Below are 122124 nucleotides of genomic sequence, written 5' to 3' on the forward strand. Positions count from 1 at the left end.
TGAAGACAATAAAGAATCAAAGGTAAATCAAGTAAATTATATTTAATATATCACAAATGATCTGAAATGTTTGCAGTGGAAACATTAAAGCCTTGGTAGGTAAGCTACAATAAATCATTGTACATAGTAGAAAGCACACCACAACCACAAGAACAATTTTACCTGCATATAGGTCATTTACTGTTGGCTGTTAATTGATTATAGTAGAGCTGCAACGCTTAATCGACTGCATGGTCAAATAATTATAAATTAATTTGCAACTGGACATTTACTGTTTTAAAGATGATCACATATCTGGCTAAAGTTGTTTTCTTCTTGTCATATAGGATATTTAAGGGAATCTCTTTGGATTTTGCACTGTCACTTTGGGTCTTGAGGAATTTATATAGGCATTTTTCACAGTATGTTTGTACATTTTTTAGACTAAGTCGAAAGGTTAATCAAGAAAATTATCAACAGATTATTAATTAAGAGTAGATATTTTCGATAGCAAAATGTTTTTGTTGCAGCCCTATTTAACATGTTTATGTCTATATTATACACAAAGGTAGTTTTTTAAATATTTTTTTTAAAACAAGAAAAGGCCCAGTTTGCAAGTTTTGTGCTACATGTGTTCAAATGTTCACTTATGAATGTGCATATGATAATTACCTTTGAGAAGCCATGTAGATGTAAGTTTATTTATATTTCCTTTGTTTACCGTATTTCGTGTTAAATTAGTTATTGAGAACTATTCATGAAATTCTAAAGTAAACCCTTTGAAACCAGGAGAGTGGAGGCTGTGGCCAAAGCTTTGTCAAAGATTATAGATGTTAGCAAACTGGATACACACATACATCTGGTTCCATGTGTTCAAAACTTGCACCTGGACTTCAAGTCAGATTCACCATACAAAGCATATTTTTGTAAACCTTATTCAGAGAAAAATAAGAAGACACAAACACACCTTTCCCTTCCCTTCTCTTTATTCCTATATCAGCATATCGTTTGTTGCACAGTGAGCACTGACTGTTATACAGGTCCAACATGATTCTGACCACCGACACTTTCACCTTTTTAAACTGCTTTACACCCAGAGAAGCAAAGTTCCATTAAGATACCAAACACGATGCTTTCATTCACGTACATGGAAGAAGTGGGACAATTCACAAAGAGCATGATTCCAGTATGTTGAAGAATCTCCACATCAGAAACTCCACATGATTTTGGTTTCCATAAATACAAGTTCCAGGCAGTTTTTTTTTTAGTTACTACTAATCACCAAGATGCATCCATGATTGACTGATTGATTCAGCTGCTATTATACTTACACTGTGCGTCAGTGTTTGTGAACAAGAGAGAAACAGAGGTGTGTTAACGTTTATATATTATAGACATGAATGAAATTTCCACCACTTTTGCTGCAAGTGGTGTTGATTTATCTTTTAGGCTTTACAATTCTCTTAACACTGCAATAAGGGACCAAGCAAATTTACATGAGGAATTGTTTTGTCTACTTTTTTATCTTTTCTTTTTTTCCAATGTCTTTATTGTTGCAGACTGGTGCATTTTTAGTCATATATTGTGTGTTTAGTCCATATACATTGGGGAGCTTGGAGATGTTGGCATCTGATCCATGAGCCTGCAAACGTAACCGGCAACATCGACCGAGCGCTCCTCGTACATCTGAATAAACGGGTCTCTCTGAAAAGAAAAAATGTCAATTTATTTATTATATTAAAACAAACTTCTGCACAAATTTCAAAAATCATTATTATTCTGTTACTGTAACATAGAATTCTTAATATGTTGAACCGTTCATTGTGTATTTTCTAAGTGAGACAGAGAGGGTTGAAGATGTCATGATGACTCGACATGAACTCACCAGTAGCTCTTTGTACTTTGGCCTTTTCGACTCATCCTTCGTAAGGCTTGAGGAAAAGATAAAAAATGAGGACATTAGAACAGTTTTAAAACATTGGAGAATGCAGTTGAGTCATGTGTCGACCAGGGAAGGAACTTGTACAGAACAAAATATTTCAAGCAGAATCAATTTCCTGATACAGTATTAGAACATCACAGAATCTCTCAAACAGGTGCCTCTCCATTGGCACTATGGCGTAATGCAGCAGGATAAATTCCCGGCAGTCTTTGCTCACCATAAGTTCACAAAGGCGATGAACGTGGGCGAGAAGCGCCTTTCCTCCGAGTTGCTGAGCTGTGGAGGGTCTCCTCTCACCACCTGGGTCAACTGGTCAAACACACTGTTCCACTTTGGGTAAGGAAACCGTCCTGTGGCCAGCTCGTACTGAAAAACATAAATTGTATACACAGAATATCAGTTCTGTGGAATTCTTACTCAACCTTGATAATGTTAAATATTCAATATTTACAAATTACATTTAAAATCCAAAGATGACTTGAAAATCAGGCAAAACAAATTATACAGAGTGCAATGTTATTTTAATCTATACCTTAAAGATCTATGGACATCAGAGCAATTGACTCACCAGTGTGATTCCCAAACTCCAAACATCTGAGCGCACGTCATAGCCTTGCCTGGAGGCGCTCGGGTCTATTCTCTCTGGCTGAAAAAAACAGAAAATCAGGTTCAAAATGTGGGTCCAGAAACAGGAGTAAACAGCCAAACCTGCTTTCAAACAGAGGTACTACTTTTTTGCTTTGTGGTGACGGGGATACAGTTTGTGACGGAGGAAAAATTAAGTAATACGATCAAAGGTAAGTGATACCTGCATGTATGTAAAGTCCTTTATAAGTAAAATGCATTGCCTTATGAATCCACATTTAAATTCAATAGATCCAGATTTCTGGGGGGATTTGCACCAAACTGCACACACTTATAAATATCAGACACTTCAAAATGCAAGCATTCTTTCATCAAGATCCATGCATTATTTTCTGACAAATAAATGAAAATGTTCAATCTCATGCTGTTAAAGAAATACACAAAAACATCTTTACGCCGGCCACTGATCCAGATCTGCAACGAAATTAGTTCTTTCCTGACTCGTATCACATTCTTCCACCACGTTTTGTTGTACCCTTCTAACATTTTTTGTATAATTCTGTTAACTAACAGATTCATGAAAATGGGTGAAACATAACTTCCTTAGCAAAGGCAACTATTAGATCATTTTGACCATTTGGGAGGGTTGCTGTAAGATTTGCAAACCACCAGATGTCACTGTGTCTGTTCAGTTTAAAGCCCCTGAGCTTCAAATCTTGTTCAGAACACCCATCACAAAGGAACTCAGACGCCTTTGAAGGGAATGTAACTGTAACAAAAAAAGAAGTGTTGTTGTTAACGCCTATCTTACACTCTGAGATCATCAGAGGAAAACAGGTGTTCATGAATGCGACAAACTCTCCCACCCCTCCGGAGAATACCGAAGCAGCTCATCACCTCTGGGCATGTTTACACCTGCACGATGAGAAGCAATCAGCTGCGGAGCTCACACATCACTCTGCACACTTCCTTATTCCTGCCTCTCAGGACTCCATGCGTTTTACAAGTCTGCCAATTCTGTTCATGTACAACCTCCTCGTCAGTTGGTCTGAATTCACAGAGCAGACTTGGTAATGAAGTGTCTCCAGGAGGCTGCAGAAATCTGCTGCCTCTCCTGCTGCTGTGCTCTGCAGAGGAGCGAGCACCTCTCTGGCCCATTCACAGGCCTGAATTAGATGCTGACGTCACTAAGCAGCACAATGGGACAGTCTGTGCTGCAGCAGTGATGAGAGTTTTTGGGACGAGCAGATGACGAGACTGCAGAGAGTCCGATCGCATCTGCCAAGACTGGAAGTGTTGGAAGACACTCAGCTTATAAACTGTCTCCAGTATAAACAGCATTAGTAGGGAAGAGATCAGACAACAATTTTAACGTTTGTAGCGTCAACCTTCGGATCTTTTTAACCACTTTACAAAATATGTAACTAAAAATCATCTCAGAGCCCTGGAAACTGTATATCAGCATCTAACCTCATTTTTTCCGTTTTCATAGAGAAAATAATGAATCAAAAACAAAAAGAGACCTATTTCCACCGAACTTGGAGGAGGGATGGGGCAAGAGCTAGAGAAGTATGCATTAAATATTTGTGAGGATCCAGTTAAAAGGGGCTGAATCAAAGGGCTGACACACTTTCCTGTATGCTGCATGATTTTCATCTGGAAATACAGTTTGGATCTTGATGTAAAAACAAGAAAATTCAGACGCATTTATGTTGTTGCTATCCATGAGATTGGTGCAGTACTCGATACTGATCCAGATCTGGTGGAAGAAAATGTTGAATCCACGACTAGTTGAACTTTGTGGAGGTAAGAGTTCCACTCAGTGTCATCACAGTTTCAGTAGCAACATGACAGAGGTCTGAGTCTAATAACCAAATCTGTCAAATCTCTTTAATAGTTTTATTTATTCAAACCACAAATTTCTGTATTTGGAGGTTTACACGGGTTGAATTTGTATAAAAAACTGTAAGTTAGACAACAATCTACTACATTATCCTAAATATATCCTATATAAAACTGTTTCTATATCTGTAGTTTTTGTATGGAAGAGTATTGCATTCACTTGAGAAAAAAATTATCTGCTCGGTTTTAGAGAATTAATGAGATTCATATTCCAAAATAAGGTCATAATCAGCATAGAGAGCGTTGAAGCAAACATATCTCATCTGTGTAGTTTGTGGTTGAGACACTGGGAGATACTTAAGTCTTTAAGTCAAATTTAATTTGAAATCTAATGACACAGTTGGAAGCTCTGAATAACAGCAGCGACCATATACTGTGGACGAGAACAAAAACAACTATATACTACAGTAACAAATTCTATAAAGTATCACATCCTAACAATATCTTCATTGTAATTGTAGAATCTTGGTTTCTGTATATATAAATAAAAAAAATTGCAATAACATCGTCAGCGTTACTGCAGTGCTTTGGAAATTTAACTTAGTGCAACTACATGAAAAAAAAACGTAAATGCTCGACAACCAGCCACAGACGTGTGAGACTATCTACGTCTAGAAAATAACTAGAATGGCACTCAGTAGATAGTAGACCTTCACCAACTGTCTCCATAAGTGCAATCAAGGTGCAACAAATTTCACACACTCATAAAAATCTGTCCGATATCAAAATATGTCCCATCTCACAATGTTAAAGAAATAGATTGAAAAGTCCTGGATCTGCCTCTTTGTCTGCACCAAACTTTAATGGGTTCTCTCTTGGCCCATGGAAATAAGTTTCCAGTAGCGTGGTGATCAAACACCTGGCGAGCGTGCCGGCTGGAAACAAGAAACTGGAGCTGAGATTCCTGCAGCCTGAGTTCACGGCCACGAGAAGCTGCCGGGTGACTTCTTTTAAATGAGAGTCATGAATGAAGTGCCCTGCCTCGGCCTTTCAGACAGCGGGAGCATGCATGCTGGTGGTGGTGGTGGTGTGCTGCCGGGTCCTGATAGTGACAGTCTAACCAAATTTAGCATGGAAACTGCTGTGGAGTCACTGGGGGAGGCAGCGAGGGAGGGAGGGAGGGATTAGGTACCCCCACAGCTGACGTAACCCAGAGGCAGAAAATATCCTCAAGTAATGTCGTCACAATGAGATCAACTCTGTGCTTTGCCAAAGATCTGGTGCTCTTCAGTTATGTTGCGGTCGCAGTTATGTTGTAGAAAAACCAAACACACGCACACACACACAAAGTGTCTGTTCACTAAAAACGTGGGTGTGGTCTAATGTAACTGATTGGTAACTGGTCAATTTTAATAAGCTAATAGAGTGTCACTCAATAGAGCTCATACCTTCGCCAAGGCACAACAGTCCCCTCACGAAACCACATTTAAATCCATTAGATCCGTATCTTTATCTGGATCTGCACCAAACTGCACACACTCATCAATATCTGTCCCCTATACGTGCCTGTTATTCATTAGGGTCCATTAATTATGCACTGGGAATTTTGTGAAAATGTCAAAAAAAGTCCTATCCCACAATGTTAAAGAAAATCCTGATCAACCCCAAGATTTTACAACCTTTGCTGAGTCTATGTCCCCTCTTTAGACCAGGTATCGAGGAAATCTGTTCTGTGGTTTTACATGATCCCGCTGACAACCAAACCCACCGACCAACAGACAGGGGTGAAAAGATGGAGGTAAAACTGCTTCACATGCAGCTTCTGAAATGTGAGTTTTCTGCTTTTCACTATTCAGTATATCACTAGTAGAAACCTGCCTGTTTAGAATGAGACGTTTTTCCTGGCCTGTGGTAATGCTGGTTGCAGCTTTCTTTATGAAAGGCAAAAAAAATGGTTAAGCTGTTAGTTCTAAGGTCGGTGAAGCTCGACTCAATACGCAGAACCCCGAGCTGGAGATTCACTTGTTGTTGCCGTTGTTGTGAACAACAATGTCACGTGGGACGTAACAATGCTGTAACGTCCCAGCGTTGCTGCTACAAAGCACCGGACGCCTTTTTATTTAAAGTGTATCCATATTGAACGTATCCCGTGTCCAAATCGCATCAAATCCAACACTGGACTTTCTGGGGGTTTTAACAATACACATGGGAAGTCTGAAGCCGACATAAATCAAGAGTTGTCACCATCATGTTCATATGTCCTGGGGAGCATGAGTCAGCATGTGGTGTGACTGGCGCAGGATTTTCTTGCTTTGGGCTTGGACATGAAAAGTCTGTGTTGTATTCCGGGGCCTTTGAGAAAGAAACTGTGAATCATTAAGTACAAATGAAATGACTTGTTGAGTCAGTCATCGTGGTTTTGGAGCTTGACACACTTGAGGGACTAAAACTCAACTCATCTTTAGCTGCTTTCTGAACCCAAGTCTGAACATTTTATTGAAATTTTACACAGGGGCTGTTTGTGAGAACACAAATGTCAGTGTCAGTTGCCCGGAATGCCATCCCCCTAGTAAAATGTCTGAGGGGGTCCATGTGAGAATACAGCAGGAAAATGTCACAGCAGGCTAGTGGGCGTATTGATGACCATCTAACACACGACAGACAGGAAATTGGAAGAATACAAACAGCTCAGGATGAAAAAGAGGAGCCATACGGATAAAGATGTAAATTTGGAAAGAAATCGAGATTCAATCGCTTTTGGCGATAAGGGCTGTTGCAAATGTGCTGTAAGTAAAACGTATGATTACTGCGGAGGAATAAATACATCATGTCTTGCCTCCTGCATATCCTACCCAGGCTCCCCTCCTGAATGTTCTATTGTTATAATCAACACACGTCTGACCGGCACAATCTCCTAATGTGTTTGCATATGAATTCACGTCTTAATGACCAACAGCTTTGGTCTCTACTGCTCTTGATGTTTTAAATGGGTCTCTTGTCAATGCCACAACTTTAAAGAAGTGAAGTAGAAAATTTCCCCTTTAATCAATAGTGAAAATAATTATGAGTCTTTCACCTCTGCTTGGGGACAATTTGTTAGAAGTATTGTTTATTTTGTTCCTACACAAAACATGTCAGTCAATGTAAAATAGTTTAATGTGGAATAAGAGTATTGCTGCTCCAAACCACATACAAACCACCATCTGCAGCCTGATGAAGATGTGTCTGATCAAGTGATGAGATTTCGGGCTCTGAGATTTCAAGTCTGCTGCACACTAATCACAAACAAAAAGCACTTCCTGTTTTACATTACTTTCTGCTGAACCTTTTAAGGTCCTACATGACTCGATACCAGGTCTTAGTCACAACCAGGCCATTCAGTTTTGTTTCAATATACTCAGCAACACCCACAGCAGCCGTCCTGATTCATCATGAATCATTTCTTCAGCACAGCACAAAGATTGAACTGATTTCTTGTGTCAGCAGACGAGTCAGAAACCTGCGCTGAATAACAAGAAACAAAAGGTAGAGATGTAATCTAAGACTCTGTGAAGCGCAGTGGGGACATTTAGAGTCTTCTATTTTGATACCGTGCAGGTTTGTGCTTGGTTGATAAAACCAAACAAAAACTAGAATTACCGCCCTGTGGTTTTCTGCCACCTCTAACCAGTGCAGTTTTTAAAGACTCATTACATCAATGTGATTTTTGACACTGATATCTAATCAGTTCATCTTTGACTCCAAGTGACAACTGGTCAAACTTTGAAGAAATGAAAAGTGGACTTGAAATGTCATGTTCAAGAGGGCAAAAACATGTTTAATAATAATGAGGCCTTTGTGAGTCAAATCAGCTCATCCGTGAGTCCAACTGAGCATTTGTGCCTAATTTGAGAAAATTGATTGAGCATAAAAAAAATCTTTGGGGTGCGACTGAGCTCCACCACTTAGTTTGAAAACAGCGCAAACTAATCGCACCACACTCGGTGCTACTTACTGCCATGTATGGTCTGCACCCCGCGTCTCTGGTTTTGGCGATGGAGTCCACCAGCTGACCACTGATGCCAAAGTCACACAGCTTTATGTTGCCGCCCCTGTCCAGGAGGATGTTTGACGGCTTAATGTCTGGAAGAGAAGAAGAAATGCTTGATTAACAAGAAAAAAAAGAAGCTATCAGTTAAAAATATTCAAGATTGGAAAAGTCCCTGTTATCTTACCTCTGTGTATTATTTTCAAGTTTTCTTTTAAGTGGTTAAGCGCTTTCACAGTCTGCAAAAATACAGAGACATCTCTTTAGTATGGACAGCTGATAATCAGGCTTCTTCATGTATAATAAGAAATATGTTCAATGAGGATTAACTTACAGCTAATGTTATTTTTCCTAATATTTCTTCTGGAATCACGTCGTCTAATGAGCAATATACAAACTTGTAAAATTTGTCTAACGAGGTAGCCATAAGTTCCATACAAATCCAACAGTCACCCTGAAACAGAAGAAATGCAGTCATCAGGTTTATGAACCCGTGAAATAGTAAAACTCTTTGAATATAGCAACCAAATAAAAACTGCTTCATGTTGAAATGTGGTTTGACCTCACCTCTCTGAACAGAGCACCGTAAAACTGCACGATGTAAGGACAATCGCTACTTCTCACCACCACGTCCAAGTCCATCAGCAGCTGCTTCTGCTCCTTCTCATCAACCGTTGAACGAATTCGCTGTGATTGAACCGACAACACAAAGTTATCATCGCACTGTCAAAGGGTCAAAAGGTGCAGGTACTGGAGCCCGACAGATTAACAGAAAATATCACCTGCTATGACTCTTTTCACAGACACATCAGTGTCTGTGTTTATATTTGTCGATTTGAAAACTTTCAGTTTAGAGAATACACAGTGCAGGAAAGGTTTTACTCTTTACTCTCAATTGCTGTAGTGTACGAAGTAGTTATAGGGCCATATTGAAGGAAAACTATTCGGAGATTCTCAGACTAAAGTCGTAATTTAATGCACATAAAAAAGTAATTAACCAGCAAGGAGAACCTGTGCCTGCAGATACCTCCGTATCTTGGCCTCTGTTACCATGTTTTGCTCTCGTCTGAACAATCAGAGGAAAATGATCACCTTGACGGCCATAATCTGGTTACTCGGCTTGTGCACCATCTTGTTGACAGAGCCGTACGCCCCTCGGCCAATCTCGCCCAAATCTTTCAGGTCCTCCGCAGTGAAGTCCCAGTGCTGCTCCGCCGAAATCTTCAATTTTCCTGATGACTCGATGCTGTGTGTTCTCAGCCTCTCTCTAAGAATACCATGGCAGATAATAGAAAAGGAGAAAAATGTATGTTATACAGCTGGATTTATTTTTTGGGGGAATGCATATAATCTCTGAGGTTCACTCACATGTGCGGGTTTTGGAAAGGCGGCCCAGCTGTGTTCAGCGTGAACCTGGTCGTGGGTTTGATCGGCGGGTTGGCAAAGTTCAACTTCAGGGCTTTGCGTTTACCTGACCAGTGGAATGAAACAGTCACGGGGTCAGATTTTAAACCCAAGCAACAAAATGCTGAGAATTGAGCAAAGATCACAAGCAAACTCATCCCACATGAAAGGTCAGAGCAAACGGTGAGTGAGAGCACAAACCATAAAATGACGTAAAAGGATGAACTAGGAGATGAGTACATTTATCAAAATGTCTCCAAATCCATGGACATCATGCTCTTCATAAAAACGATGGGAAAGGAACTGACAACTTCTGCATCATTTTACAGAATGTAGTAAAACTCACTTATACTCACCAGAGTCCTGAATACCTTATGTTTGTTAACCAACAATCAGTATATGCCAATAAATACTGTCTTTGTACCCTAATAAATGTAACTGCTCTGGGCCCTAAAGCTTTATTATTGTGGTGATATGTCCCATCATCTCCATTAACGTACACTGTTCTGCTGCTCCAAATACTCAAGAGCACCATATGTGGATTAATCCACTGCTGAAAATAGTCCCTAACAAATTTCTCTCAGTTTGAGCAATGCTAACTAAAAACTACAGTGCCCAGCTTTTTAGAAGGCCACCAAGCTTTTATTTAAAGACACTACATGTTTGTGAGCTGTTATGAAAGATTTGCACCTCTAATGACAAACAATAGGTTTTCATTTGAAAACTGGCCTTTCTTTTGATAGAATAGATGCTCCTGTCTCTGTTGGGCCACCCTCCTAATAAAGGCCAGTCTTCTCTGATTGGCCAGCCGGCCTACTCTGTTGTGATTGGTCAACTGCTCCCATCATGTGGAGAAAACGTCGATCCCTGCTCTCGCTTTACCTGGCTTTGTAAGGGGTGTGCCAAACTAGCCACTGGGAATTCATTATGCATGCGTCACGTTACAGATGATGCAGAAGTATGGTAGGGACTATTAACAAGGTCCCTACCACTGGACCTAGTAGTAGGGACCTAACACTCTGGGATAAGAGTGTAAATTGTCTGGTAAAATCTCTGAGAAACGTATCTCACTGCACACATCGTGACATCGCCCAGCACGAACCTGCACTGGTGTCAACTGTTCAGCTGCAGACAAATACATTCAACTCCAAAGCGCTGACTGTATAAACACCCACAACATTTTCTTAACACTTCCTTGCAGTACTACCTACATGTGAATCCTTCATTTGATGCAGAAACAGAAATGCAGCATGCTGCTAAAATCCCAGACACCTACATTCACAAACACAAACCACCACATGTCAACAGAAAACAGGGGGGGGGGATAATACACTGATATGGATTATGTATACATATATAACTCAGGGAAGACATGCTTCTCAAGGCCAACTGCTTTGATTTCACCTTGAATTGTAGGACAGCGTTTTCCCCGCTTGCTCCACCCAAAATACCACAAGAATGCGTGTTTGAATTCCAGTCGGCTTCAGTGGAAAACATCAGTTGAAATGACAACTTTTGAGCGTGTGTACCTTGTCTCGACAAGCAAGTGCTATGCTCAAAGTGCACCCATGCCAAAAAGAAAAAGACACACCAGTTGAAAAAAATGTATAAAACTGTTATGTGACCACACTACAGGCACTACTTCTGCTTGTTAGTGACACACTGAAAACCAGTGAGTTAGAGCTTCCATTTCAGTCTCTTCTTGTCTTTAGCAAAGAGTGATTTTTGATCACACCGATGAGTTAACATCAGTTTGGAGGATCTTGAGCCAAAGTATCAATGGAAGCTCTGATTTTTAGGCTTGTGCCGATGAGAACAAATACGCCTTACCTTAAGTTGCTAGAAAGACATAAAATTGCCTTTTATGCAGCAGAGTTTCTTACGTGTATATTTAAGTCAAACTTATATATATTATATATTAAACTGAGAGACAAGCTGCTGCTTTATTAGTCGTCATTATCTGGGTAAGTATATCAAATATTGACTAATTAGCAACCGGCACAAGCCTTCTCGAACCAAAGGTAAGTCTTGACGTGGGCCCTGTTCAGGCCTGGTGGTAACATCCACCCTGAGAGTTTCAATCACAAGTGGTCAGCTCTAAACTGGCATTAAAATGTGTCCTGAATGCCTCATTTCTGGATAGAGGGAGGAAGTGGAAATGCCGTCCATCTTTATTTACAGTTTGTAGTGTTTTCCTAGTCTGAGTATAGAAATGTGTCTGTTTTCAACAGCTCTTCTATGACAGCGTGTGAGCATTTGTATGGTGGGAGATAGCATATAACAGCACTGTATGAATGGCTGGTTGTGGCTTGTAGTGTATGGCATTTTGAATGGTTGATAAGACTGGAAAAGCGCTATATGAAGACCATTTACTGTCCGACTGATCGGATCTCAAGGTGCATTGAGGACGCATTCGGCTTCATTTACACCTGAACTTGTGAACGGAACCCTCAGGACGGATGTTAATTCCAGGTCAGAGCGGGGTCTTGGATTAGTTGAGAACAGCAGGACAGACTCCCCCATACCAGACTGTCAGTTGGAAACAAAGGGATGAGAACTGTTGATGCTGAAGCAAAAGAGGTTTGGCTTACTTGGGGGAGCTCCAGACAGGTTTATCTGAAAGCCTAGAGGTGAGAAGACAGCTTTTATTTTCTCACATTTCACCTTCAGCTTGTCTCTTCCTCCTCAAAAAACTGTTTTATAAGTAGACTTCCAAGATTCAATGTGGCGTCCCTTGTTTAAAAAAAAAAAAAAGATTCAAAAAATATCCAGTGGTAAGACAGGAATCCTGCAGCATCAGGTACGAGGGATAATCGCAGAAATTGGCCTTGCTTTGCTGAGTTGTGAAACATACTGGAGCATCATGTTGCAGGTTTAATGCATCATCTGGAGGGTAATGCATTAGCATGCAATGAAACAGCTACAAGCACTTCAGGATGGGGAGTTATGTCATGTGTAAGTCAGTGTGACAGAAAAGGAGATACAATGACTTGATGATTTTTTAAGAAAGATCTAGAAGACAGTTTGAATTATCATCGTGAAACGGTTTTGAAATGGAAGCAAATTACAGTTTAATTAACAGTTGGGTTTTTGAAATCATGGGACAGCTCACCGTTATTCAGCACCATGTCAGCAGTAAGGAATCATGAGTTAGCAGCATTAAGGTAAAAGATTACATATGATCAGGAGAAGATGAATGAAACAGGATTATAGAACAGGGGGAAATGACAGAAGCCTGGTAAGTTACGATTAAAGAAATCAATTAAATAGTATTTAAGAATCAATTTTTATTACCGTATATGGGGTCAATGAAAAATCAAGAAAATTGTACAATCGGATAAGAGAAATTTTAGTTGGTCTAGTATTTAAATCACTGACTGTCCAAATATGATGATTGCTTCATTCTTCACCTGATAAATACGCTTGAATTGGACTTCAAATGAAAGTGCTACTCCTACTCTACCAAGTCAAATGAAGTGTGTAGCTACCTGTTTCACTCTGACATCTCCAGCAGGTGTTGGACTCTGAAAGGTAAAATGAGACAAGTGTTTGTACAAAAATATCAGCATCGCAATGAGCATTTGGTTTAGTGGCAAAGTGAATGAAGGTTCCTGTTGACAAGGAGCTCGGCCTCAGGTTTCACTCCATATACGTCATACTGCAACACTACAGTACGTACACACACTACTTTAAAATAAGGGTTCAAGAATGTCTGGAGACCGACCAAACTTAAAAATTAAAACAATTGATTGTAGTTTAGTACATTTACAACCACACAACTGATTGTGGTGCAAAACACAAGGACAAATCAATACACACGTTTTCTGTGAATTGTTGTTGATTTTTCCCAATTGCCTTAGTAGTTTGCACCTCAGGGCCACCGTGTATAATGTGTCATGAGCTCTAATGATTTTTCAATTGTGAAGGTGTTTTGATGACTTACATATTCTAACCTGAACATCGTCTTCGAACACATGAGATTCGCTGATTAATGTCGAGGACGAATAGATGCAGAAGGCGAATTGAGCTCAAATTTGGAAATAAGAGACGTCATCGATGTCAAGGTAGCTGCAGCTCAAATAAATACTGACACACTGATTAAATATGCGCCGATTAGAATGTAATTGATCATATTTAAGATTTAAAAAATGTCGTGTGTATAAATGACTTGTGTAACATTTTTAACTGAAGATGAGACTTAAAATGACCGGTTTTTAGAACGGAGTTTGGGGAGATTCTACCACAGACACGACAGAACAGAATGTAAACGGGCTACAAATATCAAAATGGCAACGAGGACATTGGATTAATTTGACATGTAGAGGGAAAAAATTATTTTTACATTTGGAAATTAACAGTCAGTATTTCGCCATTAGGGGAGAGACACTGGTCTGTTCCCCGGGGAGTGTTTCCAGTTCTGGGAGTAGCTGGAGCCTCCCACGGCTAACCGTGCTAACGGTAACCTTCACTGCAGCGGAGCGTGAGCTCCCTCCCTCCCGGCTCCAGGCTCCGGCTTCCCGCAGCGACCCCTCCACTCACCCTGCATGCTGCTCATCGTAGTGATGTGCTGGCTCTGCTGGTGCTGGTGCTGGGCCCCGGATCCTCCGTTGTTGCTGCCGTTGTGGCCGCTCGGTGTCGTTGAGTTGTTGGGACCGGGAGTCGCCATTGTTGTGTGTTTGAATTCCATCAGCAGCGCCGGGGCTGCAATGCAGAGAGGCGGAGAGCAAGTTCACCCTCCCAGCCGCAGCACGTACTGCCCCGCTAACGAGCTGTTCACACCGCGGGACGAGCGGCCAGCGACCGTACGAGGTTTCACACCGCGTTCACTTGCGGAGGGATTTATAAAAGCTAAGCTAACAGCTACTTGCGTGGTAACGTCAACAAAACAAACATCCAGATAGGCTAAGCTAACTAGAGGCTAGTCAAGAGGCTTCATGAGCTGCAATCAGCTGACCCACTGACATGTCAACACCCACAGCTGCACGAAGCACACCGGATACTGTCAGAATAAAACAGGAACATGCTCAACTCGGTTAATTACTAAATCAATTAACCTCAACAAATCAAAATATTTATTAAAAAAATGGAATTAAACTAAAAACTAAATTTGAAACGACATGATCAAAATTGCATGATATTAAACACTAGGTTAAATTGATTAAGTCATTTTTAAGCAAAAATGTAAAGAAAAAGAAGTATACAAATTCAGCATCTTTGTAATTTTGACAGCTACTGAGAAAACAAAAGTAGTGTGAATATTTAACTTGAGCCTCAGGGAAAAAATGTCCTCACATTTGTACATAAAGAAAACAGCTGTCAGACCAACTGACCATTAAGATAATTGTTGGCTGCAGCCTGAGTGTAGTATGATGGAGTAAGAATAATGCTCAATAAGCAGACAATAAGACATTTGATAAAACACAACTTTATAAATCAAACAATCTCATAAACCTAAACAACATTGAACCCAAAGTTTTTTTGCACCTTTTGATAGGCCAGTTTTGTCTTTTAACAGCTTAGTCACAAGACAAGAATCACACCAGCAGGCAACTTGGATCCTTAAGGTATATTAACCTAAATGGAGGCTGTGGGAAAAACTTGAGTTGAGGGACTCTATAAACCCTGCGACTGACCCCAAATAAAATCAATATAATAAAGTGTCCTTAGCTCCAGAAAGATTTGCTGTTTCTCAGTATATCTTATAGTATTTTGAAATAAAGGTTTCTGAATATGTGTACCTTTAATAAACAGTAACAAATATTTAATAAAGCACAGAACTACACCAGGGTCCTCCAGAAAACATTTAACATTTACATACAATATTTGTAATGCTCATATATTGATGCACATTCCAAAACAAATTGGGAATTAATCAAATCAATGCAAACTACTTATGCCACTTCCACCAATGGTCCAAAGGCTCAGGAAGTGTGTAGGTTTTGTCTCACACATCCTGCTCATCTTATAGAAAAATCGAATAAAACAAAGATACAGTAGAGAGGCATTATACCAAGTATGATTAACAAAAACAAACAAAACACATCCACTGGGTGTTTTGTTTTGTAAAGAGGAGTCGGAAGTAGTATTTTGTCATCATTGCTGCACTGCCGTCAATGCGGTCTCAGGGAATGTGTGCTTGTTTTGTTGTACGGGGCACCCAGGACGTTAACACCCACTCTTGCATTGTATTCACCTGTATTTCGTTTTCTTATGACATTAAAATATATTTATGACGAAGAATGCCTAAAAAGCGTTATAACCACATGACTGTATTGTGGAGTGCAGTGATGTAATGTATGCAACAAAAATGTAATATAAAAAAATAATCCACCTCAGTGTGTGGGATTGAAGCATATGCAGTGTGCGTGCGTGTGTGTGCATCCTGGCTTTAGTGTACTTCATCAGACACACCGTCTCTCTCTCTTTCTGCAGACTGTAGAGGCTGCAGTGCGTCTGCTTTGCCTCATCTGTACGTCCCGCATGCCCGGGCGGGGCCATGCAATCTCGGAGGAAACCATGGGAGAAGTTTGTAAAGCTGAGTACACGGGGACATGGCGTTCTCTAATTTGGAGAATTTGCAATGTCTCCATGTCTGTATTCTTCGCTCTTGCCACATATGTTCAGGTAAGGGTGTTTATTTGTCTCCCACCGCCTGTCTCCTCTTCACTCACCACGCGTCTTTATAACTCGTTATCGATAACCAAACATTGACCCGTGTTGTCCCCAGATCAATGATCCAGACGCTGGTTTGTGGATGGTAAGATCACACCCACCCCTCATGTTGTGATCTGTTCCATGTGAGGGTTCATTGACAGAGTTTGTGTTGCAGGTGGGATATGGAGTTCCTGCAGCTCTCTGTGCATTGATTGGCTTCAAACCCCATTTGACAGGTACAGAGACAAGTTCACATCTGTACTCGTGTTTATTTACTGTCCCCAAAAAGATGCATCATCTGCTGAGAAGGAAAATGAAACGCTACTTTACTGATCCGCTCGCTTTCTGACAGTTTCTCTGTTTTCCACGTTTCACAAACAGTTGAACTCTGATTGGGTGCAGCTTTTCAGGACTTAGAGCACCATCTAGTGGCTGTGTAATGTCTGTACATACCTGCAGAGAAAAATCCATTGCACATGTGTTTTTAAATGTTTGTTTTCTTCGCAGAGACTTTGCCATGGAGGCGGGTTGCAGATCTCCATGTGATGATATCCAGTGCTGTTATTGCCACGTTAGGATGGAATCTTTATAAAGGGAGGATCACACACATCTTCCATCAGGAAGAGGGGAGGTATGACTTTGTTCCACTGATGCTCAGATAATATACACACATATACCTTATATCAATGCAAACGTCTTATACAGGCCAGAATTCACCTTCATCATATATGTTATACTGTTACCTTAATGTACTGTTTATACATATGGATAATTTAAAGTAGAATACAAATCAATTGCTCATACTTTATTTTTGTCGTTCTACTTTTCTGTCATTATTTAGTTTTTATGTGGAGACATCTCAGTGTAACACTTAAAACTGTAAAATGTTATAAATTAAATGTTACAAACCCTGCACAGTTACTTTTAATGAATTGCCTGAATGGCAGTACAGATATCAGTTTGAAAGCAGAACTGATACAAGTTGCATGCTATATAATTCTTTTTTAAATCTCCTCTAGAGAAATTTCTGGTCTGTCATTGACGGTTGTTTGGCTTCTCCTGTGCCGTCATTCTGGAAGGTAACGTTATTGGAACAGAGGATTTTTTTTTTCAAATCTTTCGATGAATTCTATTGTGTCTGAGAGATTGATGCCTTTGCACTGTTCTCTTTCAGAGCTCCAGTCGGGATCCTCCGAGTCTCCACTGCTGTTGCCATCACAGTCTTCCCCTTCGTGGCCTGGACTTACTACTACGTCAATAAAGAGCTGAGATCCAACTGGCCGTCACATTGTAAAACTGCCATTTAAACATCAACTTCCTGCCAATGTCTTTGTTGATTAAATGTTAATTTCTTGACTGAAAATGTATAATTATGGTGCTGAAAAAATAATGTTAAAGTTTTTCTAGTATCATTACTTACATTCATTACATAATGGTCTTATTTTTCAAACAAAATATTTTTTCATCAAATGTTTACCTATAAGCTGTATTGCATCAATATTCCAAACTCTGTGTTACAGATCAAGTAAATGTTACATTTTGGTCTCATTATGATGAGACTAAATGGATGTGATTGATTTTCACATTTACTCTGATCTGTCTCTTTCAAATGAAGTGCACTGTGTAAATAATGGACAATGAAATAATAAAGAAGTGAATCAAGTTGACCTTGAACATAAATATTTGAAAGATTTTTTTCTTTCTATCTATCTATCTATCTATCTATCTATCTATCTATCTATCTATCTATCTATCTATCTATCTATCTATCTATCTATCTATCTATCTATCTATCTATCTATCTATCTATCTATCTATCTATCTGTTATGAGTTGACATTCGAGCCTTTAGGGGGCAGCAGAGCACAGAGCGGCTGACAGGATGATAGAAGAAGAATCGTTAATACACACTGGTCAGAGATCAGCCCTCTACGTTTTTCATGGATAATATTCACCCATCAGGAGTGTGAATAACTGACTTGAGAACAGCGGTTGAATGGACCGTGTTTCCCCTTCACTCCTCACGTTGTGTAAACTACTCGCCGCTTCCTTGTGTCAGTGAAGGTTCAAACATGGCGCAGTGTGTGTTATACCACAGGTTGTTTCACAGTAACGCTAAACTCCTGCAGACATGTTCCTTCAGATTCACTCACAGCGTTTCACGGAGAGAGAGCGGACTCGAACCCTCGCTGTCACCGCGGAGAGAGCAGCCCTGCCCGGTAGGTCATAGCTAGCTCCCGGTACCACCTGCTACACCAAACTCCATTCACAAATCTGCTAATTTAACGGTCTGGTGAGGCTGCAGCTACGCTTCTGTGCTCACCCGACACTTTAACCTTTCATAATAGAAGTATAGTTTTATTGTTTTTAGCAAACTGACTGTTTAAATGTTAGGAAATATGACAAAACAGTTGTCCTCATACCACAGCTGAACACCCTCTGAGAGTAGTATGGCTATAACAACAAACCAGACTCCATATTGAAAATGGTCAATTTATCACAGAGCTGGTCGATATTGGCAAAAACTATATCAAGATAAAACGGTTCATGTCAGTGAATGTCGACAAGTATCTCGATAAATGGCACATTGTTAATTATTTTAAATTCAAAGCTCCTGAGAGGTGGTTTTGCTTTTAAACTCTTCTTCATGAGCAGAGAAAAACAAACACTAGAAACTCAGCCCATTTTATAACATCTGAGGTAGATCCATTTAGTTTTATACCTCCAGACTGTGCTCGCACAATGCAACAGTATTGCACCTCTGTTGTATTGCTTTTTCTGATCATTATATTGTTATAATCATTGACATAGTTTTACAGTTAGTTTCCTTTTACGAGTACGGGCAGCCACTAGTTTAAATTCTAAATAATTCAGTGGAGGTCTCCAGTTACCCGTCAGTCTTTCCATTTAACGACACCACCTTAAATTGGTGAATGTTTGGCCTTATGTTAAGCTGTTGTGGAGATATAAAAGCTTTGATATTGTGATTTATGGCCTGACCTCTAACCACAGCTCTTTATTTTCTTGTATTTCCTCATCAGCAGGTGAACGTGAGTCACTGGCTCACCTGCAGAACTACACAGCAGCTGAATGCACTGTGCACAAGAGCATTCTCCTCCCTGCCTCCTCCACCCCCATCAGAGGCTAAGCCAAAGTCGTCTGGAGTAAGTGACTCAAGTTTAGTTAAAGCTTATAAATTCAAACAGATTTGACAGCTCTTTATTTATTCTAGTGTAATTAACCATCAAGTAGTGAGTTTATTTAGAAGGGTCGGATTGTGAATTAGTTTGGAAACATCGTTCTGAAATTTAAACGCTGCAATCATACTGGTGTCTTTATGTGTTAGGGTTTGAATCATTTATTCATCAGCACATAGTCATAGTTGATCAAGCTCAAGCTTTCTCTCTCACCACAGTCATAATATTTAAACCTAAGTCCCTCATGTTAAATAAGCCAATCATGATTCTCATAAAACTGGCATTACAGTTTGTTTAGATTGAATCTGCAAGCTCATTATTTAAACATTTCAGGCTGTCTGGGAGAAAAATTAAATTTTGATTTAAAACTTGAAATTAAATACAAATAGACTAAAGTAGTGTGTTTTTTCTTTTTGTCTTGTCTTTGTAAAGCCTGTGACATGGAAATCTTTAGCAATAACATTTGCTATCGGAGGCGCCCTGCTGGGAGGGATGAAATATTTCAAAAAGGAAAAGGAAGAATGTGAGTATCTTAAACTTCCTTCAGACATGCACTTAAGTCTGGACATTTTCCTGAAATTTTCCGGACCAGTTGTAAATTAGAGCACAAACGTCCAAGTCAGCTATGCCGGATGTTTTTTGAAACTTTTCCTGCCAGCCTCCTGGTAAATTGTGTTGTTATTGTTAGAGTGAGCCCATGTGAGAACACAGCAGGCAAATGTCCAGAAGATTCAGCTGATGACTGTGTTGATGACGTTTTTAACTTTTTATTTAATTGTGTAACTCTGCAGTGATTGAAAAAGAGAGGCACAGGTCGATAGGAAAAGCGGCACTGGGCGGTCCCTTCTCGCTCACTGACCACAACAATAAGCCCACCAAGAGTGAGGACTTCCTTGGCCAGTGGGTCCTCCTCTACTTTGGGTTTACTCACTGCCCGGACATCTGCCCGGATGAATTGGAGAAAATGATTGAAGTTGTGGATGATATAGGTAATGGAAGCAGATTCCATCACAGACTGTTTAGACACAGCAGGAAGTTAATTTACCAAACATCCTGTTTGTGCTTGGTTTCCCACAGATAAGATAAAGTCTCTTCCAAACCTGATACCTCTCCTCGTCACCATTGATCCCGAGAGAGACACAGTAGAGGCCATGGCTACATATGTGAAAGGTAAAAAAACGAAAACATGAAACCCTGCACCTTATTCATATAAACAGTGTATCCTTTCCAGTTTAATATTAGCACTGGGAGCAGGCAGACATTTTCTAATCACTGACACATAGATTTTATCTTTATAATAGTCTATTCTTAATAATACTAATTTTGACCAGTGGTTCTTGAAGTCGAGTATGAACTGATAACATTTCAGTGGTCAAAGGCAAAGATCACTGTGATGTCATATGAAAAATAAAGCTTGATAAAAAGAGTTGGACTTTAGGAAAATATCACAGTTTCCTGGGAAAAACTGTTTTATATTTCTAGGTAATAATTATTAACTCACTGCAAAAACATCAACTGTATTAAACATTTTAGGTAAACATCACTATTCAGTTATTTAGGAGTTTTCTGGATATTAAAATGTAATTTTGATCTTGTACTCAATAATAAACTGATTAAATTTCAGTGGTCAAAGGTAAAGATCACTGTGATGTCATATGAAAAATAAAGCTTGATTAAAAATGGTTGGACTTCAGGAAAATATCACAGTTTCCTGGGAAGAACTGTTTTATATTTCTAGGTAATCATTATTAACTCACTGCAAAAACATTAACTGTATTAAAAATCTTAGGTAAACATCACTATTCAGTTATTTAGGAGTTTTCTGGATATTAAAATGTAATTTTTGATCTTGTTCTCAATAATAAATATTTTTTACCTGTTAATCGTACATTTCAGAGTTTTCTCCGAAGCTGATTGGCCTGACGGGGACAACAGCTGAGGTTGAGCAGGTTTCCAGAGCTTACAGAGTGTATTACAGTCAGGGACCAAAGGACGAGGACAACGACTACATAGTGAGTTCAAAACGGTCTCTGCTGTTACTCTCACCACATGTCTTAATAATGGAAGGATAACATAGGACAATACATTCAGGATTTTGTCCATTAAGATAAGTATCTGTCTGAATTCCACCTCTTGTTGTCCTTAGGTCGATCACACCATCATCATGTACCTCATTGGGCCAGACGGAGAGTTTGCCGAGTATTTTGGACAGAACAAGAGAAGCGTGGAGATCACCAGCTCGATAGCGGCGCACATGAGAAAGTACAAGAAGGAGAAGTGACCTGCAGCCTGTTAAAGCCCATCACAGACTGACACACTGTCCTCTGGTGGTGCTGTGTAATCTGGTCAACTTAATTCATTATTTATTTTGGATACGCTATTATATTAAGTTAATGTGTCTGGAGAAACATTCCTTGCAATGGATGAAGACAGACCTGAGGCCTGCTGTTGTCCTAATCTTCTCCATTATTGTCAATAATGCACTTCACACTCCGGCTGATTCAAAAGACTGCACTTCCTGGTTGAAAAAAATTATATATGAACGCTTGAGCTCCAGCTCCTCAATATCTCTGATTTCTGATGCCAACAAGAAGGAAATACCTGGAGACAAATGTAACAAATGTAAGAAATGAAACAGTTGTTTTTGTGAAAAGTCAAAATACAACACAATTTTTTGAATTTGTTTGATTTGTTCTTTACAGGAATTACGTGTTTGAATGTGAACTAAATACTAAAATTTGTTTCACTAAGTCCAGATGATCAAGATTAAATTAAATCCTGCATCAGTTTTTAGACCCTGTTCATACCTGGCATCAACATGTGGATCAGGTGATCCGATCATAAGTGGACATTTCAAAGAACAGGCTTTTCTAGTTTATTGTTGATATATTGATCTGTGTATGTGTTGAACCCGGGAAGGACAAGAATAAGGACAGAAATAGATAACTAGACTGAGGATATTTAGCAATAGTGTCAAGCAGAGAGCACTGATACGTTTATTTGTACACTTCTCATAGGGCACTTCACACCCACCTTGTTTGGCCCAGACCTTCAGACTTTTCAGTTTAGTCCCAACCAAAATGACAGGTGTGAAATGTGCCTCAGAACATGGTCCAGACCAACGGACCCAAATTTAGTCTGACCCGAAGAGGTGTTCTGGTTCCAGATCAAACTGGACTGGGGTTCTGGTTAATTTGCAGTGTAAAAACATTTTTGGGGATAGTTATGATAGTTAAACCCTGGAAGAAGAATAAGAAGCAGAAGTGTGGAGCACTGGACCTGAAGTTGGTGATTTCGGTTGTAAAACCATAATTGCATTGGCAACAAAATTAACTGGTTCATTCATTTTCTCCATTCAAATAGAAAGACCACTACCTCCTGAACTAACAACACACTTACATCAAATGCCCCCCCAACTTCTACAAACCAATCAATGTCATGTATAATTAGACGCTGCCCACGTAGGTGATAAGGACAATGGGAAACCAAAAGTAACTAGATCGAAGTTAAACAATGTCACAGAGACGTGAAGCTTGGTTTAGATTTTCAGTGAGAAAATGTCAATTGTTAAAAAAAATTGCAGACATTTGAGGAATCTATATCATAATTGATCTCAAAGTTTTCAGATGCTACGTTCTTATCCCATAAATATGACAAGTTTGTATAGACTGAGGTCACCATGATGAATAATTACTTTCAGATAAAATTTCACTGCAGATTGATTATGTCATTAAAAGCCTCACATTTACTGAAAGATCCTAATGATTTCCAGTGATAGTCTCATTCGACCGCCCTCCCCTTCCACATATATTTCCATAAATTTCACGGACAGGGAGGAGGTCCGAAGTTCACATTCAGAATAAAAACATTTATTCAGACCTGAACTCAACCACCAGCCAGTGCTGCTTTATTTATATCGGCTGTGGCCGCACACCTGTCGTGTTCCTCCTTTAGAAATGGGATTAGAAAAGCAAACACAGCAGTTGTTTGGCTCTCCGCAGCCAGACACCACACTCATTCCTGGAGGAGACAGGCCTTCCATTTCACATGCAGTGCTCAGAATGGAACAAATAGATTTCTGGATTGATAAATTATTTTAAAATCCTTTTCAGTGCCACCCCTGAGCCTTAATTTCCCAGAATATCACTTAAACCGACAAAGGATCTTTGAATTCCTGGCTTTTATTAGCGATTGTTACTATGGTTGATAAAAATACTCAACTAAAATATTAAAAAGATTCTAAATTCAGATACTTCTTGACTTAGTAATCATATAAAGGCCAAATACCATCCATTTCACCACCTACATAGTTCCCAAATTAAATTTGATTTGGTCGGGCATTAATAATGATAATACATTTTATTTAAATTGCACCTTTCAAAACAGTTACAAGGTGCTTTACGAGTTAATTAGAAATTGAACGAAAACAATACAAAATAGTTAACAGTTATATTGAAAGCAATTTGAAGAGTGGCAGATGGCCGATTTAATTTTGAATTGATAAAGTAGCTTTTTTTTAGTCCATCAATCTGCTCTTAATAACTCCTAATGACACTGAATTTACAAAAGTATTCACACTCCTAATGTAGCAACACAAGTCAAACTGCTTGGCACACCTTCAGAGTTTCCATGGAGTCTTAAATAGTTTAAATTCTAATCATCTGAATTTCAGGCCTTAAAGTCTTAGATATGTTAAAATATCCAAATCTCGGTCTTAAAGATGTTTAGTTAGGAATTAATTGTATTAATGTTCAGTTACCACTACTTTTGAAATGTTGTGGCAGCATGTATAGCTTTAATGACAGATACTGAGTCACTGTTATAAAATTACAAACAAGACTAACGTGGAACTGACAACTGATCGTTTACAAATGCTCAGAATTGATCTCCTTACACTCATCTCTAGGAAAGACTATACCTACTGTCTCTGTCTATAGTTTCAGAGATAACATTGTGTTTCCAGGGTTATTCTCTACTTCACCTACCTTTAATTATGGGGAAGTGTAAGAAATTCTGATGATCTGATATTCCTTCATATCTGCTGTTCTTGAAATAGGTTTTCAATTCCATTCATTATGGTCTTGATAAGTCTAATCTAGCAGAAACCCTGACCAGGATGAGGGCAGTTTGTCTGCTTCCTCCCATTTAAACTCTGTTGAAATTGATGGGAAGCAATTCAGCTGCCATCATCATCTCTCTCCACAAATGTATTAGTTATATTAACTTGTATACTTTTGCTCACAGTTGTTTCTGAAAGATAAACTGTAGCTTCAGTCTTGGGGCGTGTGCATTTGTATTTCACTGCATTCATCCCTCCCTCGGTTCTGACACCAGTTAGAATGGTATCACCCCGGTGAAGAGCAGAACCTGGTGTTGACCCGACAGTGTTTGGATTTCCGCCCTGAGGGTTTTTCCTTTTCTCTCTCATCAGATCAGAGTATAGTTTTCTTTGTCCTTTCTGAGTCCTTCAAGTCAGTTTGGGAGCCTCCGAGCGAGACACCATGTGTCTTATCACTCGAAGCAGCCTCCATCTTCCATCACTCTACCACTTGATTGATGGAGAGCGGCTTAGATGGTGTCCCCAAGTTTATTCTGAAGAACTTTGATATTTACTTGTAAACCTAAACTGCACCAACAAAGACAGCAAAGAACCAAACTGCATTTGAATTGACAGGGATTGATCTGTTGAGGCGTCTCGACTCTCTGGAGACCTCCTGCAGTCGGCTCACTCCTGGGCAGATCAGATCGATATAAATGCGGTTTGCTTTCTTAGCTGCGGAGTTGTTTGGCCGTTGAAACGACAGATCAGTTTGGGAGCCGTGTCTGGGCGCTGACTGTCCAGAAAAGCTGCCGATGAGAGAAAATAACACAAGTGTAGCACATAATTCTTTGTTTTGAGATTAATCATCTTTGGGAGTCGAAGAAAACACATCACCAGTTGTTCTCGGACTTTTTGTACATTTTTATCGTGTGTGGTTTGAAGTAGCGTTGCTGTGAACCAGGTCCTTGTCTCTCCCGTTGACCCTCTAATCCTGTACAGATGCACCCGTCGTCAGATCTATTTTCCACCAGGATGATGCGTTGGTCTCTCCCCGGCACACCCAGCTGATGGGGATTTTCTCCTTTCTTGTCCTGTGACCCCCTCCATTCACATCCTCTGGCCTCCGCATGCACATTTGCTGCTGTGTCGCGACGTGACAGAGGGGTCGGCAAACTTTTAGTCCCCCGCGCTGGTCAGCCTGCCCGGACCATGCTTGTCTACCCAGAGCCAATTATAATCGCAGCTGTTGCCAGACCTTCAAGTGACTTTAAGAGGCTATTAAATCAGCAATTAGACTGTCTGTGATACACTGCCAGACGAAACGTTAATTTCATACAGCTCTGTTTGCCCATAGAACACCATATTGTTTCCGCCGAGGGGAATGAATGGCAGAAGTGAAGATCCGAGCTTCATCTAGAAATTAGTGTGTTGAGAATAAGGTAATCTTTACTGTACTATAGTAAATGATGCTTACATTTGTTCAGTTGGTTGAGGCTGCTTTCAAAAGTGCAACAACAAACCCTGAGGCTGTACAGCAAGACAGTAGAACAAAGGGTAAATCTAAAACTAAAATATTTATTCTTGGAATTGAGTTTGAGTTTTATTTTAATACCCTATTGCACCGGAGTAATCTGAATTTAATTAATATCGTTATGCACAGTATGTTGGGATGTTTAGGGGGCTGAGATTGTGTGCAATTGGTAAAACAAAAACAACAAAAAGGGATCTAGTGAATTTAAACGTGGTTTCATAAGGGGATTGTTGGGTCTTAGTAGAGACTTGAGTATTGTATTACCTCATTGGACATTTGGCATTTATTTTGTTCTATTTTTTTGTTGTAGCAAGTGTCAAAATCAGTTGACATGTTTTGACTTTCTCTTGATGGGATTCTGTGATGTTATGTCTTTATCTAACTGGGACCACAATTATTGACACAATTATTCTTTAAATTTGCCACATCTAATCAAAACATCTAAAATCAAAATGATCAAAAGATCAAATGACAGAAAAAAAGATGACACAAAATGCAGATAAGCCCAAAGAGCCAGGTACATTCAAAAGCATGTCACATTTGAAAAACAAACAGTAAACATCACAAAGAAAGATTTACGAGCAAATACAAAAGGCATCAAACAGATAAATCTGCAACAAAGGCTTCATATGAAAGATATGTTAAAATCAAAGGTCTGTTTCATGGACACTAACAATGATTTTGAATATAAATCAAAAACATAATGTGTTTGATGACGAATGCCACATGAAACTTCTTGAATAAAAGTGGGCTAACAAAGGCCGGCCTCCATCTAGAATGTGCTAAATGTTGCCCGTCACCTCCGGCTGCTCCCAACACAAACCCAAACAGTTGTGTGTGTGATCAGCTTGGCTCTCCAGACAGCCAATGCCAGAATTTCAACGATGGCCTAACTGTCGTAATCTTCCCTGATCCCAGAAAATTAGGCCCGCCGTGTCGGGACCGTAAACCCCCTAAGCTGCCGTCCTTAGCATTCATTGCTTTTTAATGGGCAGTCTGAAGGATTACAATTGAAACCGTTTAAAAGTGACACAATACATCTATACATAGAAGGTTTGAAATACAAAATGGACATACTGGACTTTTCCAAGGTGGCGTGGAAGCCCTCTCCAAATATATATATAGGAGCAGCGACGGGAAAGGGCCGACCAACGCTTATAAAAAGCTGTCAACGTCTCGTAAGGGTGAGGGATGTCTGTTGTGTTCTGTCGGAACAATTAGAGTGGGTGGAGTGGGGAGGCTAATTCAAAGGCTCTGAAACACTCGTTGAACCTTGTGGGATACAAGCATCGAAGAGTTTCTTCTTTGGTCTGCAGCACTCAGGTAAGTTTAGTGCGACCAATTCTTTTGGGTCTTGACCAATTATCTGTTTATTAACTTCACTACATTCCTTCGCCGCAGCCGGACAAAATGAGTGATGCTGAGATGCAAATATTTGGGGTGGCGGCACCATACCTCCGAAAACCAGAACGGGAGAGGAACGCAGCTCAAAACATGCCGTTTGACGCCAAGACAGCCGTCTTTGTGCCTGACCCGAAAAAGGAGTACGTGAAGGGAAAAATCAGAAGTCAAGACGGTTCTGACGTCACAGTGGAGACTCAAGATGGAAAGGTGAGTGATTTTAGAAGAATTACAACATGTTTCCGTCTATTTCTGCTCATCACTGCACCTTGGAATCCATAATGCAGATGGTCACAGTGCACCTGGACGACATTCGGCCCATGAACCCTCCAAAATTTGACAAGATCGAGGACTTGGCCCTGCTGACTCATCTCCACGAACCGGCCGTTCTGTTCAACCTCAAGGAGCGCTACGCTGCCTGGATGATCTATGTAAAAACATACGTGACAGAAATCTTCACATCTTTAAAACCTATAGTTTTAAAGCACATTGTTCAGTGTTTTTTCCTTGTCCTGCTTCTTCACAGACTTATTCTGGACTCTTCTGTGTGACGGTGAACCCTTACAAGTGGCTTCCAGTCTACAACCCCGAGGTGGTGGCCGGCTACCGTGGGAAGAAACGCCAGGAGGCCCCGCCACACATTTTCTCCATCTCTGACAACGCTTACCAGTACATGCTCACAGGTCAGTCTCATCATTATATGACATAATGTATCTGACTGACTTCAGCCGGTTCTGTTTTCTGAACATATTTTAATTATTTAAGGTTTATTGACATAATTGTTATAAAGGAGTCATTTTGTACTATTGATGAACTTTGTTTGAATCCAACCCAAAAGGCTCTGAAATCGTCACAGTTCTGTTACCTTCTTAGAATCAATAAATCTGTTTTACATGAACACACTATATCCTGCTAACTTTGGGATGTCTGCTAATGAGCTTGAGCATGTATGTATTTATTCTTTATTACTAAACTTAGACTAAACTGGTTGAATAACAAAAAGTGACTCAGAGTAATTTCATCTGAAGGAAAATGGAGGCCCAACTATGACAGACTGCTAGAAATCTATATATTAATATATATAAATAATACATTATATATACAAAACATATATACAAATATAATACATTCTATCATGTTCTATTACATATTTATATATTTTATATTATTTTATATTTTTATGGTTTATAGAGTAAAATAAATGACTAAATAACTTATTGTCTTTATTTTTTGACATCAGCCTAAATAATTAAAGGTTTAATTGAAATGTTACATCCTTAAATAGGGTTGAATCAATGTCAACCAAATGTCTTTCCTCTCCTCAGATCGAGACAACCAGTCCATCCTGATCACGTGAGTCCGACTTGATGTGATTTCTCACATGTATATTTCATGACTTGGATTTCCATCATTCATTTTGAGTCCTGTTCTTTGTTCAGCGGAGAATCTGGTGCCGGGAAGACGGTCAACACAAAACGCGTCATCCAGTATTTTGCAACAATTGCATCATATGGAGAATCAAGCAAGAAAGAGCAAGCTGCCGGCAAAATGAAGGTTCTGAAGTTTTAATCTTATGATTTAATAACAGACAATCAGAAACAAAGGGAAGTAGTGTATTATTTTGCAAGTTAACTTTTTAAGTTATTCTTGTATTTCTTTCTCAGGGGAATCTGGAGGATCAAATCATCCAGGCGAACCCTCTGCTGGAAGCTTTCGGGAATGCCAAGACTGTGAGAAATGACAACTCCTCACGATTTGTGAGTTTTCATTTGTTTTGTTATATAACTATTAATTTTTTAATATAGATAACAATGTTCTTGGCTGTTGTAGCCATACGATTAACCATAATTCATATGTCAGAATTTAATAATAATACATTTTTTCAGGGAAAATTCATTCGCATCCACTTTGGAACAAAGGGGAAACTGGCATCAGCTGACATTGAAACTTGTAAGTTTGCCTCTATCAGTGTGATTTTCAAACACATTCCCGACACTGTACACAGCAGTGCTGTTATTCTACATTCTGCAATATATTTTATCACTTTATGTTTGTATTTATCTTCAGACCTTTTGGAAAAATCCAGGGTGACGTTTCAGCTTCTGGCAGAGAGAAGTTATCACATCTTCTATCAGATCATGTCAAACAAGAAGCCTGAATTAATTGGTGAATATACTCAGAACTTGTTGAGAATTTTGGAAATGATCCATAACTAATACAGTTACTGCAGCTGCTGACTTTGACAGAAATGTCGATGCTGTCTGTGTTTGATTTCAGACATGCTGCTTATAACCACCAATCCATACGACTTTCCATTCATCAGCCAGGGTGAAATCACTGTGCTGAGCATCAATGACCCTGAGGAGCTGATGGCCACAGATGTGAGTCAATGTGAATCACACTGTGGACAGAAATATTGAATCAGGAATGGGAATTAAGTATTATGTATTAGGTTGAAAGCAGGAAATTATTATGATTCTGGTGTGATTTATATCATCTAATGAAAATTTATGTAGAATTATATATAATGAAAAGGTGATGCAGCACAAAGAAATATTTTGTCTGATTTGTTTGGAATCATTTGACACATTGAATTTTTCAAACTGATTTTATTCTCGGTGGGCAAACAATAACAAAAAACAACAATCTGGGAAAAATATTTAAACGACTTAAATGAATTTAAATGTTAGTTTAAAACATAAGAAAGGACGAAGATGAAGGAAATGCACAAAATTATGTAAGACTCTTCCACAGGCCATCAGACCAAAACATTGTCCGATCAAAAGAGGTGGTCTCAGCCCAGATTAAACTGGTTTGGTTTGTTTACTGTGTAGAAACACCTTCTATTCTTTTAGATAATTCAGATTTTCAGAACCAATTACAGGTAGTTGAGACATCATTAAACAATAGAAGAAGAAGAAGACGTGGAAGCAGCTTGCAGGATTGCTCTCAGTCTTCACCTCCGATGATTGAATGTTTAAAACACTGGTTTTCATTTTGATGGTAGCAGCATCATAATAATGTTACAGTGGCACCACATAGGTGATGACAACAGGACATATGTATGTCAAACATGTCACTTTAGTCTGCTCCCTGGATTACAATGTAAAACTAACCAGATCAAATATACACAATGTAACTAAGACACAAAGCTTGGTTCAGACTTTCAGCTGTGAAAAAGCATTAACTTGCATTGTGAGCACTAACCTCCAGCCTCACGTTACTAATGACAATAGTTCAAAATCTGCATCTATTCCATAGAGAGCCATTGACATCTTGGGCTTTAACATGGAGGAAAAGTTAGGCATCTATAAACTGACCGGCGCCGTGATGCACAACGGGAACATGAAGTTCAAGCAGAAGCAGCGAGAGGAGCAAGCTGAGCCCGATGGCACTGAGGGTGACAACACTGAGCTCTTACAGCAACCTGACATTTAACATAGCTGCATTCTCTATTTCATTGTTTTTTATTCTAAAGCCCTGCAGTGACCTCTGCCTGTATGATATGTGTCCCATAGTGGCAGATAAGGTTGCCTACCTTATGGGTCTGAACTCTGCTGATTTGCTGAAAGCGCTGTGTTACCCTCGAGTCAAGGTCGGGAATGAGTATGTGACCAAGGGGCAGACTCCGCAGCAGGTATTATCTTAGTATTTCTTTGGTTCTACATCTGAAAATGTGTAAACTGTGTTTCATTGTCTCATGTCTGATTTAAAAAAGTCAATTCAGAGATTATATTTTGGATTACAGGTGAACAATGCCATGGGAGCGCTGTCTAAGGCAGTGTATGAGAAACTCTTTCTGTGGATGGTCACAAGGATCAACCAGCAGCTGGACACCAAACTACCAAGACAGCATTTCATCGGCGTCCTGGACATCGCAGGGTTCGAGATATTCGAGGTACACTGGATTCACACCTCCATCGATCTTTCTGAAATCACCTGTTCATTTATTCAGTGCTGTCCTGTTGTTTAATTCAGATGAACAGTCTGGAGCAGCTGTGCATCAACTTCACCAACGAGAAGCTGCAACAGTTTTTCAACCACCACATGTTTGTGCTGGAACAAGAGGAATACAAAAAGGAAGGGATCGCGTGGGAGTTCATCGACTTTGGAATGGACCTGGCAGCCTGCATCGAGCTCATTGAGAAGGTGCATATCCCTAAATATGAATACAACTAGAATGGCGCTCAGTAGAGCATCCGGCAAGTCCAAAAGGTCCCTGAAAGTCAGTCGAGCTGCACAGAATGTCACACAATTAAAATATATCAGTCAGTTTTGATAAACGAATTATTCTCTTAGGAATTAAGGATAGTTTTCTGGTAATTAGTCCAGCAATTATTCCGTAATCTTACTTACAATCAAATCAACCAACAAACGCCTTCTTGGCAGATGATCATTTATATTAAAGGTCCAGTGTGTCAGAATACATCCTAATATAAAATAATTCTAGTGATTTTTATGCTAGTGTGTTATATCTAAATTTAACTAATTGTTGTTTTCTTTAAAATAGAATTGGTTATTTATATTGAAATACTTTATATTTGCTTCTGGAGCAGGTTTTTTACAGTCGTCCAAACTAGACAAACTAAACAGCTTTTAAGTTTTTAAGACAACTGAAGGCTCCAACAGGTTCTCTTTCATGTTTGGAAGGGGAGGGTGAGGTAAGGGGTATTTAGTTGCAACATGCAACTTCACCACTAGACGTCACTAAATTCTACACACTGAACCTTTAATTAGGCGCATTTGTACCAATACTAAAAAGCCCTCTGCCCTGCAGCCGATGGGGATTTTCTCTATTCTTGAAGAGGAATGCATGTTTCCAAAAGCAACAGATAGCTCCTTCCAGAACAAGCTGTACGACCAACACCTGGGGAAGAACAGCATCCTTCAGAAGCCCAGGCCCACCAAAGGAAAGGCTGAGGCCCATTTCTCACTGATGCACTACGCCGGCACTGTAGACTACAACATCAGCGGCTGGCTGGAGAAAAACAAAGACCCGCTCAATGACACAGTGGTGCAGCTTTACCAGAAGGCTTCCCTCAAACTGCTCTCACAGCTTTTTGCCACATATTCATCCGCTGACGGTCAGTTCATATTTAATGACAGACATCAGGTTTAATATTGATATTTAAACTTTATTATATAAGTAAAAGTATTTCTGTTATGTCTCTGTAGGTGCTGCCGATGGAACTAAGAAAAGTTTCAAGAGAAAGGGCTCTTCTTTCCAGACAGTGTCTAATGTGTTCAGGGTAATACTCAATAATCACTATAGAAGGAATTACACTGATAATATGCATGTTGGGTGGTGGTGGTTCTAATGTATCGAAGACATAGACTAAGCCAAAGATTTTGTAAAGTCAGAATTACCCCCAAAATGTATTCATTTATTTATGTTATATGTGTAATTTATTTTTGTTAATGTTTTTTTTAGTTTTATAAACAATCAGTCCTGAGTTTGTTTCCTACTTTTCCAGAAACAATCGTAATCACGTAAGAAAATTGTAATTTATATATTTTTCTGGCATAGATCTTTTCCAATTTATCCAAATCATGACAAAGATATGTTTGTATTCACCATGTGCAACTTTGAACTATTAAACGTCAACTACAGACAAGAGATTAGATCAATCTTCAGCAAAAAGTTTGTCAAGAAAGTGACTGAGCACGTTCCCCAAAAGTGTCCTGTGACAATAACACGACCTGTCAATCTCCTGCAGGAAAATCTAAACAAACTGATGGCTAACCTCAGGTCGACTCATCCACACTTTGTAAGATGCATCATCCCAAATGAGACCAAGATACCAGGTAAAAGACAAAATGAGAAAGAAAATCTTCATAAAACTCCTCAGTGTGAAGTTACCCTGAGAGGAAATGCTTTCTTCATGCAGGATCGATGGATCACCACTTGGTCCTGCACCAGCTGCGGTGTAACGGCGTGCTGGAAGGTATCCGCATCTGCAGGAAGGGATTCCCCAGCAGGATCCTCTATGGAGATTTCAGGCAGAGGTAACACAACTCACTGTGTGTGTGCAGAGAACAAACGGCAGATGGCTCTCAGGTGTGGAGCTGAACTTGTCGATCTGACTGTGTGACAGATACAGGATCCTGAACGCCAGCGCCATCCCTGAGGGTCAGTTCATGGACAGCAAGAAGGCGTCAGAGAAACTGCTCTCTTCCATTGACGTGGACCACGCCCAGTACAGATTTGGATACACAAAGGTTTTTTTTTTTTTTTTTATCTTTGGCAATGCTTTATTTTACAGTTTCCAGGACAGACTAACAAATGTTTTTTAATTTGGATCTTTCGTGACTTTGAGCTCCAATTCGTTATAGATTCGCTTAGGAGTCTGTAAATATTCATCCAATTCATGTTTATTTAGCAAGATGGATCCAATGTTTTCAGCTGCACGGGGAAATCCTTCGTTTTTATGTTTTAACCTGATGAAGATACATGTATAAAACACCCTTCACTCTATAAAACTTCAGCAGTTACACTTGCAAACATATTTCTCCTTAATCTTCACAATCTTGTATTTTTGTGAACAATTTTTCATCTACCTTCTTCATCAGTTTTCTCCATAGACTGGAAATTAAAAATGGATGACATGTCAGCAACTCAAAATTGAAGCCAAAGCACCTGTACTACCCCCTGGTGGCTGGCTGCAGTTTGTAAACTGCGCCTCCTCCAAGTTAGCAGATGGTACATGGCCCAAACTAAAAAAATCGGATTAAATTTGATTTCTGTTATTTCATGCCATAAAATGTCATGATTGACAGCTGAGGCTGAGCCTTGATTGATCGTCTCAATCTGCTTTGATGTCATCAGAGCAAGATGGCAGCGTTCGTATCCAGGGTATTTTGGCTTCATTTCTGTACAGTTGGAGTAAGTGGAGCTGTGTCGTACATCCTTATTTACAGTCTATAGTTTTTTTTCCTAAGAATTCTTATATAACTACAATGGGCCTTAAATCCCTCCAACAGCTGATTAACTGAATTTTATCAGTTTGACCTTTTGTGATGCCTTTTAGTTTCCCTAAAGTACTTTCAACCCAAATAATGGCAGAATTTTCCTTCTGAGCACAGTCTCCAGTGTCTTTCTGCCCAAGGTAAGTTCAGATGCACTGAGATGTAATCTATCTTCACAGGTGTTTTTCAAAGCCGGCCTCCTGGGTCTTCTAGAGGAGATGAGGGACGAACGCTTGGCCGTTCTGATGACTCGGATCCAGGCCGTGTCCAGAGGTTACGTCACCAGGCTGCGGCTCAAGGAGATGATGAAGAAAAGGTCTTCGACAGTTTTTTTTCTTTTTAACTAAAAAGAAATTAAATTAACTGGGTTCTAAGAAAAATTGTAGGCAAATAAATTTAGGAAGGTTACAGGAGAAATGTCAGAGGATTTGGAGAATGTGGAAAATGTATAGTTGGTTGATAGTAGAAGAAAATATGCTTCTTTTTTTATGTACCCGTCACATTATATTTTAAAATGTGGCCGATATTAGACTCCAAAGTCTTTCTCTGCAGTAAATATCTTGAAATCCTTTCAGATTTGTATCCACAGAAACGTCTTTTCTTTTCTTTCCTGATCTTACCTCTCTGAATGTAAGAAATTATATGGTGACATTGTCGGCAGTGAAAATATCCTGCCATGGCTGAAATCAACCTTAGAAAGATCATAAAGTTATTCTCCTTTTTTATTTCTACAGAGAGTCCATTTTCATCATCCAGTACAACATCCGCTCATTCATGAATGTGAAGAACTGGCCTTGGATGAGACTCTTCTTCAAGATAAAGCCGCTGCTTCGATGTGCAGAAGCGGAGAAGGAGATGCAGATCATGAAAGAGGAGTTTACACGACTCAAAGAGGAGCTCGTAAAGTCCGAGGCCAGGAGGAAGGACCTGGAGGAGAAGATGGTCATGCTCGTCCAGGAGAAAAATGACCTGTACTTTCAAATCCAGGCCGTATGTAAACTACTGAGGAAACCCTAACGTCCTGTTTGTGTCGATTTATTGATTAAGAGATCAGCAGGAAATAGCTCCTTTTAAGAATTCAGAAGCTTGAATGTCATTGATAAGGTTAGAGATTGACAGATTCAACCAAAATATAAATGATGATTTTAATAGTACAACATGCTAGGAAACAAATTTATGAATTAAGCTTATTTGTATAATAATTTGTGTTTCTGCATTACTGTATCAAAGACGGTATATAAATATGGACGACATGACAGCTAAAAGTGAAGCTAAAGCATCTCCATCGCCCCCTGGTGGTTTACTGCAGTACATTTCAATTTATGAGTTAAAATAAGTAGATATTCAATGATATAAAACAAGACGGAAATGTCATGATGACAGCAGAGACTGCCTCATGATTGGTAAAGTGTATGTATTGTTCAAACCCTGGCTCTATGTATTTGACAATATATATTGAAATTAATTCATCCAAAAAAAGAATACATTTAAAATGAACAAGGAAACAATTTGACATAAATCCCAGATTTATACAATATATACAAAATAATAAAACAAATAATGAAGAAAAGAGTGTAGTGACAGCAAATCGAGAAAACAAACATTTGTTTTACATGTCAGTTGTAAAAATACATAAGAATGGATCTAATAAAATGAAATAATATTCAAATGACAAGATGAGAAAGCTTGAAGAAAATCAAAGATCACAACAATAGTTCAACAATAGTTGAAGAATTGTCACTGTCCTGCATTGTAATAATGAGCTATTGTGTCCCTGCACTGTAGGAGAGGGACAACCTGTGTGATGCTGAGGAGCGGTGTGAAGGCTTGATAAAGAGCAAGATCCACCTGGAGGCCAAAGCGAAGGAGTTCTCCGAGAGGATGGAGGAGGAGGAGGAGATCAACGCCGAAATCACATCAAAGAAGAGGAAGCTGGAGGACGAGTGCTTGGAGCTCAAAAGAGACATAGACGACTTGGAACTCACCATTGCCAAAGTGGAGAAGGAAAAGTACGCCACCGAAAACAAGGTGCGCAGTGTCAAGTCTTTTTAACTCAATGTGTTGATGTCGAGTGAGTTAACACACTACCTCAAATAAAACAATTCTTTCCGCAGGTGAAAAATTTGGTGGAGGAGTTGATCACGCTGGAGGAAAATCTCTTGAAATCATCAAAAGAGATGAAAGCTCTGCAGGAGGTGCATCAGCAGACGCTGGACGACCTCCAGGCTGAGGAGGACAAAGCAAACACTGTGGTGAAGACAAAGATCAAGCTGGAGCAGCAGGTTGATGATGTGAGTGATGAATGGACAAAGTCATCCTTCAGTGACTGACCCTCAGTTTGCAACATGTCCCTGGTTTGATTTCCTGGTTGACGTGAGCGTCTCTTGCAGCTGGAGGGCTCTCTGGAGCAGGAGAAGAAGCTGCGTGCAGACTTGGAGAGATGCAGAAGAAAACTGGAGGGGGATCTGAAGCTGTCCCAGGAAACCATCATGGACCTGGAGAACGACCGACAGGAGATGGAAGAGAGGCTGAAAAAGTATTTTTGATTTTGTGAATTCAGGGCCATGAAACACAGAGAAGAAAATTTGACTTGATTTGATAAATAATAATAACGAAGGAGGTTGTTTTTTTTCACTTTGCTTATGTATTGGACGTCTCAGTGAAAAAAGCATTAAAAGAAGCTTTTTGAATAAATCCCTCCCCTAAACATCAATTTTCCGACCAGACTTTAGCAATCTTTACTATGTTTAAATACAGTCTATGTGGATCTATTCCCTACACATCAGTATTTAGCGAGTTTCAAGGACTGTGTTCTTTCCCATTAAGTTTGAGCGTGTAACATGTAGGATGAAAGCATTCTTTCTTAACAAAGTTACAGCTTCAAAAATAGAATCAATTCATAAATCATTCAACATTAAATTAAACGTTGAAAGATTTATGAAAGAACTGAACAGTAGTGACAGATTTAATGAATCTCGTGTCAGCAGATTAAGTTACAGTCCGAATTCAAGAGCTTGGACTGCGAGAGCACAATAGCCTTGACCACCAATCACCAGAAAGGTTTGGGGCCTTTAAGTTTACTGAAGTTTCCCTGATGTGCAAAACACAACAGCTAAAACACAATGGCTGTAACTTATCATGGTAAGCCTACTATCGACCAGAATGTTGCTGGTATTTTTAATAATGAGAGATTTTAATTGATGGAAATGCTGACAAAAGGTGGTTTGTGATTAGTTCCTGATATTTGCAGTTCATGGCCACTGTAGTAAAGCTTTAACGGTCAACAATTACATTTTGAAATAAGCAGGAGAATAATACAGGCCAGAATATGTGTTATATGATCACATATAGAAAAAAACTAATTTAATTTTCAAGGCTGAGCACCTTGTTGTTGTCTGACCACTTTAACTGGAGGCGTTACAGGTTAGCTAAAGAAAACTACCTCATTCACACTGAGCAAATCCAATATGTAAAGAATGGTCAGTTATCTTGTTGTAACAAGTGTAAAGAACAATTGTGGACACTGAAATTGAAATGAACAAACTCATAATAATTCAAAAAATGTCAAGATCAAACTTCTTTTCAGGTAAAATAAATAAATCTGCTTTTGTCTCCTGCGGCTGAAATCCCTATGCTACTGTGAATTTAATGATAAATCTGCCTCCATTATCACTGTTGACCGCATATGTGTGAAAACAATGCCTGACAAGCGGAGCTAAAGGGGGCTGAGGAGTGTGTTCTGTACTGATACAGGAAATTAAACTTAAATTTTTAATTAATTAAATTTTCAGAAAAGACTTTGAAAACTGCAGCTTGCAGTGCAAAATTGAAGATGAGCAAGCCCTCAGCATCCAGCTACAAAAGAAGATCAAAGAGCTTCAGGTATGATTTGTAACAAGGCTGCCATATTTTAACACAGTTTCTGTAACATCTGAAAATTTAAATCCCTCCTCTTTTGAACATGACATAATTTCCCTGCAGGCTCACACTGAGGAACTGGAAGAGGGAATTGAGGCCGAGCGCTCGACTCGGGCCAAAGTGGAGAAGCAGAGGTCAGAACTGTCCCGAGAGCTGGAGGAGATCATTGAGCGACTGGAGGAGGCCGGAGGAGCCACCGCCAGCCAGGCCGAGCTGAACAAGAAGCGCGACGCCGAGTTTCACAGACTGCGTCGTGACCTGGAAGAGTCCACCCTGCAGCACGAGTCCATCGCTGCAACTTTGCGCAAGAAGCAGGCGGACAGCGGGGCCGAGCTCAGCGACCAGATAGACAACCTGCAGAGAGTCAAGCAGAAACTGGAGAAGGAGAAAAGTGAGCTGAAGATGGAGATCGATGACATGGCGAGCAACGTGGAGACTGTTCTGAAAAACAAGGTAAAAGAGTTCCTGCAGGGAGGCACTGTGCACATGTGTCTATGTTTTCATTTAGCTCCTGGCAACCTGTGCTCCATATTTCAGGCTAACCTGGAGAAACTGTGCAGGAGCTTTGAAGACCAAATGAACGAACACAAGACCAGAGCAGATGAAGCCCAGAGATCTCTGAGCGACTTCACCACACTCAGTGCACGTCTACAAACGGAAAACGGTAGAAATCTGATCATAGAAACACAAGGAAAAGATACAGAAGAAGATTGAAGATCAAAAACTGTTGTTTTCTTGATTCTTGATCAGGTGATTTGACACGTCTGCTGGAAGAGAAAGAGACGACTCTGACGCAGCTGAGCAGAGTGAAAACTGTGGGCAGTCAACAAATCGAAGAGTTAAAGAGACTTTTGGACGAAGAAATTAAGGTGTGAAACGAACAATAAAGCAGGTTATTTCAATCATAACAAAGATTTAAATTCTACATTGGGCTTAATTAGTTATTTGTGTTGAACCTATCTTTTGGTCTATATCAGTAAGTAGTGACAAATGTCCACCAGGATTTTAAAGGCCAAGGTGCAGACATCTGAGAAAGTCAAGATTACTTGAACAGTTCTAACAACCACGACGGGGGAACCCACACACACATCATGAATGACTGCACAGGCCAACCACGATTCCTGCTTTGATCTGCTTTTTATAAAACCACTTAAGAGACTGATAACTCGATGGGCCTCGCAGAATTTCAACAGTTGCTGATTCAGTCACTGGTATCGTTAACTCTTTGGGCTATGACCACAGAAAAGAATCAACGTTTATTTTCTATTTTTTCCAGAAAACATCCAAAACATCCAGAAAAATTTGATTTCTTTGAATATTTTAAATTTTGCAGTTGTTTCATTCATGTTTACTAACAAGCAGTTGTCTCATCCTTGTCTGGCGCAATCGAACACTTCTTCGAATTTATAAAGAAAACAGCATAATCGATTGCATAGTTATGCGGCTTGTAAACAGTAGACAAACCCTAAATTTGCAACGTCTTAACTAAGGCTGTTTACATTACGTATATTTTAGGGCTGTTTTAATCGGATTAATCGCATGATTTCCCTGATTAATCACGATTAATCGCATTTGTATACGCAAAATCCAATAATGAATTAAAAAGTAGTGTATAGCGCAATTTTATTTTCAATGTTCTGCCATATGAACAAAAGTGCCATAACATTAGTTGTGCAAACACTTTTAACATCAGCATTTAATACAGTAGCAGTTAAATAAAATATTCAGTGTAAATCTCAACTTAACAATGTTATCAAAGCAAATACAAAATTAAAGGTCAATGCCACTGCCAGGGCATTAATGTTATCCTCTTCATTATGAAAAATGTATACTCCTCCCTGCGTCTAACGTAGTCTGCCGAAGCCTCGCTCCGCTCGCTGTTTCGTTGAATGATTTGCTGATATCAACTGTGTGTTTTGCATTTAGGTGATATTTTAGACTGAAAGTACTCCGGTGATAAGAAATTTCACCTTGACAGTGGCTACAAATTACTTTGGTTCTGTCGACTCCGCCGTCTGGAAGAACTTTAAAATGAAAATGGCCATGTAAAAGCTCCGTACCCTTATCCATGGTTGTTTATCCGCCAATTATTTTCTTTTTCCGGTTCCGCAGCAGTCAGCAACAGACTTTCACAAAATAAAAGCCTGACTTTCACAATAAAACAATGAATAATCAAACCTGAGTTAATGCGAGATAAAATAATTAATCGAGTTAACTCATCACTGGAGTTAACTCGATTAAAACGAGTTAACTTGCCCAGCCCTAGTATATTTATATTTTTTTGCTTTCATCAGGCAAAAAATGCCTTGGCTCACGGTCTGCATTCCTGCCGTCACGACTGCGAGCTGATGAGAGAGCAGTACGAGGAAGAACAGGAGGCGAAAGCTGAGCTGCAGCGCTACCTGTCCAAGGCCAACAGCGACGTGGCCCAGTGGAGAACCAAATACGAGACAGACGCCATCCAACGCACGGAAGAGCTGGAGGAGGCCAAGTAGGAGCTGTGTGACATATTTTAAACTCTGTGCTAATTGGTTTCTAATGCGTCAACGTAATTTGTCTTCGGTTGAAAGGAAGAAGTTGGCCCAGCGGCTGCAGGAGTCTGAGGAGATGACAGAGGTAGCAAATGTCAAATGCACATCACTGGACAAAACGAAGCAGCGTCTCCAGGCCGAGGTCGAGGATCTCATGGTCGAGATCGAAAGGTCGAATGCAGCCAACGTCGCTTTGGACAAGAAACAGAGGAGCTTTGACAAGGTGTGTCTTGGTTTTACCATTAACCCCAGAAATATGTCCTTATTTGCATTGTGTTTAAGCTAAACTGATTTCACGTTCTTTTCCTTTATCATTAGGTTCTGGCTGAATGGAAACAGAAATACGAGGAGAATCAGTCAGATCTGGAAGTTTCCCAGAGAGAGTCAAGACTTCTGAGCACAGAACTCTTCAAGCTGAAAAACTCATATGACGAAGCCCTGGATCACCTGGAAACCATTAAAAGAGAGAATAAAAACCTTCAACGTAAGAAAACTAATCATTTGTTTGGTTTTTGAGAAGCTGGTGACTGTTCTAATGTGTCGTTCTTTACATTTTTAGAGGAGATATCAGATATCACAGAGCAAGTTGGACAATCTGCAAAAGCTATCCATGAGCTGGAGAAAGTTGCAAAACAAGCTGAACAGGAGAAGAGAGACACCCAAGCAGCTCTGGAGGAAGTTGAGGTTTGTACAATGTCCACATACAGTAAGGCAATAAACCTCCGATATCAAAACAATAACCGCAGACTAAAGTGTTTATGTCTCTCCGTGTAGTCTTCCCTGGAGCACGAAGAGGCAAAAATCCTTCATCTCCAACTGGAGCTGAACCAGATCAAGTCAGAAGTGACCAGAAAGGTGGCGGAGAAGGAGGAAGAAATTGACCAGCTCAAGAGGAATCACCAGAGGACCATGGACACTCTGCAGAGCACGCTGGACGCCGAGACGCGCAGCAGGAACGATGCCATCCGCGTGAAGAAGAAAATAGAGGCCGATCTGAATGAGATGGAGATCCAACTGGCTCACGCCAACCGACAGGCAGCCGAGGCCACCAAACAACTGAGGAACCTGCAGACTCAGCTGAAGGTGTGTGAATGTGTTGGGGGGGGACGAGGGGGGGACGGGGACGATATACTATGCCGATGTTTGACTTTTGAATCCTCACACTCTTCCGGTATGTCATTTCAGGACACCCAGGTCCACCTGGACGAAGCCCTCCACTGTCAGGAGGACCTAAAGGAGCAACTTGCGATTGGAGAGCGACGCAACAATCTGGTGATGGCAGAGAACGAGGAGATCCGGGCGGCGCTGGAGCAATCTGAGAGATGTCGCAAGCTGGCGGAGCAGGAACTGATCGACACCAGTGAGAGGATTCAGCTGCTGAACTCACAGGTTAGGAGACATAGACTGTATATATTGTTATTCAAGAGAGGACAGCAGATAAAAGGGCTCCTGCGTACTGGAGAATCCATCACAGACCGTCAAAAATTGTCAGAAATAAGTCCGAAAGTACTTATTTCTGTAATAAAATTGAATTAAAATGAACCAGCAACGACAAAGTACATTTTGCTGGTAGTTTACTTTTAGCAAATACTATCCTATGGTGGTATTACCATGGCAACAAAATGTACCAAATGAAATGGTTCTATTATTTGCAATATTCAAATAGACGCAAAAAACATTTTCTAGATACTTTTTTATTTAGCAAAGACAATATTTGAAGTATCAACCAAACAATATGAGACGCACATCCATATACAAACCATTGAATTTTGTGTTTATTAATGACATAGATGATCTGTTGGATGAACTGTTTTTTGAAGTCATTTAAAAAACATATCTCATACACATCATGGATCAGACAGTGGCTGTTTTGAGCGGTTTTTGACCATGTAAATAGTCAGTGTTTGTTTTCGTTTCCTTTTACCTGCAGCTGTTGTTCAGTGTCATCAAGTCAACACCTGTCCATCAAAACAATAGACATGATCTCATCCTGTCATCACGACTTTCTCTTACAATCCAGGGTGTAGATTATTCTAAAAACTGCAGTTGAGAATGCACTTGTGAATTTGGCTCGTAGAAAATCAGGTTTCAATAACACCATTAACAGAAGAGTTTCTATAGATTTTTTAAACTAGGATAAGACGTTTACAGTTGTAAAACCCGAAATTGTATTTTACATCATTAGTGAGAAACTAATATGCATGTAAATCTAATTGTGATCTTTCAGTATAATAAAACATGGATTATGAAATTTGTGCTTTACCTCAATATTTGACCTTTTGTACTTATCTACTTCAAATTTAAATGAACATGTCATATATTGAATTGATCAGAACACCAGCCTCCTCAATGCTAAAAAGAAGATGGAGAGTGATTTAGCTCAGCTGCAGTCAGAGATGGAGGACACTGTCCAGGAGGCGAGGAATGCTGACGAGAAGGCCAACAAAGCCATCACGGACGTGAGTCTACCCCACAATCCTGTTTATCGCTATTTAAATGAGTAACCACTGGACCTTGAGGTTGTGTACATTCAATTTCACAGTGAGTTCCTGTTTTGCACACAGGCTGCTATGATGGCGGAGGAGCTGAAGAAAGAGCAGGACACCGGTGCTCATCTGGAGAGGATGAAGAGGAACCTGGAGGTGACAGTGAAAGACCTGCAGCAGCGGCTGGATGAAGCCGAGCAGTTGGCTCTGAAGGGAGGGAAGAAGGAGCTCCAGAAACTTGAAAACAGGGTAAGTATGAATCCATGAAGGACAAAAATCATTCAACAGAAAAAAGGATTGAAAAGTGATTCATTCTAACTGTATCTTTTAGATCCGTGAGCTGGAAAATGAGCTAGAGGCTGAACAAAAACGCAGCAGCGAGGCCACGAAAGGTTTGCGCAAATATGAGAGGAAAATCAAAGAGCTCACTTATCAGGTAAGCTTTTTATCCCATTGTGAAACCGAGTGAGTCATAAGTTCTGATTTTCCCGTTTGAAGGAGAAAACGTAAACTTTTTACTAAGGGTGAAGAGGAAAAGAAAAACGTGACAAGACTCCAGGATTTGGTCAACAACCTGCAGCTGAAAGTGAAAGTTTATAAGAGGCAGTGTGAGGAGGGGGTGAGTAAACACACATGGATACTGTGTGAAGTGTTGGCATGACGCGCACCTTCAAACAAGATTTCTGTTTTCTGTGACACAGGAGGAACAGACCAGCGTCCACTTGGCCAAATTTCGGAAAGTGCAACACGACCTGGAGGAGGCCGAGGAGCGAGCTGACACTGCCGAATCTCAGCTGAACAAGCTGCGTGTCAAGAGCCGTGACTTGGCTGGTAAAGGGGAGAAGAAATTGTTTTAGACTTCTTTTCTAGAAATGTTTTGGTTTTTCTTAACTTCTATTAGATCTCAACTTTTACAGGAACATTTAACTGAAACCTAAATTTATGAGAGAACAGACAAAAACAGGAAGATGAATTCATTAGCCATTAAACAAGTGTCTTACACATTCAACTGAAGATGATAATCTGCTCAATAACACTGCAGCCACTCACCAATTATTCAACTGTAAACATGTCATTAGCCTCAGTTAACATCTGCGGCTGGAAACCAAGACATGAGATAAAATTCTTAAAACAAAGCAGGACTAAAACATTAAAAGAGCCGCCTGCAGGTTTAAATGGACATTGTGAAAATCCGCCTTTAACCCCCTGTCGGCGGGGCAGTTATCAGCAGCAGCTGGTATGTTGATGACATTTGTAGAAATCCCTGTGAAGCAGGGTTAGGGTTACCATGGTGAACATGTGACTCTCAGCGGGAGAGGATTACGTATGAGTGCTGAAGGTAACCCCCCGAAAAAAGGAGGTCAAAACAAAGAGGAGGAGAAGAGAACTCAAGGAGCTGAAAGGTGGGGTCTAACACGCTGACAACAGCATTCACTCATTCATTTGTTCATAATAATAACAATAACTTTATGTATATAGCACCTTTCATAACAGCCATTATAAAGGGCTTCACAGAGAGAACAAATAAACATAACGGATGTCCACATGCAAATAACGCTTTATGTCGCTTAGATGGATATTTCTATAAATGCCTTCCAAAGTACAGATTTTCCAGTGTATCCATACGTACATGTAATGTAGTAATGGCAAAAAAATATAAAAGAAACAAGTATTAACTAAGAAAAAATGTAATCGTGGAAAACAGCATATCTATTTGTTCACATAGACGCAAACGAACATTTGATTTGCACTGATTGTGAAAAAATATGATCAGCACATATGAGGCAATTTCCTATCATCTGATTTTAAGCATTCATTTAATGTAAAATCTCCTTGTGAAAAAACCTATAAACACAGACTCTGCCTCACCGCTGGAAATGAGAAGATGCTGTGATGAATTTTCAAGATGACAAGCTGCTGTTCACATTTGCTTCCCGCCCATTGCTCCTGCTAATATGATGAGAGCTCAGGTTACAGGCGCTCTCTTTCTTATTCTAAAAGTGGTAATGTGTTTCCTATGGCTCTGATGTTTGACACTGCCTTAAGCATAGAGCAGACAGAACACAGTTATGTATTCACTTGTAAAAAATCCAAAACAATCATTGTTTGAATAACACCATTTCAGTTCAAAACCAGCAGAGATAAAGTAAATCAAAAAAAAAATCTTTATTTATTCAATTTGGTCTACATCCAGTAATATTATAAAAAATTTCTCTCTAATGTCAACGTTAGTGTTTCTATGCATTATTGTTTCTTCACCTGCCTGTTTAATTGTAGGTGTGCCACAGGGCTTGATTCCCGGTCCATTTCTGCTCTCTTAGATTACTAGACTTTTTGATGTGTCTTGTTATGCTGACAATAAACCATCATATCTCTGAGTAGTCTCCATGAGTATAGCTTTTAAAATTTATTTTGCTTTGAAGTTGACCACAGCCGCTGTGCTTCAACCATCACGTCTCTTTCTGGCCAAAAATGGTGATTAGTGGATGTGAAGAATGGAATAAAATGTCAGTTGAAATTAATAGTGAGATAATTCTGAGTATATTTGTTTTTTCTGTATTATGTATTTCAGTTTTTCTGTAGAAAATATATTCTGTTTTGTGTTATTTATTACACGTATGTGTCAGCATGGTCTATTCAGATGAAATTATAGCAGAGATTGTGACGGTTTGGTTTAAACAACATGGAAACAACTCATTGTCACTCTGAGTGAACATTATATAAACATGCATTGATTGTTAGTGTTTGAGATTTAAATTGTTAATTGTAATTTTACCGACTGGATGGCTCTTTGTGTGTTGCAAAAATAAAAACTTAAAGACCATTTCCTGTAAGAAGTGATCTGGTTTGTGAATTTGCAGAAGCAGAAAGTTTAAAATTTTCTCATGACACTTTCCAAACTTCACTTTGACATTGTGCCAACATTTGACCTGAGTTTAAACCAGTTAATCCAAGCAAAGGAGCCTTGGAGGTGAACAGGCAGGTGGTTTTCAAGTCCAGGATAAACATGAAGGTCATGATACACTATGTAAACACTGAGTTACTTATGGTCTATACCCTTACATACACTTAACCACACTCTCTGTTGCTAAATCAACATAACACTCAATATGTTGATTAGACAATTCATCATACATTAAACATGAAGTGTCGTCCTGCTGAACAGCAGCAAACACAACATGAACACAAGTAGCTAATGACAGTTCTTGACAGTACAGAAGGTATACGTAAAAATAGTGGTGGAGGATCATCACCTGTCACTGTTGACATGTTCTTATTACCACTAAAGGATCTGTGGTCTTTTTCAGTGTTGAGCGGGGATTGATAATGCGACTTGATTGACATTTAAATAGCTTGACATTGCCAAGTTTGGCATGTCCAGTTTTCTCCAGCAGCTCATTCGTCTGGATAAAAGGAGCCTCAGCCTCCCACTGGTCTTCACTTAGTCATCCTGTCGCTGGCCACTGGTGAGATCCATCGTCCGCACTCTTGGCAAAGACATCCATCATTGGAGGAGGCCGAGAACTGTTCATCATTTTTTTTTGTGTGTGCCTTTTGATTCAATCCATCTGGGTTGGGCAGATCTGGTAAGTTAGACACAAAATAGAATCAATATTAATTTGAAGTGATAGGACTAAAGTGGGGCTCAGTTTTCTTGCTATTTTTGTCTTCAGGTACCAACATGAGCAGTGATGCTGAGATGGCCCAGTACGGGCCGGCGTCCATCTTTCTTCGTAAACCGGAGAAGGAGAGAGTGGAGGCTCAGAACCGTCCGTTCGATGCCAGAACAGCCTGCTTTGTGCCATATGCCAAGGAGCTGTATATCAAAGGAGTCATACAGAACAGAGAAGGGGGCAATGTCATGTCAATGTCATAACATTGCCATGTTTGGCATGTCCCCCCCCCCCCACAATATGGCCCAAGTCCTGAGGGGGCACCAAAAAATAGGAAACTGAAAAATCATCACAGTTCTAATAATTATGTAGCCGAACGTTTGGTTGTATCATAGGTACGGCCTCAGCCGACAAAGGACACGAGAGCAGGTCATGCGCTCAGGACAGCACACCCGTTTATTCTCCGTTCATTTTACAACTTCACTCATCACAGATCCCACTTCCTTTAAAACCCCCTTTCAAAATTAGAGTCACTACCAACAACCCGCTTAGAACAGGAAATACAAATCAACCCTCAACAATAACGTCATTAAATAAAATAGCTTACAATTATAATGCCGATATTATTTCAGTATAGAAATATTAGGCACCTTTTAGGCATGTATATCACAAAACAGGCAGAACAAGAGATGTATTTAATTGCTCAAAAATGAATGCACAAGTCCTGTCATTGAGATCAGCAGGTGACAATGTAAAGACCTGTGTGCCCCCTCTAACTGATCCTGCTCTTTGGCCACCACAAGTATTAGACGCGGATCGTGTTGAAATAGTACGAAGAGGTCCATTTAAAATCCCATCAGATTTTAATTTTCCAAGGGGACTAGATGGAGGGCGTTTCATAGTAGCCTACAATTCAAAACACTCTCAAATGGAGAGAAAATCACCTGAAGTTGGCTTGTTTACTCGCAACAAAGCAAAGCTTTGAAGATTTTCTCAATACTTGGATGTGTGTGTTTTAGCTGTTCTACATAGTGTGTTTACAAAGTAAAGTAAAATTTTGTGAATTATCTGCTTCTAAATCTTTGCTTTATTGAAGAAGATTGCTAACTTGTATACTTCTGCTTTTAAGTTTGTATTTATGGATGACTATTTAATTTCTACGAAGATTTTGCACATCCCAATACTTGTTTGTATGTATGTTTTGGCTGTTCTGTGTACTGTGTTGACAAAGTAGATTTTCCTTTTTCGTTTTTAATAACATGTTAAACTGGCAGAAACAAACTTTTTTTTCTCGGGGGGGGGGGGGGGGGCATCATAAAGGAGTTATGCTTAGGGCACCAACATGGCTAGCAGCGGCACTGCCCATATCACACCTCTCTCAATTCAGGAGAGAGATGTCAACAAACTTCGAAAGAAACTGAACCCCCGCAAGGCAGCTGGACCCGACGCTGTCTCCCCCCCCACACTGAGGCACTGTGCAGACCAGCTTTCGCCAGTGTTCACGGACATCTTCAACACCTCACTGGCTGGATGTGTTGTACCCGCCTGCCTCAAAACATCCACCATCATCCCCGTTCCCAAGAAGCAGAGGATCACCTTAATGACTACAGAGCAGTCGCCCTGACCTCTGTAGTAATGAAGACCTTTGAGCGCCTGGTGCTGACCCACCTCAAGACCTTAACCAACCACCTCCTGGACCCTCTGCAGTTTGCCTACAGAGCCAACAGGTCCGTAGACAACGCAGTCAACATGGGACTCCATTTCATCCTCCAGCACCTCGACTCCCCCAGCACCTACGCCAGGATCCTGTTTGTGGACTTCAGCTCCGCATTCAACACCATCGCCCCAGCTCTTCTCCGTGACAAGCTGACACAGTTGAGCGTGCCTGAGCCCACCGGCAGGTGGATCTCTGACTTCCTGACCGACAGGAAGCAGCGCGTGAGGCTGGGCAAGCTTGTCTCTGAGTCCCGGACCATCAGCACTGGAGCCCCACAAGGTTGTGTGCTCTCCCCTCTTCTCTTCTCCCTCTACACCAACAACTGCACCTCTTGCCATCCCTCTGTCAAACTCCTGAAGTTTGCAGACGACACAACCCATATCGGATTAATCTCCAAAGGGGACGAGGCCGCCTACAGAGAGGAAGTTAACAGCCTGGCTTCCTGGTGCAGCCAGAACCACCTGGAGCTGAACGCTTTAAAAACTGTAGAGATGGTGGCAGACTTCAGGAGGAGCCCAACCAAAAACCGCCCCCCTCAGCCTGTGCGACTCCCCAGTTAAAACAGTGGAGTCTTTCAGATTCCAGGGGACCATCATTGCACAGGACTTGAGGTGGGTGGAGAACATCACCTCCATCATCAAGAAGGCCCAGCAGAGGATGTTCTTCCTGCGGCAACTGAGGAAATTCAACATGCTGCGGAAAGTGATGGTTGAGTTCTACACTGCCATCATCGAGTCTATCCTCACCTCATCAATCAACGTCTGGTTCGCTGCCTCCACTGCCAAGGACAAGGGCAGACTGCAGCGGATCAGAAGGTCAGCTGAGAAGGTCATCGGCTGCGACCTGCCGGCTCTCCTAGACCTGTTCCACTCCAGGACCAGTAAGAGGGCAGGCAAGATCATTGCTGATCCTTCCCATCCCAGTCACCACCTATTCCAGAGACTTCCCTTTGGAACAAGGTTCCGGGCCATCAGGACTAAAACCTCACTCCACCTGAACAGTTTTTTCCCTGTCGCAGTGGGGCTCACAAACAAGCCCCCTGCATCACACTGACTCTGCATCACACTGACTCTGCTCCACCCCCCCCTGCACATAATTTTTAATTTATAACTTATATATTATTGGCACTATCACCAATCTCTGCGCCTTAGCACAGCACGTGCCCATAACTCTGTTACTGTATATATTTTATTCTATTTTATTCTATTTTGTTATATATTGTTGTTTTTTATATTGTTGTTCTATGTTCAGTGCACCAATGACACCAAGGCAATTTCCTGTATGTGCAAACAAACCTGGCAAATAAAAGAATTCTGATTCTTTGATTCTGATTCTGATTCTGATCACTCGTCTATTGCACTTTTGTTAGTCCTGGGACTAATCTACGATGAGAGACTACTATAAAAATATAAGAAACAACATGGAGTCAGGTAGAAATATCCTCTAAATGTTTTCTCCGTAGCTCAGCTACATTTTCAGCCCTAGCGATCATATCAATATAAGAAGAGAGGAATATTTTACTGTTTTTTATAAATTTAACTTCCTTAGAAAATTAATTTGCATCATTCTGCTGAAGCTTTCTCCCCAAGTTCTGTAGATTAATTTTAATAAAATGTACTGCATATCTAAATCTGGAAAACACACATACATATATATTTTTACTATTCATTAACTCCAACCTTTCCTCCAGAGCTTGTATTCATTTCCAGATTGTTTTTACAGTTTCAGTTAAAATATTGCAGAGGTAATTCGTCATATTCACTGGAAACAGACGGGGGAAAATAGGCAGTTTAATTTGTGGTGTGATTGTAAATCTATGCAAATGCTTGTGTGCATGTGTTTATAAAACAACATATTACGTTTTAATTGGTGATATTTAAAGGGACTGGGAGGAGGATCTGTTTTTTTGAATATTGACAGAATCAGGCTAAGAGTATAAACCTATCTTTATGCTAAGCTAAGCTAAGCAGCTGCTTTGTATTTACTGTAGAATCATCTCAACTCCCAGTTTTTCTTCGTAATAATTAAATAAATTGTTTAATTAGTTATAAGAGAAAAACGTTTGAATTTTCTGTCCTTCATATAAATGTTGAAGTTGTTTTTTTTAACTAATAATAATAATATCTAACAGTAGCTGGCTGTATAATTTTAAAATCGTCTACAGTATCATCACCATTGTTTTGTACCCACCAAGGAAGATCAATCTAGACATTGTTTCCTCCTCCTGACAGTCTTGGTTGGAGCAGTTTCTCCATAAGTCTGGCGTGCTACAATTTTTAACTCCACAACTCACGTTTCCCTCCTCCATTAGATCCATGACGGCTCAGGTGGGGGCAGGACGGAGGAACCTGCAGGGGAGAGGTGTGTGTGTCCCAGGTTCCACAGAACTGACGCACACTGATGGCTTTCCTATGACGCTCGATCACAGCCAATACTGAGAGGAATGGTAAAGTGCTGTCTGATCAGACGATGATGTTGTACAACTCGTTTTGAACGTACTTGGCTGAAATATGAGAAAGACAATTCCCACTTGTATCGTTATCCAGCCCAAAGGACATGTCTAAGTAGGGACACTTCCAGTAAGGACTTCCACGGAAAGGAAACACACACACACACACACACACATACTGTACATGATGTGAAGATTAGAGAGCACTCCATATATATACAAGCCTGTTTAGTGAAGTTTATAAATAGTGATACAGTTTTTGTAATAAACTGACTCTTGCACTGCGATTCAGTCTCTGTGTTTTATTCACGACAACTCTTCTCCAACATGTCGCAAGCAGCTCCAGTCATGGTCGAGGGACGCCTGCACACTGCATCTTGGGCTGGGTCGACGGCGTAAAGTCAAATAAGACATAGTTTTGTCCTTGATTGGTATCATCCTGTGTTGTTTGATTGTTCAACTCTGTTGCTTAAACCCTGTTTGCACGACTAAGGAAAAAGGGTAGTTGACAAATAAGGGTGAAACAGTATTTTTTTAATAAAGTTCTGATGAGGATTACAGTTGTATGAAATTATAATGTTCAAATGCTGAATTTTTTTAAACTGCTAGTGTTCTGTGGATTTTTTTGTATAATTTCATTGTGGTGTGACGGGCCGTCACACCACAGGACATTTTCATCCTTGTGGCCATTTTGAGTCATTGCTTTACAAGACTGACCTTAGCTTTTAGGCTAACTGCATAATAACACAGTTTAACCTTAATATGTTTAATTAAATTTAAAAAAAATCATTGCACCAAATTTTACACTCTCAAAAAATGACACATTCATTGTCTGACAGAAAGAGTGAAATTTATGAAATTATTCAGAGGTTAACAGTCACCTTTCAACATACACAGTACATTCCAACATCTGGGGGGCTTCCTGGTAGTGGAATAAACTAAGGGCCTCTATAGTTGTCCATGTAACTGCCATTTCAAAAATCTGATTTTCCATGTCACGCCACAGGACAGCATTTGTGTTGCGAAAGTTAATTTGCTGTAAATACTAATATATTAGTTTTGTGCATATTAAAACCTAATATTAATAGAGTCATTATATACAATATAATGCCAAGGCAGTTATTACCTACTCCAGATATTTCTGGTTTATTTTGTTTATATGTAAGTTTAATGCTTCACCTATGTTACGGTCACACCGCAGGACATTTTGCGTATTCACCTTAAAATATCATCAAAACATAACAGATATCTCATACAAAATCATAAGTTTAAAACAAAGTACCATAATATGCATCACATCCATGTGTTGTTTAAGTGGTTAAATGCATCTTAATAAACATTCACACTAAATTACAGAAAAATCTTGCGTCATGTCATCCACCCAAAAACAGATAGAAATTGTACATAGTCTAATAAAAAACACAACATAAAAACATATTTCAATCTATTTATTAGTGCATTGTGAAATCACATTATCCCACAGTAAACTGAGTTAGTAAATTAAATGAAGAGTTAAAACTAAAGCTATGATCCAAACCTGTAGGTTAAGTCTCAAGAGTACAGCAACAACATGGCTACACCAATAATCATCCTAAACACAGAATATCCATCAGAGAAAAGAGACATAGGAAAATTATTCATATCCCTACCCGGAAGTGGGCAGGGCTTAAAACAGAAGTTTCTTTTTTTATTGTTTATTAGAAAACTCTTTACAGCACAGCCTTAGAATTGAGCTTCCGATCACAAGAGTGAGATAACTGTTCAGAACACGTTTTCTATAAACTCCAGTGAAACAACATAAACACAACACATGTAGTATTAAGAAGTATTAAGTCAAATGCAGGTTTTCATAAACATACTCAACTCAATGAGTTTTCATACTCAACTATAAAAAAAAGGTTACATTTAAACGGTGTGATGTTGTGTGTCTGACTCATCACAGGGCTTTTTTAATACTTGTAGTACTTTTTGTTTTTGGTAGGGGAGGTGAGTGCTCTATTTTTAATATCTACACAAAGTAAAACACAATGTTAATTATGTGGTGTGGGTGTGTGTGTGAGTTATGGAGAGAGGAGCGCTTGTTCCGTGAGCGTCCGGCCGGGCTTGGTGCACGCTGACCCGGCCAGTGGACGCTGAGGACACATGATCATAGATAACGATGTTACACGTTAGTATCCCTGTGGACAGAGCGGCTGTGACAACTACCAGATCGTGTTGTGTGCGCAGCAGCGGTTGACTTCTTCATTCATCACGAGTCCGGATAGGGACACATTTTACTTGGATTGGTTTTTCGTGCTCGTTAAAGTTCAGTATCTGGACCTGATCCTATTTTCATCCGAATATTCAGCTTAACCCTAGAGGATATGGAACTTGGAATAAAAGACTATTAACCAAAAGATAAGAGTGAAAAGAGACAACAAAAAAGAGAAATAACAAGAAATCGTTTCCAAAACTCCAACCAATCATCAAGCACACAGACCTCAGTTAACATGGGAGAGTGGTGATTATGCAGATGGGCCCTACGACGTTTCCCAGAAAGCTACGCGACTCCAGCGTCAGCGTCACCCGGAAACAGGCTGACGCTCCGGTTCGACGTCACCTGAGCTTACAGGCTACACCCGTCAGTGAACACCGTCCGGGTCTGTGGAGAGGTTCACTCACATCGGATGAATAATACGTTTTGAAGTTCAGCTTGTTCTCCTGGCATAGAGGCTGAACACGTGTGAGCTCCGGTACCTGCTGTAACTGGGTGTTAGCTTAGCTCGGCTAGCCCGCAGGCAAGCTAGCAGCAGTAATAGCGATGCTAACGGGACCATAGCCTACGGAGTTATTGACCCGACATGAAGCCACATGATCCGGGCCACCCAGCAGAGAGAAGCGTTAGTTTATGAGGATGAGTGTGTTTGGAGAATAAGCTCCCCCACGTAAGATATCTAATTGAATGTGAAGTTATTTCACTCGAGAACTTCCTTTTTAAGTTATCGGTATTGGTGAGTCAAAGCTTGTTTTTTTTTTAGCTGAAAGATATGTACAAAGTTTTGTTTAATAAATAATAAAAGTTATTTGAGCTAAGTTATTTGTCTAATCTTTTTACTTTGTTGCAATCATTTTACTTTAATGCTGTATTATAGGCAACATCTTTGTGTCGGGCTGAGTGCTAAAGCATGTGAAATGTATTTGAAATAGGATTTCTGCTGCCTGCTGGCACTCAAAATGCAGCCCATATAATATCTTACTGGTCTATATAGGCCTACTGCTTATAATAATCAGCTACCTCTATTTTTGTGACGGTGACATGACGTCATACAAAATTGCCCCACCAGAAATTTCAGGCTAAAATCGCCACTGCGTGTACCTATATATTTACAAAGTGGTTGTGGAGTATCCTGATGAGAGCGTTGTGCTCAGTCAGTGAGACGGTGTGAGACAGTGTGTGTGCACGAGGCTACGCACAGCTTGTCTGTACCTGGCGGACATCAGGTTGTACACCAGAGGGTTGATGGCAGCACTGAGACGGGAGAGGATCCAGGCAAACACGAAAAAATAAAGGAATGTGTCAGTCAGTATGTAATTGTGTGTACTGTTAGAACCAGCTGTCAAAGAACCATAGTTCATGGTCAGAGCGACGATGTATGGCAGCCAGCACAGGACGAAGGCCAAGAAGATCACTCCTGATGGACATGAGGAGAAGGACACAGGAAGTGGACATGAGAATCATCAATATCTGCAGGTGAGAGAATACATTTCTCACACTGTTAAACAAGAGAGCTGTGTCTCAGTTCAGGGGCTGCAACCTTCAGAGGACACGATCTACTCGACCCACCTCCTTCCTCAGTCAGGTAGACTGTGAAGGCTGAAACTAAATGAGACCGTCTGGTCCACAGAGGAGAAGCTTGTCCTGTCCTAAAGCTGGACACTACAGAAAGATCAATGCCCCTTGGTTTTTAACATGTGAGCCGTTAGTTGAGTTGATAAGGTTTGTCCCCAAAGTGCAATAAGTCCTGGGACATGTTGGACCTGGAAGGATTCACTCATCAGAGCTTTCTCTGGTATGAAAGGAAGCATCTGTAGGAGCCTTTCTACTCGTGTCGCTGTGATGCAGCCCCTAAACTGACCCACAGCTGGAAATAAATATGGACGACATGACTGCTCCCCAAAAGTGAAGCCAATTCAGATTGATTGCCCCCTGGTGGCTGGCTGCAGGTCCTACACCTTGCCTGCCTCCTTGATGGTAACAGGCAGGACATGGACTAAACTAAAACGTCAAAAAACACATCAGATATATTCTCAACGATGGTTTCTTTCATTTTTTGTGGTTCTTATAAAACTACTGAGTTCTTTTTGTGGTAAATCTTGTTTTGATTATCTATTGGATGATACAGCTCCGACTCTGGCTCCAGATGTGCAAGCTGAGAGGAAGACAAAGTATTAAATCTGTTCGTCAGCCTTTGTCAGTTGTGTTTAGTAAAAGCTGAATTCAGAACCTATGGGTGTGTGTGTTGGATTGTGTTTCTCACCCAGCATCTTGACTGCGTGTCGGTGACTATTGTCTTTACTGCTTCTTTGTGGACGGAGCCTCAAAGTCCGTCCAATCAGGATGTAGACCAGTCCCAGGATGCACAGGGGTACCAGGACATACAGGTTGTAGATAATTAATATGGCCAACCCGAGGCCCGAGGACAATGGGGATGGTGATAATATGCATATTTCCATTGCATCCTCTTGTCCCTTATGATCCACTTCCATCATGACAGAAAATGGTGCTACACTGAGAGCCGCTCCCAGCCAGAGGCAGCCAATCAGAGCCCAGGTTCTGCGATGTGTCACCAGCATCTTGGAGGTGATTGGACGGCAAACAACCAGGTACCTCTCCAGGGAGAGAAAGGTGATGTGGAGGATGGTGCAGAAGATGCAGCACTCTGAGAGGAATATGATCAGCTTACAGGCAAAGACTCCTATGTCCAAGTCTGTCCAGACCTGGAAGAGACACAATCCGTTTAGTGCACGTTCAGCCAAACCACGTGTATCTGATCAAATCACAGCGAACTGACACTAAAATCTGTATAAGTATATAAGTATTAAAGGATATATGTGAGGGCACCATCAATAGATCAAGAGCCAGCAGCAGGAGGATCAGCAGGTCACTAACAGCCATGCTGCTCAGGTAGAGGTGGGCGGTGCTTCTCATGTTTGGGTGAAGCCAAACCACCAGAAGAGTCAGTGTGTTTCCAAGAAGGCCGAAGATTATCAGTGAAATGAAAATCCCATTCACACACACTAGAAAAAAAAATATTGATGATTGTTTTTCATTAGAATCACAAATTTACACATATTCAGTCCACAATGGAAAATGGTAAAAAAAAGTTCACAGTTATAATCAGTTCTCATGATGACTGGCACAAGAAGATATTTTTTTCAGTTTTTTTTTCAGTTCCTAAACTACTCTGAAAGACTAGTATAAAAATATAAGAAACAAGATGGAGTCAGGTAGAAATATCCTCTAATTGTTTTCTCGATAGCTCAGCAACATTTTCAGCCCCAGTGATCATATCAATATAAGACAGGAGGAATATTTTACTGGTATTTATAACTTTAACTTCCTTAGAAAATTCATTTGCATCCTTCTGCTGAAGCTTTCAAGTTCTGCTAATTAATTTTAATAAAATGTACTGCATATCTGAATCTGGAAAACACATACACTAAATATTTACTAGTAATTAACTCTCACTTTTCCTCCATCACTTTTATTCATTTTCCAGATTGTTTTTACAGTTTCAGTTAAATATTGCAAAGGTAATTCATCATGTTCACTGGAAACAGACGGGAGCAACTGGGCAGTTTAATATTGTCACACCGCAGTGAGGTTTGTCTTCTCTTGGGCTTTTTGTCTCGTAACTTCCTGTTTTATTTTGAAATCCTAACTCTCCTCTCGTTTCAGGTCACTTGCCCTTCCTCATGTGTCACCGGTCTGATTGTCTCCCCTGATCTCGGATTGTTTCCACCTGTTCCCTTCACCCTCATGTGCTTATAGTCTGCGTCTCCCGTTTGTCTTGTGCCAAAGTGTTTCGTCCTTGTCCGTGCACCTAAGCCCTTTTTCCACAGTCATTGTCGTTTTTTGCCTAAGAGGTTTGCTACGCCACGTAGCCTAAGTTGTTTTCTGTTTCCTCCTTGAGAGTGATTTTTCGTTTGTTAAAGTTTTCTAGTTTAGCTTCGTATTGTGTTGTTTGTAATCTGTTTTTCTTCCTCCCTTTTGGAGCGATTTATTTTTAGAGTTTTAGTTAGTTTGTTGAGCTTCCTGTTTAGGTGATCCTTTTCTTTTGTCCCGTTTCATAGCCTAGGCCTAGTTTGATTTTCCTCCTTCGGGAGCGCTTTTGATTTCTTGATCTAGCCTTTTGTTTGTCATCCTTCGGGAGCGATTTATGTTTGAAACCTTTTTCCTTTTCTAGTGTGTGTTTTGAATTTATTAGGGAGTTTTTCTTTCCACAAGTTATTCTTGCCAGGTCTTAGATATATTAAGTGAGTTTTTCGTAGCCCTATCGTTTGTCACTCTTCATAGAGGATCTGAATTCAATAAAGTGTGCTGGTACGTGTTATCCTCTGCATCTGAGTCCTCATTTCAGTCCAGGCCTGACAAATTTGTGGTGTGATTTTAAATCTATTCAAATGCTTGTGTGCATGTGTTTATATAACAATATACAATGTTTTAATTGGTGATATTTAAAGCTGCTGGGAGGAGAATCTGTTTATTGATTATTGACAATCAGGCTAAGAGGATAAACCTGTCTTTATGCTAAGCTAAGCTGCTGCTTTTTATTCACTGTGAAATCATCTCAACTCTGTTTTTCTTTGTAATAATTAAATAAATTGTTTAATTAGTTACAAGAGGAAAATGTTTGAATTTTCTGTCTTTCAGATAAGGTTGAAGTTGTTTTTTATATTTGTATTACTACTAATAATAACAGTAGCTGGCTGTATCATTTTTAAATCGTCTACAGTATCATCACCATTGTTTTGTACCCACCAAACACGATAAATTCAGCCATTGTTTCCTCCTCCTGACAGTCTTGGTTGGAGCAGTTTCTCCAGAAGTCTGGCTTGCTACAGTTTTCAACTCCACAGCTCACGTAATCCTCCTCCATTAGATCCATGACGGCTCAGGTGGGGGCAGGACGGAGGAACCTGCAGGGGAGAGGTGTGTGTGTCCCAGGTTCCACAGAACTGACGCACACTGATGGATTTCCAATGACGCTCGATCACAGCCAATACTGAGAGGAATGGTAAAGTGCTGTCTGATCAGACGATGATGTTGTACAACTCGTTTTGAACGAACTTGGCCGAAATATGAGAAAGCCAATTCCCACTTGTATCGTTATCCAGCCCAAGGGACATGTCTAAATAGGGACACTTCCAGTAAGGAATTCCATGGAAAGTAATCACACACTCTCTCACACAGGCACGCACGCACACAAACACACACACACACACACGCACAAACATAACACACAGAATGTGAGGAGGAGAGAGCACTCCACATACAGGGCCCGGTTTTTCAAAACACTACACTCAATTACCAGAACATCTGAGATCATTTGCAAAATGAAACACTCTTGTAAAACCTATACACTGATGTATAAAAAATATTTTGTTGCCCTATGAAACACACAAGTTTCATATGACTTAATTCTGTTGGAACCAGTTACACACTGCTGCTGCTAACCTAAAAGACTTTAGGTTATCAGCAATTCTTATTCTCAGTGATTAGAGTACTGTGTACAGTGGTGCAGATCTGGGCCCATGTTTTGCTCCTTGAGTTTAAGGTCTTGATAATTGTGTCATACTTTTGTGTTTAGTGTTCATGCAATCGAAAAAAAACTGTCAAGTAAGGACTTAAATGGAACGGAAACACAAACACACACACAAACATACATGATGTGAAGATTAGAGAGCACTCCATTAAACTTACAGTGAGGACTGCTAGGAAAGGAGACATGCAAGTGCATACGTCAGCACTGGTAACAAACCTGTTTAGTGAGGTTTATACAGAGGTGTAAAGTAATGAATTACATTTACTCACGTTACTGTAATTGAGTAGTTTTTTGTGTACTTTGTAATTTTTTGAGTAGTTTTTGAAATGGGTAATTTTACTTAAGTAGATTTGGACTGAAGTATTGTACTTCGCTACATTGGAAATTACATCCGTTACTGAGTAAAAAAAAAAAACATAGTTCAAGGCGCAAGGCAATTCTCACTGCAGTGGTAGAAAATGTTGTGCGCGAGGCACTCCTGCCCATAGATGCTCCTGCCAGTAGCGATCTTCTCCGTATTATTCAGGAAGTGCCTTTTCAAAATAAAAGAAAGCATTTCAAAATAAATGTATCAAAACTTTGATTTGTTGTGCCTTTTGTTTGCAGGGTATGAATAAATAAACAGGGAAAATTAGCAATAATAAAACAAAATAAAAAAAAAAAATTATTTTAGTAATTGATACATATGAAGTACAGTTTAAGGCAAGGGGTAGTGATGGATAAAGTTTTCTTTAAAAAACAAGTTAATTCTTTCATTCTCACTTTCCACCTTAAAACTATGATATGAACTGAACTATGAACTAGTTCAGAATTTAAATGGGGAACCATGAACGTGAACTATTCATGTTTAATTGTATTAACTGAACTTGGAACTATAGTTCATGAGAGGTGTGAACTTGCTCAACACTGGTGGAAGATGCTGCATAGAGTGGATGATGGAGTCAATGTCACGAGCGCTAGAGAATGATGATATTGCGGACGAGCAACAAGCGGAAGCATCGAACTTTCTGCCAGTTTAAAGCAGATGAAGAAAACCCGTGGCCACATCTCAGCAAGCAGTTTGTAGACTAGTGCTCTAAAGGTGGACTAAAGTTTAACCAAAAGTTTAAATATACAGTGGGACAGCGGCATTTTAACTTTTTATTTTAGCTGTCATGTGGTTCATGTCTTGACATGTCCTCCCAAAAGTTCTTAAATGTTGTGTGGACATGTTAAATGTTTAATGTTTGACATGTTGAATGTCATTGCACTTATATTTGTAAAGATTCTCCTTTAATTAAAAATAACTGTTTTTGGATTGGATTTATGACCCCTTGTAATTGTTGCACTGTATAGGAGCGGCCCCCATCAAGTTGTTGGAAGTAACTAAGTAGCTTTTACTTAAAGTACATTTTAAATTGACTACTTTTTACTTTTACTTGAGTAGATTTTTAGATGGGTACTTTTACTTGTACTTAAGTAAAATTTCATCAAAGTAAAGGTACTTTTACTTGAGTACAATATTTCAGGAGGCCGGAGGAGCCACCGCCAGCCAGGCCGAGCTGAACAAGAAGCACGACGCCGAGTTTCACAGACTGCGTCTTGACCTGGAAGAGTCCACCCTGCAGCATGAGTCCATCGCTGCAACTTTGCGCAAGAAGCAGGCGGACAGCGGGGCCGAGCTCAGCGACCAGATAGACAACCTGCAGAGAGTCAAGCAGAAACTGGAGAAGGAGAAAAGTGAGCTGAAGATGGAGATCGATGACATGGCGTGCAACGTGGAGACTGTTCTGAAAAACAAGGTACAAGAGTTCCTGCAGGGAGGCACTTTGCACATGTGTCTATGTTTTCATTAAGCTTCTGGCAACCTGTGCTCCATATTTCAGGCTAACCTGGAGAAACTGTGCAGGAGCTTTGAACACCAAATGAATGAACACAAGACCAGAGCAGATGAAGCCCAGAGATCTCTGAGTGACTTCACCACGCTCAGTGCTCGTCTACAAACGGAAAACGGTAGAAATCTGATCATAGAAACACAATAAAAAGATACTGATCTTACACGTCTGCTGGAACAGAAAGAGACGACTCTGACGCAGCTGAGCAGAGTGAAAACTGTGGGCAGTCAACAAATCGAAGAGTTAAAGAGACTTTTGGACGAAGAAATGAAGGAGTGAAACAAACAATAAAGCAGGTTATTTCAATCATAACAATGATTTAAATCCTACATTGGGCTTAATTAGTTATTTGTGTTGAACTTATCTTTTGGTCTATTTCAATCAATTTATGTGCATTTGTCCCTGAAGAAAAGTAATACATAATATCCAAATTACCAATCCAAATACATTTGCAATGTATTTGACATCCGTTACTGTTTATCTGTTTTAAACATGATAAGAATAATTTTTGAAGAATAATTAACGAAGGCTGAATTTCATAGCTCCTTCAGTTTCAGAATCCCAGTATGGATTTACTGTTTTGGTTTACTCTTAAGGCTCCAGTATGCTTCTACGTTTCCGTTTCTCGGAGAGGGCTCCACGGAGGGCGAAGAGTCTTTTTGATTTTTACCTCTCCGACCACTGTACGTCGAAAAAAATTCACCGCCAAACCCATAGGTGGCGCAACGGAAGACGAGCTCAGAGAAGCCTACCCCATTTGGGAAGAAGAAGTCCACATGTGTCTGTTTACCTCTGTGGCTCGCCTCCCACACACTGAACCATGGCAACTAACAGAACTAAATAAAGTGACACCCAGCGGGTCAAAATGCTGATGTAATCGTTTCTTAGCGCAGCGGTTCCCCGGTCTTGTTTCAGAACTGTGTTGCTGATTCCACAGCTTGAAGCTCCGTGTAGCTTGAAGCTACAAGCAGCTAGCTCCCCTCCCAGCTAGCTTCCACACACAGTCAGCAGGGACTCCCGACACTAACTACTACTATCCAGTGTTTGCTTCTAACCTGGCGGTATTATAGAAACAGTGTCATGATAGAAGTGGAATTAAAGTCGTGACGGCGGGTTTTTGCTCTGTTACCACCGCAGTTAGCATGGTGGCTAGCCCGCTAGCGCCGTTTTGAAAGCTCGTTATAACCGTATGTGACCGTGCACACATGCCGTCAGTGCTCTAACGAGCCACCGTCAGCCGGACAACTCCCTGGCTTAACACACACGTCACATTTATCATAGAATCGTAGTTGTGTTTGGGTTTATTGTCAAGCAGGACGTTTAAGGTCCGGAAATGTGAAATCCGGCTTGTCAACAGTAAACAAACCCTCAATTTCTAACCTCTTAACTAAGGCTGTTTACACTATATATATTTATATTTTTTTGCTTTCATCAGGCAAAAAATGCTTTGGCCCACGGTTTGCATTCCTGCCGTCACGACTGCGAGTTGCTGAGAGAGCAGTACGAGGAAGAACAGGAGGCGAAGGCTGAGCTGCAGCGCTACCTGTCCAAGGCCAACAGCGACGTAGCCCTGTGGAGAACCAAATACGAGACAGACGCCATCCAATGCACAGAAGAGCTGGAGGAGGCCAAGTAGGAGCTGTGTGACATATTTTAAACTCTGTGCTAATTGGTTTCTAATGCGTCAACGTAATTTGTCTTTGGTTGAAAGGAAGAAGTTGGCCCAGCGGCTGCAGGAGTCTGAGGAGATGACAGAGGTAGCAAATGTCAAATGCACATCACTGGACAAAACGAAGCAGCGTCTCCAGGCCGAGGTCGAGGATCTCATGGTCGAGATCGAAAGGTCGAATGCAGCCAACGTCGCTTTGGACAAGAAACAGAGGAGCTTTGACAAGGTGTGTCTTGGTTTTACCATTAACCCCAGAAATATGTCCTAATTTGCATTGTGTTTAAGCTAAACTGATTTCACGTTCTTTTTCCTTCATCATTAGGTTCTGGCTGAATGGAAACAGAAATACGAGGAGAATCAGTCAGATCTGGAAGTTTCCCAGAGAGAGGCAAGACTTCTGAGCACAGAACTCTTCAAGCTGAAAAACTCAAATGACGAAGCCCTGGATCACCTGGAAACCATTAAAAGAGAGAATAAAAACCTTCAACGTAAGAAAACTAATAATTTGTTTGGTTTTTGAGAAGCTGGTGACTGTTCTTTTCACAACTAATGTGTCGTTCTTTACATTTTTAGAGGAGATATCAGATATCACAGAGCAAGTTGGACAATCTGCGAAAGCTATCCATGAGCTGGAGAAAGTTGCAAAACAAGCTGAACAGGAGAAGAGAGACACCCAAGCAGCTCTGGAGGAAGTTGAGGTTTGTGCAACGTCCACGTCACTGTTCTGAAAAACAAGGTAAAAGAGTTCCTGCAGGGAGGCACTGTGCACATGTGTCTATGTTTTCATTTAGCTCCTGGCAACCTGTGCTCCATATTTCAGGCTAACCTGGAGAAACTGTGCAGGAGCTTTGAAGACCAAATGAACGAACACAAGACCAGAGCAGATGAAGCCCAGAGATCTCTGAGCGACTTCACCACACTCAGTGCACGTCTACAAACGGAAAACGGTAGAAATCTGATCATAGAAACACAAGGAAAAGATACAGAAGAAGATTGAAGATCAAAAACTGTTGTTTTCTTGATTCTTGATCAGGTGATTTGACACGTCTGCTGGAAGAGAAAGAGACGACTCTGACGCAGCTGAGCAGAGTGAAAACTGTGGGCAGTCAACAAATCGAAGAGTTAAAGAGACTTTTGGACGAAGAAATTAAGGTGTGAAACGAACAATAAAGCAGGTTATTTCAATCATAACAAAGATTTAAATTCTACATTGGGCTTAATTAGTTATTTGTGTTGAACCTATCTTTTGGTCTATATCAGTAAGTAGTGACAAATGTCCACCAGGATTTTAAAGGCCAAGGTGCAGACATCTGAGAAAGTCAAGATTACTTGAACAGTTCTAACAACCACGACGGGGGAACCCACACACACATCATGAATGACTGCACAGGCCAACCACGATTCCTGCTTTGATCTGCTTTTTATAAAACCACTTAAGAGACTGATAACTCGATGGGCCTCGCAGAATTTCAACAGTTGCTGATTCAGTCACTGGTATCGTTAACTCTTTGGGCTATGACCACAGAAAAGAATCAACGTTTATTTTCTATTTTTTCCAGAAAACATCCAAAACATCCAGAAAAATTGGATTTCTTTGAATATTTTAAATTTTGCAGTTGTTTCATTCATGTTTACTAACAAGCAGTTGTCTCATCCTTGTCTGGCGCAATCGAACACTTCTTCGAATTTATAAAGAAAACAGCATAATCGATTGCATAGTTATGCGGCTTGTAAACAGTAGACAAACCCTAAATTTGCAACGTCTTAACTAAGGCTGTTTACATTACGTATATTTTAGGGCTGTTTTAATCGGATTAATCGCATGATTTCCCTGATTAATCACGATTAATCGCATTTGTATACGCAAAATCCAATAATGAATTAAAAAGTAGTGTATAGCGCAATTTTATTTTCAATGTTCTGCCATATGAACAAAAGTGCCATAACATTAGTTGTGCAAACACTTTTAACATCAGCATTTAATACAGTAGCAGTTAAATAAAATATTCAGTGTAAATCTCAACTTAACAATGTTATCAAAGCAAATACAAAATTAAAGGTCAATGCCACTGCCAGGGCATTAATGTTATCCTCTTCATTATGAAAAATGTATACTCCTCCCTGCGTCTAACGTAGTCTGCCGAAGCCTCGCTCCGCTCGCTGTTTCGTTGAATGATTTGCTGATATCAACTGTGTGTTTTGCATTTAGGTGATATTTTAGACTGAAAGTACTCCGGTGATAAGAAATTTCACCTTGACAGTGGCTACAAATTACTTTGGTTCTGTCGACTCCGCCGTCTGGAAGAACTTTAAAATGAAAATGGCCATGTAAAAGCTCCGTACCCTTATCCATGGTTGTTTATCCGCCAATTATTTTCTTTTTCCGGTTCCGCAGCAGTCAGCAACAGACTTTCACAAAATAAAAGCCTGACTTTCACAATAAAACAATGAATAATCAAACCTGAGTTAATGCAAGATAAAATAATTAATCGAGTTAACTCATCACTGGAGTTAACTCGATTAAAACGAGTTAACTTGCCCAGCCCTAGTATATTTATATTTTTTTGCTTTCATCAGGCAAAAAATGCCTTGGCTCACGGTCTGCATTCCTGCCGTCACGACTGCGAGCTGATGAGAGAGCAGTACGAGGAAGAACAGGAGGCGAAAGCTGAGCTGCAGCGCTACCTGTCCAAGGCCAACAGCGACGTGGCCCAGTGGAGAACCAAATACGAGACAGACGCCATCCAACGCACGGAAGAGCTGGAGGAGGCCAAGTAGGAGCTGTGTGACATATTTTAAACTCTGTGCTAATTGGTTTCTAATGCGTCAACGTAATTTGTCTTCGGTTGAAAGGAAGAAGTTGGCCCAGCGGCTGCAGGAGTCTGAGGAGATGACAGAGGTAGCAAATGTCAAATGCACATCACTGGACAAAACGAAGCAGCGTCTCCAGGCCGAGGTCGAGGATCTCATGGTCGAGATCGAAAGGTCGAATGCAGCCAACGTCGCTTTGGACAAGAAACAGAGGAGCTTTGACAAGGTGTGTCTTGGTTTTACCATTAACCCCAGAAATATGTCCTTATTTGCATTGTGTTTAAGCTAAACTGATTTCACGTTCTTTTCCTTTATCATTAGGTTCTGGCTGAATGGAAACAGAAATACGAGGAGAATCAGTCAGATCTGGAAGTTTCCCAGAGAGAGTCAAGACTTCTGAGCACAGAACTCTTCAAGCTGAAAAACTCATATGACGAAGCCCTGGATCACCTGGAAACCATTAAAAGAGAGAATAAAAACCTTCAACGTAAGAAAACTAATCATTTGTTTGGTTTTTGAGAAGCTGGTGACTGTTCTAATGTGTCGTTCTTTACATTTTTAGAGGAGATATCAGATATCACAGAGCAAGTTGGACAATCTGCAAAAGCTATCCATGAGCTGGAGAAAGTTGCAAAACAAGCTGAACAGGAGAAGAGAGACACCCAAGCAGCTCTGGAGGAAGTTGAGGTTTGTACAATGTCCACATACAGTAAGGCAATAAACCTCCGATATCAAAACAATAACCGCAGACTAAAGTGTTTATGTCTCTCCGTGTAGTCTTCCCTGGAGCACGAAGAGGCAAAAATCCTTCATCTCCAACTGGAGCTGAACCAGATCAAGTCAGAAGTGACCAGAAAGGTGGCGGAGAAGGAGGAAGAAATTGACCAGCTCAAGAGGAATCACCAGAGGACCATGGACACTCTGCAGAGCACGCTGGACGCCGAGACGCGCAGCAGGAACGATGCCATCCGCGTGAAGAAGAAAATAGAGGCCGATCTGAATGAGATGGAGATCCAACTGGCTCACGCCAACCGACAGGCAGCCGAGGCCACCAAACAACTGAGGAACCTGCAGACTCAGCTGAAGGTGTGTGAATGTGTTGGGGGGGGACGAGGGGGGGACGGGGACGATATACTATGCCGATGTTTGACTTTTGAATCCTCACACTCTTCCGGTATGTCATTTCAGGACACCCAGGTCCACCTGGACGAAGCCCTCCACTGTCAGGAGGACCTAAAGGAGCAACTTGCGATTGGAGAGCGACGCAACAATCTGGTGATGGCAGAGAACGAGGAGATCCGGGCGGCGCTGGAGCAATCTGAGAGATGTCGCAAGCTGGCGGAGCAGGAACTGATCGACACCAGTGAGAGGATTCAGCTGCTGAACTCACAGGTTAGGAGACATAGACTGTATATATTGTTATTCAAGAGAGGACAGCAGATAAAAGGGCTCCTGCGTACTGGAGAATCCATCACAGACCGTCAAAAATTGTCAGAAATAAGTCCGAAAGTACTTATTTCTGTAATAAAATTGAATTAAAATGAACCAGCAACGACAAAGTACATTTTGCTAGTAGTTTACTTTTAGCAAATACTATCCTATGGTGGTATTACCATGGCAACAAAATGTACCAAATGAAATGGTTCTATTATTTGCAATATTCAAATAGACGCAAAAAACATTTTCTAGATACTTTTTTATTTAGCAAAGACAATATTTGAAGTATCAACCAAACAATATGAGACGCACATCCATATACAAACCATTGAATTTTGTGTTTATTAATGACATAGATGATCTGTTGGATGAACTGTTTTTTGAAGTCATTTAAAAAACATATCTCATACACATCATGGATCAGACAGTGGCTGTTTTGAGCGGTTTTTGACCATGTAAATAGTCAGTGTTTGTTTTCGTTTCCTTTTACCTGCAGCTGTTGTTCAGTGTCATCAAGTCAACACCTGTCCATCAAAACAATAGACATGATCTCATCCTGTCATCACGACTTTCTCTTACAATCCAGGGTGTAGATTATTCTAAAAACTGCAGTTGAGAATGCACTTGTGAATTTGGCTCGTAGAAAATCAGGTTTCAATAACACCATTAACAGAAGAGTTTCTATAGATTTTTTAAACTAGGATAAGACGTTTACAGTTGTAAAACCCGAAATTGTATTTTACATCATTAGTGAGAAACTAATATGCATGTAAATCTAATTGTGATCTTTCAGTATAATAAAACATGGATTATGAAATTTGTGCTTTACCTCAATATTTGACCTTTTGTACTTATCTACTTCAAATTTAAATGAACATGTCATATATTGAATTGATCAGAACACCAGCCTCCTCAATGCTAAAAAGAAGATGGAGAGTGATTTAGCTCAGCTGCAGTCAGAGATGGAGGACACTGTCCAGGAGGCGAGGAATGCTGACGAGAAGGCCAACAAAGCCATCACGGACGTGAGTCTACCCCACAATCCTGTTTATCGCTATTTAAATGAGTAACCACTGGACCTTGAGGTTGTGTACATTCAATTTCACAGTGAGTTCCTGTTTTGCACACAGGCTGCTATGATGGCGGAGGAGCTGAAGAAAGAGCAGGACACCGGTGCTCATCTGGAGAGGATGAAGAGGAACCTGGAGGTGACAGTGAAAGACCTGCAGCAGCGGCTGGATGAAGCCGAGCAGTTGGCTCTGAAGGGAGGGAAGAAGGAGCTCCAGAAACTTGAAAACAGGGTTAGAATGAAACCATAAAGGACAAAAATCATTCAAGAGAAGAAAGGAATGAAAAGTGATTCATTCTAACTGTATTTTTTAGATCCGTGGGCTGGAAAATGAGCTAGAGGCTGAACAAAAACGCAGCAGCGAGGCCACGAAAGGTTTGCGCAAATATGAGAGGAAAATCAAAGAGCTCACTTATCAGGTAAGCTTTTTATCCTACTGTGAAACCGAGTGAGTCATAAGTTCTGATTTGCCAGTTTGAAGGTGAAAACCAAACTTAAACTTTTTACTAAGGGTGAAGAGGAAAAGAAAAACGTGACAAGACTCCAGGATTTGGTCAACAATCTGCAGCTGAAAGTGAAAGTTTATAAGAGGCAGTGTGAGGAGGGGGTGAGTTAACAAACGTGGATACTGTGTGAAGTGTTGGCATGACGCGCACCTCCAAACACGATTTCTGTTTTCTGTGACACATGAGGAACAAACCAGCGTCCACTTGGCCAAATTTCGGAAGGTGCAACACGACCTGGAGGAGGCCGAGGAGCGAGCTGACACTGCCGAATCTCAGCTGAACAAGCTGCGTGTCAAGAGCCGTGACTTGGCTGGTAAAGGGGAGAAGAAATTGTTTTAGACTTCTTTTCTAGAAATGTTTTGGTTTTTCTTAACTTCTATTAGATCTCAACTTCTACAGGAACATTTAACTGAAACCTAAATTAATGAGAGAACAGACAAAAACAGGAAGATGAATTCATTAGCCATTAAACAAGTGTCTTACACACTCAACTGAAGATGATAATCTGCTCAATAACACTGCAGCCACTCACCAATTATTCAACTGTAAAAATGTCATTAGCCTCAGTTCACATCTGCAGCTGGAAACCAAGACATGATATAAAATTCTTAAAACAAAGCAGGACTAAAACATTAAAAGAGCCGCCTGCAGGTTTAAATGGACATTGTGAAAATCCGCCTTTAACCCCCTGTCGGCGGGGCAGTTATCAGCAGCAGCTGGTATGTTGATGACATTTGTAGAAATCCCTGTGAAGCAGGGTTAGGGTTACCACGGTGAACATGTGACTCTCAGCTGGAGAGGATTACGTATGAGTGCTGAAGGTAACCCCCCGAAAAAAGGAGGTCAGAACAAAGAGGAGGAAGAAGAGAACTCAAGGAGCTGACAAGTTGGTGTCTAACACGCTGACAACAGCATTCACTCATTCATTTGTTAATAATAATAACAATAACTTTATTTATATAGCACCTTTCATAACAGCCATTTTAAAGGGCTTCACAGAGTGTATCCATATGTACATGTAAAGCGGAGCGTTTGGGAAACAATGATGTCACAATAACATGAAAATGAAAGGCATCAAAATAATACAACTTAATTTAAACTTAATTCAACTCGCAGTAATGGCAAAAAAATATAAAAGAAACAAGTATTAACTAAGAAAAAATGTAATCGTGTAAAACAGCATATCTATTTTTTCAAATAGACGCAAAGGAACATTTGATTTGCACTGATTGTGAAAAAATATGATCAGCACATATGAGGCCATTTCCTATCATTTGATTTTAAGCATTCATTTAATGTAAAATCTCCTTGTGAAAAAACCTATAAACACACACTCTGCCTCACCGCTGGAAATGAGAAGATGCTGTGATGAATTTTCAAGATGACAAGCTGCTGTTCACACTTGCTTCCCGCTCATTGCTCCGGCTAATATGATGAGAGCTCAGGTTACAGGCGCTCTCTCTCTTATTCTAAAAGTGGTTATGTGTTTCCTATGGCTTTGATGTTTGACACTGCCTTAAGCATAGAGCAGACAGGACACGGTTATGTATTCAATTGTAAAAAATCCCAAACAATCATACCATTTCAGTTAAAAACCAGCAGATATTAAGTGAATCAACACAAAATCTTTATTTATTCAATTTGGTCTACATCCAGTAATATTATTAAAATCTTCTCTCTAATGTCAACGTTAGAGTTTTTTTGCATTATTGTTTCTTCATCTGCCTGTTTAATTGTAGATGTGCCACAGGGCTTGATTCTCGGTCCATTTCTGCTCTCTTACATTACTAGTCTTTTTGATGCGTCTTGTTATGCTGCCAAAAATGGTGATTACTGGAGGTGAAGAATGGAATATATGGTCAGTTGAAATTAATTGTAGTAAGTCTGAGTTTTTTTTTGTTTTCTGTATTATGTATTTCAGTTTTTCTGTTAGAAAATATATTCTGTTGGTAATTTTGTGTTATTTATTACATGTATGTTTCAGCACGGTGTATTCACATGAAATTATAGCAGAGATTGTGATGGTTTGGTTTAAACAACATGACAACAACTCATTGTTACTTCGAGTGAACATGATTTGGTTTGTTCTTCCTGCGAGTGTCATAGAGCCTGGGTAGTAATGTGTGTGTCTGGTTGTAAAAGTTGTTGTTAGTGACAACTTTACAATAATGTTATCCCTGTAAACATGCATTGATTGTTCGAGTTTGAGATTTAAATTTTTTTATTGTTAATTACAATTTTACCGACTGGATGGCTCTTTGTGTGTTGCAAAAATAAAAACTTAAAGACCATTTTCTGTAAGAAATTATATGGTGTGTAAAATTTGCAGGAGCAGAAAGTTTTTCATTTTCACATGACACGTTCCAAACATCACTTTGACATTGTGCCAACATTTGTCCTGAGTTAAACCAGTTAATCCAAGCAAAGGAGCCTTGGAGGTGAACAGGCAGGTGGTTTTCAAGTCCAGGATAAACATGAAGGTCATGATACACTATGTAAACACTGAGTTACTTATGGTCTATACCCATACATACACTTAACCACACTCTCTGTTGCTAAATCAACATAACACTCAATATGTTGATAAGACAATTCATCATACATTAAACATGAAGTGTCGTCCTGCTGAACCGCAGCAAACACAACATGAACACAAGTAGCTAATGACAGTTCTTGACAGTACAGAAGGTATATGTAAAAATAGTGCTGGAGGATCATCGCCTGTCACTGTTGACATGTTCTTATTACCACTAAAGGATCCATGGTCTTTTTCAGTGTTGAGCGGGGATTGATAATGCGACTTGATTGACATTTAAATAGCTTGACATTGCCAAGTTTGGCATGTCCGGTTTTCTCCAGCAGCTCATTCGTCTTGATAAAAGGAGCCTCAGCCTCCCACTGGACTTCACTTAGTCATCCTGTCGCTGGCCACTTGTGAGATCCATCATCCGCACTCTTGGCACAGACATCCATCATTGGAGGAGGCCGAGAACTGTTCATCATTTTTTTTTTGTGTGTGCCTTTTGATTCAATCCATCTGGGTTGGGCAGATCTGGTAAGTTAGACACAAAATAGAATCAATATTAATTTGAAGTGATAGGACTAAAGTGGGGCTAAGTTTTCTTGCTATTTTTGTCTTCAGGTACCAACATGAGCAGTGATGCCGAGATGGCCCAGTACGGGCCGGCGTCCATCTTTCTTCGTAAACCGGAGAAGGAGAGAGTGGAAGCTCAGAACCGTCCGTTCGATGCCAGAACAGCCTGCTTTGTGGCAGATGCCAAGGAGCTGTATATCAAAGGAGTCATACAGAACAGAGAAGGGGGCAATGTCATCGTGAAGACTGAGGCTGGTGAGGTAAACATATTTATATTTTTATAATTACTGATAATGTGGTTTAAACTTTTCAAATATATTTACACTCGAAACAGCTAAAATAATAAATCCTGCAAAGCTGTCATAATTTTTGTCATTTTCATTCATTGGGTCCACATTCGATCTCTCAAGAAATTTGGTACATAACAATAATGCAATGGATGGACATAAAATAACGAATACATAAAATAAATGTAGTAATAAAAATAGTAAATACATAATAAATAAATAGAGCAAAACAAATCTATCTCTATATAAATATATAGGTGTTGAAGGAAATTGTATTATGCCATACAACAACACAGTATTAGTGCTATACTGAAGAAGATAAAAAAAACTTTCAAGAATTATAGGAGAACCCGCTCTCACCGGAGCTCCAATTCTGGATCCAAAATCTTGAACCATCTTATTGTTTCTTGAGAAACTACGAAACCACTTTGATTCTTACACAATAACTTCACAGTCGAGCAATATCAAACATTTCCACCTCCACTTAAGAGACTATTTCCTCAAAGTCTGTAAATTGATTTTTCTAGAGTAGATTCAGTTTCAGTCCTGATACTTGTGATAATGTGACAAAAGAGGAAGTATTTTGTTATTTGTGAAACTTATACTAAAGTATAACTTAAGAAGATGCTCTATATTCCTCATTTTAATGCAAGTGACAGACTGATCTTCTGATATTCCCCCTCTAAAATGTCAAGTGGCCTAAAATGAGGTTACAACTTTCGAAATTTCATATTTTTTTCCTTCTAAGTGGCCGTAATACTCAGTCCTATCCCTTTCATGCACGGAAAAAATGTAATTGGTAACCATATAAGGTCTGAAACCTAGGTTAGTCAGTTTAAAAACCAAGACAAAACAAATTCATATAAAAGACAATATTTTTTCTATTACTTAAAGCATAATATGAATGAAAATAATTACATCTCAGTTTTGTATTTATCAACTTTTTTCTATGCACTTTTTAAACTTGCAACGTGAGCTACATATTTTTTGTTCCTCATCAGATTAAATTAAATATTACATTCAAATCTTACATTTAATCAATTTAAATGTCCCTTTTTAAAATGTACACTCTGTTTGTTCATATGCTGCTTAAATTTCCATGTTGCTGTTCTCATTTTATTTCTAAGACTGTAACAGTCAAGGAGGAAGAATGTTATCCCATGAATCCCCCAAAATATGACAAGATCGAGGACATGGTCATGATGACCCACCTCAACGAGGCCTCTGTGCTGTTCAACCTCAAAGAACGTTACGCAGCATGGATGATTTATGTGAGTAATGACAGGGATCTCTCGATGTGTCTAAGTGATTCTCTCTCCCTCACATCATCACGTACTCTATATTCTCCTCTGCAGACCTACTCCGGGCTTTTCTGCGTCACCGTGAACCCGTACAAGGGGCTTCCTGTGTACGAACCCAGGGTCGTGGCGGCCTACAGAGGCAAAAAGCGCATGGAGGCACCACCCCATATTTTCTCTGTCTCTGATAATGCATATCAAAATATGCTAACAGGTAATAAATTATAATGCATTCACTGAGCATTTAACAAAATTAAAAGGCTTTACTATCCTCCGACTGTTGTTTAAAACAGGCCAAATGTTGATTTTCAATACATTTTGATAAGGTTTGTCAGATCTATAGATAAAGTAAGAATTACAATTACAATAAAAAGTCATTTTTAAAAAGTACATAGAAGCCAGTAAAATTGGATTTAAGAATTATTGTAATTTCCAATTAAGACCACAGTGGTTGCTATTTTACAAAAGTTACAAAAACAAAAACACCTAAAAACCTAGATTTACCTTTAAAAGATTTCCATAAAATTATAATTTCATGAATAAAAAAGCAAGGTGGAGGTTTTGTAAAGCCTTATAAAATTGCATATTATCAATATAAGTTCATATTTCTTCATCACTGACAGATCGTGAGAACCAGTCTGTCCTGATTACGTGAGTCTGTTACAATTACGTTAAAGATTTCCCTCAAATTGAATCATTTAAACAAAAAAGTATGTTTTCGAAAATGAGCTAAGACCACCATTTGTTCACAGTGGAGAATCTGGTGCAGGAAAGACTGTCAATACTAAACGTGTCATCCAGTACTTTGCGACAATCGCAGTGGCTGGAGGTGGTGACAAGAAAGAGCAAACTGGGAAAATTCAGGTGGAGAAAACAACACAAATCCAACTCATAACAAGATTTAAATAAAAGAAAAAAACATGTCACTCTGATTAATCTGTCTTTGTTTTCCAGGGGACACTGGAAGATCAAATCATTTCGGCGAACCCTTTGCTGGAGGCTTTCGGGAATGCTAAGACAGTGAGGAACGACAATTCCTCAAGATTTGTAAGTATGCTCTCTAATAAAAGTAGAAGATATTATATTATATACTATTTGTTTTAATGTGTAATTTTCCAGATTTTTATATTTCATAGGGTAAATTCATCAGAATTCACTTTGGAACAACAGGGAAACTGGCTTCCGCTGATATTGAAACTTGTAAGTTTGTCTTTCCAGATGAATAATTCTCATTGTACGGAAACTTACAATTGATAATTTATTGTTGTTTGATTTGGAATTTCATTTAGACTTATTGGAAAAGTCAAGAGTGTCGTTCCAGTTGTCTGAGGAGAGGAGCTACCACATTTTCTATCAGATACTGACTGGACACAAACCAGAGCTCATAGGTACAGTGAATCCATTATATCTTATAGTATAAGTTAGTTATTTTTACTGTTTGCATGTCATTTTATCTGTTTGTCTCTCACAGAAATGCTTCTCATAACAACAAACCCATACGACTTCCCCATGATAAGTCAGGGGCAGATCACCGTGGCCAGCATTGACGACAAAGAGGAGCTTTTGGCCACAGACGTGAGCGTTCTTCTGTCATTTGATTTGACTTAACAGGATTTAGATGCATTTTATTCGTTTAAATCAATGCTGTTATTTTGATTGAGCAGACCGCCACTGATATATTGGGCTTCACTCATGAGGAGAAACTCTCCATCTATAAGCTCACTGGCTCTGTGATACATTTTGGGAACATGAAGTTCAAGCAGAAGCAACGGGAGGAGCAGGCGGAGCCCGATGGCACCGATGGTGAGACTTAATCCTCTTGTTTCTTGTTGTTTTGTCGCAGGTAAAGAGATGCAGACCAAATAAATAAAATTTTCCATTTTTGTCTCTCAGTTGCAGACAAAGTCGCTTTCCTCATGGGCCTGAACTCTGCTGACTTACTGAAAGGTCTTTGCTACCCGAGAGTGAAAGTGGGGAATGAATATGTCACCAAAGGCCAGACTGTACCCCAGGTACACAAAGACTTATAATGAATTATCCCTACATAGGAAATAATGAAAACATTGAAAACAGATATCACTGTGATACTATGTGGCAGAGCACAAAATTTGTATCCAGGATATTTTGGCTTCATTTATGGTCAGTGGGAGGAATTGGAGACTTGTCGTCGATCTTTAGATACTACCAACGATTGGTTGGGGCAAAACATAAAAACCTTGGTTTACAGTTTGGACAAATATCAGACGAGGAGATAGTTTTTCTCTGTAAGCGCATTATATGTTTTATTAAGCCTGTTTGCATATAGATCTATGTTTGTGTATCTTCAACACCCCGGATCAGGTCACCAATGCAGTTGGTGCTCTGGCAAAGTCTGTGTATGAGAAGATGTTCTTATGGATGGTCATACGAATCAATGAGATGCTGGACACAAAGCAGCCCAGACAGTTCTACATTGGAGTGTTGGACATCGCTGGATTTGAAATATTTGATGTGAGTTTGGAGTGTTAAGTTCAGTGGAGTCAGTTGACGTTGATGGTTATCAAGTTTTTGTGGATTTGTCATAATTTAATAGTAATTGTTGTGTCAGTATAACAGCATGGAGCAACTCTGCATTAATTTCACCAACGAGAAGCTGCAACAGTTTTTCAACCACCACATGTTTGTACTTGAGCAAGAAGAATACAAAAAGGAAGGGATTGATTGGGAGTTCATTGACTTCGGTATGGACCTGGCAGCCTGCATCGAACTCATTGAAAAGGTAGGATTAATCTCACGCCCAATTTAATATTTGACTTACTTTCAAACACAACATCTCACATGTACCTGTGATATATTCAACAGCCGATGGGCATCTTTTCCATCCTTGAAGAGGAGTGTATGTTCCCCAAGGCCTCAGACATGTCCTTTAAGAATAAACTCTATGACCAGCATCTTGGAAAGACGAATGCTTTCCAAAAGCCAAAGGTTGTCAAAGGCAAGCCTGAGGCTCACTTCTCTTTGTTGCACTACGCCGGCACCGTGGACTACAACATCACCGGATGGCTGGAGAAGAACAAAGACCCGCTGAACGAGTCTGTGGTGCAGCTTTACCAGAAGTCGCCAATGAAGCTTCTGGCCTTCTTGTATGCCTCCTTTTCTGGTGCTGAAGGTTAATGTTTGAATTATTAGTATCATTGACAGAAACTAAAATCCTTGAGCTAGTTGAAGGATAGCTGTGAATTGTGTCAAACAAGAACCACCATGCGCCAGGCTTAATTTGTAAAGGACTACTCATTTTTCTCTTTACTCTGTAGAATCAGGTGGTGATGCTGGAGGTGGAAAAGCAAAGAAAGCTGGAAAGAAGAAGGGTGGCTCCTTTCAAACCGTGTCTGCTGTTTTCAGGGTACAAATTGCAATACATATGTGTTGATATGATTATCATCCTAGGTGGTGCCTTCATGTAGTTTTCATCTACAGTAAATTCCATTTTTATAATATTAATGGTTGGTTTTATTGTTGAATATATGGGGCAACTAGGTAAGGAAAAATAAAGAAAAAAAAACTTTGATAAGAAAAATTCCTGATCATTCCAAATGTCTGATATCCTCAAATTAAGATGCAATGGTAATTATGCATTTGCAGGAAAATCTGGGAAAACTCATGACAAACTTGAGGAGCACTCACCCTCACTTTGTGCGCTGCCTGATTCCAAATGAGGTTAAAACACCAGGTACAGGTTTATGAACAACTACTTTATACCTCCAAATTGTGATATTCACTTATGCTCAACTCATGTTGATATGTCTTCAGGTATCATGGAGAATCACTTGGTCATCCACCAACTACGCTGCAACGGTGTTTTGGAGGGTATCAGGATTTGCAGGAAGGGATTTCCCAGCAGGATCCTTTATGCAGACTTCAAGCAGAGGTAAAGAAAGATAAAAAATATATATATTTATAACTTATACTCGCACTTTCCTCTACACAATTCCAGATTGTGATGATGTATCTGAACAGGTATAGAATCCTAAATGCGAGTGCCATCCCAGAGGGACAATTCATAGATGGAAAGAAAGCCTCCGAGAAGCTTCTTGGTTCACTTGACCTTGACCACACGGAGTACCGATTTGGTTCTACAAAGGTATGTGTTCATTACCCTCATTTGGGGGAAGTTATAAAAGCCTTTGAACCACTGAGAAGCAAAACTATTAATTTTAATGAACTGAATGCAGCATTACAGAACCATGTTGTTGTAGGTCTTCTTCAAAGCTGGTTTACTTGGCACTCTGGAGGAGCTGCGAGATGAGAAACTGGTTTCTCTGGTGACACAGACTCAAGCACTGTGCCGTGGTGGTCTGATGAGAAAAGAATACAACAATCTGGTTGCAAATAGGTAACATTATCACCAAAAATACTGTGTATTTGTCAAGGACATTAATATACCACTAATAACATTGTTGCTGTTTACGTGACAGAGATTGCGTCTGGATTCTGCAATACAATTTGCGTTCATTCATGAACGTGAAACACTGGCCATGGATGAAGCTCTTTTTTAAAATAAAGCCACTTCTAAAGAGTGCAGAGACTGAAAAGGAGATGGTGACCATGAAAGAGGACTTCATCAAGAGCAAGGAGGATCTGTCGAAGTCAGAGTCCAAAAGAAAGGAGATTGAAGAGAAAATGGTTTCTCTGCTACAGGAGAAAAATAACTTCCTCCTTCAAGTACAGGCTGTGAGTATCCTAGCAAATAAAATGAACTGATCTCAGGCAAATCAGTCTCCGAAAGACAGTACATAAGTGTTGTTGTGTTTTTCTTAGGACTCACAAAATCTCTGCGATGCAGAGGAGAGATGTGAAGGCTTGATCAAAAGCAAAATCCAGCTTGAGTCAAAACTCAAAGAGGTGACCGAGAGACTGGACGATGAGGAGGAAATAAATGCTGAGTTGACCGCTAAGAAGCGGAAGCTGGAGGACGAATGCTCTGAGCTTAAAAAAGATATTGATGACCTAGAAATGACCCTGGCTAAAGTGGAGAAGGAGAAACATGCCACAGAAAACAAGGTTTGTGTGATGTCACTTGGACGACTGATTCTGTTTACCTCCTACTTAATTCTTTATTATAATGGAGGTGGTGGATTTTGAATGTATGGATCATTTAATATAAATTGTTGGAGGTAAGTGCTCGACTGAATGCCAGTCTTGTTTGTTTGTTAGCAAGACTCTCCAAAAACCACCAAACAGATTTCCATGTAACTTGTTGGAAAGCTACGCTAAAGGTCAGGGAAAAAACAGTTAAATTTGTGCGCTGATCCAGATCAACGGATGGATTTTGTCACTTTCTTTTTTAAGTTTGTGAGATAGGGCATTTTCAAACATTTTCATTGATTACTCAAGAAATGATTTATGGATTTTGATGAAAGAAATCAGGCATGTTTAGGTGACTAAACAATGTGTGCAATTTGGTGCAGATCCCAATCTGGATCTAGTGAATGTTAATAAGGCGACTGCTGGGCTTTAATCACTCTTCTGAATACCATCTATGTGCCATTCTAGTTAAAATACTAAGTTGATAACTGTGTAGCCTTAAAACATATATATGTGTTCTCTGAATTCCTGATAGGGTTTATTTCATTTCAGGCTTATAATTGTATTGCATGGCTATTACCTGTTGCAGGTCAAAAATATAATGGACGAGCTGGCAGGTCAGGATGAAAACATTGGCAAACTGACCAAGGAGAAGAAAGCTCTTCAAGAAGCTCATCAACAGGCACTGGATGATCTTCAAGTAGAGGAAGACAAAGTCAACTCTCTGACCAAAGCCAAGTCTAAGCTTGAACAACAAGTGGACGATGTGAGTTGCTGACACAGGCATGTACCGACACTGACACTATACTCAACATTTGACTTAACCTTGTACCACTTGCTCTTCAGCTTGAGGGGTCACTGGAGCAAGAAAAGAAGATCCGCATGGACCTGGAGAGGGCCAAGAGAAAGCTCGAGGGAGATCTGAAGCTCGCACAGGAATCTCTGATGGATCTGGAAAATGACAAGCAGCAATCTGAGGAGAAAATTAAAAAGTAAGATTTGATCATTGGCAATGTGTGTGAGGGAAATAAGTTTGCTTTGAAACAACTTTTCGGTTATCTTACCCACAGAAAAGAATTTGAGAACGACAAGCTGCTCAGCACCATGGCAGATGAGCAAGCAAATAATAACCAGCTTCAAAAGAAGACGAAGGAACTCAATGTAATAAAGCTCTAATTCAATACATTGATCAGATTCATTATTAACAACTCACCCCTCATCATTGAATATCGCGTTTTCTGTTTTAAGGCCCGTATTGAAGAGCTTGAGGAAGAAGTGGAGGCTGAGCGAGCGGTTCGCGCTAAGATCGAGAAACAGAGGTCTGACCTCACCAGGGAGATCGAGGAGATCAGTGAAAGGCTTGAGGAGGCAGGAGGATCCACGGCCGCACAGATCGAAATGAACAAGAAGCGTGAAGCCGAGTTCCTCAAGGTACGTCGTGACCTGGAGGAGTCCACACTGCACCACGAGGCCACGACCGTTGCACTGCGCAAGAAGCAGGCAGACAGCATGGCCGAGCTCGGGGAGCAAAACGACAACCTCCAGAGAATCAAACAGAAACTGGAGAAGGAAAAGAGCGAATTAAAGATGGAGATTGATGATTTGGCCAGCAATATGGAAACAGTTGCAAAAGCAAAGGTGGGATTTATAAATGTGAAATATTGTTTTTGACCATGAGCTCACTAAGAATTGAATACATTTCTTGAATTTAATTTGTGATGGTGGGATATTTTCACAGATCAACCTGGAGAAGATGTGTCGCTCACTTGAGGATCAGCTAATCGAGCTAAAAACCAAGAGTGATGAAAACACGAGACAAATTTCTGATCTCACCAATCAGAGGGCCCGTTTTCAAACTGAGAATGGTAGTTCTGTCCTTTCCTTTAGTTTAATTCATTCAAATCAAGACTTTTAATTAAGATATGATTTCTTGTTTGTCGTCATAGCTGAATTTTCGCGACAAATGGAAGAGGGAGAGAGTCTCATTTCCCAACTGACGAGAGGAAAACAGGGATTCACGACACAGATTGACAAACTGAAACGCCGGATTGAGGAAGAAACAAAGGTGATAAAGGCTCACACTTAAAACACAATCCCATCTCTGGTTTCCTTGATCTTTCTTTCTCATGAGCTTCCGTGTCGATGTCCTCCTCCCAGGCTAAGAATGCCCTGGCTCACAGTCTGCAGTCTGCTCGTCATGACTGTGATCTGCTTCGGGAGCAGTATGAGGAGGAGCAGGAGGCCAAAGCTGAGCTGCAGCGGAGTTTGTCAAAGGCGAACACCGAGGTGGCTCTGTGGAGGAATAAGTATGAGACTGACGCCATCCAACGCACCGAGGAGCTCGAGGAGGCAAAGTAATTGAATATTTAGATTGATATATTGGGCAGATATTTGCTTTAAAGCTGCATTAATCTTTAGGTTTGTATTAACAGTATCAAACGTCAATAACGTGAAAGGAGTCACTCTGACTCTGGAGTTAATTTTATCTCTTTTAAACAATTTAGCATCTCTTTGCTGGTTGTTATAAAGGGCGGATCTTTTTTCATTATTCTATTTCACCACTATCATTTTTAATAAAGACGTCCTAATCCTACCTGCACCAAAGAGAAAGTGTAAGCCAGTCGGCCTGTGGACATTAGTTAAATCTTGTTGTTACTTGTTTTCTGTTATCACTATCTTGTGGCAACTACATAATATGCCCAAAATATACAAATAGGTCAGTTTAAGTGATGCATTAACTGCTTGCTCTGCTGCCACAATGTTGCCACAAGACAAGCAACAACACCAAAATATTCTGCTGTCGAAGAGATAGTTCACTTGAAAAATTGAAATGCAGTCATTATCTACTCAGTGAAGTGTTTGAGTCCACAAAACACTTCTGGAGTTTAAGGGGTAAACTTTGTTGCAGCTGAATCCAATACAATTGAAGTCAATGGTGACTCCTTCTTCAGACGTAATAAAACAATAGAAATATCCAATAGATAATAATTTACCAAAGTGAGAGAAACCATCTTTGAGAACAGTTTTTTTGACTGCTTTCATTGAGGAGTCGAGGTGACTTATACTGCAGCCGGCCACCACGAGGTGATCAAAGTTTTGGCTTCACTTGTGGGCAGCTGTCATGTCGTCCAATTTCATGTCGTCAATGGTTAATTCAGACAACCACCTCTTACGAATTATCTTTATTTGAGCTGTAATGCAGATCATTTATATTTAACTTATAATTCTTTTTTGTTCATTTATTAAAAGGACCATTTTGAAGGGGGTTGTATCAAAAGCTTTAAGGGCTGTTTTTTCTCCCCTTTCTATTAAATTCTGGTTGGTATTCTCACCGACTGTATTTTTTTAAAGGAAAAGGCTTGCCCAGCGTCTCCAAGAGGCAGAAGAGCAAATCGAAGCAGTGAATTCTAAGTGTGCCTCACTGGAGAAAACCAAACAGAGACTTCAGACTGAAATGGAGGATATCATGGTGGATGTGGAAAAGTCCAACAGCTTAGCTGCTACCCTTGACAAGAAGCAGAGAAACTTTGACAAGGTATTTTCTTTGACAATTAAATTCAATACCAAAACATGTGTTTCTGTTACATCATAATGATCAAAAAAAACGTTCTTAATTCAGATTCTAGCTGAGTGGAAGCAGAAGTTTGAGGAGACTCAGGCAGAGCTTGAAGGTACCCAGAAAGAATCTCGATCTCTGAGCACTGAGCTTTTCAAACTGAAGAACTCATATGAAGAAGCTCTCGATCATCTGGAGACAATGAAGAGGGAGAATAAAAACCTACAACGTGAGTGAAATCTAACTCTGAGGTAAAAAGGTGTTATATATATTTCAAAACCTCTATAATGTGCCATCTTTTGAAATGCAGAGGAGATCTCAGATCTGACAGAACAACTTGGAGAGAGTGGGAAGACGATCCATGAGCTGGAGAAATTCAAGAAGCAAGTTGAAACGGAAAAATATGACATGCACACTGCCCTGGAGGAAGCTGAGGTACCCAATACTGAAAACATAGGCACCCAGTCATATATGGTTAAACACCAGAGCTTGCCGATTTGTTGTCAGTTAATAGTAATACAGATGCTTGGTACAAATGCGGCAAACAGTCTTACCTTTTTGTGTTAGTTTTCCGTCTACGGTTAAGAACTCAAAACACTTCTAAACACCTCTTTACTTGCGAACATCATCCATTAACACAGCAAAACAATATTATTGCTTAACTCAACTGGTCATGACATATACGTGTGCAAACTGAACTGTTTTTAAGGCCTCACTGGAACAAGAGGAGTCAAAGATCCTGCGCGTACAAATGGATCTAAACCAGGTGAAGGCTGAAGTGGACAGAAAAGTGGCGGAGAAAGACGAGGAGATCGACCAGATGAAGAGGAACTACCAGAGAGTGATGGAGTCCATGACGGCCACTCTGGACGCTGAGGTGCGGAGCAGGAACGACGCCCTGAGAGTGAAGAAGAAGATGGAGGGAGACCTGAACGAGATGGAGATCCAGCTGAGCCATGCTAACAGGCAGGCGTCTGAGGCCCAGAAACAACTGAGAACAATTCAAGGGCAACTGAAGGTACAACTACACCATTGTTCCATTCACCGTTGTTCACATCTCTTACCCGTAATATATTCTTGTTAAAAATTGAAAATAAATAATTTGTAAAATGTATTGTTGCTAAACATTTTGCTGTTTCGGGTAAACGTTATTGTCAAGCGGTAGTTCATTTTGGTCAATAGAAGCAAAGAGATATTGCAGCGTAATGTAAATCACTCCTCTCATTGCAGCTCCATTATCCATGCTCCAGTGCATTATCTTCTCATTAGCATTACCAATAACAAATCATTATTATTGCCTTGTTGAAATGTGTCTGTTTTATCAAAAAACGCTGATGAAAGAGCAAAGAAACAATGACAGACAGCAATTTTTTCACAGTAGATTAGTAACAGATTTTTCGCTGATTGTCTAACCTCAGTAGAGCTAAGCTAGTAAGGCTACAAAAATCTATCTTACTGATGCAATCCAATCAGTCTCTTGAGAGTGTCCACACTGAAGCACCTCAAAGGTTTCATCGTCTCACTTTAGAAACAGTGAATGTCTACAAAATTCTATTGAAATGCATTCTATGCTGAGAAGTTTCACTCACACCGAAGCAACTTTGGGTCCATTCTCTGGGGACCATGAAGTTGCTGTGAAATTTCAGTCTGCACCAAACTGGCTAACTGACATATTTTGATGCTCAACTTCACTTAAGATTCCAAAACTTAGCAAACTCTAGATGCTGCAATGTTAATAGATTGATTAAACCCTAAATTGATCAAAAGCTAATTAGCAGAAGTCTGTTTGTGTGTCTCAGACCTGCGGTACGCTGGCCGGCAGCCTGCCTCTCCCCCAATGTCAGCTGGGATTATTGGCTACAGTCTCTTTGACACTTCCGATTAAGTGGTACTAAAGAAAAGATTGGGTGGTCACCATCACCTTTAGTAACCACCCTCTGGAGATGATTACATTTTTATGTTTTGGTCAAACTTTGACCTGATGGTCATAAAAAAACTGTGATAGCTGTGATATTATGCTCTGGGCTAATGTGGACAAATAAACTAAACAACCAAACATCAGGCATCGACCTCCTTGGTTCCCTGCCGCAAGCGAGACAGAAAGCACAGCAAAGCAGTGTCAGCATAACCAAGATGCGATGCATTTTCAGGATGCCCAAATCCACTTGGAGGACTCCATCAGAGGGGAGGAGGATATGAAGGAGCAGGTGGCCATGATAGAGCGCAGAACCGCCTTGATGCAGGCGGAGATCGAAGAGCTTCGAGTGGTCGTGGAACAGACGGAGAGGAGCCGCAAAATAGTTGAACAGGAACTGGTTGATGCCAGCGAGAGAGCAGGACTTCTTCACTCTCAGGTAGGTTTCCCTACAAGCATTGACATACTGAACAAATCCCTCTGATTTGTATTAGCTCTACAACATATGCGTCATCTTTTGCAGAATATCAGTCTTCTGAACACCAAAAAGAAAATTGAAACTGATGTAACTCGACTGCACGGTGAGATAGAGGAAGCCGTTCAAGAGGCCAGGAATGCTGAGGAGAAGGCCAAGAAAGCCATTACTGATGTAAGGGTATTTTACGGGATTCTTATTTATCCCTTTTTATGAGATTACAAAATAAATCAATACTACGGTTGTGGCGCCTTTAGGCTGCCATGATGGCTGAGGAGCTGAGGAAAGAGCAGGACACCAGTGCTCACCTGGAGAGGATGAAGAAGAACGTGGAGGTCACAGTGAAAGACTTGCAGCATCGATTAGATGAGGCTGAAAACTTGGCCCTGAAGGGAGGGAAGAAACAGCTTCAGAAGTTGGAGGCAAGAGTATGTATGCTGCTTGTGTCTGCTTACAACTCACAATTATAAACCATGACATAACCCTTCACACATTGAGAGGTGGATGAAAAGGAAAAATGCCACGAATGTAAAATCCTATGATCAACTCATGAGTTGGTTGGCCATTTATGTATTTATCATGCGTGAAATTCAATCAGCTTCTTTGGGATGATAACAGGACTTCAATTACCCGTGGTCGTCATTGTCAATCGGAATCAGAATCCTATTAATTTTGGTAGGTTGTCCCATTCAAAGAGTTTGCTTTGGTGTTTAAGTGGAAAAATAAGTGGAAATGTAAAGCAAATTATTTAAGAAGTTCTGAAAATACAGAGAGAAAAATAAAGAACTTAAAGTACAAGAGTAACATCTGACAAACTAAACAAAAAAATTAAAAGGGAAAAAATAAATAAAATGTTAGTTATATGAAAATGTGTGAAATATGTAAAAATAATTTCCATCAATGATGCTTGTTATTTTCATAATTATTGGATTTTTTCATAAAATACCTGTTGGAATTTTAAAGAAGATGAATGTAACATATTTAATTGTCCTGCTGTTTCAGAGAAAGACCCAGACCCTAAATGATTAAAGCAGTTACTTGATCATCAAGACAGTTGCCAGTTACTTAATGAATTGACTAATTGTTGCTGTCATAGATGACAAAAGGGACCGGATTTTTTCCCTGGCAGTCCGTCCTGTCAAGAATTTGCTGACCAAACATTATTTTAACTAGGTGAACGTTTGCATCCTCATCGTTATGTGTTTCATGTTGCAGACGTAGACTCAGTTATAAGAAGGCTGCAGCCAAAGTCATGTTTCAGTCTTTGGAAGTTTGAGACTCTTGTGACTCATAAATACCACTCTCTTATTGACATAATCTCTCCTGCTCTCGTACTCAGGTCCGTGAGCTGGAAAGTGAGCTTGAAGCCGAGCAAAAGCGTTCCACGGAGTCCATCAAAGGAGTCCGCAAATATGAGAGGAAGGTCAAAGAGCAGACCTATCAGGTAAATCCAAGTTTCTTTATGTTTGTAATCAATGCAACCTCCTGCCACATGACTATGATGCTGTCCAAACAAAGGAGTCCTGAAAACAGAATCCTTGAGTGTCTTGTAACCTGAGGGAAACGTGTCTTTGCTCCTTTCAGTCTGAGGAGGACAAGAAAAACATCGTTCGTCTGCAAGATTTGGTCGACAAGCTCCAGATCAAAATGAAGGCCTACAAACGAAATGCTGAGGAAGCTGTCAGTGAATCTCTACCCTATCAGTTCAAATGGAAAAATGACTTTGAAGATTTGTTGTGCGATTACCGATTCATTAAACATGGTTGATTTCCAGGAGGAGCAGGCTAACATGCACATGGCGAGATTCAGGAAGGCCCAGCACGAGCTGGAGGAGGCAGAGGAGAGAGCTGACTTGGCCGAATCTCTGGCCAACAAGATGCGAGCCAAGAGCCGTGAAATCGGGACAAAGGTACTGAGCTGCTTATTTTTGAAATAAACCTTAAGTACAAGTCTATATAGAGTGAAATATTGTTATTGAGACAGTTTTTCTGTAAGTTGTCAAGAGGTTGACTGGAACTCAGTGACAGATGAGAAGTTATAGGAGATTTTTTTCAGTTTTACTTTCCCCTTGTGCGTTATATATGTTTTTTTGTGAATCTAAAAGTTCTTCAAATTTAAATAGCCCAAAGCCCGCCACAAATATTATGCATCATCTTGACGTCACATGATCACCCCACATTTGCATAACACATGACCAGAGGCTAGTCTGTCACGCTGTCACACATTTCTTACACATGCTGGAGATGGTTGACCAATCAGAGCAGACTGGGCTTTATTGGGATGGGGGTCTTAAAGAGACAGGTGCTAAAACCGGATGTGGTGTTTTGGTCAGAGGCTAAAAGGAGGAGCTGCAGCAATGGACAGTATGAGGAACGTGATGTGTTTTCTCAACGTTAGAGCATATAAACCTTCTCATGTAATAACACAACTTAAAATGGTCCACCTGATTATGAGCAGAATGTGTCCTTTGAACACAAATGATCGAACACAATTAACAATCAGAGTTTTTGTCCAAGAGTCATAGAAATGTATACTGCATGAAAAACATGATTTTTCATAAAATAATGTATGTGTTTTTTGATTTTGTGATCCATGTTGATATTAGTAATATACTGTTATTTTAAGATGACGTATTCATTAACACAGATTTTATATAAATGTGTTTGTTTCCAGCCTCAAGAGGGACAGGGCGAGTGACGGAATGTGGAACAAGACTATCCCTGCCGTATACACCATAGATATACGAATGTGTGAAAGTAATGTAAACATATTATATTAACATATGTAGTTGTTTACTGTTTATCATATGAATATCACAGCAAGTCAATAAATATAAGTTCATTTTACCAAAATGAACTAAAATAATAATATGTCAAATTAGTGAACACTGTCATTCATGCAACATCAAAACCTCAGAGACATCGCTCTCCCAGGACACACAGAAGTGCAATAGATGCAATAGATATTTACAACATTGGTTATAAGAAATAATTTTTAACATAATGGAAAGTGTGTCAAGTGTTTATAAATAAGAAAAGGTCTGATGAAGGGAGCAGCAAATGACACCTGAAGTGGATAAGTTATTGCCAGTTATGGTAGAATATGTGTGAGGAATGTTGTATATCAAGCTGTCTTGTAATCATAGTCCATGATCACAGGCCACCACACTCATGAGCCATCACCACAATCGACAATCCCCCATCAAGGTCCATGATCAGCTGTGTTACATCTAAATCAGCGTGTTCCATCAATAATACGTTTTCAGCAGCTTTGAAGCATTTTTTATTATTTGAGTTGTGCTTTATTATGACTCTAGTTAATTTAATGCTTTGAATATATATAAATATGCACAACTGTGCCACACAAGATTAGAAAGGTTTGTGTCTATTGGACAATAATTAAAAAGTAGCAAATGTGGCTAGGTTGTGAAACCCCCTATTCATTAAATTGATGAATTCACAAACTTCGCCATTTGTTTGTTTATTTATGTTCAGAGCTTTTTTCTTTGAGCTACATGGGATTCAGCAATCACTTATTTTATTTGTGCCTCATCTCTCCGTTTCTAGGTTGAAGGTTTGTCAACAGGATTAAGCAAAAACGACTTAGCTCAATTTAATGAAAGTTGGTGGAATCAGTTAAATTTTCTCACATTTCTTATATAATTATTATTATGATATAATTTATTGATCTTGATGAAAAATAACCTGACACATTCAGTTTGCCTGATATCTATGTTTGTGTAATAAGGTGCAGCCTGATTAAAAATAAAGGGACTGTTGAACTCTGGCGGGACATGAACTCTACTGAGTCCACTCCAGTTTAAACCTGTGCTTTTCCGAGAGTGACATTTAAAAATGTTTGTTTCTGTATACGTATATACAGGTAATCGGAATGAACAGGAGGGTCAATTGGAAATAAACAGCTACTTTGTGATCACTGATTGATCCAACCATTATATATAGCAACTGTATGAGTACAAGACAATTATATTTTTCTATTCATCCTTATTTTTAAGAATCTTTCATATTTTCAATGTTATAAACTGCTTTTTTAATTTTCTCTTTTTTTCCCAATCCAAGTCACATTTTCCTCTTTTCTGTTGCTGCTTCTTTTGTTTTAGTTTCGGCTTTTATGATTTTAGTTGTACAAGTGTAATACATTATAAATATTGTAGTTTAGCTGTTATTATTGATAATAATAATACATTCCAAGAATAATGAATGACACCACACAAAGGGATTTTTTCTAATATTTTAATGCAATTAAGGCAACATACATCAACTACCACAAAATAAAACAATGCAGTCAACTCCAGATGCTAATCATCATTGTACACTACCTCATATTTAATGCCACACTGTGTACAATTTGACAGTTTCCTGCTTTGGCACCCTTTAGTGGTTCAAAGCAACACAACAGTGCTTAGTAACAGGCAGGCAGCAGAGACGAATGAAAACCATCACAACACTGTCGGATCATAGTAAATTATTCACATTGTGGCTTTAAATACAAAAATAAACACATATTAGGGTTAAGAGTATGTTGCATACTAGCTTCAGAAACACAGCAGACTTTATCTTCCCTACAGCAGCATATCACGACTACTCTCCGGTGTCTTTTGCCTGATAAAGGAGAAAGTGAGAAAGACATAAAGCAGTTATTACGTCTATCAACATTTCGTATTATGTTACTAGAAGCTGATTGACTTACTTTTCCCATTTCACGATTCTTAACCTTCATTTTATTGATCTGGGACTCTGCGATGTCGGCGCGCTCTTCAGCCTCTTCCAGCTCGTGCTGGACCTTCCTCAGCTTAGTCAGATGAGTGTTGGCCTGCGCCTCCTGTCAGACGCCAAACAAGCCATTCATAAACATCTCCACGTCACAGTAAACGTTTCCTCACAGCGCGGCTTTGACTGAATTCAAAAGACACTCACAGCTTCTTCAGCCTGCCTCTTGTACACTTTCACCTTCAGCTGGAGTTTGTCCACCAGCTCCTGGAGTCTCAGCAAGTTTTTCTTGTCTTCATCAGACTGATATTTGATGACATAAAATACATAGGTTACATCTGATGAAGAACTGAAACTTCAGACACCTTTTGTACGAAAAGGAAAAAAGAGATTTTCCATTACTTTACCTGATAGGTGACCTCCTTCATCTTACGCTCCAGTTTGCGAACGCCCTTCACAGCATCTGATCCGTGTCGTTGCTCTGCTTCAAGCTCAATCTCGAGTTCTCGCACCTGCAACAGAGTTGACAATATTTCCTTCATGGTTTTATTGATAAAACAAGGGCCAGTCATTCTGGGTTTGTTTTATTGTGATTTGAATCCATTACCCTTGCTTCCAGTTTTTGGAGCTGCTTCTTCCCACCCTTCAAGGCCAGGTTCTCGGCCTCATCAAGTCGCTGCTGCAAGTCCTTCACCGTCGCCTCCATATTCTTCTTCATCCTCTCTAGATGAGCGCTGGTGTCCTGCTCCTTCTTCAGCTCCTCAGCCATCATGGCGGCCTGGAACATGGACTCCAATGGTGAGCAGATTTTGGCTTTTTGACAAGTTGAAATAAACAGAAAACCTACACAGAGCTCTTACGTCAGTGATGGCCTTCTTGGCTTTCTCCTCCGCGTTCCTGGCAGCTTGGATGCTATCATCCATCTCGCCCTGAATCTGAGACAGATCAGACTCCAACTTCTTGCGACTGTTGAGGAGGCTGGTGTTCTGTAATAGATTTGATTTATTTTACTTTAGAGTACTGAAATATAAAGATTTCAAGGTTTCACTAAGGCCTTGAAACTTTGAGAAAGGCCTTAAAGTGGCTCTGACAGTTTAAATACACCACCTGCTGAGCTTTGGTGAAGTAGACTTTTAAACAACAGCGGACTTATTGTCACATTCTGTCCTTTTTACACCAAACATACCAGAAACTTTAGTTTCCGGAGAATTAATGTGCAGCAACTTTCCCAAAGATAAACGTTCTGGGGCCAAAATACCAGAAGATAAAATGTCATCTGACATATTAAAACATTGAATGTCATTTGAACTGGTTCAGCTGGAAAATATTTTTCAAGCTGCTCCATCCTTATTAGTGCACGCAACAAGCAATGGCTGGCAATTGGTTTTAAAGGTTCCTTGAATAGAATTAAGCGACATCTAGTGGTAATGTTGCATGTCGTAGCTAAATACCCCTAACCTCATCCTCGACCTTCCAAACATGAAAGAGAACCTGTGATAGCGTCTCGTTGTCATTTAACCTAAAGAGATGTATAGTTTGTCCAGTCTGGGCTCCTGTAAAAAAACATGGTGACCTCCGTAGGGAGGGCCCACTCCCAATGTAATTATAATGTATTTACATATAAAGGGCCTATTCTACAATAAAGAAAACAGCAATTTAGATCATTAAGACATGTGGCCAATAAAAAAATATGTATTATTAACAAATCCTCACCGTCCAAAAAACTAAAGCAAAAACTAAAGAAAACTTGTTAAAAGTAAGAGTAGATTTGAACCTGAGAGTGAAGGAGCTGGACTCTCTCGCTGGCGTCCAGCAGCTCCTGCTCCGCTAACTTGCGGCTCCTCTCGGTTTGCTCCAGAGCCGCTCGGATTTCCTCCATTTCAGCCTGCATCAGGTTGCTCCTGCGCTCAGACATGGCAACCTGCTCCTTCATGTCATCGTTATTTCTCTGGACGTCGTCAAGGTGAATCTGAACATCCTGCACAGTCAAGGTAAAACAGTGTTTTTCTGGTGCATGTGTCAAAGATGGAAACATGTTGCTCACTTCGTACAGGTTCTTATGTTCGACTCACTTTGAGCTGAACTTGAACGTTCCTCAGTTGTTTCTGGGCCTCGGCAGCCTGCCTGTTAGCATGGCTCAGCTGGATCTCCATCTCATTCAGGTCTCCCTCCATCTTCTTCTTCACTCTCAGGGCGTCGTTCCTGCTCCGCACCTCAGCATCCAGATTACTTTGCATCGAGTCAATAATTCGTTGGCTGTTTCTCTTCAGCTGTTCCATCTCTTCGTCCTTCTCTGCGATCTTCTTGTCCACCTCGGACTTCACCTGGTTCAGCTCCAGCTGGATTCGCAGGATCTTGGATTCCTCATGCTCCATGGAGGCCTGGATTTAAAAGGAATGTGCAGTTTAAATGTTTAAATATATATGATTTATGTATTTCTTCTTCTACCTACCTCTGCCTCCTCCAGAGCAGTCTGAGCCTCTGACTTCTCCTGCTCAGCCTGTTTCTTTGATTTCTCCAGCTCATGCATGGTTTTCCCTGTTTCTCCCAACTGTTCTGTGAGATCCATGATTTCCTCTGCAACAGAAAGAAAATATGACGATTCCAGAGAAAGACGATTGAATACAGCATTACTGTAGATAAAAAGAGTGTTTAAACATACGTTGCAGGTTTTTATTTTCCCGTTTGAGGGTCTCCAGTTGTTCCATGCACTCTTCAAAGGCATTTTTCATCTTGAAGTTCTCGGTTCCCAAAGAGCGCAGCTCTTTTAGAGATGACTCTAGCTCAGCTTGACCTTCCTCGTATTTCTGCTTCCACTCAGCCACAACCTATGAGAAGACATTTGACAGTTGAATATTTAAAACTTTTTGTTTTGAATGCTTGACAGCCTGGTCTGGTGTGTACTTAGTTTTAAAAAATTGTCATGTCATATTATCATGAATAGCCTCACTTGATAATTTAAAGTCAATTTCTGTTGAAGTTGAAAATCTTCTTTGCAACAGACATCTGGCCGAGACTCAGTAGCAGGAGTAACAATATTACAATGACAATTCTGAGTTGCCAGATGCCTGAACAATGATATGCAGGCAATAAGTTAATGCTGCTTCTGGTCCCTGTTATGATACAGATCATCTAGGTTATGATGGCTTTGTAACCTCCGCCATGGAAGTTTTTTCTCTTCCTTTCTTCCAGAAAATGTTTGAAAAAGCATATTTAGGGGATTCATATTCATGAGTATATGCAAATTGGTGCAGCTTCATCGAATTTAAAGGGACTGTTGGGTCTTTTCAGAGATGTGCATTCTTATGAGTGCTATTCTTGCAATCACACAATGGTATTATATTTTTGAGGACTTAACAATGTACAGGATTTATAGCAATAAATGTATCTTGCATGGCTGCTTTAGCCAAACCAATGATTGTGAATCTCATTTTGCACAAATGTCATTTGTGTAGCTTATTCTACTGTGGAAAGCGCTTAACGCTGCCTCTAGTGGCCCATGGGAGTTAACTCCCTTAACATTGTTCTTAGCGACTGCATTGTGTCATATTTTCCTCACAAACTTAGCTAGCAAAGAAAGAGGGAGGTAAAATGCCTGACTCAGATGGTTTGTTTAGGTTTTATAGTTTTAAGTAACTGGCTGGTTGGCAATTTCAAACCTTGTCAAAATTTCTCTGCCTCTTGTCCAAGGCAGCAGCAGCAGCGTTGGACCTCTCAGCGTCCACCATCAAGTCCTCCACCTCTCCCTGCAGCCGCGTCTTGGTCTTTTCCAGAGAGGAACATTTGGCGTTCACCGCCTCCACAGCTTCTTCTGCATCCTGTAGACGCAGAGCCAGCTTCTTTCTGTGAAGGAATATAAAAAATACATGGTTTAAAGATCAGATGAGATTATGTCCCTTTTTAGAACAACGTGGTTGAACTTACTTTGCCTCCTCAAGCTCTTCAGTGCGTTGGATGGCGTCGGTCTCGTACTTAGCTCTCCACTGAGCCACCTCAGAGTTTGCCTTGGAGAGGCAGCGGTGCAGCTCCGCTTTGGCCTCCTGCTCCTCGTCGTACTGCTCCCTCAGCAGCTCACAGTCGTGTCGAGCTGATTGCAAACTATGAGCCAGGGAGTTTTTAGCCTGAAGAGAAAGTACGGAACCAAACATTAACACTGAGCTCCATCTTCAAATGTCAACCACCTTTGACTCTTTTTGCCGAACCGTACCTTCATCTCCTCCTCATTAAATCTTTTCAGCTCATCGATCTGCTGAATGGAAGTTTGCTTTCCTCGAGTTAGCTGCGACATTAAGGAGTCTTTTTCTTCAAGCTGGCGAGACATTTCACCTGGATGATAAGTGTCAGTTAAATTAGCCAGTTTATCTATAAATATATGTGACTACTGACTTTATAAATCCAATAAGATCAAATTCAGTACCATTTTCCGTCTGCAGCCGAGCATTTTGACTTGAAAGGTCATTTATGAGTCTCAGACGCTCCTCCTCTTTGGTTTTAACCTCATTCAGATGATCTTCAAGGGAACGGCACATTTTCTCCAAATTTATCTTTGAATTTGAAAAAGAAAATATTCATTTGTTATGTCTCAAATGAAAATAAACATTTAAAAAATTATGATTATAATTACTAACCTTTGCTTTAGCCATGGTTTCCATGTTGCTTGATAGGTCATCCATCTCCAGCTTTAACTCGCTCTTGTCCTTGTCCAGTTTCTGCCTGACCCTCTGGACGTTATCTAGCTGCTCTCCCAGCTCAGCCACGCTGTCTGCATGTTTCTTACGCAGGGCAGCCGAGGTTGCGTCGTGCCGCAGAGAACACTCCTCCAGCTCCCTGCGTAGTTTGAGAAACTCAGCTTCCCGCTTCTTGTTCATCTCAGACTGAGCAGTGGTGGCTCCCCCGGCCTCCTCCAGGCGCTCTGTGATCTCCTCCAGCTCCCTGGTCAGATCCGACCTCTGCTTCTCCACTTTGGCTCGAGCTGAACGTTCGGCTTCAATATCTTCTTCCAGCTCCTCAATCCGGGCCTGAAGACACAATGTTATAACGATGTATTCCTAGAAGTAATTTAGCTCTGTAATATCATCTCAAACCCAAGTCAATAATTGATACTTGACCTGGAGCTCTTTTATTTTCTTCTGCAGCTGTGTGCCGAGAGCTTGTTCATCTTCTATCTTCGTCTGTAGCTGTGAAAACTCAAAGTCTTTCCTGTGAAGTGAAGCTCATTGCTCATTTGTGGTACACCTACCCAACTTTTATTACATCTACCAACTAAACCATGCTTACTTACTTTTTTAGCTTCTCATCCAGCTGCTGTTTCTCATTTTCCAAATCCATAATTGACTCCTGGGCAAGTTTCAGATCGCCCTCCAGCTTCCTCTTGGCCCTCTCCAGATCCGCGCGGACCTTCTTCTCTTGTTCCAGTGAACCCTCCAGCTAAAAATACAAATCTTCTCAACACATGCATCTTAACTGGAACAAATACACTTTACATTTCAGGGCTTTTACCGTGTAACTCACCTCATCTACCTGCTGTTCTAGTTTGCTTTTTGCTTTTGTCAGAGCATTGATTTTTTCCTCCTCTGACTGCAGGTCGTCCAGTGTTTGCTGATGAGCCTCCTGCAGGGCTCGCTTCTCTTTGGAGAGTTTGGTGATGTTCTCATCCTGGCTCATGATTTCCTCACAAAGGTTTTTCACCTACAACCATAAATTAAAACTTCTGTGACGGTTTCCTCCAGCATGTTGACATAGCAACATTAACCAACATCACCTGACCTTGTTTTCCACAGCATGTTTCTCCTTCTCCACTTTGGCCAAGGTGAGCTCCAAGTCATCAATGTCTCTCTTCAGCTCTGATGACTCATCCTCCAGTTTTCTCTTCTTTGCTGTCAGCTCAACGTTTATCTCGTCCTCATCCTCCAATCGCTCTGTCACCTCCTTCAGTTTGGCTTCCAACTGGATCTTGCTTTTGATGAGTCCTTCACATCTCTCCTCTGCATCCTGCAGGTTGTCTGCCTCCTGATGTCAAAATTGTGCGTAAAATCTTACAGCTGAACACCCCCTCCCCCACAACAGTTTTAACTATTGCTCTGTGGTAGAACTTACCCCTTGGACTTGCAGTAGGAGATCGTTCTTCTCTTGTACAATGGAGACCATCTTCTCTTCAAGCTCCCTCCTTCGGTTGTCTGACTTGGCCAGATCCTCTTTGAGTTTTACGAAATCAACCTTCATTTGGGCCATTTCCTTCTCATTCTCCGCACTCTTCAGAAGAGGTTTCAGCTTAAAATACAGCTTCATCCATGGCCAGTGTTTTACGTTCATGAAGGAACGGAAGTTATACTGTATGGTGTAGACCGCCTCCCTGTCAAAATAAGACTTGAATAAGTTCGATCTGAAAGTTTCAGCTCGTACGGTTTCATTGTTGTTATTTCACATTTTGGATGTCTCTGAATAATTTGACCTCATCTAAAAGTAATTCTCGTATTTTGCTTGAACAGGGCATGTGTTAAGTATTTACATGCTAGCTAGCAGCTTTTTGAGGTATGTTCTTACGGCACAGTGGTGCTTTTCAATGCTGACATTAATATGAGTAGTATAATTCTCTCAAAGACAGCGCGACCTGAAAGATGTTCATAAAGCCTAGCATGGTCACATTTTTTGGCCTGGGATAAAGCTGGTAATATTGCAGATATCAGAATTTCAGTTTCAGTTGTGGATATTCTTTCATACGATAATTACAAAATGTCATGAATGGAGCTAATAAGGAGCTATAGCTTATCTTATCTATTGTTATATCTAATAAGCTATTTTACAATATCAACCAGTGTAGCAGCTATATTGGACTTTGCATTTCTAAATGTCAACATGTTAAGTTGTATTTTAAAGCAGTGAGACTTTTTACTTTCTGGCTATCATCTTCTGGTACTCCAGCCTGACCAGGTATCCACGAGACAGGGCCTGAGTGGACATCACAACTTGGGCCAAGCGCTCATCTCTCAACTCCTCTAAAGCTCCCAGCAGACCGGCTTTAAAAAACACCTGAAATTAGAGATAATTATTTGTCTGTACAGCTCATTTACTCATGACAGCTCTGCCATTTAACCAGCGTTCTTTAACAAGAGAAAACCTTAGTGTGTCCAAACTTGTACTGGGTGTGATCCACATCGATTGAGCCCAACAATTTCTCTGCAGCTTTTTTGTTATCCATAAACTGTCCCTCAGGAACAGCACTGGCGTTCAGAATCCTGTATCTGTAGGAGGATTAATAGGCCTGACTGAGCATGAGACCAAACATTGTGAAATATTTCAATATGAATGATTATGATAATATTTACCTCTGTTTAAAGTCACCGTAGTGTATCCTGCTTGGATATCCCTTCCTGCAGATGCGGATGCCCTCCAGCACACCGTTACAGCGGAGCTGATGGATAACCAGTGGGTTTTCCATTGTACCTGTGATGATGGTTATTTTTATTTAAGCAATTCTTTTTAGGATATATATCTAGAAATGAAAAGATGATCAAAACTACCTGGAGATTTTGTCTCATTTGGGATCAAACATCGCACAAAGTGAGGATGAGTTGTTCTCAGATTGGTCATAAGCTTCCCAAGATTCTCCTAGAATATCAAAATCAGAATCAGAATTATTTTGAATGCCAAGTATATTTACACATACAGGAAATTGCCTTGGTGTGGTTGGTGCATTGGCCATAAAACAACAATCGGACATCTCATTTATTGTCAGTTTCTACTGTTCAGACATGTATTTTTGTCACTAAAGGAATCGCACAACACTTCGGGAAACATGTATTCACTTTGGGATTGAGAGTTAACTGAGAAGATTAACGCCACTTCAGTAAAACAATGCAAGGAATCCATTTCCTTATGCTTTAAATCATTTTCCTTAAAATAATGTGTGGAAAGCAATAAAAATACCACAGACCTTTACATGTTTTGTTTTGTTTTAAGTGTGTTCAGTGTTCTGAAGTCAAAGGCATATTTCCAGGCAGATGAATGGTGTCTCTTCAAAGAATATGTAAGGACATGTTGCTGTAGTAATTCTATGTTTGTCTCACCCTGAACAGAGCTGACACTGTTTGGAAAGAGGCTCCCTTCTTCTTGGTTCCTTTCTTGGTTCCTCCTGCAGCTGCATCTATTGCACATTAAGATGCGTTTAAAAATAAAACACTCAGCAGTATTTGGCTTTGAAAGATTATTTAAATTTTGTATGTTTTGCTGCATTGATAAGCAAAAATCACCACTTTACTTTCTCTCCTTCTGTAAACTTACTTTGTCCCTTTTCCACATAGGCATAATAATGCAGAATTCATAAAAGTTATTAATAAAATCTCACCAGAACAGTATGAGGGGAGAATCGTACACAATCAGTAAAACAACAATGTTACCGTCTGATCCGGAGAAGCTTGCGTAGAGCAAGACCATTATTTTGACTGATGACTTCTGGTAAAGCTGCACCACGGACTCGTTCAGCGGGTCTTTGTTCTTGTCCAGCCACCCGGTGACGTTGTAGTCCACCATGCCGGCGTAGTGCATCAGGGTGAAGTGAGCCTCTGGCTTCCCTTTCACTGCTTTTGGCTTCAGGAAGCAGCTGTTCTTACCAAGATGTTGGTCATAGAGTTTGTTCTTGAAGGATATGTCTGAAGATTTTGGGAACATGCACTCCTCCTCAAGAATGGAGAAGATCCCCATCGGCTGAGAAACAAAACCATTTTTATTTAATATTTTTTTTATTTTAATATTTTAAAGTTTAAGGATACAATACCTTTTCAATGAGCTCGATGCAGGCTGCCAAGTCCATACCGAAGTCAATGAACTCCCAATCAATCCCTTCCTTTTTGTATTCTTCTTGCTCCAGCACAAACATGTGGTGGTTGAAAAACTGTTGCAGCTTCTCGTTGGTGAAATTAATGCAGAGTTGCTCCATGCTGTTGTACTAAAGAAACCCATGAACATCCCATTTACATTCATTATTCGGTGAAAGGAAAAATAAAAACACATTTTAAACACTCACGTCAAAGATCTCGAAGCCGGCGATGTCGAGAACACCGATGAAATGTTGTCTGGACTGCTTTGTGTCGAGCTGCTGGTTGATGCGTATCACCATCCACAGAAACATTTTCTCGTACACGGATTTTGCCAGAGCGCCAACGGAGTTATGCACCTAAAAAGAGGGAAAGTTAAAAAGTACTGCGACATTGACACATTTGTCTTTGCACATTGGATTTAGAAAGAAATGTTGACCCTTCCATTTGAGTGTTGACCCTATGTTCATCTGCATCCACATAAAGTGTAGTAATTGTAGTGTCTCTTGTTTTTAATGTTTGAAGAATTGTTCACCATTTACTTCAATTGTTTTGGATTTGGCTGCAGCGCTGTTTACCCCTGAAACTCCAAAAGTGTTTTGTGGACTCAAACACTTCACCCTACCCTCCATCGGCATAGTGGTGAGTATATCATGAAATAATTTATATTTTTCTGTGAACTATCCCATTAATTATGTTGCTTTTTGATTGGATTTTCACTTAAAATGTTTTTACATATTTGATATTTTCATCCTTATTATTAGTCATATTTCTCAATATTTAATATTATTTATTTTACTACTAATCTTATCTTTCGTAAAAGCTTTGTTAGTGTAACATCTTTTTCTATAACTACCTCCACCAAGGAGGAAATGTTTTCATCAAAAGCAATATTATTATAAAATATTTACCTGTGTAGGACCTTGACAGTAAGTGGAAAAATTACCATTAAACTTGAATACAGTGTTTGGATATCTAGTATTAGGGGTTGAACTGTTTGCAATCAGTGACTCTCTGTTGTCTCAGGCCTTGGTAGACATCCGATTATACCAGGATTGGACGGTAGACATATTTCCATATATCAGTGTATTCTTTAATATGTCAAACACATCATCAGTTGTATTGATTCCTTGGGACTTAACATTGCCATTAAAAAGTCTTCAGTTATTATACATAATTCAGCGCCGTCAAATGTGATCAATCTAAAGAGTCAAACAATGAAACACATCACTGTTCTGTTTCAGTGACACTGAACAGCTAATAATTACTACACAACCTTGTTGAAAGGGCCAGTATGTAAATTGTAGGTGAAGGGATCAATTGGCAAACATTTTATTTAGAATAATCAATAAGAAATTGATCACTGGTGTCTAATCATCTAAATATGAGAAATAGTGGTTTTCATTAATCTAGAATGGGCCATTTATATTTAAATTCTATCTATTTACATCAGGGGCTGCTTCTCTGTAAGGAGGCACCCATCTTTTTTTCAGTAGCCCAGACTGGACAAACTAAACACCTATGAGTTTTTATGACAACGGAAGGCTACCTCAGGTTCTCTTTCATGTTTGAAAGGGAAGGGTGAGGGGAGGAGTATTCAGCTGCAACATGCAACTTCACCACTAGATCTGACAAAATACTACACACTGAACCTTTTAATATCTTATAAATGCGTAAAAACAATGAACAACATGACAGCTTCCCAAAAGTGGAGCCAAAAAATCTTGATAGCCCCCTGGTGGCTGACTGTAGTAAAGGTCAAACACCCTTCCTGTTAGTGGATGGAGTGTGAACCAAAGGAAAAAGTCAAGTAATTGTTGCTCAATGTTGGTTTCTGCCATTTTAGGTATAGTTCCTATCACAGTGACGCTTGTTCAAGTTCTCATGTCTCAGAAAAGTTCGGTTTCCATTTGTCATTAAATGCTCTTAAAAACAGGGTGGAATCACTATTGACTTGTGATTGGTCTAATGGTTGTATCTGTAGGACCTCAGTACTGTATTTAAGTTTGATTATACGATAAGAAAATATCACTCTCCTTATGTGTTCCATTAATGGATTATTAGAGATAGCGCAGTCACCATGCAGTTACAGAAAAACAAGCACATGGTTATTAAGAGCAAACAGCATGTTTGATAACCAGAGGCTCTAATGCATCAGATCACGATGGTTAAGTGAGAAACATGAACACGACTAAAAATATTTTTAGTGTCAGTCTCACCTGCTGCACATTTTGACTTTTGGTAACATATTCATTTCCGACCTTAACTCTGGGATAACAGAGGCTTTTGAGCAGATCAGCAGAGTTCAGGCCCATCAGATACGCTGCCTTATCAGCTTCTGCAGTGAAAGAAAAAAAGAAAATGGATAAAAAGCCATAGTTTAGTATTTATCTTTTCATTTGTGCCTTTGTTCCCTTGATTTGCATGACAGTGCTGTAGAAGCTTTGGTGGATAATCCTCACCCTCTGTGCCGTCGGGCTCCGCCTGCTCCTCCCGCGGTTTCTGCTTAAACTTCATGTTCCCGTGATGCATCACAGCGCCAGTCAGCTTATAAATGGACATTTTCTCCTCAGCAGTGAAACCCAGAATATCAATGGCTTCCTATGTACGAAAAATAAATCTAATTTCTAAATGAGCTGAGAAGGCAGAGGAAGCTCTGTGTGCTTTCACGAGTCAACTCACGTCAGTAGCCATTAACTCATCCGCGTCGTTGATGCTCTTCACACTGATTTCCCCCTGACTGATGAAGGCGAAGTCGTAGGGGTTGGTGGTGATGAGGAGCAGATCTTCAGTGAAAGAAATGTAATTAAAATCTCTCCGCATCACGACTTCCGATTTAGAGAATGAGGGCCAATTAGAGGAAAAAAGATTTTGAAATAAAAAATTACATTACTTTTGGCAGCCTGTCACCGGCATTACAATGAGGAATATGGAGATTCATGTTTGGCTATATCTTAGGTTTCATTAATATCAAAATACCTTATTGTCACTATTCTGCACAACAGTGCTGGAACCAACTGCCTGATGGTTTTAGGACCATTAAGCAATGTCCCATCCCTACCAATCCATATTGAAAACCTTTGTGTTCACATGTGGCTTTAAAACAATTTTAAGCTCATAACATCATTTTATTTTCACACTATTTTACTATTTTACATTATTAAATCAATTTGATTTGTGATTCTACTCCTTTATCTTGTTTTCAAAAATTGTATACAGATTTAAGCCTTTTTTCTTTTACCTAAACAACGCTTCCACCCTTGCTCTTTTTAATCTTTTTTTTGTGTTGCTCTTTTTATCTAATTCTGCTTTTTCAGTTCAACATACCTCTTGGAATGAAATTTTCTCAGAAATACAACTGCCTTGCCTTTATTATTGTCAAATCAGCACAAACGTGTACAACTTTGAAAAGATAGTGCAAGAAACTATGTCTGATGCTGGTTATTTACAGGTAAATATATACATATCATTTTTTTGGAGTTATTATTATTATTTTTATTCTCCATAGCATCGTAATCCTTGTAATGTTGAGATTTTATTCTCAAACTCTATTTTTCCTCTTCAATTTGGCTCTAATACTACATCATAGGAGTATGCATTTCTGCATCTGTCTAAATATGAGAAAAATAATTCAACAAAACAAGGCGAATCATCAAGATACCGATAAGTTCCGGCTTTTTGTTACAAGTGAGCTGATAGAAGATGTGATAACTCCTCTCGGCCGCCAGCTGAAATGTCACTCTCGATTTCTCCAGCAGATCTTTAAGAAAGAAAATGAAAAATGTAACTTTATCGTGTGACAACATTTTTTAAAATGAATTTCATTATATATAAACTTACACGTCTCAATATCCGCAGATGCCAGTTTACCAGTCGTGCCGAAGTGTATTCGAATGAATTTACCCTATCAAAAAAAACAAAGTGAAGTGTTAATTTCTGTTGTGAATAAACTGCTGGTAAATCAAGTCTAACTGAAGTCCTTCGGGGTCACTCACAAAGCGAGAGGAGTTGTCATTCCTCACAGTCTTGGCGTTCCCAAAAGCCTCGAGCAGAGGGTTGGCACTGATGATTTGATCCTCCAGAGTTCCCTGTTGAAGAGGAAACCCTTCAATCTGACGCTCGTGTGCCCTCTGAGAAACCAACAACTGAAAACCCTCCGTGAGCTCACCTTCAATTTACTGCTCATCTCCTTCTTCTTGTCTGCAGCCACTGCGATTGTCGCAAAGTACTGAATGACACGTTTGGTGTTGACCGTCTTGCCAGCACCGGATTCTCCACTGAGCAAAAGCACAGAGAGGTTATGTTTTCACCCCTGTCTGTTGGTTGGTTTGTCAATAGGATAACTCTTAAACTATTGAACAGATTTCGAAACTTGGTGAGAAAAAAGAAATAACCAATTAAATGCTTTCGTGGATCCAAACAAAAGGGGCTAATCCAGGATTTATTGTACCACTTGTTTTAACATTGCGGCAATAGGTCATTAGCCTTGGCGGAGACTCCCATGGCAAAGTTCTATATTGAGCTGTCAATTTTCACGATCTTTGTTCTACTTACGTGATGAGTATAGACTGATTCTCACGATCTGTGGGACACAAAATTAGATACAGTTACCTGCCGATGAAAACTCTCGTTTCCGTCTTTGTACTTTTAGTGCTGTAAACGTACCGGTCAGCATGGACTGGTAGGCGTTATCAGACAAGGCGAAGATGTGAGGAGGAACCTCCATCCTCTTCTTCCCTCTGTAGGCCTTCACCACCTCTGGGTTGTAGACCGGCAGCCATTTGTAAGGGTTGACGGTCACACAGAAGAGTCCAGAGTAGGTCTGCATGGAAAACACAGGCTGACATTTATGAAATCTCAGAAAAGTCTATGATTTTTCTTTAATGGGACACAATGAGTCCACGTTGTGATCATCAAATAATTTTTTTGGGGTCCGTGTTTTTCATGACCAAATTTTGTCATTTATATTGCCATCTTGTCTGGTACGGTTACACGAAGGCACAAACAAAACAATATGTACCAACATCTCTGTCATTACCTTACACCATAGAAACAAACAAAACTAGTCCCCTTCTATGCAAAACCAGGATTAAACATAGAAGGTTACTAACCCCTCTAGAGCCCCCTTTGTGGCCACTAGAGGGGGCTCAAGAGCGCTCAAAATATCCTACTTTTGTATCAGGCTAGCTGATGTTAACTCCCTCTGCCACTGTCGGAGGAACATAGCTGCACTAATAAGAGTGATACTAGGTATGCAAATGATTAAGCATTGTTAAATATTAATGGTATTGGCTTCACTGAGTCCCCCAAAATAAAATAATTACCTGGGCTCCATAAAGGCTTCAGGCCGGCCATGCATCTGCTCCTGCCTCCCTACATTAACACCAATACACTATAAATCATCCATTTTGTGTTTTGGTTTGTTGTAGTTTGTTCAGATAAAAAGTTGTCTTTATCAGTCTGTCTTTATTATTAAACATGTGTTTCTGTTTATATTTTGTATATTGCTCATATTCCCATCTTTTATAGTTCCTTGCATTTATATTGTATGTTTTCCTTATTAATAACTTTACTGGGGGATTATTTCACTATTTCCTTTTTGCTCCCCTTTTGCTCTTTCTGCTCATTTTATCTTATAATTAGGTGAAATATCCCATATCACTTGCATTTTTTTCCACATGATCTAAACAATTTTTGACGTGTGGCTTTGATTTTTAATTACATTTACATTACATTTTAGTTGTGGCTAAACTGGTTCCATCCGAACGGCATCATCTATGTTCCTTGTGTGACTCACATAGATCATCCAGGCTGCGTAGCGCTCCTTCAGGTTGAACAGCACCGCCGGCTCGTGGAGGAACGTCATCATCACCATGTCCTCGATCTTATCAAACTTCGGGGGGTTCATTGGAAACACCTGGTCCTCCCTGACTGTTAAAGTCTGGAAAACAGAGAAAGTAAAACAGAGTGAAGGTTAGAGCTCCATGCGCCTGCAGTAGGTCAGACACATTTTTGTCTTCACAAACTAATTAATATAAACGCAAACTTAGTTTTTCTTATAAAATATTTTAAAAGTGAAGCAGCAGTTCGAGTTTCAAGGAGAACTTCATGTTTCTGTTCAAAGCCAAAGTAATACAATTCAACAAATTGCATCTTCTTCAGACAAGCTTTGTAAAACCCTTCTCCATCACACCGGGATCAAGTCCTGCTCAGACAGAGAAGCCATTTTCAAGTTCAGTGTCTAATAAAAGGTGAATTTATCATCACTTCAGTCCACCCACTCTGTTGTCCACCGTCTTGACAGTGAATTTGCCGTCCACCCTGTCCTGGATCTGAGCCTTGACGTACAGCTCCTTGTCATCGCTGGCGTAGCACGCCGTCTTGCCGTCAAACGGACGAGTCTGAACCTCTATCCTCTCCTTCTCAGACCTGCGAAGGAACTGGGCAGCCGGCCCGAAGATTGCCATTTCCCCGTCTGCATTCATTTTCTCCTCCTGAGTCAAGGAAAGAAAAACACACCCTTAGCATCACTTTAATGCTTCTGTGTCTGAATAGTGTTTGGAATTTAATCCAGGAAGAAGTGATACTCACCCACAAAGCTCAGGAGTAAAGTTTGAAAGAAGGGTTTTCTTTTTTAGAGTCAATCACAGAGAATAATCCTGCACAGTAGCTCAGATGCGCTGAAGGATCGTGCAATAACCGTCCTGGTTACGCAGCAGTAACAATAGCCAGCTGCACTGTCCCTTTTTATGTGTCGCCGCTGTCCTTGGTGTGAACTCTGCTGCCTTTACATGGGCAGGCACCGGTACAGTTACATGGACCTGTTGCTCCTCACGGATGACGATGGAGCCTGGATTAAGCACAAGATGCAGCTCAGTTATAAATAGTTCTTTCTTGACACAGCAACATGTCACATGTGAAGAATGCTGAATAATGTTGACACATTTTCAATATGTTTGGGAAATTCGTAATAAGGGTAAAACATGGATATTGTCAAACAACAGGTGATAATAATATAACTATAGGCATTGCTGTAATATCAGGACACACAATAATAAAGTGGTGTACGTGGAGAAAGATCAAGAAAAAATGCAACTTGTTTATTTTATATAAATATAAAACTACCTGTAAACACACATAAATACACACGTGTAAGTAGGTTTATATATGTACAACAAGGGAATTCAAAGAGCTGCATAAACATGAAGATATGAAAAAGAAAACAACAAAATAAAAATAAACATATTTAGGATTAAAAAGGTAAAAGAACACAGATAATAACAACCAGCAGCCAATCTGCAGTAATAGATATGAACAAATATCTCAAATTTGATGCAAATAATTGTATCTAAATGGGGTTAATCCATAAGATTAAAAAAGGTGTATTTATATGTCTGTTGAAGACAATGCAATAAGGAAACTGAATGTTGTACGAATTAATTTAATTGTCACTTGGACTACCTTGGGATACCTGATTAGATTTCAGTGCCCAAAGGTCAAAGATCACATTGACCTCATATGAGTCTCAATAAAGATAGTAGGTTGACTGGATGTGGAGTGAAACAGCACTTGTTGGTGGAGGCATACAATCAAACTGGTAATTCTAGTTTGTGTCGCTGGAGAGAAAAAATACAAAACATGGTGAGATAACGGATGAAGTTGTTCAGGATTTAGTAAAATAATAAACAAGACAAGTATAATGTTATTATTAATAACAGTATTATTATTATAAAAATCATAATATTAAAATCATAATATTATTATAACTCTTTTCACTCTATTCATTTTTCTAGGATTTAAGAGAATATATTTTATAAGATGTATTTGTAGTTTATTCATTTTCTTTCATTTCCTCTACATTTTCAGTAATTTTTTATTTTTCTAAGAGTGAATAACATTGTTTCTATCACACCTCTTCAAACTGCATCAATTAGCTGTGTTATCATCTTGATAACACAGTCTTATTGATAACACAATCTTATTGCTGATGTCCTCCAAAATCCTCTAAATTACTAAAGATCAACCTGACTCTTAACATGATGCTGCAAATTATTCATCTATAAAATAGAATAAACTGTGATGTATCGTCCACAGTACACAGACATAAGCTGAATATTAAGCCAACATGCTGTCATGCTGTTACAGCTGCTATTTAGGTGGATAAAGCGGACTGAGGTGATTAGTGCCCGGACACGAACAGACACACAACCTTTAGAAGTGGATTTGAAGAGGATTGATATTACTCCTTTTAGAGGATTATTGCAGGCAGCTGGTGTGGAAACAAAGGCACTCAAAGCCTGAGCGGGATACAGTTGTTTTAACAATGAGACTGAGGCAGCGCTCCAAAGTCAACAGGCCAGTGTGAGAAGTCCATTGTTGCTCATGTCTGGCTGTCTCTGTCGTCAGCCAATCACGGCTCCGAGTGAATAATTGTCAGTTGTTTCTGGCTTGCTGTATGTTATTCAGTCCTGTAGCTGTAATGTCACATCAAGGTGAGGGAAGGGTTCAGGGTTTTAGCGTCTCTTCGGAGCGGCTTTGTCGGCAGGTTTAAGTTTCAAAGTCGATATCAGCTGCACTGTAAACATGTCCTCCGTCACCTCATTTGTCTTTCCAAAGTGCTGTTAAATCAGAGTTGAGAAGAGGACAACCTTTTAAATTGTTTCAGTTCGAACATAAAAATGTTATCATGGCTTTTAAGTCAGTCTGAATGTTACAGGACATTTGAGACCTGAGGCAGTGAGTGATAAATACTAACTGTAGTGGTGATTAATTAACTGGATTAATTAAGATCACAAAATGTACAATGGTAAACTGCACTGAATTTTAGAAAGACCAAGAGAACAGTCATGCTAAAGCAACAATTGCATCTAGGGCTCAACAGTTCCCTATATTCAATTAAGTTAAACCACATTGTACAAGAACTCTGCAGAATGTCAGTACAATGGGTACAGACTTTCTCCAGACTTTCTCCAGCCAGTGCTCGGCCGATGAGATGGATTCAAGATTTTAAAGAGGATTTCTAGCAAGCATGGGTTTTACTTGCTCGTTCATAAAGAATATTTATTTTAGTTTCATTATGAATTTCTTTCTTTGTCAGGTGGTGTCTGCCAGGAAGGATTTAGACTGATGACCTCATTTTCTCTAAAATCCTACGTGCAGTTATTCCTGCATATAATTGAATCATCATACGCTGTCTATGGTACAAACCAGATATAGTGTTTGCACATTTTCCAGAGGAACGACCTTCGACCCTCCTCAGTTACTGGTAATGCTAATGACAATTCCTAGAAAATGAATGGAGGTGATAAGATTGCTAATGACAGTGCTGTTATTTTCGAGGAAGACATTAGAGAGGTTGAAAACTGAGGCATGTCAGATAAACATCTGAATCCTGGCAGACACATGGCAGTCACACTGTTTTATTTTAGACCTAAGAAAGAAGAGAGATCGGTCAGAGTGAGAAACTCAACCCTGTGCGTGTCTGTTTCCTTCGTCTTAAAAAAGCCTTTCGTGTCAAGTAGATGAATAAGTCATTAATATTACATCTCTTCGACTCTGCTTTCCAGTGGGACATCCAAGTGCTTTTGATCAACCATAAAAAAAGGACAATGTAACAAAAATAACCCAGTTTTACTCTTTTCTTTTTTTCATTGTCACTTGTCACAGACAAAGCTTCTTGTTACTGTGGTGACAGAATGAGGAGGTGACATGTTAGAGAAAACATGGAAATTTATTGTTTCATTATGTTATTAAACCAAAATCTGTGTGTAAAAATTTGTGATAGCCGAACATTATATTTATATTCAGCTAATTTTACAATTTGCTATAGAAATTTGTAAACCCTGTAGCAAAATTCAGAACAGATGGATATAGAATTTTGGAATTAATCAAAAAATATCTTTTAAAGAAGACCTTCAATGTTTTCTCAGTGTCTCTTTCCATAGTTTTTTGAATAGCTGTTTTGCAGATGTTAAATTTCTGTAAAGTTAAAAAGCCATACGTCTGTGTTAAAGGGAGCTCCTCTCCTGAAACATCTTGCCAGTAGTCTGACAATACGTTCATATCCTCATGATGTCATTGTCATGAATCTGCCCGGTTTGGGTGGCTGCATCATCTCACAAAAGCGCATTGAAGGAAAACATGAAGGGAAAAGCTACTACACAGCTGCAAAAGTGAAAACAAAACTACAAGATCTATAACAGAAATGTAAAAGCCACACAACGGAAACACAAACACAACGGAAGTGAGTGAAAACTGATGTCGACAATGTAACAGAGCAGAGTTACTGCAGTCGAGTCGTGGATGGATGGTTCAAGGGGGCCACTTAAAATGAGATGCTTGCCTATTAAAGGTGTTACGGTAACATCTCAAATAGAAAATCATCAAAGTTTAAGTAACAACTGTTTGTTTTTTAATGAGCCGACATTTTCACAAAGTAAAGAGTAAGTAAATCTGCTCATTTCCTGGTTTAACATCCGTAGTCACTCACTTCCATTGTGGTTGTGTTCTTGTTGTGTGGCTTTAATATTTCTTTTAGGGCTTTTGCATATGTGTTTTCCATGCGCTTGTGTGAGGTGTCTTGCCCGGGATTTTTTTTGGTTAAGCTTTGTGAATCTTTATGTTGTTAGGACTTTTTATGTTATTGACTTTATCTTTACCTATGAGTTCATTATTTTGTTCATTGTTTTTACTTTGAAACACAAGGTATGTCTGTCTTTCTTCACCTTCTGTCTTTGGGTGTTTTTCCTGCTCATGTGATTGTGCTGTAATGTGTTACACCTGAATTCAATTATCCCCGGCACCTTTTTGTGTCTCAGTTCAGGGGCTGCATCTGAAGACCGATTGCAGTGTAGCGGTGCGACTGGGATTTCCCATTTCGAAGGTGCTTTCTTTCCAACAGAATCTAGACTCAGAGGCCAGTAATGTGTCTGAACCTCAAAACACTTAAAAGATAATTAAGTAAACGGAAGTTAAAATGATCAACTAAAATTAATTATTCTTATTTAATTCTTTTCCAAAGTGAGCTATAACTCCAGGGTCCAAGAGGCTCTGGCAAAAAGCTGCAGTGGCCTCAAGTGTCTTCATTCTCCTGGGAGAGGACAGACCTCATCTGTTTGGATGGAGTACGACCATCTAAAGCTCAGTTTGTCCAGAGTCAGTTCCACAGAAGTTTACAAGTTTGTGAGACAGAAATATCCTTGTTGTGTCCCTGCACATCACAGATCTGTCTCACAGTGTCCTCTTTTGTGTCTCCAGACACAGAGTGCAAACTTCTGCATGTTTCCTGACAACAAAGACTTATAGAAAACGTCTTTCACTCATCAAAACCAGTGTGGGGGGAAAAAGGGAGACTGGGCTTCAATGAAATTCAGTGTCTTTCCATTACCCTCTGTTCTGTTCACTGTGACTCTGCAGGCTGTGCATCAATTTGGACAGTAATGAGATCCAGTAATCGCCTCTGTCTCCTCATTCATGTTTCCAGTGTCTGGTTGACTGACACTGTTCCTCAGCACGACACTGCAGCAGCAGCATGGTAAGACCTTCATTTTAAAAGCCTCCTGTGTTTTAAGCAATAAAGTACTTCCATCATGCAGTATTCTTATTTATAGTCGAGAACCTTAAATCTCGCCGCAGGCCACTCTGGTCATTATTGACAAACTATACATTTTGTTGCCTGCTTCTTTGTGTCCCTTCCTGAGTAAAACGTTTGAGTGAACATGAAAACTGGAAATATATTGTTTTTTCTGACAAAAGCTCTAATCTGATGCTGAAAAAAATTAAACTTGTAGAGATCATGTGTGCTGTGACATTTCCCTCCAAAACAGTGATAATGATATATAACCTAACTTTACCCCTTGATTACATACATGATCACTTGCATCAAGTCTCCTGGATTGGTCTCTTCACATATGACTTTCAAAGCATTTCCCTCACTAATATGCCAAATATTTTATAGACTCAGGCTCAGTACAATCTCATCCCACCTTAACCCTGTATAGACCTGGTGGTAACATCCATCTTGAATGATCCAGTAACACATGTCCACTATGTTTAGGTCTGTTCGTAAATGCATCCTGAGATCCAATCACATTGATGGATTTATCTGTTGCTGACACAGTGACACAGTGTAACAGTGGCTGGATGTCACAATGTACATTTACCTCTTTACTGTACCTGTGTACATTTTTCTTGTGTTTGTACTTTGCTTAAATGTATCTATCTTCAGTTGCTTTTCACATTTACTCCACTACATATATCAGCAAACATCTCTTCTTTCTAATCCGCCCCTAATGATGTGATCGATCAATATGTTTCGGAAAATACTTTTAATTTTAATACTTTAAGTATATTAAAAAGCAAATACTTACTTTAACTTAAGTGCATTTTGTCTATATATTTGTACTTAAGTCAAATATTTAAGAACTTCCTCCACCACCAGACACACACAAACATGGTCATCAGAGTCACCTATAAACTCAGAACTGGTAGAAACAACATAATTTGAACTTTGTGATGTACATGTCACAATCTGGTTTTGGGTGTAAACAGAAAAACTGTCAACTTGTGATTAGATCAGGACTGAACAGGACCCTGGATCCTGACCACAGCGCTGCCTCTCTTGAAGGAACAAGCCCAAACCTTCAGCAGGCAGACTAATGCACGTCTGCATGCTCATTTAAGAATAAAGGACTCGTTGCTTTTTCCTTTGCCCTCTGCTTCTTTTATCTTTTTTCTTAGCATCCTGACTGTACCTTAAAGCTTTATCTTGTTATATTTATAATTGCTGCTGTTTCAAGCTCTCTGCAGCTGCCTCAGGGAACAGAAACAAATCATGTAAAAAATTGGGCTTTAAACTTTTGCCGGAACCATTGAAAATTACCCATAGACGTTTTTTCCTTTTGATAATTTTACTTTGCTTATGCAGCGAATTGAGATTAGCATGTCTGAGTAGATTTAAGGTATGCCCTGTTTTTAACTTATATATCCCATTATTGTCTGGCAGCAGTTTCTCCATGGTATCAATGATTTTTTCTTTTAGTTGTGTTAAGTGTGTGAGAGATGAAATAGGATGTTGAAATGAGAGACAAAAGGTGTAAATATCAAATATATTACTTAGAACATTGGGGTTCATTCATCTGGTTTCCAGGTAGAAAGGCATCCGAATGTTTTTACTTTCCCTGTCAGTCATCATGAACCAACAGACACTCTGGAAAGCAACGAGATGTGTCCTCCCTTCAGCGAAGAGTCAGACACAGCCGCACTTGTTATTTTCTTCCTATTCAGAGAAAAGTGAGTGGATGCTGGGTTGTATTAAGAGCAGCACCCCAGAGGATTGTGGGATCTGGCACGGATATCTCACAGATCTGTGTTTTTTTTTCCGTTAGAGCTTTTATAAAGGCTCAGATACACTGGGCTGCGCTTCTCCTTGCCAGCCAGAGGATGTGTGAAATCATTATGAGAAGATCAGTGACTGATGATAAAACTCTCATGATAAGAGTTTATCTTGAAACCTTCTGATCAGTCAGTGGCGATGTAGCAATTCTTTGATTCTGCTCACTTGCATGATCATGAAGAGATGTGTGCAGGGTTTTTAGTGCATTTAAACTTTCCTCCCATGAATCATAAAAATACTTCACATGTTGCCAAATAGGAACTTGCTGGAACATGAAAGTAGTTTATTGTTGTAGTGTGACATGTCTACTAGTCTTATTGGCACTGACCATGATGACATTTTTTTACCTTAAATAAGCTGTTTAATATTTTGGATTACTTACAGAAATGTCTTTAAAGGCATCAAAGTAATAAACATGTTTAAATATCCATCACAATAGCTCAGAGCAAAAAGTAAAAGATATTTGATTTAAACTTGTATAAAGGAAAACACACATTTTACTACTAAACTAAAGACAGATTAATAGATACAATAAATACAAAAAACGTTTTATTGGTTTACTAATACAAAATGTACGGGAACAGCAAAATCAACCACAGAAGTTGCAATAAGCAGATACCAAGGATCAACATTTTTTATTTTTGGCCACTTGGGGGAGCACAGAAAGCTGAAAAATACAAAAACTAATACATATATATTATCATCTCCTTTGTTATAGCAAAGGGTTAACCCAAAACACAAAAAACATAATTTAAGATTGCTGGATTAAGCACATTGTTTATTTTGATTATGGTATTTTGTCAATATATATTTGGGCATGTACAAATACATTTAAGTAATACCGAATGCTTTTGTTAATTTGCAAAATAACATTATTTAAATGTAATTTGTTAATCTACTTAACAATTTTATATTTAATTATAACTTCAATTAGCTAAATTAAATGAAATAGACTCTTAGATAAATAGTTTGTATGCTAACTTCCTGTGACATAAAATGCAAGTTTTGTTAAAAAAAACATATATGTTAATAGATGCAAATTCCTAACTGAAATATACCAGACTGGTGGTGTTTAGAGATCACAAAGTTTACCATTGTGAAAACCCTTTCGATTTACTTACAGAGTGACACAGGGCTATTTCAAAACGAGGTGTTAACTGTCGACAGAGGATTTCACTCATCCTCTATGGACAGTAAACGTCAGTGTGAATTCAGCAGCTCAGAATCCTGCAGCAAACCGCAACTGGGGCTGCAGAATGTAAACGAAGAGCACAGTCGGAGCAGATCCACTGAGTCTCTTTAATGCTACACATCAGTCAGCTTCATCCACCCACGCTGCCCTGCTGCCCGTGAACATGATGTGACTTCTTTATCATTCTGCTAATAATCTCCCCAATTTATATATCTGTCCGATCGCATCCGCCCTCCTCCCTTCAGGTGTCTGATTGGAGAGCGGTGTGCTGAAGTTCGGCAGCACATCTGTCAGTTGCCTCGGAGAGATCCGAACGGGCCACGCACCACTGCATCTGAAAATGAACAGCCAGCCGGCGAATCCCTGCAGATTAAAAACGACTTCTCCCTTGTAAAGCACACTGCAGTCATTTCTGTTCCAGTGTAACTCAAAGCGCAGCCTCAATACAATGGCATCATGGTGGCAGAGGCTCCTGGGGACTGCTGATAAGATGGAGCGAGGCCTTATCGTTATTTGTCCATTTAGAGGATCATATTTCACCATTTGAATAGCAGCATTATTTAGCCAGTGAGAGGTGCTGAAAAGCAAAATGGGAATTTGATGGAAATTAACATGAGTTATTGCACAGGCTGTCAGGACTCCTGCATTTCCATTTTCTGTATATGCAAGCTTGTAGGAATGTGGATCTACATAATTGTTATTAAAGCAGCAGCAGCCTCATATTATACACTATTTCATCCAATGTTCAATTACTCTGAATAAATCACCTGATCAATATCACTGCCAACTCCATTTAGTGAATGGATGCATTATGTCGAACACATCAAACCAGAAGTTACTTCTTGCCCATTTAAAGATCCAGCTGCATATTTAACCTGGATGAATCCACTAAGTTAAGTTTTGTACAACACCTTATTGTAGCTTCCTTGGAATCAATAGCACTGAGTCACTATAGAAGGAGATAAACATTCATTTCAAGTAATATTTAATTTAGTCAATGGTGGTACAATATATCTTAAATCGACCAAACACAAAAACATCACAACGGTTGTTTCGTTGATGCTTTTGTGTTATTCTCTACCTCCTGTGCAGGTTATAAGCTGCAGTTTCATTAATACATGATTATATTTTACACCCAGAAACACACGATTAGTTTATGTGCAGGTAAATTATGGTTTGTTTCTGACAGAAGTCGTCGGTTGTGAGCTCCACTGAGCCCGGAGAGGAGACTGGCGGTCGGCGTCTTCCCCCAGGATGGAGAAGCTACACGTCTCCTGAGGGACAGAGGTATTACGTCAACAGCTGCAGTAAAGGTGAGAGCAGCTGCATTCACAGTGGGTGCAGTTTAGTTTAGAATAATTGTCTGGGGTGGCTAATTTGAATCAGTTCAACTGTACATATGTGACCACTGATGAAATTTTAGCTGTTTTCAATGAAAAGTCTAAATAAGGACCACGTTTAAAATCTACATGCAACAGTATATGATCTTACTGTGAAACAGACAGAGACAAAAGGTCCCTGTTCCTCAGCCCTTTTGATTATAAACATAACATGGTCTCCATTACAATTTACAACCAAAAGAGAAAAAAAGAAACTGAACCAAAAATAATAAGAGACTTCAAACTTTCTGACAAAAATGTGATTTTTCAAAATTGTGTGATGACTGAGTCCATTACAGAAGCAAACAAAGTTTGACGATTTACAGGTGGGACAGTTTATTTTGAAAAGTAAAAAAGGGGTAGAAAACGCAAAGGTTTGTGTTGCAGATGTTACTGAGAATTGAGTCGTCTAAGCAGTTTTCCAATAAATGTTAATATTAATATAATAATTTAAAGAAAGTGCCACTCTATCTGAACTTATTGAGTGTTTTTACAGTACTTTGAAGTATCCTGAAATGATCTATTTTCTACAGTGACAATCCTGAAATGATCTATTCCACAGTGAAAATGTTGGACTTTACTTTGAAAAATCTCCAAATCCATTCGGTAAAAATGTTTGATATTCAGTGTGTAGGTAGTCAGAGAGGTCCTGAACACAGGCATATCAGTCTCTCTCTGAACTTATTGAGCAAAGTGTTACAGTACTTTGAAGTATCCTGAAATGATCTATTTTCTATTGATGTTTCGATTTTACAAGATGAAGCTGCTTCTTGCTGAGGATCGACTAATCACATTGTGCTTCCATTGTGCTCGGCCTTGGAGTCCTTCTAGTGGAATCTCCAACATGCTCACCTGCCCCTGTAGTTGCAGTTTGAAACATTCAGCTCCCGCTGCTTAAACGCTGTGAACCGTGAGGACTCATTATAATTCATCGCCACCGTTGTGTCTCAGCGCTCCATTCATGTGTTGACGGGCGAGCAGATTCGATCCACGTTAATCTGATTATCTCAAACGTGCGGCACTGCAGGCCGAGCAGCACGGCCGGTATCTCAGCTGTGAGATCTGTGGACTCAGAGGTGGAGTCCTGATGTTTCCGCTGTTTGTCTTCTGCTCTGATTCTCTGCTTCACAGCAAGAGGCTGCAGCATTACATTAACACAGAGGCTCCGAGGCAGGCGACCTTTGGCAAACATCTGCCTCGGTGTGTTTGTGTGTGTGTGTGTGTGTTTTGCACTTTGTGTGGGAAAGAATCCAAAGGGACAGAACTGGCTCCCATGGGACAGACTAAGGCTGCATCAACAAAAACCCTGGCACTGATTGCACTTTGGCTCACACACACACACACACACATTACACACATTCGTGTCTCCATGACTTCAGAGGACATTACATTGACTGAAATTCAATTTTTTGAGACTTACTCTAACCTTAATCATAGTTACTACTTGCCTAACCTTAACCTTTACCTAAACCTATTCTTACAACTTGTCTTCAACTGAAAATCTAAGGATTTTTGTCCCCATAAGAGAGAGAAGTTCTTAAAATAAGTGTGTAAACAGATTTAGGTCCCCACAATGTTGGTAATACCTGATCTACACACACATTCACCTGGAGCCAAATACTGCAGCAGTGATTTTTATTGGTCTGTTATAATTCGCTTTTGTTTCATCTCTGGATGTGTTGTTCAGAGAGCTGTGTGTGGGTGTGTCCTAAAGATGCCTCAGCGTTTCACTGTGTTTATTAGAAAGCTGCTGCTTATTGTTTACAGTCAGTGACATTTATTGGAGGAGGTGCATGAATGAGGATCAGCTGAATTCTTTCTGCTTAATCTCTGTGGAGTTTCACATACGACAGTGGGATTAAAAATGATGAGAAAGAGCTACTAAGGAACCGAGGCCTGAAAATGTTTCAATAATAACAATAACAAGCAGCTGATGAGACAAATCAGGTTGAATAAAGTTTACACTGAATAATGGAGGATCAGGGATTTTCTATACAAATCACTTCATTATAAATTCTGAATTTGTTTAGTATTATTTCTATTATGTTTTTTACAGGACTCTAGTTGCCAAAAGGTTACAATTATTGAGATTTTTGCTACCACACTGTCATCTTTAGGCGACAAGACCACCCTGGGTAAGTTTAGTACATGGTTTTAGGTAATATGCGAATGTAAATTAAGGTTGTGTCGGATGCCACTATGAACTTTTTTCTGGATTAAATCAAACCAGGCTCTTTGCCGAACCCTTACCAGGTCATTTGAGAGTCTGAACCAATGACTGTGAATATGGACGTCTTCTCTTCATGCCACTGTACACAAATTAAACTAAAAAGACCAGGATATGGGTGTTGCCATCTTGCAGTTTTAATGTCCTCTGACGTCTGAGTCTGAGTGATCAGGGAAAGGAGCTACAGTATTGAGGTCCCGTCGATACACATTTTCGACGAATCATGAGTCAGTCTCAGCTGTCAATCAGGACATGTCACACTATATAATCAAACAATATAATCAAATAATTATTTAAAAACCAAAATATTACAGAAAAACATTAGCAAACATCATTGTGCTAATAATTACCTAGAATGACATAAACCATCTTTCAGAAAAATACATTTTACTTTACTTTACTAACATGGAGGAGGCAGGGTTTGTGACTTATACAGCAGTAAGCCACCAGGGGACGATATAGGTGATTTGGCCTAACTTTCGGGAGCTGTCATGTCGTCCATTTCTACATGCTGTCTATATAGTCACTTCAACTGGATTTTGTGCCGCTAGAAATCGGGTATTTTGCCGTAAAAAAACCACCCCTGAGTATTTTACTGAATTGTTCAGTATCAACATATTTGCATTAATTATGAATGTTCTCATTATGAAAATGTAATTGATGCAATTACATTTTGTCCAAAACATATGTGCTTAAGTCTCACAGAAATTTTTTTTTTAGGAGACAGGGTGTAATCAATTGTAAATACGACAGAAATCCTGTGGAAAAATGTCAGTGGAGCTCATGTAGATCCATGTGTATTCTCTCAGAGACAGGGTTACAGTATTACCACATCATAGAGTTTCTATGTGTGTTGTCCGTGTTTATTTAAAATCCTCACATTGATATATCATGATTCTGGGATTTCTGCTTTCTGTCCTCACACATTTGCATTTGAGTTCTTGCCACTTCAGCAACATCGCTGCCAAAATCGTTTCTGCTGACACACATACTCCGATATTTCAGCTTGATTTTTTCACTTATGGAGCCTCGGCGTCATGGAAGAACACTGATTCAGCTGCAGCTATTACTGCGTAGAGGACTTCTTGCTCCACAGAGTGGAATGATTCCTGACTACTGGTGTGTGATGGACAGATAAACACAGGAGGCGAGCTGGAAATGATCCATAAGTGCACCCCCCCTCAAACAAAACGAGAGGCATTTCCCTGTTTTGTATTTTGGAAAATAACTTCATAGATCTGACACTGCTCCTAACTGATGTCCCTTTTCTGTTTCAGTATGAAGGTTGCACTGTTTTTCTTTACTTTCACTGAATGTCCTTTAAGTATTTTGAGAAAATGCCCATGATTTCCAAAAAGAACATAACAACAAAAATCATGCTGGATGGAAACCAGGGAGAGACCATGCATTAATTATAATTCATGTATGGTCATGTTGTACATTACAAGATGTCACTTTAGGGGTCTATTGCCGAATTTAATTTACAATAAGTTGTGGAAAAAGAGTCATAAAAAAACTGAAAATTAGTCACTATATTCATTGTTTGGGCTATTTGTGTATTTGTGTGTAGTATAGCTTTCATTCAAGGAACCGCTGCAGCCAATGCAGCTCACAGCCTGAAACCTTTACTTTGAAAGCGACTGATCTCTGTCTACATCCAAACAAATGCGTTTTCATTTGACAACGGACCAACTCTGGCATCCACACTATTCCAGAGTTTTAGAGCCACTAAAACTAAGAAGCTATTAAAATGCTGATCTCCTATTATTTTTTTGAAAACTTCTGGACAGGCAGAAATGTAGATGTTTTGAAACCCTCACATAGACACAAAACCACTTATAAATTGGGAAACTTTTTAGTCACAACCTATAGCCTTTGCTGATTTGCCAGGCTCCTACCACATGACCCCCTATCGGATGAAAAAACAACCATAATCACACGTTTGTGCTGTTGTTAGCAGTGGTCATGTGATATTCGTTTTCAGGCGTGTTAGTATGTAGTAAAAAGATGATATGGATCCAAAAGGCTTGTGTGGACAGACATCATTCTATATACAACTACGTTTTAGTTTGAAAACTCCTAGTTTCCCTCTATCGATTTCCATGGTCAGTTTTTATTATAAAAGTTGTGGTGAATTGTATCAATTGCAGTCTTCATTTTATGTAACAACAGCCCAAGCAAACGTTAACAGCGTTAACACAACTTTCAAACAATGAGATTTCAACCATCAATGCATTTTTGAATTTGGATTTTGCAGTTGGTGTTTTGGTTATGTTAGTGCTTGTGTTCCAGAAATGGCTGGACATTAAAAGGTGTATCCACTGTGGAGCATGAATATGCAATTCAATGAAAAACCAGAGATTTTCCTGTGAAGGAGCTGGTTTTCTGTTAAAACAGTGCGATACTTAGTTTTGTTTCCTTTTGCTCAGCTGTCGTTCTTCCTTTTGCTCATATTGTTCCAGAGACAACATGGCGGCGTCCCTCCTCGTCGGATGAGGCCCCGCAGAGACTGCTGGCACGGCAGAATTCCTCACCATATGGTAAAAACTGAGCCTTCATCTCCGTGGCATTCTTTTTTTTTAACACAGACTCTAAAGGCAGCAACATGTAGGAAACAAAACCACCACTGAAGAAGCCACATGGGAGATTCATAGAGGGTTTAAAGGTTAGGAAGAGTATTAGGAAAATAGGCTGTGATATGATAGTAAGTAAAATTTCTGTTTTCATCAGGTGAATAGTTTCCATTTATGAAGATTGTTTCCGTTTGAAGCAACAGGCCATGACATCATGTCCCAGCAGTTTTCCAGTCCGACAGATATTGCCTTCTTGAAATCATTCACCAGCAGCCGGGATCTGCTTTTTACAAGACCTGATTCCTTCATCTGAAACATACATAGTACAAGTGATCACACTGTATTTCCAGGAGACTCACTAACAAGTTCCCAAAACCTCAGACATGGTCCTTGTTATACATTATACGTCTCCTGAACCTCAGGTAGCACTGCTGGAGGAAATCCTACACTTTCTTAATGAGCAGCTTATTATGTTTCCCCCGCTGCCAGCATCCTCCCTAACAACATCTTAGCAGATAACAGATGGTTTTATTTTTCTGCTGGCACGCGGCCTAAATACACTGACTTTCTTGGAGAGGAGGAACGAGTGAGGAGGCAGGCGGCTGCGAGGGTGGGGGGGAGTTGTCAGCATTAGACCAGACAAGTGTGATCCTCCTTGGAGAGAGCGAGAAGTTTAATGAAGGCCAGGTTCAGATATGAACCAGCCCGACGCCTGTGCCAGCCTCCGGACAGGAAGGAGAGGGAGAAATAATGGAGAGGGAGAAATAACGCAGAGAGAGAGAAATAACGCAGCATCCCAAGGGAAGGAGATGAGATAACAGTGAACAGGGCAGCACGTACGCACAAACATACACACTAGAATTTCTTGTCATGTCATTGTTTGCACAAGTAAGCGCAGTTTTTACTCTGTTTTTATAACAAGAATTTAAGAGATACTAGATTACTTATAGCAACATAATTTTCATGTTACACCACAAAATCTCTGTCTCTTTTTCACACAAATTGTTCTCGTCTAATGATCAACTCGTTGTTTTAACAAGAGACGTTCTTCTTATAACCACAATCCACAATCAACTTCAAGAGCATTTCATGTGCATCACATCTCCAGTGCCTCACTTGGTGAGGCACTGGATTTACAGACCGAAATCAGGATCAGCAGATGATGTAATAAAGTATAAATGTTATTTATCCAAACAGGTTGATTTAGTGCCAAGTTACTCTTCAAGGGACATGATGTTGGTATCAATCTTCACATCTACAGTGGGGCAGTCTGAGATCACTGGAAAGTGGTTGGGACTATTTCTTTAACTGTTTTTATGACACATACGAGTCAGACGTGTGTGAAGCCTGAAAAGCTTCATTTCCATCATAAAGCACTTTTAATATTCCAGTAAAACCTCATATTTCTAATTTAAAAATCTGTGTCTGATGGATCTCTGTGCCTCACTATTACTCACATCCATCACATCTGTGCATGTTAAATTTTACTGGTCACAGAAAGAGGTCACTGAAGGTCGTCCACTCCTTGATGCCTCATTAAGCAAAGCGACTGCCTCTATGTTTTGAGTCACCTCAGTTTCCCTGCAGGCGGACTTAGTCCAGCCCTTACCATTGTCCATGGCTGTGACGCGTGGCCTAGGGCGCCGCACTCTGCCAGGCTCACGTGTTTACCTTCAGCTGGAGATGGGCCGAGTTGAGATGCAACGAGCTGACAGCTCATGAATCACAGGCGATGAGGAACCATTAAGGGCATGTAGGATGAAACCAGGGGTGTAACTACAGAACTGCTCGCAGATCTGTGAACTCCCCCAGGGGCATTCTGACTAATGACATCCAATGTGCTTATAAATAGAAAACACTTACATATTACTCTACAGCAAGAGCTAGACATTATCTTTAAATTAACAGACAATAAATGAAATGCAAATTTTTCAACTGCTTGGTACATTATGTTTGAATGACAAATATCAAACTCTCTGTAAATATCCTCTTTTCAGTTTCTTTGTTGAATTGTCAATTGCTGACTTCCCATCGGCTCATTATCAATGAGTCACTGTACAATAGTAAGACTCCAGCCATCAATAATAGTCAATAACATGTGGATTACGATCTGTTTGTCTTCAGCCAGTGGAAGCCACAGCAGTGCAAAGGCCAGTCAGCCCCCAGAGACCACAGATGTTCCTTTGAGGAGGTCGACCATTCACAAACAGGTACGTTGTATTAGCCAGAAATGGCTCTTTTACAGTAAAAATTGTTAATGTACAACACAGTTTCCAAGATTCAAGTATACGAAAACATCAATAATTAAGCTGTGTACAAATCCTCCATAGTAGATGACGAAATGTGTTGTTTACCCTCTGGAACATATCTTTTATCAATGCCCTCTAAACCTTGTTTCATATAAATGTTAAAAGTTTAATTGGCTTTAACATGCCACAATGCAAAGGTTAAAGTGAACACTATATGAAAACATCTTGCTTCCCCTGGCTTAATGAAGCTTTCAAGTGTCTTTCACCTCATTGTTTTTCTGTCTGACCCACAACTTTATTGTTCTGCTTCACTCTCACCAGTGGTCAACGTTGTTTGACCACAGGAGGCCGCGTTCCCAGAGTGGAAGCTGAGCTGGTAATCATAGTGAAATGCTTAGCAGCTTAAGAACCAGATATTTCCTTCAGGGGGTGGTGGAGGTCAAACACGGTGATAAAAGAACAGGTGACTGAGGTTGATTGGTCCACTTAAACCCATTTGTTTAAAACCGGTTTGATGTATATAGAGGAGGAGTGCTGGTGATGTATTTAACAACCAAGACGGCTGCTGCTCTTGTGGAGAAATATGTTCCAACAATGGAGATTGTTTGTTGATACACTACGTGTTTCATTTCTCTGGTTGTAGCCCTATCCAGTAGCATTCAAAAGAAAGATGGTCTGTGCCCGTTGACAATTTAAACAGTTAAGGGAGTGATCATCATCTTGGATGAAGGTGGAGGAGTGGTGGTACTGGAGGTGATGGGGAGTGGGTTCGGAGGCTGGACTGGTATCAGATGGGTGGGGCTGAGAGACGAGTGCGATCCCAAATGACTCATACGGGTTGAGGAAGTACGAAATAAGACATTTCGATAACATATTTCCCAGAATGGAATTAGTGAAAAAGTCCTGTTTTCGTACTTTGAGGGTTCCTACTGACCCCCTTCAAGTAATTACTGATAGTTAAACCCAGAAAATGTATTTTACAGAATATGGGAGGATTTGCTGCTTTATATCTTTGGATTGTTTAAACATTTCAAGGTATCAGTTTGGACTCAGGGAAATCAGCTATGTTTCATTTTATGGAATAAAATATCAGATAGTCGCTGAAGTCGTACTGTTCTTGGGGCCTTTTTGCACAAACATCAAAGCCACACTTGCTGCAATGTTATCAGTTCACAATTTGAATTCAGTGTTTTCAAGAGATAAAGCTGCCGCAGTCTGTTCAGTGAAGGCAGGGCCGCTCCCGCAGCTCTGATGAACCCGGGCCAACGTTCATTACATGCCAACCCACGTGACTATTTGCCAGTCGGATGATGGCACACCGTATCATGATCACACAGGAGCGTATAGACGGACAGACCCTGGGGCCACATGGGCGACTGAGGTTTGGACGCCACATGTCTTTGACAGTTTTGGTAAAGGAGGCGG

General features: G+C 39.9%; 7 protein-coding genes across 9 annotated transcripts; 4 read left to right on the forward strand and 3 right to left on the reverse strand.

Annotated features, from left to right (window-relative positions):
- Positions 1 to 943: 943 nt before the first annotated feature.
- On the reverse strand, positions 944 to 14723 carry map2k4a (mitogen-activated protein kinase kinase 4a). 2 transcript variants are annotated; one of them, XM_061089969.1, is made up of 13 exons: positions 14319 to 14723; positions 13268 to 13303; positions 12371 to 12403; positions 9744 to 9846; positions 9468 to 9642; positions 8943 to 9062; positions 8710 to 8829; positions 8563 to 8614; positions 8343 to 8470; positions 2490 to 2567; positions 2139 to 2287; positions 1865 to 1910; positions 944 to 1683 (listed from the first exon to the last, which is right to left on the reverse strand). In XM_061089969.1, the coding sequence occupies exons 1-13, from the start codon at positions 14464 to 14466 to the stop codon at positions 1570 to 1572; spliced, it is 1302 nt and encodes a 433-aa protein (XP_060945952.1). In that variant the 5' UTR covers positions 14467 to 14723; the 3' UTR covers positions 944 to 1569. The 2 variants fall into 2 exon arrangements, with proteins under 2 accessions (XP_060945952.1, XP_060945953.1); XM_061089970.1 differs by lacking the exon at positions 12371 to 12403.
- A 3749-nt stretch (positions 14724 to 18472) lies between these two features.
- On the forward strand, positions 18473 to 22308 carry LOC133023269 (protein SCO1 homolog, mitochondrial). 2 transcript variants are annotated; one of them, XM_061090258.1, is made up of 7 exons: positions 18473 to 18651; positions 19474 to 19596; positions 20062 to 20152; positions 20421 to 20618; positions 20707 to 20799; positions 21526 to 21641; positions 21776 to 22308. In XM_061090258.1, exons 1-7 carry the CDS (start codon positions 18505 to 18507, stop codon positions 21908 to 21910), a joined length of 903 nt encoding a protein of 300 aa, XP_060946241.1. In that variant the 5' UTR covers positions 18473 to 18504; the 3' UTR covers positions 21911 to 22308. The 2 variants fall into 2 exon arrangements, with proteins under 2 accessions (XP_060946241.1, XP_060946242.1); XM_061090259.1 differs by having other exon boundaries at positions 19477 to 19596.
- Positions 22309 to 27611: 5303 nt separating this feature from the next.
- On the forward strand, positions 27612 to 47380 carry LOC133022898 (myosin-4-like). The gene is made up of 41 exons (XM_061089803.1): positions 27612 to 27812; positions 27890 to 28033; positions 28129 to 28285; positions 28928 to 28955; positions 29042 to 29156; positions 29267 to 29359; positions 29489 to 29552; positions 29670 to 29768; positions 29880 to 29983; positions 30864 to 31002; positions 31121 to 31239; positions 31351 to 31500; positions 31581 to 31751; positions 32380 to 32686; positions 32778 to 32851; positions 33320 to 33407; positions 33491 to 33608; positions 33698 to 33821; positions 34748 to 34884; positions 35303 to 35558; positions 36354 to 36596; positions 36683 to 36859; positions 36959 to 37104; positions 38360 to 38450; positions 38550 to 38939; positions 39024 to 39150; positions 39237 to 39355; positions 40781 to 40977; positions 41057 to 41240; positions 41336 to 41501; positions 41577 to 41701; positions 41792 to 42100; positions 42203 to 42406; positions 43351 to 43476; positions 43582 to 43752; positions 43835 to 43939; positions 44027 to 44122; positions 44205 to 44334; positions 44864 to 44906; positions 47086 to 47090; positions 47178 to 47380. Exons 1-41 carry the CDS (start codon positions 27612 to 27614, stop codon positions 47378 to 47380), a joined length of 6045 nt encoding a protein of 2014 aa, XP_060945786.1.
- A 5454-nt stretch (positions 47381 to 52834) lies between these two features.
- Positions 52835 to 58431, reverse strand: LOC133022900 (growth hormone secretagogue receptor type 1-like). The gene is made up of 5 exons (XM_061089805.1): positions 58305 to 58431; positions 56385 to 56530; positions 55801 to 56260; positions 54750 to 54954; positions 52835 to 52874 (listed from the first exon to the last, which is right to left on the reverse strand). Exons 1-5 carry the CDS (start codon positions 58429 to 58431, stop codon positions 52835 to 52837), a joined length of 978 nt encoding a protein of 325 aa, XP_060945788.1.
- LOC133022901 (myosin heavy chain, skeletal muscle-like) lies at positions 58430 to 69337 on the forward strand. The gene is made up of 16 exons (XM_061089806.1): positions 58430 to 58441; positions 60597 to 60869; positions 63452 to 63578; positions 63665 to 63783; positions 65209 to 65405; positions 65485 to 65668; positions 65764 to 65929; positions 66005 to 66129; positions 66220 to 66528; positions 66631 to 66834; positions 67779 to 67904; positions 68010 to 68180; positions 68263 to 68367; positions 68460 to 68555; positions 68641 to 68767; positions 69297 to 69337. The coding sequence occupies exons 1-16, from the start codon at positions 58430 to 58432 to the stop codon at positions 69335 to 69337; spliced, it is 2382 nt and encodes a 793-aa protein (XP_060945789.1).
- Positions 69338 to 71604: 2267 nt separating this feature from the next.
- Positions 71605 to 86079, forward strand: LOC133022903 (myosin heavy chain, fast skeletal muscle-like). The gene is made up of 38 exons (XM_061089807.1): positions 71605 to 71808; positions 72963 to 73106; positions 73191 to 73347; positions 73757 to 73784; positions 73886 to 73997; positions 74088 to 74180; positions 74270 to 74333; positions 74423 to 74521; positions 74605 to 74708; positions 74798 to 74936; positions 75027 to 75145; positions 75474 to 75623; positions 75721 to 75891; positions 75975 to 76281; positions 76427 to 76515; positions 76755 to 76842; positions 76923 to 77040; positions 77130 to 77253; positions 77369 to 77505; positions 77588 to 77843; positions 77931 to 78173; positions 78787 to 78963; positions 79044 to 79189; positions 79268 to 79358; positions 79446 to 79835; positions 79936 to 80062; positions 80144 to 80262; positions 80355 to 80551; positions 81549 to 81732; positions 81817 to 81982; positions 82064 to 82188; positions 82463 to 82771; positions 83904 to 84107; positions 84192 to 84317; positions 84401 to 84571; positions 85483 to 85587; positions 85728 to 85823; positions 85918 to 86079. The coding sequence occupies exons 1-38, from the start codon at positions 71605 to 71607 to the stop codon at positions 86077 to 86079; spliced, it is 5841 nt and encodes a 1946-aa protein (XP_060945790.1).
- A 954-nt stretch (positions 86080 to 87033) lies between these two features.
- LOC133022905 (myosin-4-like) lies at positions 87034 to 104171 on the reverse strand. The gene is made up of 39 exons (XM_061089809.1): positions 103968 to 104171; positions 103484 to 103627; positions 102352 to 102508; positions 102241 to 102268; positions 101855 to 101963; positions 101682 to 101774; positions 101527 to 101590; positions 101348 to 101446; positions 100369 to 100472; positions 100149 to 100287; positions 99906 to 100024; positions 97896 to 98045; positions 97647 to 97817; positions 97270 to 97576; positions 96940 to 97016; positions 96394 to 96481; positions 96199 to 96316; positions 95991 to 96114; positions 95766 to 95902; positions 94970 to 95225; positions 94640 to 94882; positions 94385 to 94561; positions 94155 to 94300; positions 93982 to 94072; positions 93502 to 93891; positions 93291 to 93417; positions 93081 to 93199; positions 92798 to 92994; positions 92533 to 92716; positions 91536 to 91701; positions 91326 to 91450; positions 90946 to 91254; positions 90648 to 90851; positions 89734 to 89859; positions 89481 to 89651; positions 89281 to 89385; positions 89081 to 89176; positions 88854 to 88985; positions 87034 to 87069 (listed from the first exon to the last, which is right to left on the reverse strand). The coding sequence occupies exons 1-39, from the start codon at positions 104169 to 104171 to the stop codon at positions 87034 to 87036; spliced, it is 5832 nt and encodes a 1943-aa protein (XP_060945792.1).
- Positions 104172 to 122124: the final 17953 nt, after the last annotated feature.

The sequence above is a fragment of the Limanda limanda genome, chromosome 17, assembly GCF_963576545.1.
Source record: "Limanda limanda chromosome 17, fLimLim1.1, whole genome shotgun sequence".
Classification (NCBI taxonomy): domain Eukaryota; kingdom Metazoa; phylum Chordata; class Actinopteri; order Pleuronectiformes; family Pleuronectidae; genus Limanda; species Limanda limanda.

Bases quoted from the DNA above. Each gene is read 5' to 3' on its own strand.
- LOC133022901 (XM_061089806.1), top strand. The intron at 66,130-66,219 runs GTTTGTACAATG...CTCTCCGTGTAG, and splicing joins CAGCTCTGGAGGAAGTTGAG to TCTTCCCTGGAGCACGAAGA. The intron at 66,529-66,630 runs GTGTGTGAATGT...ATGTCATTTCAG, and splicing joins ACCTGCAGACTCAGCTGAAG to GACACCCAGGTCCACCTGGA.
- LOC133022900 (XM_061089805.1), bottom strand. From the start codon at position 58,431: ATGGATCTAATGGAGGAGGATTACGTGAGCTGTGGAGTTGAAAACTGT. The intron at 56,531-58,304 runs GTGGGTACAAAA...TCATTTCACTGA, and splicing joins GGCTGAATTTATCGTGTTTG to TAATCTTCGGCCTTCTTGGA. The intron at 52,875-54,749 runs GTACAGACAAGC...TTCTGTGTTTAG, and splicing joins TACAACCTGATGTCCGCCAG to GATGATTATTGGTGTAGCCA.
- LOC133022903 (XM_061089807.1), top strand. From the start codon at position 71,605: ATGAGCAGTGATGCCGAGATGGCCCAGTACGGGCCGGCGTCCATCTTT. The intron at 74,522-74,604 runs GTACAGTGAATC...TGTCTCTCACAG, and splicing joins ACACAAACCAGAGCTCATAG to AAATGCTTCTCATAACAACA. The intron at 84,108-84,191 runs GTAGGTTTCCCT...CATCTTTTGCAG, and splicing joins CAGGACTTCTTCACTCTCAG to AATATCAGTCTTCTGAACAC.
- LOC133022898 (XM_061089803.1), top strand. From the start codon at position 27,612: ATGAGTGATGCTGAGATGCAAATATTTGGGGTGGCGGCACCATACCTC. The intron at 38,451-38,549 runs GTATGATTTGTA...ATTTCCCTGCAG, and splicing joins AGAAGATCAAAGAGCTTCAG to GCTCACACTGAGGAACTGGA. The intron at 43,753-43,834 runs GTAAGTATGAAT...TGTATCTTTTAG, and splicing joins TCCAGAAACTTGAAAACAGG to ATCCGTGAGCTGGAAAATGA.
- LOC133022905 (XM_061089809.1), bottom strand. From the start codon at position 104,171: ATGAATGCAGACGGGGAAATGGCAATCTTCGGGCCGGCTGCCCAGTTC. The intron at 101,964-102,240 runs GTAAGTAGAACA...GCTTTTGCTCAG, and splicing joins AATCAGTCTATACTCATCAC to TGGAGAATCCGGTGCTGGCA. The intron at 91,702-92,532 runs GTTTGAAATTGC...GTCTTCTCATAG, and splicing joins GGCAGAGAAATTTTGACAAG to GTTGTGGCTGAGTGGAAGCA.
- LOC133023269 (XM_061090258.1), top strand. From the start codon at position 18,505: ATGGCGCAGTGTGTGTTATACCACAGGTTGTTTCACAGTAACGCTAAA. The intron at 18,652-19,473 runs GTAGGTCATAGC...TTTCCTCATCAG, and splicing joins GGAGAGAGCAGCCCTGCCCG to CAGGTGAACGTGAGTCACTG. The intron at 20,619-20,706 runs GTAATGGAAGCA...GGTTTCCCACAG, and splicing joins TGAAGTTGTGGATGATATAG to ATAAGATAAAGTCTCTTCCA.
- map2k4a (XM_061089969.1), bottom strand. From the start codon at position 14,466: ATGGAATTCAAACACACAACAATGGCGACTCCCGGTCCCAACAACTCA. The intron at 9,847-12,370 runs GTAAGCCAAACC...TCCACTGGTCAG, and splicing joins CCTGTCTGGAGCTCCCCCAA to GTAAACGCAAAGCCCTGAAG. The intron at 9,643-9,743 runs GTGAGTGAACCT...TGGTATTCTTAG, and splicing joins CCTTTCCAAAACCCGCACAT to AGAGAGGCTGAGAACACACA.